This window comes from Oncorhynchus mykiss, chromosome 8 (genome assembly GCF_013265735.2).
Source record: "Oncorhynchus mykiss isolate Arlee chromosome 8, USDA_OmykA_1.1, whole genome shotgun sequence".
NCBI lineage: Eukaryota > Metazoa > Chordata > Actinopteri > Salmoniformes > Salmonidae > Oncorhynchus > Oncorhynchus mykiss.
Window position 1 is genome coordinate 91,277,650 of NC_048572.1, and position 144,179 is coordinate 91,421,828.

Here is a 144,179-nt window from a genome sequence, read left to right on the forward strand (position 1 = left end):
CTTTAAACAATGCTACCTTATATAATGTTACTTAGCCTACATTATTCATCTCATATGCATACGTATATACTGTACTCTATATCATCGACTGTATCCTTATGTAATACATGTATCACTAGCCACTTTAAACTATGCCACTTTGTTTACATACTCATCTCATTTGTACATACTGTACTCGATACCATCTACTGTATCTTGCCTATGCTGCTCTGTACCATCACTCATTCATATATCCTTATGTACATATTCTTTATCCCCTTACACTGTGTACAAGACAGTAGTTTTGAAATTGTTAGTTAGATTACTTGTTGGTTATTACTGCATTGTCGGAACTAGAAGCACAAGCATTTCGCTACACTCGCATTAACATCTGCTAACCATGTGTATGTGACAAATAAAATTTGATTTGATTTAGATCTACTGTCTCTATTATATTATGACAGACCAGCTAGATCTACTGTCTCTATGTCTCTTTTATATTATGACAGACCAGCTAGATCTACTATCTCTATTATATTATGACAGACCAGCTAATCCTACTGTCTCTTTTGTATTATGACAGACCAGCTTTATCTACTGTCTCTATTATATTATGACAGACCAGCTAGATCTACTGTCTCTATTGAATTATGACAGACAAGCTAGATCTACTGTCTCTATAGTATTATGAAAGACTAGCTAGATCTACTGTCTCTATTATATTATGACAGATCAGCTAGATCTACTGTCTCTGTTATATTATGACAGACCAGCTAGATCTACTGTCTCTATTATATTATGATAGACCAGCTAGATCTACTGTCTCTATTATATTATGAGAGACCAGCTAGATCTACTGTCTCTATTATATGATGACAAAGCAGCTTCATCTACTGTCTCTATGTCTCTATTATATTTTGACAGACCAGCTAGATCTACTGTCTCTATTATATTATGACAGACCAGCTAGATCTACTGTCTCTTTTATATTATGACAGACCAGCTAGATCTACTGTACAATTGTATGATGAAAGACCAGCTAGATCGACTGTCTCTATTATATTATGACAAACCAACGAGATCTACTGTCTCTATTATATTATGACAGACCAGCTAGAGCTATAGTCTATCAAATTATGACAGACTAGCTAAATCTACTGTCTCTATTATATTATGACAGACCAGCTAGATTTACTGTCTCTATTATATTATGACAAACCAACGAGATCTACTGTCTCTATTATATTATGACAGACCAGCTAGAGCTATAGTCTATCAAATTCTGACAGACTAGCTAAATCTACTGTCTCTATTATATTATGATAGACCAGCTAGATCTACTGTCTCTATTATATTATGAGAGACCAGCTAGATCTACTGTCTCTATTATATGATGACAAAGCAGCTTCATCTACTGTCTCTATGTCTCTATTATATTTTGACAGACCAGCTAGATCTACTGTCTCTATTATATTATGACAGACCAGCTAATCCTACGGTCTCTTTTGTATTATGACAGACCAGCTTTATCTACTGTCTCTATCATATTATGAAAGACCAGCTAGATCTACTGTCTCTATTACATTATGACACACCAGCTAGATCTACTGTCTCTGTTATATTATGACAGACCAGCTAATACTACTGTCTCTTTTGTGTTATGACTGACCAGCTAGATCTACTGTCTCTATTATATTATGACTGACCAGTTAGATCTACTGTCTCTATTATATTATGACAGACCAGCTAGATCTACTGTCTCTTTTATATTATGACAGACCAGCTAGATCTACTGTACAATTGTATGATGAAAGACCAGCTAGATCTACTGTCTCTATATTACGACAAACCAGCTAGATCTACTGTCTCTATGTCTCTGTTATATTATGACAGACCAGCTAATCCTACTGTCTCTTTTGTGTTATGACTGACCAGCTAGATCTACTGTCTCTATTATATTATGAGAGACCAGCTAGATCTACTGTCTCTATTATATGATGACAAAGCAGCTTCATCTACTGTCTCTATTATATTATGACAGACCAGCTAGATCTACTGTCTTTATTTAATTATGACAGACCAGCTAATCCTACTGTCTCTTTTGTATTATGACAGACCAGCATTATCTAATGTCTCTATTGTATTATTACAGACCAGCTACATCTACTGTCTCTATTATATTATGACAGACCAGCTTGATCTACTGTCTCTATTATATTATGCCAAACCAGCTAGATCTACTGTCTCTATGTCTCTATTATAATATGACAGATCAGCTTTTTCGATTTGCTGTCCAGCTAGATCTACTGTCTTTATTTAATTATGACAGACCAGCTAATCCTACTGTCTCTATTATATTATGACAGACCAGCTAGATCTACTGTCTTTATTTAATTATGACAGACCAGCTAATCCTACTGTCTCTTTTGTATTATGACAGACCAGCATTATCTAATGTCTCTATTGTATTATTACAGACCAGCTACATCTACTGTCTCTATTATATTATGACAGACCAGCTTGATCTACTGTCTCTATTATATTATGCCAAACCAGCTAGATCTACTGTCTCTATGTCTCTATTATAATATGACAGATCAGCTTTTTCGATTTGCTGTGTGTTTTGTTGCCAACCTGTTTTGCTACCTGACAAATTTACTGTTTTTACTTTTTAATTACCGTTTATATTTTTGTTTTTTCCTCAACTTGTTCACTCCGGACGCTTTATCTGGACACGATTCGTCAGGACCTCCAACAGCCGAAGCTAAGTAGTAACATTAACATGATGCCTTCTAATTGCAGTCGCTGTACTCGCCTTACGGCGAGGATAGCTGTGCTACAAGCCCAGCTTCAGACGCAATCGCTAGGCAAGGGTAATTTCAGTGTAGGAAAGGATGAAACCGCGTCTGTGCCACCAGTAAGTACAGATAGTAGTATAAATCCCCTGGCACAGTCCCCGCAGCCGGACAACTTTCTCACGGTTTCTGGAAGGAAATGCTGTAGGAACGCTCAACCGGTGTCGCTCATTCAGCCGACAGAAACTTTCAACCGGTTTTCCCCATTAAGCAGCGGGTCGGAGTCAGAGGCAGAGTCCTCTCAGGTCTCTACTCCTCCCGTTACGGGGTCTGAGACGCCGAAGCTTCCCACCATTAGCTCTGACAAACTGAAAACTCTAGTCATTGGCGACTCCATTACCCGCAGTATTAGACTTAAAACGAATCATCCAGCGATCATACACTGTTTACCGGGGGGCAGGGCTACCGACGTTAAGGCTAATCTGTAGATGGTGCTGGCTAAAGCTAAAACTGGCGAGTGTAGAGAGTATAGAGATATTGTTATCCACGTTGGCACCAACGATGTTAGGATGAAACAGTCAGAGATCACCAAGCGCAACATAGCTTCTGCGTGTAAATCAGCTAGAAAGATGTTTCGGCATCGAGTAATTGTCTCTGGCCCCCTCCCAGTTAGGGGGAGTGATGAGCTCTACAGCAGAGTCTCACAACTCAATCACTGGTTGAAAACTGTTTTCTGCCCCTCCCAAAAGATAGAATTTGTAGATAATTGGCCCTCTTTCTGGGACTCACCCACAAACAGGACCAAGTCTGACCTGCTGAGGAGTGACGGACTCCATCCTAGCTGGAGGGGTGCTCTCATTTTATCTACCAACATAGACAGGGCTCTAACTCCTCTAGCTCCACAATGAAATAGGGTGCAGGCCAGGCAGCAGGCTGTTAGCCAGCCTGCCAGCATAGTGGAGTCTGCCACTAGCACAGTCAGTGTAGTCAGCTCAGCTATCACCATTGAGACCGTGTCTGTGCCTCGACCTAGGTTGGGCAAAACTAAACATGGCGGTGTTCGCCTTAGCAATCTCACTAGGATAAAGACCACCTCCATTCCTGTCATTATTGAAAGAGATCATGATACCTCACATCTCAAAATAGGGCTACTTAATGTTAGATCCCTTACTTCAAAGGCAATTATAGTCAATGAACTAATCACTGGTCATAATCTTGATGTGATTGGCCTGACTGAAACATGGCTTAAGCCTGATGAATTTACTGTGTTAAATGAGGCCTCACCTCCTGGCTACACTAGTGACCATATCCCCCGTGCATCCCGCAAAGGCGGAGGTGTTGCTAACATTTACGATAGCAAATTTCAATTTACAAAAAAAAAAAAAGACGTTTTCATCTTTTGCGCTTCTAGTCATGAAATCTATGCAGCCTACTCAATCACTTTTTATAGTTACTGTTTACAGGCCTCCTGGGCCATATACAGCGTTCCTCACTGAGTTCCCTGAATTCCTATCGGACCTTGTAGTCATAGCAGATAATATTCTAATCTTTGGTGACTTTAATATTCACATGGAAAAGTCCACAGACCCACTCCAAAAAACTTTCGGAGCCATCATCGACTCAGTGGGTTTTGTCCAACATGTCTCTGGACCCACTCACTGTCACAGTCATACGCTGGACCTAGTTTTGTCCCATGGAATAAATGTTGTGGATCTTAATGTTTTTCCTCATAATCCTGGACTATCGGACCACCATTTTATTACGTTTGCAATTGCAACAAATAATCTGCTCAGACCCCAACCAAGGATCATCAAAAGTCGTGCTATAAATTCACAGACAACACAAAGATTCCTTGATGTCCTTCCAGATTCCCTCTGTCTACCCAAGGATGCCAGAGGACAAAAATCAGTTAACCACCTAACTGAGGAACTCAATTTAACCTTGTGCAATACCCTAGATGCAGTTGCACCCCTAAAAACTAAAAACATTTCTCATAAGAAACTAGCTCCCTAATACACAGAAAATACCCGAGCTCTGAAGCAAGCTTCCAGAAAATTGGAACGGAAATGGCGCCACACCAAACTGGAAGTCTTCCGACTAGCTTGGAAAGACAGTACTGTGCAGTACCGAAGAGCCCTTACTGCTGCTCGATCATCCTATTTTTCTAACTTAATTGAGGAAAATAAGAACAATCCGAAATTTCTTTTTGATACTGTCGCAAAGCTAACTAAAAAGCAGCATTCCCCAAGAGAGGATGACTTTCACTTTAGCAGTGATAAATTCATGAACTTCTTTGAGGAAAAGATTATGATTATTAGAAAGCAAATCTGCGTATTCCTTCAAAGCTCAGTTGTCCTGAGTCTGCACAACTCTGCCAGGACCTAGGATCAAGAGAGACGCTCAAGTGTTTTAGTACTATATCTCTTGACACAATGATGAAAATAATCATGGCCTCTAAACCTTCAAGCTGCATACTGGACCCTATTCCAACTAAACGACTGAAAGAGCTGCTTCCTGTGCTTGGCCCTCCTATGTTGAACATAATAAACGGCTCTCTATCCACCGGATGTGTACCAAACTCACTAAAAGTGGCAGTAATAAAGCCTCTCTTGAAAAAGCCAAACCTTGACCAAGAAAATATAAAAAACTATCGGCCTATATCGAATCTTCCATTCCTCTCAAAAATTTTAGAAAAGGCTGTTGCGCAACAGCTCACTGCCTTCCTGAAGACAATGTATACGAAATGCTTCAGTCTGGTTTTAGACCCCATCATAGCACTGAGACGGCACTTGTGAAGGTGGTAAATGACATTTTAATGGCATCGGACCGAGGCTCTACATCTGTCCTCGTGCTCCTAGACCTTAGTGCTGCTTTTGATACCATCGATCACCACATTCTGTGTTTCAGACATAAGGAAGTGGATGGCTGCAAACTTTCTACTTTTAAACTCGGACAAAACAGAGATGCTTGTTCTAGGTCCCAAGAAACAAAGAGATCTTCTGTTGAATCTGACAATTCATCTTAATAGTTGTACAGTCGTCTCAAATAAAACTGTGAAGGACCTCGGCGTTACTCTGGACCCTGATCTCTCTTTTGAAGAACATATCAAGACCATTTCAAGGACAGCTTTTTTCCATCTACGTAACGTTGCAAAAATCTGAAACTTTCGGTCCAAAAATGATGCAGAAAAATTAATCCATGCTTTTGTCACTTCTAGGTTAGACTGTTGCAATGCTCTACTTTCCGGCTACCCGGATAAAGCACTAAATAAACTTCAGTTAGTGCTAAATACGGCTGCTAGAATCCTGACTAGAACCACATTTTTTTATCATATTACTCCAGTGCTAGCCTCTCTACACTGGTTTCCTGTCAAAGCAAGGACTGATTTCAAGGTTTTACTGCTAACCTACAAAGCATTACATGGGCTTGCTCCTACCTATCTCTCTGATTTGGTCCTGCCGTACATACCTACACGTACGCTACGGTCACAAGACGCAGGCCTCCTAATTGTCCCTAGAATTTCTAAGCAAACAGCTGGAGGCAGGGCTTTCTCCTATAGAGCTCCATTTTTATGGAACGGTCTGCCTACCCATGTCAGAGACGCAAACTCGGTCTCAACCTTTAAGTCTCTACTGAAGACTCATCTCTTCAGTGGGTCATATGATTGAGTGTAGTCTGGCCCAGGAGTGGGAGGGTGAACGGAAAGGCTCTGGAGCAACGAACCGCCCTTGCTGTCTCTGCCTGGCCGGTTCCCCTCTTGCCACTGGGATTCTCTGCCTCTAACCCTATTACAGGGGCTGAGTCACTGGCTTACTGGGGCTCTCTCATGCCATCCCTGGAGGGGGTGCGTCACCTGAGTGGGTTGATTCACTGATGTGGTCTTCCTGTCTGGGTTGGCGCCCACCCAAATGGGTTGTGCCGTGGCGGAGGTCTTTGTGGGCTATACTCAGCCTTGTCTCAGGATGGTAAGTTGGTGGTTGAAGATATCCCTCTAGTGGTGTGGGGGCTGTGCTTTGGCAAAGTGGGTGGGGTTATATTCTGCCTGTTTGGCTCTGTCCGTATCGTCGGACGGGGTCACAGTGTCTCCCGACCCCTCCTGTCTCAGCCTCCAATATTTATGCTGCAGTAGTTTGTGTCTCGGGGGGCCAGGGTTAGTCTGCTATACAGTGCCTTGCGAAAGTATTCGGCCCCCTTGAACTTTGCGACCTTTTGCCACATTTCAGGCTTCAAAACATAAAGATATAAAACTGTATTTTTTTGTGAAGAATCAACAACAAGTGGGACACAATCATGAAGTGGAACGACATTTATTGGATATTTCAAACTTTAACAAATCAAAAACTGAAAAATTGGGCGTGCAAAATTATTCAGCCCCTTTACTTTCAGTGCAGCAAACTCTCTCCAGAAGTTCAGTGAGGATCTCTGAATGATCCAATGTTGACCTAAATGACTAATGATGATAAATACAATCCACCTGTGTGTAATCAAGTCTCCGTATAAATGCACCTGCACTGTGATAGACTCAGAGGTCCGTTAAAAGCGCAGAGAGCATCATGAAGAACAAGGAACACACCAGGCAGGTCCGAGATACTGTTGTGAAGAAGTTTAAAGACGGATTTGGATACAAAAATATTTCCCAAGCTTTAAACATCCCAAGGAGCACTGTGCAAGCGATAATATTGAAATGGAAGGAGTATGAGACCACTGCAAATCTACCAAGACCTGGCCGTCCCTCTAAACTTTCAGCTCATACAAGGATAAGACTGATCAGAGATGCAGCCATGAGGCCCATGATCACTCTGGATGAACTGCAGAGATCTACAGCTGAGGTGGGAGACTCTGTCCATAGGACAACAATCAGTCGTATATTGCACAAATCTGGCCTTTATGGAAGAGTGGCAAGAAGAAAGCCATTTCTTAAAGATATCCATAAAAAGTGTAGTTTAAAGTTTGCCACAAGCCACCTGGGAGACACACCAAACATGTGGAAGAAGGTGCTCTGGTCAGATGAAACCAAAATTGAACTTTTTGGCAACAATGCAAAACTTTATGTTTGGCGTAAAAGCAACACAGCTCATCACTCTGAACACACCATCCCCACTGTCAAACATGGTGGTGGCAGCATCATGGTTTGGGCCTGCTTTTCTTCAGCAGGGACAGGGAAGATGGTTAAAATTGATGGGAAGATGGATGGAGCCAAATACAGGACCATTCTGGAAGAAAACCTGATGGAGTCTGCAAAAGACCTGAGACTGGGATGGAGATTTGTCTTCCAACAAGACAATGATCCAAAACATAAAGCAAAATCTACAATGGAATGGTTCAAAAATAAACATATCCAGGTGTTAGAATGGCCAAGTCAAAGTCCAAACCTGAATCCAATCGAGAATCTGTGGAAAGAACTGAAAACTGCTGTTCACAAATGCTCTCCATCCAACCTCACTGAGCTCGAGCTGTTTTGCAAGGAGGAATGGGAAAAAATTTCAGTCTCTCGATGTGCAAAACTGATAGAGACATACCCCAAGCGACTTACAGCTGTAATCGCAGCAAAAGGTGGCGCTACAAAGTATTAACTTAAGGGGGCTGAATAATTTTGCACGCCCAATTTTTCAGTTTATGAATTGTTAAAAAAGTTTGAAATATCCAATAAATGTCGTTCCACTTCATGATTGTGTCCCACTTGTTGTTGATTCTTCACAAAAAAAATACAGTTTTATATCTTTATGTTTGAAGCCTGAAATGTGGCAAAAGGTCGCAAAGTTCAAGGGGGCGGATACTTTCGCAAGGCACTGTATCTGGAGTATTTCTCCTGTCCTATCCGGTTTCCTGTGTGAATTTAAGTATGCTCTCTCTAATTCACTCTCTCTCTCTCTCTCTCGGATGACCTGAGCCTTAGGACCATGCCTCATGACTACCTAGCCTGATGACTCCTTGCTGTCCCCAGTCCACCTGGCCGTGCTGCTGCTCCAGTTTCAACTGTTCTGCCTGCGGCTATGGAACCCGAACCAGTTCACCGGATGTGCTACCTGTCCCAGACCTGCTGTTTTCAACTCTCTGGAGACAGCAGATACTCAATGATCGGCTATGAAAAGCCACCTGACATTTACTCCTGAGGTGCTGACTTGCTGCACCCTCAACAACCACTGTGATTATTAGTATTTGACCCTGCTGGTCATCTATGAACATTTTGGCCATGTTCTGTTATAATCTCCACCCGTCACAGCCAGAAAAGGACTGGCCACCCCTCATAGCCTCTCCCCTCATAATTCCTCTCTAGGATTCTTCATAGGTTCTGGCCTTTCTAGGTAGTTTTTCCTAGCTACCGTGCTTCTACACCTGCATTGCCTACTGTTTGGGGTTTTAGGCTGGGTTTCTGTACAGCACTTTGAGATATCAGCTGACGTAAGAAGGGCTATATAAATACATTTGATTGATTACATTCTACTTTGCCGTACTGAACTCTACTTTACTGTACTCTACTGTCCTTTGATTCAAAAAACGACCATACTGTATTAAGACAAGCTTTTTTTTTTCATGGCCTATATAAATTGAAAATGACAAGTAGACCAACAAGCCTTACATTACTAAAATGTGTAGAGTAATTTCAGTTGTACAGATCTGTGCTTAGTCTACTCAAATATGAGTTTTAAATCACACTGCAAATACAGAAGAAATTGTCTTGAAAAATGTTGGCCGCAACCAGGATCAAATCCGATTATTTTGTCACATGTCAAGAACAGTTGTAGACTAACAGTGAAATGCTTACTACTGGGGTTAAGGACCCCACCAGAGGGCAATGCCGTCCCTATTTTGACTTAATTCCTGTTCTAGAGCGGAAACTCTATTTTAGGTTCCACCTCCAAAGAATAAGGGAGGCTACATATTCACGAATTGGGGGTGGGAAGGAACATCGTCACGTGGAGAAACATCAACAAATAAGGCACTGACAGCTGTCAGTGTAGCTGGCTAGCTAATGTCTTGATGTTGCTGTTTGTTCTTTACTGTATTCAAAAGATTAGCCAGCTGGCTGGTTCTGGATATGTCATAAGCATTTAGGGAAAACTTTGCAACAAATGGAAACCAGTATCTTTGACTTCGCCATCTATTGTTATCTAAAGTTTTAGCATTTTCATATAAATAAACGGAATAAGACAAAACTCAGGTAATATAGATAACTATTGAAAGGTTTGGGATAGAGATGCGCTTCCTTCATTGTTATGGACACTGTGCAACCTTTGGTAGGTAGGCTGCTGCCAGGCTTCGGCTGCGGTACAGCAAAGCCAAGTCAGCTGTGCTCAAGGTTCTCACGGGGAAGTGAAATGACTTTGCACATAATGCACTCCGCAAATGGCATGTAACAACACCCTGAGCGCATTGGACATGAAACACCAATACAAATGTAACAGCACAACAACACAGATTAACGAGTTCCTTGACACCAGTCTCAACGTCATCAGTGAAGAGGCGACTCCGGGATGCTGGCCTTCTAGGCACAGTTCTTCTGTCCAGTGTCTGTTCTTTTGCCCATGTTAATATTTTCTTTTTATTGGCCAGTCTGAGATACGGCTTTTTCTTTGTAACTGTGCCTAAAAGGCCAGTATCCCAGAGTCGCCTCCTCACTGTTGACACTGAAACTGGTGTTTTGCGGGTACTATTTAATGAAGCTGCCAGTTGAGGACTTGTGAGGTATCCGTTTCTCAAACTAGACACTCTAATGTACTTGTTCTCATACTAAGTTGGGCAGAACAAGAATAGACTGACGAGTTTCAGACGAAAGTCCTTTGTTTCTGGCCATTTTGAGCCTGTAATCGAACCCACAAGTGCTGGTGCTAGATACTCAACTAGTCTAAAGGCAGACAGTTGTATTGCTTCTTTAATCAGGACAACCGTTTTCATCTGTGCTAACATAATTGTAAAAGGCTTTTCTAATGATCAATTAGCCAACACAACATGCCATTGGAACACAGGAGTTATGGTTGCTGATAATGGGCTTCTGTAGATATTCCATTTTTAAAAATCAGCAGTTTCCAGCTACAATAGTCATTTACAACATTAACAATGTATACACTGGATTTCTGATTAATTTGATGTTATTTTAAATTGACAAAAAATGTGCTTCCTTTCAAGAACAAGGACATTTCTAAGTGACCCCAAACTTTTGAATGGAAGTTATCATACTTTGACAAAAATGATGAGGTAAATCATTGTACAACACCATGGGTAAGCTCTGGCCATCATCGTTCAGCTTGAGTAAGTGGATTTCAGTTGATATGGGTGTTTTAACATGGACATCAGCTTTAGGGAGCGGTAATATAGTGGCCAATTGTAGTTGAAATTGAGATCAACTGGGCGGGTAATCTTAGCGCATATTATTGGTTTAACGAGAGATCACCTGGTGTTGAGACTGTTGGTTGTAATTGACCCTAAAAGTCGTTTTGGAAAAATGATAACATCCTTGAATTCTCTCTCCAGTCATGTAATATGAACAAATATGTAGTACGATGGAGTAGGAATAAATACTTAACTTACATTTAAACACATTTAACTCAAAAGTGATGGCTCACGACACATTGTACATTGTATTGTAGTTTGTAGTTATATAGGCTAACCCTAGGGGGTATGCAATACCTTATACAAGAAACCAGCTGTAAAGTACCTGGGAAAGACGTGTCTGTGATACATTATGGGGATTTCATTGTTTCATTTCTTTGACATTCAGAGGCTGACTTTGCTTGGGAAGTAATCTAATTTTGTCACTATCAATTGATTAAGCTAGTCACTATCTGTACAACAGTAGATATTTAACCCAGACCATTTGTAGGGAAACACTTATTACCTTCTCTCATTAGGTTAAGCCTAATGACGTCTCAGATTGAACTATTTTCAAATGGGGATCATTTTGTTGCAAACAAGGCACACTTTGGCATTGGAAAAATATGTTAAGATGAACACATAGGCCTATCCCTGTCCATTCTCAGTCTGTAATTTGTTTTATTACAAAAATATTATACTAATATGTTAAATTACATAGAATTGCATGGAATGTTAATGAAACTTAATTATTTCTCTGTGCTGCAAATACGATGATAGATTCATCTGATAGCTTCTACTATAAATGAAATCTTTCCACCCCTACTCTTGACTACGGTGGTCTGCAAACCCACAAACTCCTGGCCTGCAACCCCATGCACTATCAAAATTATCGCTTTGCCATGTAATGCTAACAGGACAAAGAACAGTTTTTAAAACGACATATCTAAAGTTTTAGTCTGTCCAAGAATTGAGGGTAAATTGTAGACATGTTCTCTGCTTTCCATTTCATTTTAATTATTATTTTGGATATAGGGGATGGTTCAGGCAGGGCCATCCATTCTCATTTCAGAGAGGTCCAATTTTCCCCATGTAACCCTTACTATAAATAAATGTTCACTCCCTAGCCCTAGGGTACATGGGCTATCCCTAATGTCTTCCCCAACGATGGTATAAAAACCAATAACAACTCAGTGAATCCTGATGATGTAATCTATTTAGAACATGCTTAACCTTGTCCCCAGGCTCGATTTGCTGACATATAGAGCCTGGTAACACTGCTATAAAGACTTGAAAGGGGTGTAGTTAAAATCGAGGCATGAGAGGGAGCGAGCTGGCTACAGCTGTATTATGGGAATTTGAGAAATGGCAAAGTGTTCGATCACATTAACCATATTATTTTTGGGAAGCTCAACTGATTCTGTGTTCGGGCATATACAGTTTATAAGTGGAAAAAAAATCGAAGATGCATACTTTCAGATTGTCCTAACTCACTTCGTTGTTTAAATCACTTGCTCTGCTTGGCACATTAAACTCAACAATGTAGTAGGGAGGTTCTAAGGGTTCTGCTAGATGGTGATGGACTGAGCGATCAGCCAATTAAAACGGACTGTTCACCAGTGGTGGAATAAGTACCCAATTTTCATCCTTGAGCATAAGTAAAAAGATACCTTAATAGAAAATGGCTCAAGTAAACGTGAAAGTCAACCAATAAAATACTACTTGAGTAAAAGTCTAAAAGTATTTGGTTTTAAATGTACTTAAGTATCAAAAGTAAAATAATAAATAATAGAAAATTCCAGACAACACGATTTTCTTGTGTTTTAAATTTACAGATAGCCAGGTGCACAGTTCAACACTCAGATTTAATTTGCAAACTAAGCATTTGTGTTTAGTGAGTCTGCCAGATCAGAGGCAGTAGGAATGACCAGGGATGTTATCTTGATAAGTGTGTGAATTAGACAATTATCCTGTGCAGCTAAGCATTCAAAATGTGATGTGTACTTTTGGGTGTCAGGCAAAATGTAAGGAGTAAAAAGTACATTATTTTCTTTAGGAATGTAGTGGAGTAAAAGTTGTCAAAAACATAAATAGTAAATAAAAGTACAGATAAAATGTACTTTACACCACTTCTGTTTTCACTGGTCCTGCCATAGACTCCCCGTCAAGTCCAGTTCTGAGGCGCTGTGAAACCAGACGTCTCGACAGAGAGAGAGTGTCTGGTGGGCAAGACTAGAACATGCTATCTCTGCGGAAGAGGCGGAGCTTGGTCAGGAAGTTGAAGTAGGTGAATGTAAGGCAGACCAACAGGTTCTTCATTGGGTAAAGCAGGGGTGTGATGTAGCCGTGGACAGAGATCAGAGCGAGGCGCAGCAGCAGGAAAGGCAGGTCCTGCAGGAAAAAGCCAGCTGATGGCAGTAGAGCGCTGTGAGGCGTCACTGCCAGACGGAGACAGGACAGAAATGCCAGGATGTAGACAGCAAACACCCAGCCAGAGTAAAACACATCTGGAATCCCCGCCACGCGCACCAGCTCCACCACATCCATCCAGAACAGGAAGCTGTGAACAATCACCTCTGACCTCATATCCTGGGACCACAGGACACGGAGCGGGCCAGAGTGGGAGTGTGACGAGTATAGGTAGGCCGCGCTGGTTGGTCGTGAGCCGACTGCTTCCTGGTCTCTCCACCTCCCTGTACCAGAACCGTTCCCCAACACCCCGTTCTGCCCCCTCTCATAGTACAGTTGGCCCGACACGCTGTTCACCTGCTCCAGGTGGGTCAGAACAGGACCCGGCATGTCCAGATCCATTTCCATACGGTCTGCTGGAGGAGACAACAGGACATCATTATATAGTAGTATCAGTGGTGCCCACATTGATCATGTCCCTGCTTAGAATAATAAAAATTGACTTATTTTATAGAAATTGGTCAAGCCTTTCATCAAATAGCAGAAAACAGATCATTCAGTCGAATTTTTTACCGGTTACAGACCATGGCAATATTGTCTACATCAGGGATGTCAAACTCATTTGACCGCATTTGGTCTTCAACGAGGTCCGGAGGGCCACATTGAAAATGTGTTCTATTTCCTCGCTGACAAAACATGGATAAAATAATCTCAATGAATTGTTTTGGGAATTGTTGATGCTCTCTGACTGTTTAGCTTTTTCAGCGAGCTGGACCGTCAAAAAACAATATGAATGTAGGTCCATCATCATTACTACAGTTTCCATTTGGATTTAGTCATTTCTAAAAAGGTCCAATGCAGCTGTCTTTTTATCTCAAATAATATTTGATTCTGTATAATTCTGGCCCTTCTTTGGACACTGTGTTAGCTAACCTCCAGACAAGCTTCAATGCCATACAACACTCCTACAACTGCTCATAAAACTAAATGCATGCTCTTCAACCGATCGCTGCCCGCACCTGCCCGCCAGTCCAGCATCACTACTCTGGACGGTTCTGACTTAGAATATGTGGACAACTACAAATACCTAGATGTCTGGTTAGACAGTAAACTCTCCTTCCAGACTCACAGTAAGCATCTCCAATCCAAAATTAAATCTAGAACCGGTTTCCTAATTCGCAACAAAGCATCCTTCACGCATGCTGCTAAACATACCCTCGTAAAACTGACTATCCTACCAATCCTTGACTTCAGCGATGTCATTTACAAAATAGCCTCCAACACTCTACTCAGTAAATTGTATCCAGTCTACTACAATGCCATCCGTTTTGTCACCAAAGCCCCATATATTACCCACCACTGTGACCTGTATGCTCTCGTTGGCTGGCCCTCGCTTTGTATTCGTCGCCGAACCCACTGGCTCCAGGTCATCTATAAGTCTTTGCTAGGTAAAGCCCCACCTTATCTCAGCTCACTGGTCACCATAGCAGCAATCACCCGTAGCACACACTTCAGCAGGTATATTTGACTGGTCACCCCCAAAGCCTATTCCTCCTTTGGCCGCCTTTCCTTCCAGGTATCTGCTGCCAATGACAGGAACGAATAGCAAAAATCACTGAAGATGGAGACATATTTCCCTCACTAACTTTAAGCATCAGCTATCAGAGCAGCTCACAGATCATTGCACCTGTACATAGCCCATGTACATGGCCCATCTGTAAATAGCCCATCCAACGACCTCATCCCCATATTGTTATTATTTATTTATTTTTGCTCCTTTTCACCCCAGTATCTCTACTTGCACATTCATATTCTGCACATCTATCACTCCAGTGTTTAATTTCTAAATTCTAATTACTTTGCCACTATGGCCTACTTATTGCCTTATTGCATTTGCACACACTGTATATAGATTTTTTTCTGTTGTGTTATTGACTGTACGTTTGCTTATTCCATGTGTAACTCTGTGTTGTTGTTTGTGTCACACTGCTTTGCTTTTTCTTGGCCAGGTTGCAGTTGTAAAGGGAGAACTTGTTCTCAACTGGCCTACCTGGTTAAATAAAGGTGAAATAAACAATATCTGGGTAAGAATTAAGTATCTTACTGTGATTGAAAACAATCAAAATGGTTAAAAATAGTTCTTAGCAATGAGCAATTTCTCAAGCTTGAATTTTGCTAGGACTGTCTGGGAGTGGTATGAGTGGGGAGAGGAAAACTGAAAACTAGCTGTCATTGGCAGAGGTTTGGAACCATCTTTGTTATTGGTCTATTAATTAATTGGGGCGGCAGGGTAGCCTAGTGTAGGGTAGCCTAGTGTGTTGGACTAATAACCGAAAGGTTGCAAGTTCAAATCTCCGAGCTGACAAGGTACAAAAATATAAAATAAAATCTGTCGTTCTGCCCCTGAACAGGCAGTTAACCCACTGTTCCTATCTGTGAGCTGCTCTGACAGCTGATGCTTAAATATAATCAATTGTTCTTAACTGACTTGCCTAGTTAAATAAAGGTAAAATAAAAAATATAAAATAAAATGTAACGCCCAGTGATGTCACCAGGCAGGCAAAAACTCCATCCCACAAAAACAGGCGGTCTTTTCAAACAGCTCTAACAGTAAAGGGGAATAATCAATTTCATACTACCATTCCAACCTCAATTTGGAAATATACACTACCTTTCAAAAGTTTGGGGTCACTTAGAAATGTCCTTGTTTTTGCACATTTTTTGTCCATTGAAAATATCAAATTGATCAGAAATTCAGTGTATGTGTTAATGTTAATGTTGTAAATGACTATTGTAGCTGGTAACGGCTGATTTTGAATGGAATATCTACAGAGGCCCATTATCAGCAACCATCACTCAGTGGGTTGAGTCACTGATGTGATCTTCCTGTCTGGGTTGGCCCCCCCTCCTTGGGTTGTGCTGTGGCGGAGATCTTTGTGGGCTATACTCGGCCTTGTCTCAGGATGGTAAGTTGGTGGTTGAAGATATCCCTATTAGTGGTGTGGGGGCTGTGCTTTGGCAAAGTGGGTGGGGTTATATCCTTCCTGTTTGGCCCTGTCCGGGGGTGTCATCGGATGGGTCCACAGTGTCTCCTGACCCCTCCTGTCTCAGCCTCCAGTATTTATGCTGCAGTAGTTTATGTGTTGGGGAGCTAGGGTCAGTTTGTTATATCTGGAGTACTTCTCCTGTCCTATGTGAAGTTAAGTATGCTCTCTCTAATTCTCTCTCTCGCTTTCTCTCTCTCGGAGGAGGACCTGAGCCCTAGGACCATGTCTCAGGACTACCTGGCATGATGACTCATTGCTGTCGCCAGTCCACCTGGCCGTGCTGCTGCTCCAGTTTCAACTGTTCTGCCTGTGATTATTATTATTTGACCATGCTGGTCATTTATGAACATTTGAACATCTTGGCCATGTTCTGTTATAATCTTCACCCGGCACAGCCAGAAGAGGACTGGCCACCCCACATAGCCTGGTTCCTCTCAAGGTTTCTTCCTAGGTTTTGGCCTTTCTAGGGAGTTTTTCCTAGCCACCGTGCTTCTGTACCTGCATTGCTTGCTGTTTGGGGTTTTAGGCTGGGTTTCTGTACAGCACTTTGAGATATCAGCTGATGTACAAAGAGCTATATAAATACATTGATTTGATTTGATCACTCCCATGTTCCAATGGCAAATTTTGTTAGCTAATACAAGTCGATCATTTTAAAAGGCAAATTGATCATTAGAAAAGCCTTTTGCGTTTATGTTAGCACAGCTGAAAACTGTTGTCCTGATTAAAGAAGCAATAAAAAAAATGGCATTCTGTTGAGTATCTGGAGCATCAGCATTTGTGGTTTTGACTACAGGCTCAAATTGTCCAGAAACAAAGCACTTTCTTCTGAAACTAGTCAGTCTACACCTCAAGTCCTCAACTGACATCTTCATTAAATAGTACCCGCAAAGCACCAGTGTCATCGTCAACAGTGAAGAGGTGACTCCGGGATGCTGGCCTTCTAGGCAGAGTTGCAAGAAAAAGCCATATCTCAGACTGGCCAATAAAAATAAAAGATTAAGATGGGCAAAAGAACACAGACACTGGACAGAGGAACTCTGCTTAGAAGGCCAGTACTCCGGAGTCGCCTCTTCACTGTTGACGTCGAGACTGGTGTTTTGCGGGTACTATTTAATGAAGCTGCCAGTTGAGGACTTGTGAGGCGTCTGTTTCTCAAACTAGACACTAATGTACTTCTCCTCGTGCTCAGTTGGGCACTGGGGCCTCCCACTCTTTCTATTCTGGTTAGAGCCAGTTTGCTCTGTTCTGTGAAGGGAGTAGTACACAGCGTTGTACGAGATCTTCAGTTTCTTAGCAATTTCTTGCATGGAATAGCCTTCATTTCTCAGAACAAGAATAGACTCACGAGTTTCCGAAGAAAGTGCTTTGTTTCTAGACATTTTGAGCCTGTAATCGAACCCACAAATGCTGATGGCGCTGAATGCTTCCGGCGCCGACAGAGATGGCCGCCTCGCTTCGCGTTCCTAGGAAACTATGCAGTTTTTTGTTTTTTTACGTGTTATTTCTTACATTAGTACCCCAGGTCATCTTAGGTTTCATTACATACAGTTGAGAAGAACTACTGAATATAAGATCAGCGTCAACTCACCATCAGTACGACCAAGAATATGTTTTTCGCGACGCGGATCCTGTGTTGTGCCTTACAAACAGGACAACGGAGTGGATTCCATGCAGCGACCCAAAAAAACAACTCCGAAAAAGAGGGAAACAAGGCGGTCTTCTGGTCAGACTCCGGAGACGGGCACACCGTGCACCACTCCCTAGCATTCTTCTTGCCAATGTCCAGTCTCTTGACAACAAGGTTGATGAAATCCGAGCATGGGTAGCATTCCAGAGGGACATCAGAGACTGTAACGTTCTTTGCTTCACGGAAACGTGGCTCACTGGAAAGACGCTATCCGAGGCGGTGCAGCCAACGGGTTTCTCCACGCATCGCGCAGACAGAAACAAACATATTTCTGGTAAGAAGAGGGTCTCGACCCCGCCCTGTGCAACTGGGTAATGGACTTCCTGACGGGCAGCCCCCAGGTGGTGAGGGTAGGCAACAACATCTCCTCCCCGCTGATCCTCAACACTGGGGCCCCACAAGGGTGCGTTCTGAGCCCTCTCCTGTACTCCCTGTTCACCCACGACTGCGTGGCCACGCACGCCTCCAACTCAATCATCAAGTTTGCGGACGACACAACAGTGGTAGGCTTGATTACCAACAACGACGAGACGGCCAAGGGAGGAGGTGAGGGCCCTCGGAGTGTGGTGTCAGGAAAATAACCTCACACTCAACGTCAACAAAACTAAGGAGATGATTGTGGACTTCAGGAAACAGCAGAGGGAACACCCCCCTATCCACATCGATGGAACAGTAGTGGAGAGGGTAGCAAGTTTTAAGTTCCTCGGCATACACATCACAGACAAACTGAATTGGTCCACTCACACAGACAGCATTGTGAAGAAGGCGCAGCAGCGCCACTTCAACCTCAGGAGGCTGAAGAAATTCGGTTTGTCACCAAAAGCACTCACAAACTTCTACAGATGCACAATCGAGAGCATCCTGGCGGGCTGTATCACCGCCTGGTACGGCAACTGCTCCGCCCTCAACCGTAAGGCTCTCCAGAGGGTAGTGAGGTCTGCACAACGCATCACCGGGGGCAAACTACCTGCCCTCCAGGACACCTACACCACCCGATGTCACAGGAAGGCCATAAAGATCATCAAGGACATTAACCACCCGAGCCACTGCCTGTTCACCCCGCTATCATCCAGAAGGCGAGGTCAGTACAGGTGCATCAAAGCTGGGACCGAGAGACTGAAAAACAGCTTCTATCTCAAGGCCATCAGACTGTTAAACAGCCACCACTAACATTGAGTGGCTGCTGCCAACACACTGACTCAACTCCAGCCACTTTAATAATGGGAATTGATGGGAAATGTAAATATATCACTAGCCACTTTAAACAATGCTACCTTATATAATGTTACTTACCCTACATTATTCATCTCATATGCATACGTATATACTGTACTCTATATCATCGACTGTATCCTTATGTAATACATGTATCACTAGCCACTTTAACTATGCCACTTTGTTTACATACTCATCTCATATGTATATACTGTACTCGATACCATCTACTGTATCTTGCCTATGCTGCTCTGTACCACCACTCATTCATATATCCTTATGTACATATTCTTTATCCCCTTACACTGTGTACAAGACAGTTGTTTTGGAATTGTTAGTTAGATTACTTGTTGGTTATTACTGCATTGTCGGAACTAGAAGCACAAGCATTTCGCTACACTCGCATTAACATCTGCTAACCATGTGTATGTGACAAATAAAATTTGATTTGATTTGATTTTGATTTGATGCTCCAGATACTCAACTAGTCTAAAGGCCAGCTTTGTTGCTTCTTTAATCAGAACAGTTTTCAGCTGTGCTAAAATAATTGCATAAGGGTTTTCTAATGATCAATTAGCCTTTTAAAATGATCAACTTCGATTAGCTAACACGTGCCATTGGAAAACAGGAGTGATGGTTGCTGATATTGGGCCTCTGTACGCCTATATAGATATTCCATTCAAAATCAGCCGTTTCCAGCTACAATAGTAATTTACAACATTAACAATGTCTACACTGTATTTCTGATCAATTTGATGTTATTTTTATGTTTTTTGACTGCACTGGGCATTTAAAATATTTTAACATTTGTAAAGGCAGTTTCTTGGCAATTTCTTCTTTAAATTCATTTCTCAGAACAAGAACAGGACATTTCAAGGAAATTTCTAAGTGACCCCAAACTTTTGAACAGTAGTGTACATCACTAGTAGAAGATTACATCACTAGTAGTATCAGTAGCAGATATACGTCACTAGTAGCAGATATACGTCACTAGTAGCAGATATACGTCACTAGTAGCAGATATACATCACTAGTAGCAGATATACATCACTAGTAGCAGATATACATCACTAGTAGCAGATATACATCACTAGTAGCAGATATACATCACTAGTAGCAGATATACATCACTAGTAGCAGATATACATCACTAGTAGCAGATATACATCACTAGTAGCAGATATACATCACTAGTAGCAGATATACATCACTAGTAGCAGATATACATCACTAGTAGCAGATATACATCACTAGTAGCAGATATACATCACTAGTAGCAGATATACATCACTAGTAGCAGATATACATCACTAGTAGCAGATATACATCACTAGTAGCAGATATACATCACTAGTAGCAGATATACATCACTAGTAGCAGATATACATCACTAGTAGCAGATATACATTACTAGTAGCAGATATACATTACTAGTAGCAGATATACATTACTAGTAGCAGATATACATTACTAGTAGCAGATATACATTACTAGTAGCAGATATACATTACTAGTAGCAGATATACATTACTAGTAGCAGATATACATTACTAGTAGCAGATATACATTACTAGTAGCAGATATACATTACAAGTAGCAGATATACATTACTAGTAGCAGATATACATTACTAATAGCAGATATACATCACTAGTAGCAGATATACATTACTAGTAGCAGATATACATTACTAGTAGCAGATATACATTACTAGTAGCATCAGTAGCAGATATACATTACTAGTAGCAGATATACATCACTAGTAGCAGATATACATCACTAGTAGCAGATATACATCACTAGTAGCATCAGTAGCAGATATACATTACTAGTAGCATCAGTAGCAGATATACATTACTAGTAGCAGATATACATCACTAGTAGCAGATATACATCACTAGTAGCATCAGTAGCAGATATACATTACTAGTAGCAGATATACATCACTAGTAGCATCAGTAGCAGATATACATTACTAGTAGCAGATATACATCACTAGTAGCAGATATACATCACTAGTAGCATCAGTAGCAGATATACATCACTAGTAGCAGATATACATCACTAGTAGCAGATATACATCACTAGTAGCAGATATACATCACTAGTAGCAGATATACATCACTAGTAGCAGATATACATCACTAGTAGCAGATATACATCACTAGTAGCAGATATACATCACTAGTAGCAGATATACATCACTAGTAGCATCAGTAGCAGATATACATTACTAGTAGCAGATATACATCACTAGTAGCATCAGTAGCAGATATACATTACTAGTAGCAGATATACATCACTAGTAGCAGATATACATTACTAGTAGCAGATATACATCACTAGTAGCATCAGTAGCAGATATACATTACTAGTAGCAGATATACATCACTAGTAGCAGATATACATCACTAGTAGCAGATATACATCACTAGTAGCAGATATACATCACTAGTAGCAGATATACATCACTAGTAGCAGATATACATCACTAGTAGCATCAGTAGCAGATATACATTACTAGTAGCAGATATACATCACTAGTAGCAGATATACATCACTAGTAGCAGATATACATCACTAGTAGCAGATATACATCACTAGTAGCAGATATACATCACTAGTAGCATCAGTAGCAGATATACATCACTAGTAGCATCAGTAGCAGATATACATCACTAGTAGCAGATATACATGACTAGTAGCAGATATACATCACTAGTAGCAGATATACATCACTAGTAGCAGATATACATCACTAGTAGCAGATATACATCACTAGTAGCAGATATACATCACTAGTAGCAGATATACATTACTAGTAGCATCAGTAGCAGATATACATTACTAGTAGCAGATATACATCACTAGTAGCATCAGTAGCAGACATACATTACTAGTAGCAGATATACATCACTAGTAGCAGATATACATCACTAGTAGCATCAGTAGCAGATATACATCACTAGTAGCAGATATACATCACTAGTAGCAGATACACATCAATAGTAGCAGATATACATCACTAGTAGCAGATATACATCACTAGTAGCAGATATACATCACTAGTAGCAGATATACATCACTAGTAGCATCAGTAGCAGATATACATTACTAGTAGCAGATATACATTACTAGTAGCAGATATACATCACTAGTAGCAGATATACATCACTAGTAGCATCAGTAGCAGATATACATTACTAGTAGCATCAGTAGCAGATATACATCACTAGTAGCAGATATACATCACTAGTAGCATATATACATCACTAGTAGCAGATATACATCACTAGTAGCAGATATACATCACTAGTAGCAGATATACATCACTAGTAGCATCAGTAGCAGATATACATTACTAGTAGCAGATATACATCACTAGTAGCATCAGTAGCAGATATACATTACTAGTAGCAGATATACATGACTAGTAGCACATATACATCACTAGTAGCAGATATACATCACTAGTAGCATCAGTAGCAGATATACATTACTAGTAGCAGATATACATCACAAGTAGCATCAGTAGCAGATATACATTACTAGTAGCAGATATACATCACTAGTAGCAGATATACATCACTAGTAGCAGATATACATTACTAGTAGCATCAGTAGCAGATATACATTACTAGTAGCAGAGATACATCACTAGTAGCATCAGTAGCAGATATAAATTAATAGTAGCAGATTTACATCACTAGTAGCAGATATACATTACTAGTAGCAGATATACATTACTAGTAGCAGATATACATCACTAGTAGCAGATATACATCACTAGTAGCAGATATACATCACTAGTAGCAGATATACATTACTAGTAGCATCAGTAGCAGATATACATTACTAGTAGCAGATATACATCACTAGTAGCATCAGTAGCAGATATAAATTAATAGTAGCAGATTTACATCACTAGTAGCAGATATACATTACTAGTAGCAGATATACATCACTAGTAGCAGATATACATCACTAGTAGCAGATATACATCACTAGTAGTATCAGTAGCAGATATACATCACTAGTAGCAGATATACATTACTAGTAGTATCAGTAGCAGATATACATTACTAGTAGCAGATATACATCACTAGTAGCAGATATACATTACTAGTAGCAGATATACATTACTAGTAGCAGATATACATCACTAGTAGCAGATATACATCACTAGTAGCAGATATACATCACTAGTAGCAGATATACATCACTAGTAGCAGATATACATCACTAGTAGCAGATATACATCACTAGTAGCAGATATACATCACTAGTAGCATCAGTAGCAGATATACATTACTAGTAGCAGATATACATTACTAGTAGCAGATATACATCACTAGTAGCAGATATACATCACTAGTAGCAGATATACATCACTAGTAGTATCAGTAGCAGATATACATCACTAGTAGCAGATATACATTACTAGTAGTATCAGTAGCAGATATACATTACTAGTAGCAGATATACATCACTAGTAGCAGATATACATTACTAGTAGCAGATATACATTACTAGTAGCAGATATACATCACTAGTAGCAGATATACATCACTAGTAGCATATATACATCACTAGTAGCAGATATACATCACTAGTAGCAGATATACATCACTAGTAGCATCAGTAGCAGATATATATTACTAGTAGCAGATATACATCACTAGTAGCATCAGTAGCAGATATACATTACTAGTAGCAGATATACATCACTAGTAGCACATATACATCACTAGTAGCAGATATACATCACTAGTAGCATCAGTAGCAGATATACATTACTAGTAGCAGATATACATCACAAGTAGCATCAGTAGCAGATATACATTACTAGTAGCAGATATACATCACTAGTAGCAGATATACATCACTAGTAGCAGATATACATCACTAGTAGTATCAGTAGCAGATATACATCACTAGTAGCAGATATACATTACTAGTAGTATCAGTAGCAGATATACATTACTAGTAGCAGATATACATCACTAGTAGCAGATATACATCACTAGTAGCAGATATACATTACTAGTAGCAGATATACATCACTAGTAGCAGATATACATCACTAGTAGCATATATACATCACTAGTAGCAGATATACATCACTAGTAGCATCAGTAGCAGATATACATTACTAGTAGCAGATATACATCACTAGTAGCATCAGTAGCAGATATACATTACTAGTAGCAGATATACATCACTAGTAGCACATATACATCACTAGTAGCAGATATACATCACTAGTAGCATCAGTAGCAGATATACATTACTAGTAGCAGATATACATCACAAGTAGCATCAGTAGCAGATATACATTACTAGTAGCAGATATACATCACTAGTAGCAGATATACATCACTAGTAGCAGATATACATCACTAGTAGTATCAGTAGCAGATATACATCACTAGTAGCAGATATACATTACTAGTAGTATCAGTAGCAGATATACATCACTAGTAGCAGATATACATTACTAGTAGCAGATATACATCACTAGTAGCAGATATACATCACTAGTAGCAGATATACATTACTAGTAGCAGATATACATCACTAGTAGCAGATATACATCACTAGTAGCAGATATACATTACTAGTAGCAGATATACATCACTAGTAGCAGATATACATCACTAGTAGCAGATATACATTACTAGTAGCAGATATACATCACTAGTAGCAGATATACATTACTAGTAGCAGATATACATCACTAGTAGCAGATATACATTACTAGTAGCAGATATACATCACTAGTAGCAGATATACATTACTAGTAGCATCAGTAGCAGATATACATCACTAGTAGCAGATATACATTACTAGTAGTATCAGTAGCAGATATACATTACTAGTAGCAGATATACATCACTAGTAGCAGATATACATTACTAGTAGCAGATATACATCACTAGTAGCAGATATACATCACTAGTAGCAGATATACATCACTAGTAGCAGATATACATTACTAGTAGCAGATATACATTACTAGTAGCAGATATACATCACTAGTAGCAGATATACATTACTAGTAGCAGATATACATCACTAGTAGCAGATATACATTACTAGTAGCAGATATACATCACTAGTAGCAGATATACATTACTAGTAGCATCAGTAGCAGATATAAATTAATAGTAGCAGATTTACATCACTAGTAGCAGATATACATCACTAGTAGCAGATATACATCACTAGTAGCAGATATACATTACTAGTAGCAGATATACATCACTAGTAGCAGATATACATCACTAGTAGCAGATATACATCACTAGTAGCATCAGTAGCAGATATACATCACTAGTAGCAGATTTACATCACTAGTAGCAGATATACATCACTAGTAGCAGATTTACATCACTAGTAGCAGATATACATCACTAGTAGCATCAGTAGCAGATATACATCACTAGTAGCAGATTTACATCACTAGTAGCAGATATACATCACTAGTAGCAGATTTACATCACTAGTAGCAGATATACATCACTAGTAGCATCAGTAGCAGATATACATTACTAGTAGCAGATATACATTACTAGTAGCAGATATACATCACTAGTAGCAGATATACATCACTAGTAGCAGATATACATCACTAGTAGTATCAGTAGCAGATATACATCACTAGTAGCAGATATACATTACTAGTAGTATCAGTAGCAGATATACATTACTAGTAGCAGATATACATCACTAGTAGCAGATATACATCACTAGTAGCAGATATACATTACTAGTAGCAGATATACATCACTAGTAGCAGATATACATCACTAGTAGCATATATACATCACTAGTAGCAGATATACATCACTAGTAGCATCAGTAGCAGATATACATTACTAGTAGCAGATATACATCACTAGTAGCATCAGTAGCAGATATACATTACTAGTAGCAGATATACATCACTAGTAGCACATATACATCACTAGTAGCAGATATACATCACTAGTAGCATCAGTAGCAGATATACATTACTAGTAGCAGATATACATCACAAGTAGCATCAGTAGCAGATATACATTACTAGTAGCAGATATACATCACTAGTAGCAGATATACATCACTAGTAGCAGATATACATCACTAGTAGTATCAGTAGCAGATATACATCACTAGTAGCAGATATACATTACTAGTAGTATCAGTAGCAGATATACATTACTAGTAGCAGATATACATCACTAGTAGCAGATATACATCACTAGTAGCAGATATACATTACTAGTAGCAGATATACATCACTAGTAGCAGATATACATCACTAGTAGCATATATACATCACTAGTAGCAGATATACATCACTAGTAGCATCAGTAGCAGATATACATTACTAGTAGCAGATATACATCACTAGTAGCATCAGTAGCAGATATACATTACTAGTAGCAGATATACATCACTAGTAGCACATATACATCACTAGTAGCAGATATACATCACTAGTAGCATCAGTAGCAGATATACATTACTAGTAGCAGATATACATCACAAGTAGCATCAGTAGCAGATATACATTACTAGTAGCAGATATACATCACTAGTAGCAGATATACATCACTAGTAGCAGATATACATCACTAGTAGTATCAGTAGCAGATATACATCACTAGTAGCAGATATACATTACTAGTAGTATCAGTAGCAGATATACATCACTAGTAGCAGATATACATTACTAGTAGCAGATATACATCACTAGTAGCAGATATACATCACTAGTAGCAGATATACATTACTAGTAGCAGATATACATCACTAGCAGCAGATATACATCACTAGTAGCAGATATACATTACTAGTAGCAGATATACATTACTAGTAGCAGATATACATCACTAGTAGCAGATATACATTACTAGTAGCAGATATACATCACTAGTAGCAGATATACATTACTAGTAGCAGATATACATCACTAGTAGCAGATATACATTACTAGTAGCATCAGTAGCAGATATACATCACTAGTAGCAGATATACATTACTAGTAGTATCAGTAGCAGATATACATTACTAGTAGCAGATATACATCACTAGTAGCAGATATACATTACTAGTAGCAGATATACATCACTAGTAGCAGATATACATCACTAGTAGCAGATATACATCACTAGTAGCAGATATACATTACTAGTAGCAGATATACATTACTAGTAGCAGATATACATCACTAGTAGCAGATATACATTACTAGTAGCAGATATACATCACTAGTAGCAGATATACATTACTAGTAGCAGATATACATCACTAGTAGCAGATATACATTACTAGTAGCATCAGTAGCAGATATAAATTAATAGTAGCAGATTTACATCACTAGTAGCAGATATACATCACTAGTAGCAGATATACATCACTAGTAGCAGATATACATCACTAGTAGCAGATATACATCACTAGTAGCAGATATACATCACTAGTAGCAGATATACATCACTAGTAGCATCAGTAGCAGATATACATCACTAGTAGCAGATTTACATCACTAGTAGCAGATATACATCACTAGTAGCAGATTTACATCACTAGTAGCAGATATACATCACTAGTAGCAGATATACATCACTAGTAGCAGATATACATCACTAGTAGCAGATATACATCAGTAGTAGCAGATATACATCACTAGTAGCATCAGTAGCAGATATACATTACTAGTAGCAGATTTATCACTACCATCTGAAGTAAGTGAGGCAGTAACAACGGCACCATGCCCAGTGAGGCAGTAACAACGGCACCATGCCCAGTGATGCAGTAACAACGGCACCATGCCCAGTGAGGCAGTAACAACAGTACCATGCCCAGTGAGGCAGTAACAACGGCACCATGCCCAGTGAGGCAGTAACAACGGCACCATGCCCAGTGAGGCAGTAACAACGGCACCATGCCCAGTGAGGCAGTAACAACGGCACCATGCCCAGTGAGGCAGTAACAACGGCACCATGCCCAGTGAGGCAGTAACAACAGTACCTTGTCCAGTGAGGCAGTAACAACAGTACCTTGTCCAGTGAGGCAGTAACAACAGTACCATGCCCAGTGAGGCAGTAACAACGGCACCATGCCCAGTGAGGCAGTAACAACAGTACCATGCCCAGTGAGGCAGTAACAACGGCTCCATGCCCAGTGAGGCAGTAACAACGGCTCCATGCCCAGTGAGGCAGTAACAACAGTACCATGCCCAGTGAGGCAGTAAGAACGGCACCATGCCCAGTGAGGCAGTAACAATGGCACCATGCCCAGTGAGGCAGTAACAATGGCACCATGCCCAGTGAGGCAGTAACAACAGCACCATGCCCAGTGAGGCAGTAACAATGGTACCTTGCCCAGTGAGGCAGCACGGCCGGATCCTCTCGATGATATCCACACAGATGAGAGAGAAGAGCACAAGAGAGATGGGCAGCTCAGAGAAGTGGTCCTGTCTGTACTGGGGTCCCTTATCCACCTGCACCTGAATGGACCAACGTAGAGCGAGATTGAGTTAGGGTTTAGGGCTACGGGTTAAGGTTAGATGTCAGGGGTTAAGGTTAGGGTTAGATGTCAGGGGTTAAGGCAGTTCAGAGAAGTGGTCCTATCTGTACTGTGATTCTTTATCCACCTGCATGGAGCAACTTAGAGAGAAACAGTTAAGGGTTAAGGTTAGGGTAAGGGCTTGGGGTTAGGATTTGGGGTTAGAGTTCAAGGGTTAAGGAAGCGCAGAGTATCTGTCCACCTGCATCAGAGAAAATGTCTTCTGTAACCATGTGTCAAATCAAATTTTATTTGTCACATGCGCCAAATACAACAGGTATTCAACGCTTACTTAGAAGCCCTTAAACAACAATGCAGTTAAGAAAATGCCTAAAAGAAAGTAAGAGATAAGAACAACAAATAATTAAAGAGCAGCAGTAAATAACAATAGCGGGGCTATATACAGAGGGTACCGGTAAAGAGTCAATGTGCGGGGGCACCGGTGTTGAGGTAATTGAGGTAAAATGTACATGTGCAGTCATGATAAAAAGTTTTGAGAATGACACAAATATTAATTTCCACAAAGTTTGCTGCTTCAGTGTCTAGATATTTTTGTCAGATGTTACTATTGAATACTGAAGTATAATTACAAGCATTTCATAAGTGTCAAAGGCTTTTATTGACAATTACATGAAGTTGATGCAAAGAGTCGAGATTTGCAGTGTTGACCCCTCTTTTTCAAGTCCTCTGCAATCTGCCCTGGCATGCTGTCAATTAACTTCTGGGCCACATCCTGGCTGATGGGCAGCCCATTCATGCATAATCAATGCTTGGAGTTTGTCAGAATTTGTGGGTTTTTGTTTGTCCACCCGACTCTTGAAGTTTGACCACAAGTTCTCAATGGGATTAAGGTCTGGGGAGTTTCCTGGCCATGGACCCAAAATATCAATGTTTTGTTCCCCGAGCTTCACAGTTTGGATGGTGTTCGACTTGCAAGCCTCCCCCTTTTTCCTCCAAACAAAATGATGGTCATTATGGCCAAACAGTTATATTTTTGTTTCATCAGACCAGAGGACATTTCTCCAACAAGTATGATCTTTGTACCCATGTGCAATTGCAAACTTTAGTCTGGCTTTTTATGGCAGTTTTGGAGCAGTGTCCTCTTCCTTGCTGAGCGCCCTTTCAGGTTATGCTGATATAGGACTCGCACTGTGGATATAGATCATTTTGTACCCGTTTCCTCCATCATCTTCACAAGGTCCAATGCTGTTGTTCTGTAATTGATTTGCACTTTTCGCACCAAAGTACGTTAATCTCTAGGATAAAGAACACGTCTCCTTCCTTAGCAGTATGACGGCTGCGTGGTCCCATGGTGTTTATACTTGCATACTATTGTTTGTACATATACATGTGGTACCTTCAGGCATTTGAACCAGACTTGTTTAGGTCTACAATTTTTTTCTGAGGTATTGGCTAAATGATTTAGATTTCCCATGATGTCAAGCATAGAGGCACTGAGTTTGAAGGTAGGCCTTGAAATACATCCACGGGTACACCTCCAATTGACTCAAATTATGTCAATTAGCCTATCACAAGCTTCTAAAGCCATGACATCATTTTCTGGAATTTCCAAGCTGTTTAAAGGCACACTCAACTTAGTGTATGTAAACTTCTGACCCACTGGAATTGTGATACAGTGAATTATAAGTGAAATAATCTGTCTGTAAACAATTGTTGGAAAAATTACTTGTGTCATGCACAAAATAGATGTCCTGACCGACTTGCCTAAACTATAGTTTGTTGAGAAGAAATTTGTGGAGTGATTGAAAAATTTGTTTTAATGACTCCAACGTAAGTGTATGTAAACTTCCGACTTCAACTGTAGGAAGAGTTATTACATTTTCCATCCAATTTTTATTCAAGTACCGTCATACCTTAAAAGTCTGATGGAAAGAGAAAGTTTTGGTACAATTTTCTTAATGCTGACAGATAATTGATTCGTTCGACATGGTGGGATATTTTTATAAATAATTATGCAAGAAATGGCAGTGGAAACACCTTCATGCTCAAATATTGATTTAATAACCATCATATGGAGTAATGCGATGATATGGTGTGTGGTCCTCCCACCACAACTCTGAAAAGCATGGAGTTTATTAGGCTACAGATGAAAACATGTATGAACTTCACAGGCTGGTGAAAGGTCATGAGCTTGGTGCTCCTTTCCAATAAATATTGAAGGGCTGATTCTGGTGACATGATGATCCATGCTTGATTTCCGTTTGACAAGAAAAATATTCTCCCTTTTATCCTTAATAATCTCATGGAGACTAGCCTACCCGTTCTGTATCTGTGAGCTGTTGGCCAGAGTGCATATACCATGACCAGAGTAGGCATATTTGCTATTTAATGCAACAGTTTTTGTGACAAAAACAAATGGTAGAGTTGAAAATGCAATAAAACACATTGAACTTTAGATGTTTTTCGGTACATGAAAACTTATGCAAAAAAAGTATATTTTGTGTGCACTACACACAGATTTTTTTATCTGCAACAAGTCGTAAAGTATACCTATAGAGAGACACCGTCAGGAAAACGTCTTCATAGAGACACCGTCAGGAAAACGTCTTCATGAGATAGAAAAATCTAAAATCTTTGTTATAAGATTTTGGCAGTAAGATCTCATTGAATGTCCTGTGTTTGTTATTAGGGTTAAGGTTAGTGTGAGACGGTTGAGGTGAGACGGTCAGGGTGAGACGGTCAGGGTGAGAATGTAATGACATGACGTAACCTTGTTTGAATTCCTACTTCATTCCACCGTGGATCAGGTTGATAGTTAAGCTGTTGTATTTAGGATTGTTAGTGAGTACCTGACTCCCCGTCACATCCTGTTCCTGTGTGTGTGTGTTTGGTCACTGTGCACACATACTCCACTCACAAGAGAGCCAAAGTCAAGTGACACATGCCCTGACATTTATATAAAAAAATAAAAAAATGTTTTACCTTGGAACCGGCGATCAGAATAGAGAAGCATGGTAACGTGCACAGAATCACATAGGCCAATGTTGTTGGTCTCCTGAAAAACAGCATGTTAGTCAATGACATAGGCCATGCTACAATCCAAATCCTCCAATACCCCAACCCTGGCATTGCCTCTACCAACTGAGCTATATATATATATATATATATGTTATGTATAATATAATGAGTAATGTATAATGTAATGTATAATGTATAATATATAATGTAAGGTATAATGTAATGTATAATGTATAATATATAATGTAATGTATAATGTAATGTATAATGTATAATATATAATGTAAGGTATAATGTAATTTATAATTTAATATATAGTAAGGTATAATGTAATGTAAAATGTAAGGTATAGTAAGGTATAATGTAATGTATAATGTATAATGTAATGTTATGTATAATGTAATGTATAGTAAGGTATAATGCAATGTATAATTTAATGTATAGTAAGGTATGTAATGTGTACAATATAATGTAATGTAATATAAGGTAATGTATAATATAGTGTATAATATAATGTAATATGTAATGTAAGGTACAATGTGATATGTAATATAAGGTATGCAATGTATAATGTAAGGTATACAATCATTTATAATATAATGACATGTTTAATATAATACGTAACGTAATGTATAATGTAAGGTATAATGTATAACGTAATGTATAATGTAATGTATTTTGTAATGTATAATGTAAGGTATAATGTAATGGATACTGTATAATATATAATGTAAGGTATAATGTAATATATAAGGTATAATGTAATGTATAATGTAAAGTATAATGTAATGTATAATGTAATGTAATGTATAATGTAATGTATAATGTAATGTAATGTATAATGTAATGTATTTTGTAATGTATAATGTAATGTAAATTGTATAATATATAATGTAATGCATAATATATAATGTAAGGTATAATGTAATGGATACTGTATAATATATAATGTAAGGTATAATGTAATGGATACTATATAATATATAATGTAATGTATAATGTAATGGATACTGTATAATATATAATGTAAGGTATAATGTAATATATAATGTATAATGTAATATATAAGGTATAATGTAATGTATAATGTAAAGTATAATGTAATGTATAATGTAATGTATAATGTAATGTATTTTGTAATGTAAATTGTATAATATATAATGTAATGCATAATATATAATGTAAGGTATAATGTAATGGATACTGTATAATATATAATGTAAGGTATAATGTAATGGATACTGTATAATATATAATGTAAGGTATAATGTAATGGATACTGTATAATATATAATGTAATGTATAATGTAATATATAATGTAATATATAAGGTATAATGTAAGGTAATGCATAATGTAATGTATAATGTATAATATATAATGTGATGTATAATGTAATATATAATGTAATGTATAATGTGTAATATATAATTTAGAATGTAATGTATATTGTAAGGTATTATGCAATATATAATGTATAATGTAATGTATAATATATAATGTAATGTATAATGTAATATATAATGTAATGTATAATGTGTAATATGTATAATGTAAGGTATAATGTATTGAAATGTGTAATGTAAAAAAAGCCCCAAAAAATGCTTCAGAGTTCAAGTAACAGACACATTAACATCAACTGTTCAGAGGACACTGCGTGAATCAGGCCTTCATGGTTGAATTGCTGCAAAGAAACCAAGTGAACAGGTGATTTCCGCATGTGTGGTTCACACAGGGAAGCATGGAGGAGAAGGTGTGGTGGTGCTTTGCTGGTGACACGGTCGGTGATTTATTTAGAATTCAAGGCACACTTAACCAGCATGACTACCACAGCATTCTTCAGCGATACACCATCCCATCTGGTTTGTGCTTAGTGGGAATATAATTTGTTTTTCAACAGGACAATGACCCATCACACCTCCAGGCTCTGTAAGGACTATTTGACCTAGAAGAAGTGTGATGGAGTGCTGCATCAGATGACCTGGCCTCCACAATCACCAGACCTCAACTCAATTGAGATGGTTTGAGATGAGTTGGACCGCAGAGTAAAAGAAAAGCAGCCAACAGGTGCACATCATATGGGAACTCCATCAAGACTGTTGGAAAATAATTCCTCATGAAGCTGGTTGAGAGAATGCCAAGAGTGTGCAAATCTGTCATCACCTCCAAGCCATAAGACTCCTGAACGTCTCATCAATTGGCTACCCAGACAATTTGCATTGCCCCCCCCACGCCCTCGACCCCTCTTTTACAACGCTGCTACTCTCTGTTGTCATCATCTAAGCATAGTCACTTTAATAACTCTACCTACATGTACATATTACCTTAACTAACCGGTGCATTGACTCTGTACCAGTACCCCACAGTATATAGTAAGCATTTCATTGAAAGGCTTACACCTGTTAAATTTGGCGCATGTGACGCAGAACATTTTATTTGATTAGGGGCGTCAGTTTGGATGGGGAGTGTCGCTGCACAGCTATTTTCAGGTCTCTTCAGAGATGTTTGATCGGGTTCAAGTCCGGGCTCTGGCTGGGCCACTCAAGGACATCCCCACAGCATGATGCTTTCACCACAATGCTTCACCATAGGGATGGTGTCAGGTTTCCTCCAGATGTGACGCTTGGCATTCAGGCCGAGGAGTTCAATCTTGGTTTCATCAGACCAGAGAATCTTGTTTCTCAAGGTCAGAGTCCTTTAGGTGCCTTTTGACAAACTCCAAGTGGGCTGTCATGTGCCTTTTACTGAGTGGCGGCTTCCGTCTGGCAACTCTATCATTAAGGACTGATTGGTGGAGTGCTGCACAGATGGTTGTCCTTCTGGAAGGTTCTCCCATCTCCACGGGGGAACTCTGGAGCTCTGTCAGAGTGACCATCAGACTCTTGGTCACATTCCAGACCAAGGCCCTTCTCCCCCGATTGCTCAGTTTGGCTAGGCAGCCAGCTCCAGGAAGAGTCTTGGTGGTTCCAAACGTACTCCATTTAAGAATGGATGGAGGCCACTGTGTTTTTTAGTACCTTCAATGCTGCGGAAATGTTTTGGTATCCTTCCCCAGAATCTGTGCCACAACACAATCCTGTCTCGGAGCTCTACAGACAATTCCTTCGACCTCATGGCTTGGTTTCTGCTCTGACAACTGTGGGACCTTACATAGAAAGGTGTGTGCCTTTCCAAATCATGTCCAATCAACTGCAATTACCACAGGTGGACTCCAAGTTGTGGAAACATCTCAATTTTTTTATTTATTTTATTTTATTTTACCTTTATTTAACCAGGTAGGCAAGTTGAGAACAAGTTCTCATTTACAATTGCGACCTGGCCAAGATAAAGCAAAGCAGTTCGACAGATACAACAACACAGAGTTACACATGGAGTAAAACAAACATACAGTCAATAATACAGTATAAACAAGTCTATATACAATGTGAGCAAATGAGGTGAGAAGGGAGGTAAAGGCAAAAAAGGCCATGGTGGCAAGTTAAATACAATATAGCAAGTAAAACACTGGAATGGTAGTTTTGCAATGGAAGAATTTGCAAAGTAGAAATAAAAATAATGGGGTGCAAAGGAGCAAAATAAATAAATTTATTAAATACAGTTGGGAAAGAGGTAGTTGTTAGGGCTAAATTATAGGTGGGCTATGTACAGGTGCAGTAATCTGTGAGCTGCTCTGACAGTTGGTGCTTAAAGCTAGTGAGGGAGATAAGTGTTTCCAGTTTCAGAGATTTTTGTAGTTCGTTCCAGTCATTGGCAGCAGAGAACTGGAAAGAGAGGCGGCCAAAGAAATAATTGGTTTTGGGAGTGACTAGAGAGATATACCTGCTGGAGCGTGTGCTACAGGTGGGAGATGCTATGGTGACCAGCGAGCTGAGATAAGGGGGGACTTTACCTAGCAGGGTCTTGTAGATGACATGGAGCCAGTGGGTTTGGCGACGAGTATGAAGCGAGGGCCAGCCAACGAGAGCGTACAGGTCGCAATGGTGGGTAGTATATGGGGCTTTGGTGACAAAACGGATTGCACTGTGATAGACTGCATCCAATTTGTTGAGTAGGGTATTGGAGGCTATTTTGTAAATTACATCGCCAAAGTCGAGGATTGGTAGGATGGTCAGTTTTACAAGGGTATGTTTGGCAGCATGAGTGAAGGATGCTTTGTTGCGAAATAGGAAGCCAATTCTAGATTTAACTTTGGATTGGAGATGTTTGATATGGGTCTGGAAGGAGAGTTTACAGTCTAACCAGACACCTAAGTATTTGTAGTTGTCCACGTATTCTAAGTCAGAGCCGTCCAGAGTAGTGATGTTGGACAGGCGGGTAGGTGCAGGTAGCGATCGGTTGAAGAGCATCCATTTAGTTTTACTTGTATTTAAGAGCAATTGGAGGCCACGGAAGGAGAGTTGTATGGCATTGAAGCTTGCCTGGAGGGTTGTTAACACAGTGTCCAAAGAAGGGCCGGAAGTATACAGAATGGTGTCGTCTGCGTAGAGGTGGATCAGAGACTCACCAGCAGCAAGAGCGACCTCATTGATGTATACAGAGAAGAGAGTCGGTCCAAGAATTGAACCTTGTGGCACCCCCAGACACTGCCAAAGGTTCGGACAACAGACCCTCCGATTTGACACACTGAACTCTATCAGAGAAGTAGTTGGAGAACCAGGCGAGGCAATCATTTGAGAAACCAAGGCTGTGGTGTCTGCCGATGAGGATGTGGTGATTGACAGAGTCGAAAGCCTTGGCCAGATCAATGATCAACGGCTGCACAGTAATGTTTCTTATCGATGGCGGTTAAGATATCGTTTAGGACCTTGAGCGTGGCTGAGGTGCACCCATGACCAGCTCTGAAACCAGATTGCATAGCAGAGAAGGTATGGTGAGATTCGAAATGGTCGGTAATCTGTTTGTTGACTTGGCTTTCGAAGACCTTAGAAAGGCATGGTAGGATAGATATAGGTCTGTAGCAGTTTGGGTCAAGAGTGTCCCCCCCTTTGAAGAGGGGGATGACCGCAGCTGCTTTCCAATCTTTGGGAATCTCAGACGACACGAAAGAGAGGTTGAACAGGCTAGTAATAGGGGTGGCAACAATTTTGGCAGATAATTTTAGAAAGAAAGGGTCCAGATTGTCTAGCCCGGCTGATTTGTAGGGGTCCAGATTTTGCAGCTCTTTCAGAACATCAGCTGAATGGATTTGGGAGAAGGAGAAATGGGGAAGGCTTGGGCGAGTTGCTGTTGGGGGTGCAGTGCTGTTGACAGGGGTAGGAGTAGCCAGGTGGAAAGCATGGCCAGCAGTAGAAAAATGCTTATTGAAATTTTCAATTATGGTGGATTTATCAGTGGTGACAGTGTTTCCTATCTTCAGTGCAGTGGGCAGCTGGGAGGAGGTGTTCTTATTCTCCATGGACTTTACAGTGTCCCAGAACTTTTTTGAGTTAGTGTTGCAAGAAGCAAATTTCTGCTTGAAAAAGCTAGCCTTGGCTTTTCTAACTGCCTGTGTATAATGGTTTCTAGCTTCCCTGAACAGCTGCATATCACGGGGGCTGTTCGATGCTAATGCAGAACGCCATAGGATGTTTTTGTGTTGGTTAAGGGCAGTCAGGTCTGGGGAGAACCAAGGGCTATATCTGTTCCTGGTTCTAAATTTCTTGAATGGGGCATGTTTATTTAAGATGGTTAGGAAGGCATTTTTAAAAAATATCCAGGCATCCTCTACTGACGGGATGAGGTCAATATCCTTCCAGGATACCCCGGCCAGGTCGATTAGAAAGGCCTGCTCGCTGAAGTGTTTCAGGGAGCGTTTTACAGTGATGAGAGGAGGTTGTTTGACCGCTGACCCATTACGGATGCAGGCAATGAGGCAGTGATCGCTGAGATCTTGGTTGAAGACAGCAGAGGTGTATTTAGAGGGGAAGTTGGTTAGGATGATATCTATGAGGGTGCCCGTGTTTAAGGCTTTGGGGAGGTACCTGGTAGGTTCATTGATAATTTGTGTGAGATTGAGGGCATCAAGTTTAGATTGTAGGATGGCTGGGGTGTTAAGCATGTTCCAGTTTAGGTCGCCTAGCAGCACGAACTCTGAAGATAGATGGGGGGCAATCAGTTCACATATGGTGTCCAGAGCACAGCTGGGGGCAGAGGGTGGTCTATAGCAGGCGGCAACGGTGAGAGAATTGTTTTTAGAGAGGTGGATTTTTAAAAGTAGAAGTTCAAATTGTTTGGGTACAGACCTGGATAGTAGGACAGAACTCTGCAGGCTATCTTTGCAGTAGATTGCAACACCGCCCCCTTTGGCAGTTCTATCTTGTCTGAAAATGTTGTAGTTGGGAATTAAAATGTCTGAATTTTTGGTGGTCTTCCTAAGCCAGGATTCAGACACAGCTAGAACATCCGGGTTGGCAGAGTGTGCTAAAGCAGTGAAAAGAACAAACTTAGGGAGGAGGCTTCTAATGTTAACATGCATGAAACCAAGGCTATTACGGTTACAGAAGTCGTCAAAAGAGAGCGCCTGGGGAATAGGAGTGGAGCTAGGCACTGCAGGGCCTGGATTCACCTCTACATCACCAGAGGAACATAGGAGGAGTAGAATAAGGGTGCGGCTAAAAGCAATAAGAATTGGTCGTCTAGAACAGAGAGTAAAAGGAGGTTTCTGTGGGCGATAAAATAGCATCAAGGTATAATGTACAGACAAAGGTAAGGTAGGATGTGAATACAGTGGAGGTAAACCTAGGTATTGAGTGATGAAGAGAGAGATTGTCTCTAGAAACATCATTGAAACCAGGAGATGTCATTGCATGTGTGGGTGGTGGAACTAATAGGTTGGATAAGGTATAATGAGCAGGACTAGAGGCTCTACAGTGAAATAAGCCAATAAACACTAACCAGAACAGCAATGGACAAGACATATTGACATTAAGGAGAGGCATGCTTAGTCGAGTGATCAAAAGGGTCCAGTGAGTGGAGAGGTTGGTTGAGGGTCAATGACGATCAAGATGCACCTGAGCTCAATTTCAAGTCTCATAGCAAAGGGCATGAATACGTATGTAAATAAGATGTTTTTTTTATCGTTAATACATTTACAAAACAATCTCTAAAAACCTGCTTTCGCTTTGTCATTTTGGGGTATTGTGTGTATTTTGATGAGAAAAACGTATTTAATACATTTTAGAATAAGGCTGTTCCGTAACAAAATGTGGAAAAGGGGAAGAGGTCTGAATACTTTCCAAATACTGTCTAATGTAATGTACTCACCACTGCGTGATGTCTGTGATGACCGTGCGCTGCTTGAGGACAAAGTACCGGAGTGGAACCCAGACCAGCAGAGATACAGAGGTAACGTAGGCTATGGAAGCTGCTACCACCAACCAATAGGCAGTCAGATCTCCTCTGACATGGAGCATCAGGGAAGCAAACCTCTCCATCACCACAAACATTGGAACACTGAGACAAGCGACCTGTAACACCTCGTACACCACCAGCTTGATCATCCGCCCTGATGGCATGTCTTTAACCCTTGTTCCCCAGGGTTTAGATACAGCCCCTTCCTTTAACACCAGTCTGGTCTGAAACCCTTTCAATTCTCAGTCTGTTCTGAAACTACTCCTGTTCTCTGTCTGGACTGAAACTACTCCTGTTCTGTCTGACTGGAGCAGAAACCAGTGAACCCTCCTGTGGACTCTGCTCACCAACACTGCTTACACATCACTACGCAACATCATACGACTCAGGAAATTGTATACTTTTATTACTAAGGCAATAAGGTAGTCACGCTCAACTTTTTATGGGGTCACAAAAAGCACTCCCATACTGTACTAAGGGGGAAAATATTGTTTAACATTACCAGTGTCAACTAGATTATATATCCCAACCTAGAACATTACCCATGTCAGCTACATTACCTATAAACCTAGACCATTACCCATGTCACCTACATGACCTATCAACCTAGACCATTACCCATGTCAACTACATGACCTATCAACCTAGACCATTACCCATGTCAACTACATGACCTATCAACCTAGACCATTACCCATGTCAACTACATGACCTATCAACCTAGACCATTACCCATGTCAACTACATGACCTATCAACCTAGACCATTACCCATGTCAACTACATGACCTATCAACCTAGACCATTACCCATGTCAACTACATGACCTATCAACCTAGACCATTACCCATGTCACCTACATGACCTATCAACCTAGACCATTACCCATGTCAACTACATGACCTATCAACCTAGACCATTACCCATGTCACCTACATGACCTATCAACCTAGACCATTACCCATGTCAACTACATGACCTATCAACCTAGACCATTACCCATGTCACCTACATGACCTATCAACCTAGACCATTACCCATGTCAACTACATGACCTATCAACCTAGACCATTACCCATGTCAACTACATGACCTATCAACCTAGACCATTACCCATGTCAACTACATGACCTATCAACCTAGACCATTACCCATGTCAACTACATGACCTATCAACCTAGACCATTACCCATGTCACCTACATGACCTATCAACCTAGACCATTACCCATGTCAACTACATGACCTATCAACCTAGACCATTACCCATGTCACCTACATGACCTATCAACCTAGACCATTACCCATGTCAACTACATGACCTATCAACCTAGACCATTACCCATGTCACCTACATGACCTATCAACCTAGACCATTACCCATGTCAACTACATGACCTATCAACCTAGACCATTACCCATGTCAACTACATGACCTATCAACCTAGACCATTACCCATGTCACCTACATGACCTATCAACCTAGACCATTACCCATGTCAACTACATGACCTATCAACCTAGACCATTACCCATGTCACCTACATGACCTATCAACCTAGACCATTACCCATGTCAACTACATGACCTATCAACCTAGACCATTACCCATGTCAACTACATGACCTATCAACCTAGACCATTACCCATGTCACCTACATGACCTATCAACCTAGACCATTACCCATGTCAACTACATGACCTATCAACCTAGACCATTACCCATATCAACTACATGACCTATCAACCTAGACCATTACCCATGTCAACTACATGACCTATCAACCTAGACCATTACCCATGTCAACTACATGACCTATCAACCTAGACCATTACCCATGTCAACTACATGACCTATCAACCTAGACCATTACCCATGTCAACTACATGACCTATCAACCTAGACCATTACCCATGTCAACTACATGACCTATCAACCTAGACCATTACCCATGTCACCTACATGACCTATCAACCTAGACCATTACCCATGTCACCTACATGACCTATCAACCTAGACCATTACCCATGTCACCTACATGACCTATCAACCTAGACCATTACCCATGTCAACTACATGACCTATCAACCTAGACCATTACCCATGTCACCTACATGACCTATCAACCATGTCACCTACATGACCTATCAACCTAGACCATTACCCATGTCAACTACATGACCTATCAACCTAGACCATTACCCATGTCACCTACATGACCTATCAACCTAGACCATTACCCATGTCACCTACATGACCTATCAACCTAGACCATTACCCATGTCACCTACATGACCTATCAACCTAGACCATTACCCATGTCACCTACATGACCTATCAACCTAGACCATTACCCATGTCACCTACATGACCTATCAACCTAGACCATTACCCATGTCAACTACATGACCTATCAACCTAGACCATTACCCATGTCACCTACATGACCTATCAACCTAGACCATTACCCATGTCAACTACATGACCTATCAACCTAGACCATTACCCATGTCACCTACATGACCTATCAACCTAGACCATTACCCATGTCACCTACATGACCTATCAACCTAGACCATTACCCATGTCACCTACATGACCTATCAACCTAGACCATTACCCATGTCACCTACATGACCTATCAACCTAGACCATTACCCATGTCAACTACATGACCTATCAACCTAGACCATTACCCATGTCACCTACATGACCTATCAACCTAGACCATTACCCATGTCACCTACATGACCTATCAACCTAGACCATTACCCATGTCAACTACATGACCTATCAACCTAGAACATGATCTGTGTAAAAAGAAAAGCCAGTCATACAGAAATCATAGTAAACCACAATATTCTGGATATTTGGCTTTTAGTTTTATTGTGAATACCAATGAATAAGCATGGTTAAAATAGTAAATATTAAACAGCTGGGTACATTTAACAAAACCTTTACAACTATCATGTTTGAAAGGTAAACCCATAGAGATCCTATTAAATGACAGTTAAACCAGGCATGAAGATTGATGCTACACTTTACTGTCAGTTGATCCAATGGGCTTTATATTCTCATAAGGTCTGTTACATGCTCCGAGTAGCAGGGATGTATAGACCAGAGCTAGGGGGCAGTAGAGAATGTAGTGACAGTATAGACCAGAGCTAGGGGGCAGTAGAGAATGTAGTGACAGCATGGACCAGAGCTAGGGGGTAGTAGATGATGTAGTGACAGTATGGACCAGAGCTAGGGGGAAGTAGAGAATGTAGTGACAGTATGGACCAGAGCTAGGGGGAAGTAGAGAATGTAGTGACATTGTGGACCAGAGCTAGGGGGCAGTAGAGGATGTAGTGACAACATGGACCACAGCTAGGGGGTAGTAGAGAATGTAGTGACAAAATGGACCAGAGCTAGGGGGTAGTAGATAATGTAGTGACAGTATAGACCAGAGCTAGGGGCAGTAGAGAACGTAGTGACAGTATGGATCAGAGCTAGGGGGAAGTAGAAGATAACACAGTAGACGACATTCCCCAGACTTGAAATGACAGGATTCTTTAGTTGTATAAACATAACCTTCATCCAGACCTATTGCTCGGTTCTACTTCAGATAAATACAGTCAGAGGCCAGTCTATAAGGGGTAGTTAAGGTTAGATAAATACATTGAGATGAACAGCAGCTCCTGGATCTAAAGGGTTAAAATGAGAGAACACTTCTTATGAGCTATTTAAATATAGACCTAAAATCAGGAAGGACATCACATTCATTTTCTATCATGACAAATTCTGTAAAGTACTGTGCATGTAAAATAGCATAACAATAATCAAATATAAATTAAAACGCACAATAAAAAAAACTATCAATTTAACACTGGCAAGAGAAGCTTAAAAAGATAACAGCAGAATTAGTCAGATCCCTGGAGGCAGATCTCAAATGGAAATCTATTCCCTACATAGTTCAGTACTTTGGCCCGAGCTTCATAGGGCTGCCTCATAAGGCTCTGCTCTAGAGTAGTGTACTTCATGTCCCCAGGGACATGTGTTCACATGTCCAGGAGAGCAGGGGCAATTGCTGCTTGTTGTTTTGTTCGGGAAACACAAACACACCCCATCAGACCTGGACAGAAACACTCAGGACACTATATAATATTACTAATACATATACTATATCTCATTCACTAGTACATTATATTATACACACACTATCATATTACTAGCACAGTACATATCACGAGTACAGTACACACTACATATACAAAAATATGCGGATACCCCTTCAAACTAGTGGATTCAGCTATTTCCGCCACACCCATTACTTACAGGTGTAGAAAAATTGAGCACACAGCCATGCACTCTCAATAGACAAACATTGGCAGTAGAACGGCCTTACTGAATAGCTCAGTGACTTTCAACGTAGCACTGTCATAGGACGCCACATTTCCAACAAGTCACTTCCTCAAATTTCTCCCCTGCTAGAGCTGCCCCGGTCAACTGTAAGTGGTGTTAGTGTGACGTGGAAACTTCTAGGAGCAAAAACAGCTGCCCGAATGCATAGTGTCAACTGAAAAGTTGGTTGGAGGAGGAATAATGGTTCGGGCTCCTTCGTTCCAGTGAAGGGAAATCAACGCTGCAGCATACAATGACATTCTAGACGATTCTGTGCTTCCAACTTTGTGGCAACAGTTTGGGGAAGGCGCTTTCATGTTTCAGCATGACAATGCCCCCGTGGATAAAGCAAGGTCCATACAGAAAAGGTTTGTCGAGAACGGTGTGGAAGAACTTGACTGGCCTGCACAGAGCCCTGACCTCAAACCCATCGAACACTTTTGGGATTAATTGGAACCCCGACTGTGAGCCAGGCCTAATCACCCAACATCAGTGCCAACCTCAATAATGCGCTTGTGGCTGAATGGAAGCAAGTCCCCTCAGCAATGTTCCAACATCTAGTGGAAAGCCAGAAGAGTGGAGGCTGTTATTGCAGCAAACGGGGGACCAACTCCATATTAATGCCCATGAGCTTGGAATGAGATGTTTGAGGGAACAGGTGTCCACATACTTTAGGTCATGTAGTGTGTATGTATGCATGTATATATTTTTACTGCACTAGTCATATGATATAGTACAGTACATATGTACTGTACTATATCATATGACTAGTTCAGTATGTGTCACCAGCACAGAATATATGTACTATAATATATCATATGACTAGTACAGTATATAATCACCAGTACTGTATATATGTACTATATCATATGACTAGTATAGTATATAGAACCAGTAGAGTATAAATGTACTAGACCTTTTCATATGGCTAGTACAGCATGTCTCACCAGTACAATAAACAGTGCATTCGGAAAGTATTCAGACCTTCACTTTTTTCACATTTTGTTGTTACAACCTTTTTATAAAACAGATTACATATTTTTTTTCTTTTTTACACACAATACCCCCTAATGACAAAGAAAAAACGGTGTATTCAGACTCTTTACTCAGTACTTTGTTGAAGCACTTACAGCATTGATTACAGCCTCAAGTGTTCTTGGGTATGACTCTACAAGCTTGGCATACATGTATTTGGGGAGTTTATCCCATTCTTCTCTGCAGATCCTCTCAATCACTCAAGGACATTCAGAGACTTGCCTTGAAGCCACTCCTGCGTCGTTTTGGCTGTGTGCTTAGGGTCATTGTCCTGGAGGAAGGTGAACCTTCGCCCCAGTCTGAGGACCAGAGCACTCTGGAGCAGGTTTTCATCTCTGTACTTTACTCCATTCATCTTTTCCTCGATCCTGACTAGTCTCCCAGTCCCTGCTGCATGGTGCCAGGTTTCCTCCAGATGTGACGCTTGGCATTCAGGCAAAGAGTTCAATCTTGGTTTCATCGGACCAGAAAATCTTGTTTATCATGGTCTGAGAGTCCTTTTGGCAAATTCCAAGCGGGCTGTCATTTTACTGAGTGGCTTCGGTCCGGCAACTCTACTATAAAGGCCTGATTGGTGGAGTGCTGCAGAGACAGTTGTTTTTCTGGAAGGTTCTCCCATCTCCACAGAGGAACTCTGGAGCTCTGTCAGAGTGACCATTGGGTTCTTGGTCACCTCCCAGACCAAGGCACTTCTCCCCGATTGCTCAGTTTGGCCGGTCAGCCAGCTCTAGGAATTCTTGGTGGTTCCAAACTTCTTCCATTTAAAAATGGAGGCCACTGTGTTCTTGGGGATCTTCAATGCTGCCGAAATGTTTTGGTACCCTTCCCCAGATCTGTGTCTCAACACAATCCTGTCTCAGAGTTTCACAGACAATTCCTTCCACCTCATGGCTTGGTTTCTGCTCTGACATGCACTGTCAACTGTGGGACCATTATATAGACAGGTGTGTGCATTTTCCAAATCATGGCCAATCAATTGTATTTGGACTCCAATGAAGTTGTCGAAACATCAAGGATGATCAATTGAAACAGGATGCACCTGAGCTCAATTTCGAGTCTCATAGCAAAAGGTCTGAATACTTATGTAAATAAGGTATCTTTAAAAAAACATTTTTTTATAAAATTCTCTAAAAACCTGTTTATGCCTTGTCATTATGGGGTGTGTGTAGATTGATGAGGGGAAAAAGTAATTAATCAATTTTAGAATAAGGCTGTAACAAAATGTGGAAAATGTCAGGGGGCCTGAATACTTTCCGAATGCACTGTAGTACATCACCAGTACAGTACATTTAAACAATGTCTGCCTGTTTCACTATTTTCTCATCTTTAGTATTTCTAAAACGATGCAACGACAAGAAAGAATGAAGTAGCATAACATTGTCAGTTTCCTTTAAAAAAGAAAAGTTAAACAAGTTGCTGCTTCTCTTCATGATGTGGAACATCACTGTCTGTTCATATGCTGGACGGGCTTCATGGTTCTGCTCTTTTAGGGTGAGAGAGAGTGAGTGCGAGAGAGATGAAATGACAGAGAGAGAGAGATGAAATGGCAGAGTATGCAGAATGTGTCCATGTCTACTTGTGTATCTGTAAATGTGTACCTGTATGTGTAATTTGTAGTGTTTGTGTGGCGTGTGTAGTGTGGGTGTGTATTTTGCAGTGTGGCATGTGTATTTTGCAGTGTGGGTGTGTGGCGTGTGTAGTTTGCAGTGTGGGCGTGTGTAGTTTGCAGTGTGGGCGTGTGTAGTTTGCAGTGTGGGCGTGTGTAGTTTGCAGTGTGGGCGTGTGTAGTTTGCAGTGTGGGCGTGTGTAGTTTGCAGTGTGGGCGTGTGTAGTTTGCAGTGTGGGCGTGTGTAGTTTTGCAGTGTGGGCGTGTGTAGTTTTGCAGTGTGGGCGTGTGTAGTTTTGCAGTGTGGGTGTGTAGTTTTGCAGTGTGGGTGTGTGGCGAGTGTAGTTTGCAGTTTTGCAGTGTGGGTGTGTGGCGAGTGTAGTTTGCAGTGTGGCGTGTGTAGTGTGGGTGTGTAGTAGGCAGTGCGGGTGTGTGGCGTGTGTAGTTTGCAGTGCGGGTGTGTAGTTTGCAGTGCGCGTGTGTAGTTTGCAGTGCGCGTGTGTAGTTTGCAGTGCGCGTGTGTAGTTTGCAGTGCGCGTGTGTAGTTTGCAGTGCGCGTGTGTAGTTTGCAGTGCGCGTGTGTAGTTTGCAGTGCGCGTGTGTAGTTTGCAGTGTGGCGTGTGTAGTTTGCAGTGTGGCGTGTGTAGTTTGCAGTGTGGCGTGTGTAGTTTGCAGTGTGGCGTGTGTAGTTTGCAGTGTGGCGTGTGTAGTTTGCAGTGTGGCGTGTGTAGTTTGCAGTGTGGCGTGTGTAGTTTGCAGTGTGGCGTGTGTAGTTTGCAGTGTGGCGTGTGTAGTTTGCAGTGTGGCGTGTGTAGTTTGCAGTGTGGCGTGTGTAGTTTGCAGTGTGGCGTGTGTAGTTTGCAGTGTGGCGTGTGTAGTTTGCAGTGTGGCGTGTGTAGTTTGCAGTGTGGCGTGTGTAGTTTGCAGTGTGGCGTGTGTAGTTTGCAGTGTGGCGTGTGTAGTTTGCAGTGTGGCGTGTGTAGTTTGCAGTGTGGCGTGTGTAGTTTGCAGTGTGGCGTGTGTAGTTTGCAGTGTGGCGTGTGTAGTTTGCAGTGTGGGTGTGTGGCGTGTGTAGTTTGCAGTGTGGGTGTGTGGTGTGTGCAGTTTGTAGTATGGGTGTGTGGCGTAGTGTGAAGCGTGGCGTAGTGTGAACATGGCGTGTAGCATGGCGTAGCGTAATGTGTGCATGGAGTGTGCGCGTGGCGTGTTGCGTGGCGTGTAGCGGGGCGTGTAGTAGCGTGGCGTGTAGCATGGCGTAGCGTGGCGTAGCGTGTAGCATGGCGTAACGTGTAGCATGGCGTAGTGTGCGTAGTGTTTTCTATAGAAGAGCCTTCTCGGGGTAGGGGTGCTGCTGTGTGTCAGGTGGGTGTGGAAGGCTCTGGCCAGGGTTGGGGATGGAGCTGTAGCCGGATGGCTGATTGGCTGGAGGCTGGTAGGACAAGCCCTCTGCAGCTGGACTGTAGACTGGAGGCTGGCCCATGTACATATGGACATCACTAGAACACACACACACAGCAGGTTAAAGGATCTACAGTAGGTAAAGTCTACCCAAACGGAGCTGACGGATGTCTGTTAGCGTCGCTCTTTATGTAGTTCTATGTATATTTGTGCGGTTGAATTTTTGGAACGCAAAGCAAACGGACTTCCATCAGCTCCATTTGTGAAGATTCCTTTAGGGTTAGGTGTGTGTGAATGGTTGTTAGGACAGTTACCTGGGTGCTGGCTGGCCAGTCTGTAGCTGCTCCAGAGGAACACTGTATCCCTGCTGAACCCCTCCTGGACCGCTCATCCCATAGGACCCTCCAGACTGACCCGGGTACACCTGGGGGAACAAACACAGAATACTAGAGATATAGATATCTATCTATCTATCTATCTATCTATCTATCTATCTATCTATCTATCTATCTATCTATCTATCTATCTATCTATCTATCTATCTATCTATATATATATATATATATATATATCTATCTATATATACAGTTGAAGTCAGAAGTTTACATACACCTTAGCCAAACACCTTTAAAATCAGTTTCACAATTCCTGACATTTAATCCTAGTAAAATTACCTGTCTAAAGGTCGCAGTTGTAAATGAGAACTTGTTCTCAACTAGCCTACCTGGTTAAATAAAGGTGAAATAAAAAAAATAAAAAAAAGTTAGAATCACCACTTTATTTTAAGAACGTGAAACCTCCAAATAATAGTAGAGAGAATTATTTTTTTCAGATTTGATTTCTTTTATCACATTCCCAGTGGGTCAGAAGTTTACATACACTCAATTAGTATTTGGTAGCATTGCCTTTAAATTGTTCAATTTGGGCAAACGTTTCAGGTAGCCTTCCACAAGCTTCCCACAATAAGTTGGGTGAATTTTGGCCCATTCCTCCTGACAGAACTGGTGTAACTGAGTCAGGTTTGTAGGCCTCCTTGCTCACACGCTTTTTCAGTTCTGCCCACACATTTTCTATAGGACTGAGGTCAAAGGCTTTGTGATGGCCACTCCAATACCTGGACTTTGTTGTCCTTAAGCCATTTTGCCACAACTTTGGAAATATGCTTGGGGTCATTGTCCATTTGGAAGACGCATTTGCGACCAAGCTTTAACTTCCTGACTGATGTCTTGAGATGTTGCTTCACTATATCCACGTAATTTTCCCTCCTCATGATGACATCTATTTTGTGAAGTGCACCAGTCCTTCCTGCAGCAAAGCATCCCCACAACATGATGCTGCAAAGCAGCCCTCTCCTGTACTTCCTGTTCACCCATGACTGCGTGGCCATGCACGCCTCCAACACAATCATCAAGTTTGCAGACGACACTAAAGTGGTAGGCTTGATTACGAACAATGACGAGATGGCCTACAGGGAGGTGGTGAGGGCCCTCGGATCAGGGAAATAACCTCACACTCAATGTCAACAAAACAAAGGAGAGGATTGTGGACTTCAGAAAACAGCAGAGGGAGCAGCACCCTATCTACATCGACGGGACAGTACTGGAACAGGTGGAAAGTTTTAAGTTCCTCGGCGTACACATCACGGACAAACTGAAATGGTCCACACATACAGACAGCGTGGTGAAGAAGGTGCAGCAGCGCCTCTTCAACCTCAGGAGGCTGAAGAAATTCAGCTTGTCACAGATGCACAATCGAGAGCATCCTGTCGGGCTGCATCACCACCTGGTACGGCAACTGCTCCTCCCACAACCGTAAGGCTCTCCAGAGGGTAGTGAGGTCTGTACAACATCACCGGACCAGGGGCAAACTGCCCTCAAGGACACCTACACCACCCAATGTCACAGGAAGGCCAAAAAGATCATCAAGGACAACAACCACCCGAGCCACTGCCTGTTCACCCCGCTATCATCCAGAAGGCGAGGTCAGTACAGGTGCATCAAAGCTGGGACCGAGAGACTGAAAAACAGCTTCTATCTCAAGGCCATCAGACTGTTAAACAGCCACCACTAACATTGAGTGGCTGCTGCCAACATACTGACTCATCTCTAGCCACTTTAATAATACATTTGTAATAAATGTATCACTAGCCACTTTAAACAATGCACACTTTATTTAATGTTTACAAACTCTACATTACTCATCTCATATGTATATAAATGTACTCTATACCATCTACTGCATCTTGCCTATGCCGTTCGGCCATCACTCATTCATATATTTTTTTTTGTACATATTCTTATTAATTCCTTTACACTTGTGTGTATAAGGTAGTTGTTGTGAAATTGTTAGGTTAGATAACATTTTAGATATTAGAAGCACAAGCATTCCGCTACACTCGCATTAACATCTGCTGACCATGTGTATGTGACAAATAACATTTTATTGGATTCTGTGCTTCACAGTTTGGATGGTGTTCTTCGGCTTGCAAGTCTCCCCCTTTTTCCTCCAAACATAACGATGGTCATTATGGCCCAACAGTTCTATTATTGTTTCATCAGACCAGAAGACATTTCTCCAAAAAGTGCAATATTTGTCCCCATGTGCAGTTGCAAACTGTAGTCTGGATTTTCTATGGCGGTTTTGGAGCAGTGGCTTCAGGTTATGTCGATATAGGACTCGTTTCACTGTGGATATAGATACTTTTGTACCGGTTTCCTCCAGCATCTTCACAAGGTGTTGTAACTTTAATGTGTTAGAGTTAAAGTTTAAATTAATTCATGGAGCTGTATCTGAATATATTTCTTTACAGTTATTTACATATGTAATTGTATTGGTTAGTATTGAATTACGCTTTTGACTGCAAGTTCCAGAATGCCTTGCGACAGGAATGAGAGAGATAATGCGCCAGTTATGTGCAGGTGCAAAGTGATAAAGCTGATTTTCCGCTAGCATCTTACCTGCATTGCTCTGTAGAATCTAAAGTTGTTAAATGTAACGTGAACAAGTATTATTACTAAAATAAGCTTTCATTTCAAACCCGACGTCCCGAGTCATTACTTTGAAGACAGTTAATCTAAAACAAGGTCCTTTGCTGTTGTTCTGGGATTGATTTGCACTTTTCGCACCAAAGTACGTTCATCTCTAGGAGACAGAATGTGTCTCCTTCCTTAGTGGTATGACGGCTGCGTGGTCCCACGGTGTTTATACTTGCGTAGTATTGTTTGTAGAGATGAACGTAGTACCTTCAGGCGTTTGGAAATCGCTCCCAAGGATTAACCAGATTTGGTGGTCTACAAATTTTTCCTAAAATCTTGGCCACACTCCCCGTGGAGGCAGCAGCAGCAGGAGAGGCAGCGGTACCTGGAGAGATGGACTTGGGAGGAGATTCTGGGCGGCAAGGGACCCTGGACACAAGCAGGGGAATATCGCCGCCCTAAAGCAGAGCTGGAGGCAGCGAAAGCGGAGAGGCGCTGGTATGAGGAGGAAGCACGGCAGCGCGGCTGGAAGCCGAGAGGCAGCCCCAAACATTTCTTGGGGGGGGCACACGGGGAGTGTGGCTAAGTCAGGTAGGAGACCTGCTTACCGGAGAGCGAGAGGGACCGGGCAGGCACCGTGTTATGCGGTGGTGCGCAAGGTGTCCCCGGTGCTTGTGCATAGCCCGGTGCGGTACATTCCAGCTCCTCGTATCGGCCGGGCTAGAGTGGGCATCGAGCCAGGTGCCATGAAGCCGGCTCTACGAATCTGGTCCCCAGTGCATCTCCTTGGGCCGGCGTACATGGCACCAGCCTTACGCATGGTGTCCCCGGTTCGCCAGCACAGCCCAGTGCGGGGCTATTCCACCTCGCCGCACTGGCCTGGCTACAGGGAGCATTCAACCAGGTAAGGTTGGGCAGGCAGGCTTGGTGCTCAAGAGCTCCAGTGCGCCTGCACGGTCCGGTCTATCCGGTGCCACCTCCACGCACCAGCCCTCCGGTGGCAGCCCCCCGCACCAGGCTCTCTGTCTTCTCCCTACAGGTGCTCCTGCCTGCCCGGCGCCGCCGGAGCCTCCCGCCTGCCCGGCGCCGCCCGTTCGGGACCCATTTCTAGGGTCCCCAGTCAGAGGTCGTCGGCGAGGGTCGCCGCTCGTAAGAGGCCACGGAGGCGGACAATGAGGCAGAGGAAAAACTGTGGTGAAGTGTGGTCCACGCCCACCCACACCCTCCCCTATTAGGTTCAGGTTTTGCGGCAGGAGTCCGCACCTTTGGAATGGGGGGGGGGGGGGGGGGGGGGGGGGGGGGTACTGTCACGTTCTGACCTTGAATCCTTTGTTTTGTCTTTATTTAGTATGGTCAGGGCGTGAGTGGGGGTGGGCAGTCTGTTAGTATTTCTATATTTTCTATTTCTGTGTTTGGCCTGATATGGTTCTCAATCAGAGGCAGCTGTCTATCGTTGTCCCTGATTGAGAACCATATTTAGGTAGCCTGTTTTCCTTTTGTGTTTAGTGGGTGGTTATTTTCAGTCTGTGTGTCTGTACCAGATAGAACTGTTTCGGTTTTCATTTTGTTATTTTGTATTTGTAAAGTGTTCAGTTTGATTAAAAAAAAGGATGAACACTTACCACGCTGCGCTTTGGTCCTCTCCTTCCAACGACGACAACCGTTACATTAACATAAGTATTTGGTACATCAGAAAAGCAGAACTTAATATTTGGTACAGAAACCTTTGTTTGCATTTACGGAGCCACTCCTTAGTTGCCCTGGCTGTGTGTTTCGGGTCGTTGTCATGCTGGAAGACCCAGCCACGACCCATCTTCAATGCTCTTACTGAGGGAAGGAGGTTGTTGGCCAAGATCTTGCAATACATGGCCCCATCCATCCTCCCCTCAATACGGTGCAGTCGTCCTGTCCCCTTTGCAGAAAAGCATCCCCAAAGAATGATGTTTCCACCTCCATGCTACACGGTTGGGATGGTGTTCTTGAGGTTGTACTCATACTTCTTCTTCCTCCAAACACGGCGAGTGGAGTTTTTACCAAAAAGCTCTATTTTTGTCTCATCAGACCACATGACCTTCTCCCATTCCTCCTCTGGATCATCCAGATGGTCATTGGCAAACTTCAGACGGGCCTGGACATGTGCTGGCTTGAGCAGGGGGACTTTGCGTGCGCTGCAGAATTTTAATCCATGACGGCGTAGTGTGTTACTAATGGTTTTCTTTGAGACTGTGGTCGATGTGTTCCTGGTTCAAGCCCAGGTAGGGGCGAGGAGAGGGACAGAAGCTATACTGTTACACTGGCAATACTAAAGTGCCTATAAGAACATCCAATAGTCAAAGGTATTTGAAATACAAATGGCAGAGAGAGAAATAGTCCCATAAATACTATATTAACTACAACCGGAAACCTCTTATCTTGGAATATTGAAGTCTCATGTTAAAATGAACCACCAACTTTCATATGTTCTCATGTTCTGAGCAAGGAACTTAAACGTTAGCTTTTTTACATGGCACATATTGCACTTTTACTTTCTTTGTTTTTGCATTATTTAAATCAAATTGAACATGCTTCATTATTTATTTGAGGCTAAATTGATTTTTATTGATGTATTATATGAAGTTAAAAATAAGTGTTCATTCAGTATTGTTGTAATTGTCATTATTACAAAAAAATTAAATAAAATATTTATTTAAATCAGCCGATGAATCGGTATCGGCCTTTTTTGGTCCTCCAATAATCGGTATCGGCGTTGAAAAATCATAATCGGTCGACCTCTAATAAGGACAAAATGTGGAACAAGTCAAGGGTTCTGAATACCAAACGTATAGACCAAACGTTACCTCATTAAAAAGTTGAAGGTGGTCTTGTCAAATAGCTGTATTTCATCCTTACTACTATCACAAACTGGTGGTGGTCGTCTGCTAAGTCAGTAATTACTTCCCTGTAGCTAACCAGTCACCACCAGCCTTCTAGTGCCTGGTTAAGAAACAAGCTGATTTACCAAATTAAAATATACAGGTTCTGTAGTCTCTCTCAACCCTCCCACGTTACCATTGCCTTTCATATACAGGTTCTGTAGCCAACTCCCCCTCTTTTCCTTAGAGAAAACTGTGTTTTCGTTCAACAATGTTTAAAATACATTTATAAAATGTGTTTAATTGAACCCATATTTTAACTAGGCAAGTCAGTTAAGAACAAATTCTTATTTACAATGACGGCCAACCCCGGCCAAACCCGGAAGATGCTGGGCCAATTGTGCACCGCCCTATGGGACTCCAATCACAGCCGGATTTGATACTGCCTGGATTCAAACCAGGGACTGAGTGACTCCTTTTGCACTGAGATGCAGTGCCTTAGACCACTGCACCACTCGGGAACCAGCAATACATTTTTATCTTTCTACCGTGCATTTGTGGGCCGTATTTTGAGAAAGAACGAGAGAGGGCAAGAAAGAGAGAGAGATGAGTGACCTACCTGTTGTGCTGCGTTGGCAGATTGATGCATGTAATACTGCTGGGTCTGTAGCTTTGTGTACATGGCATAGTCCTCATTCATAAGCTTAGCATAAAGAGACAGAGCCTCCATCAACTTCACATTCAGCTCTGACAGCTCTGAATGCTTCCTGAAACACAGGAGTCAGTCAGTCAGCCAAGCAACCAGTCAGTAAGTCAGTCAGTCAGCCAGTCAGCCAAGCAACCAGTCAGTCAGTCAGCCAAGCAACCAGTCAGTCAGTCAGCCAAGCAACCAGTCAGTCAGTCAGCCAAGCAACCAGTCAGTCAGTCAGTCAGTCAACCAGTCAGTCAGTCAGTCAGTCAGCCAAGCAACCAGTCAGTCAGTCAGTCAGTCAGTCAAGCAACCAGTCAGTCAGTCAGTCAGTCAGTCAAGCAACCAGTCAGTCAGTCAAGCAACCAGTCAGTCAGCCAAGCAACCAGTCAGTCAGCCAAGCAACCAGTCAGTCAGCCAAGCAACCAGTCAGTCAGCCAAGCAACCAGTCAGTCAGCCAAGCAACCAGTCAGTCAGCCAAGCAACCAGTCAGTCAGTCAGCCAGCTAAGCAACCAGTCAGTCAGTCAGTCAGTCAGCCAAGCAACCAGTCAGTCAGTCAGTCAGTCAGCCAAGCAACCAGTCAGTCAGTCAGTCAGTCAGCCAAGCAACCAGTCAGTCAGTCAGTCAGTCAGCCAAGCAACCAGTCAGTCAGTCAGTCAGTCAGCCAAGCAACCAGTCAGTCAGTCAGTCAGTCAGCCAAGCAACCAGTCAGTCAGTCAGTCAGTCAGCCAAGCAACCAGTCAGTCAGTCAGTCAGTCAGCCAAGCAACCAGTCAGTCAGTCAGTCAGTCAGCCAAGCAACCAGTCAGTCAGTCAGTCAGTCAGCCAAGCAACCAGTCAGTCAGTCAGTCAGTCAGCCAAGCAACCAGTCAGTCAGTCAGTCAGCCAAGCAACCAGTTAGTCAGTCAGCCAAGCAACCAGTCAGTCAGTCAGCCAAGCAACCAGTCAGTCAGTCAGCCAAGCAACCAGTCAGTCAGTCAGCCAAGCAACCAGTCAGTCAGTCAGCCACGCAACCAGTCAGCCAGTCAGCCAAGAAACCAGTCAGCCAACCAGTCAGTCAACCAACCAACCAGTCAGTCAACCAACCAACCAGTCAGTCAACCAACCAGTCAGTCAACCAACCAGTCAGTCAGTCAACCAACCAGTCAGTCAACCAACCAGTCAGTCAGTCAGTCAACCAACCAGTCAGTCAGTCAGTCAACCAACCAGTCAACCAACCAGTCAGTCAGTCAGTCAACCAACCAGTCAACCAACCAGTCAGTCAGTCAGTCAACCAACCAGTCAACCAACCAGTCAGTCAGTCAGTCAACCAACCAGTCAACCAACCAGTCAGTCAGTCAGTCAACCAACCAGTCAACCAACCAGTCAGTCAGTCAGTCAACCAACCAGTCAACCAACCAGTCAGTCAGTCAGTCAACCAACCAGTCAACCAACCAGTCAGTCAGTCAGTCAACCAACCAGTCAACCAACCAGTCAGTCAGTCAGTCAACCAACCAGTCAGTCAGTCAGTCAGTCAACCAACCAGTCAGTCAGTCAGTCAGTCAACCAACCAGTCAGTCAGTCAGTCAGTCAACCAACCAGTCAGTCAGTCAGTCAACCAACCAGTCAGTCAGTCAGTCAGTCAACCAACCAGTCAGTCAGTCAACCAACCAGTCAGTCAGTCAGTCAACCAACCAGTCAGTCAACCAACCAGTCAGTCAGTCAACCAGTCAGTCAACCAACCAGTCAGTCAGTCAGTCAACCAACCAGTCAACCAACCAGTCAGTCAGTCAGTCAACCAACCAGTCAGTCAGTCAGTCAGTCAACCAACCAGTCAGTCAGTCAACCAACCAGTCAGTCAGTCAGTCAGTCAACCAACCAGTCAGTCAACCAACCAGTCAGTCAGTCAACCAGTCAGTCAGTCAACCAACCAGTCAGTCAACCAACCAGTCAGTCAACCAACCAGTCAGTCAACCAACCAGTCAGTCAACCAACCAGTCAGTCAACCAGTCAGTCAGCAAGGTGTAAGCTGAATACCGTACCTGTCAGTGCTCTCAAGCTTCTGATCAATGAGGGGACACATCTGGTTGCAGGCACCTTAGCAGAACAAGAAACACAATGTTATGTAATGTTTTGTAACTGTATAGTGCATTCTAAATGCAACTAGTGTTTTAATTAAGAAACAAGTTAAATAAATTATTAATGACAGTAGTTAGTCAGTCTTACCCACTAGATGCAAGAGTCAGTCAGTCAGTCAGTCAGTCAGTCAGTCAGTCAATCTTAGCCTCTAGCTGTAGAAGTTAGCCATTCAGTCTTAGCCCCTAGCTGTAGGAGTTAGTCATTCTTACCGTTTAGCTGTAAGAGTTAGTCAGTCTTACTAACTACCTCTTACAGCTAGTGTGTTAGTTGGGTAAGAATGACAAACTAGCTAACTAACCCTCTAGCTGTAAGAGTTAGTCATTCTTACCCTTAGCCTGTGTTCGTAATGGCTGCTCAGTGAAACGACCTGTCCTGATTTGTCATAGACAATTGCTAAAAAAAAAACTTTAATGAGCAAGCCTTCCTTCATGACCTGGTCTCTGTAAAATTGTATAGAATCAGCTTGACGTTTGGACCTTCTTTTTTAATATTTTTAATGGTATTGTTAACAAACACGCCCCCATAAAGAAAATTCGAATTAAAAAACAGGTTCAGCCCCTGGTTCGACCGTGATCTTGCAGAGTTACTCCACCTCAAGAATTGCATTGGCGAAAGGCTCAGCAAACGCATACTCAGAATGACTGGTTCTCATCCAGGCAAATGAGGAATAAGTGCACTCAGGCTATCCGGAAGGCGAAATTTAGATACTTTAAGAAGCAGTTCTCTCTCTGTGGGTCTAACCTCAAGAAGTTCTGGAAAACGGTTAAAGACCTGAAGAATAAACTCTCCTCACAGCTGCCCATGTCCCTTAATGTTGATGTGGTTGTTACTGACAAGAAGCACATGGCTGAGCTCTTTAATCACCACTTCATTAAGTCAGGATTCCTATTTGACTCAGCCATGCCTCCTTGACTGTCCAACATTTCCTCATCTCCCACCCCTTCTAATGAGACTAACCCCGATGTTTCTCCAGCTTTTTCCACTGCCCTGCTACAAAGTTTCTCCCTGAAGGCAGTCACTGAATCCGGGGTGCTAAAGGAGCTCTGTAAACTTGACCCCAGAGAAACATCTGGGTCAGATGGTTTAGACCCTTTCTTCTTTAAGGTTGCTGCCCCTATCATCGCAAAGCGTCTCTCCTTTCTGGGGAGGTTCCAATGGCTTGGAAGGCAGCCACAGTTCGTCCTTTATTTAAAGGGGGAGATCAAGCTGATCCTAACTGTTATAGGCCTATTTCTATTTTGCCCTGTTTATCAAAAGTGTTGGAAAAACTTGTCAATTATCAACTGACTGGCTTTCTTGACTGGCTTTCTTGATGCCTTGAAATATTTTCTCTGGTATGCAATCCGGTTTCAGCTCAGGTTATGGATGTGTCACTGCAACCCTAAAAAGGTCCTCAATGATGTCACCATTGACCTTGATTCTAAGAAATGTTGCTATTTTTATTGACTTTGCCAAAGCTTTCGATATGGTAGACCATTCAATTCTTGTGGGCCGTCTGAGGAGTATTGGTGTCTGAGGGGTTTTTGGCCTGCTTTGCTAACTACCTCAAAGAGTGCAGTGTATGAAGTCAGAAAATCTGCTGTCTCAGCCACGGCATGTTACCAAGAGAGTACCCCAAGGCTCAATCCTAGGCCCCACACTCTTCTCAATTTACATCAACAACATAGCTCAGGCAGTAAGAAGCTCTCTCATCCATTTATATGCCGATGATACAGTCTTATACTCAGCTGGCCCCTCCCCGGAATTTGTGTTAAATGCTCTACAACAGAGCTTTCTTACTGTCCATCAAGCTTTCTCTACCCTTAACCTTGATCTGAACACCTCCAAAACAAAGGTCATGTGGTTTGGTAAGAAGAATGCCCCTCTCCCCATCAGTGTGATTACTACCTCTGAGGGTTTAGAGCTCGAGGTAGTCACCTCATACAAGTACTTGGGAGTGTGGCTAGATGGTACACTGTCCTTCTCTCAGCACATATCAAAGCTGCAGGCTAAAGTTACATCTAGACTTGGTTTCCTCTATTGTGATTGCCCATCTTTCACTCCAGCTGCCAAACTAAGCCTGATTCAGACGATCATCCTACGCATGCTAGATTACAGAGACATAATTTTTAGATCGGCAGGTAAGGGTGCTCTCGAGCAGCTAGATGTTCTTTACCATTCGGCTATCAGATTTGCCACCAATGCTCCTTATAGGACTGTATACCCGTCGCAAGACCAACAGGTTGATGCTTATTTATAAAAAACCCTCTTAGGCCTCACTCCCCCCTATCTGAGATATCTACTGCAGCACTCATCCTCCACATACAACACCAGCTCTGCCAGTCACATTATGTTAAAGGTGCCCAAAGCACACATCCATGGGTCACTCCTTTTCAGTTTGCTGCAGCTAGCGACTGGAACGACCTGCAACAAACACTCAAACTGGACAGTTTTATCTCAATCTCTTTATTCAAAGACTCAATCATGGACACTCTTACTGACAGTTGTGGCTGCTTTGTGTGATGCATTGTTCTCTCTACCTTCTTGCCCTTTGTGTTGTTGTCTGTGCCCAATAATATTTGTACCATGTTTTGTGCTGCTACCATGTGTTGCTACCATGTTGTTGTCATGTTGTGATGCTACCATGCTGTGTTGTCATGTGTTGCTGCCTTACTATGTTATTGTCTTAGGTCTCTCTTTATGTAGTGTTGTCTCTTGTCGTGATGTGTGTTTTGTCCCCTCTTTATTATTTATAATCCCAGTCCCCGTCCCCGCAGGACGCCTTTTGCCTTGTGGTGGGCCGTCCTTGTAAATAAGAATTTGTTCTTAACTAACTTGCCTAGTTAAATAAAAGGTTAAATAAGATAAATAAAATACCCTCTAGCTGTAAGAGTTAGTCAGTCTTACCCTCTAGATCAGGCCTGGGCAATTATTTTCCCAGTATGACTGTTGACAGATATATCTACTGTAACTCCTAATCTTTGGAAAGTTTTGTTCATCGAGAGATGCATAGAACCTCGTCAGTGACATTGTTTTGACTAGTTCTCCAATCACTGCATCAGACCGATCAGCTCAAGTTGCAAGTCAGTGGGAGCGTGGTCCACAATGAAGGTGAAATGAGAGGAAACCAACCGCATGTCATTTTCCAACACTTTGAAATCCTCAAAACTATGAGAAAAAAACTCCCTGTTCAAAGCACGCAGCAGCAATGTATAATTCTCCCCCTGGTCATCTGATAGGGAACAGACTAGTAGTGTCAAAAAGTGGGTGAGATTGTTGGCTTCTACTTGGCAGGCCAGGAGGAGTAATTTTCCCTTGAAGGCTTTAACAAGGCTGTACATCTGAAGGCCCTTCCCTTGTAGTTTGGAAATCAGTTCATTCATGAGTGCCATGATGAAGGCATGATTGATGGTAAAGGCAAAATCAGCCAAACATTCTTTAACTTGCTGGTGAGGGAAATCCACATATTTTCCTTTCATTTGCAAAAACTCAGCAATCTCCAACTTCAGGTCCCACATCCTTTAAGCACCTTCCCCAAACTCAGCCATCTCACGTTTGTGTGGTAGGGGAGATCTACATGACCCAAACTCGTCTCTTCCAACAGTGAGACAAACAGCCTGTGGTTTAAAGTTTACTACTTCAGTGAATATATCCACAACATGGCTCATTTTCAGAACACATTGACAAAGCAGCTCCTGATGAATAATGCAATGCAGGAAATTACCCTTGATCATTTTCTGATCTGGGTTCAGCTCAGCAATTTGATCTTGTATCTTTTTCAAAAGGTCAATGTTTTTTCCTGTCAAGTTTGGGCACCAATCAGTGGTCACACTGGATAACTTTTCAAAACTCAGTCACACTTTTTAACCTCCTCAAATAAATCTTTCCCTGTGGTTGTGCTCTTCATTGACTGCACTGAAACAAGCTCCTCTGTAATTTCAAAGTCTGGGGTTATGCCTCGTAAGAATATCAACAACTGAGCCGTGTCACATGCATCACTGCTCTCATCCAGGGCCAAGGAGAAATCCTTTACCTTGTCTTTCAACTGTGGTTATATATTCTCTGCGATGTCCTCAACACGATGTGTCACCGTTCGTCTTGACAGGGAAACAATTTTCAAACAGCTTTCTTGTCGGGGCAAAGTATTGCTGCAGAGTCAATTAAACATTCTGTAATGAATTCTAACTCAGCGAATGGCTTGCTATGTTTAGCAATTTTGTGGGACAGTACATATCTAGCTATCGCAATTCTGTTTGAATGAATGCAGTTTTGTGAAAACTCCTTGCTGCTTTTGCAACTGAGAAAGTAACTCTTTTGATGCAATTGCCCTCTGCTCAGAAGACATATTCCAATATTTCTCTGCATGCTTCGTCCGGATGTGTTGGGACAAGTTCTAGTCATTCAAGACAACAATGCTAACTTTGGACACAGCTTTCCCTGGTACCTCAAATAAATATTTTGATGTACACTCTTGCTGGAACACCCTACATTCATTGTCTAATTACCCCAAAAACTAATTTTTGGGCCAATTTCTAGCGAGCTACTATTTGTAAGTGTGAAGTCAGCCTGTCAGTCACTGTCTGGTCTTTTTTATAAAAAAAATAAATAATTTTACACCTTTATTTAACTAGGCAAGTCAGTTAAGAACACATTCTTATTTTCAATGACGGCCTAGGAACAGTGGGTTAACTGCCTGTTCAGGGGCAGAACGACAGCTGGGGGGTTTGAACTTGCAACCTTTCGGTTACTAGTCCAACGCTCTAACCACTAGGCTACCCTGCCGCCCCGTCTTTGTGCAGTTGTTATTTATACGTGCCTTTTTATTTTAATTTCACCGTTATTTAACCAGGTAAGCCAGTTGAGAACAAGTTCTCATTTACAACTGCGACCTTGCCAAGATAAAGCATAGCAGTGCGACACAAACAACACAGAGTTACACATAAGCAAACGTACAGTCAATAACACAAAATAAATGAAAGATGTTTCTATTTATGTACAGTGTGTGCAAATGTAGAAGAGTAGGGAGGTAGGCAATAAATAGGCCCTAGAGGCAAAATAATTACAATTTAGCATTAATACTGGAGTGATAGATGTGCAGATGATGATGTGCAAGTAGAGCTACTGGGGTGCAAAAGAGCAAGAAGGTAAGTAATAATATGGGGATGAGGCAGTCGGGTGTGCTATTTACAGATTGGCTGTGTACAGGTACAGTGATCGGTAAGCTGCTCTGACAGCTGATGCTTAAATTTAGTGAGGGAGATATGAGTCTCCAGCTTCAGTGATTTTTGCAATTTGTTCCAGTCATTGGCAGCAGAGAACTGGAAGGAAAGGCAGCAAAAACAAGTGTTGGCTTTGGGGATGACCAGTGCAATATACCTGCCGGAGCGCGTGCTACGGGTGGGTGTTGCTATGGTGACCAGTGAGCTGAGATAAGGCGGGCATTTAACTAGCAAAATGTCCCACAAGCGGTGGTAATTAAATCATTACACAAATACAAGTATTCATTGGTCTTTTAATTTGAATAACAAATACTTAAAAAAAAAAAACTTTACTATCGCAAATTCTTTATGTGATCTGAGCATGATTCCACGGGCAGTATTGAATCAGGTCGCGGGCCACATAGGGCCCCCGGACCGGCCTTTGCCCAGGCCTGCTCAAGCTGTAAGAGTTAGTCAGTTTCTCCGTATACAAAAACGTAATATTGTGACTCACCACCTGGATTCGGTCTTATGTAGCAACATTTGAATTTCTGTTTTTACAAACGGATAAATGTAGAGACTCCGAGCTACAAAATGGTATATCATACACTGCATTTGAGTAAACAATGGGAAAGTAATTGAAAGTTGATACACTTGTAAACTCACTTTTGAGAAAACGGTCTTTCAATGTTTTGGCACTACTATAGGAGAGCCCTTCTTTGTCTACACCCATTCAGCATTGTTCACACTCTCTTAAGCCTTAGACCCACCCATCTCTTTAAGGGTTGATCCAACCATTTTGTACTATCTTACCAGCTACTTCCAGACATCTAAGAGAGAGAGAGAACAGCTCACTGAACATTACTCACCCTTGCAGAGCTGGTTAGGCTGTTACAGTATGTTATCCAGCGCGTTGGTGACCGCAACTGTGCTGTCACATTGTTCGTTCGTAAATTCAGAGCACACTGGACGCTCTGACTTAACGACAGTCAAGCACCCAAGCTAACTGGCTAACATTGGCTAGCTACTTCCAGACACATAATGAGAGAACACCCCACTGACTATTTTACTCCCCCTAGCAGAGCTGGTTAGGCTGTTTTCCAGAGCGTTGGTGACTAACAGTGCTGCTGGCAACAATTTAATTTTGCTTTCTTTGCCGACATTTACTGACTCCAGACAAATTAGACGGGTGTTGAGCGTTCAAAAATGTATCAGTTATTGTGCACTCTGGCACACTAGGACAAAACTCAGTCCTCCAGAAAGTAGAGAGCATACACATAACGTTAGCAAGCTAACAGTACACTTTAACTTGACATTAGGTTTATGCAGTTTTACTACACAATACATTTTCTTTTAAAGCCGCGTTTGACACAATTACCTAGACATACTGACCAGCTCCAATAGACAGACGTGTGCTATATGGAAGACCAATCCAAACTCATCTCTCGGCATGTCCAGCCCACTCATTACCTCAGCAAATCAAGGCTAGCAGGAAGGTTTCTCTGTTTTTCTGTGGCTAAACCAACTAGGCTCGTAACTGAACAATATTATTCGTATTTACAGATGGCATAAAAGTTTGATATTAAGGCACATGAAAGTTCACATGTTTGAGATGGCATTTCTGCAGAAAAAAAAACATTTTGGTAAAAATGTATTTTTTGCGTTCAAACGGCTCTCCTGTGAAGTCGTGACTTGCGACATACGCCTAGTTTACGGAATCAGGTCATTATTAGCCACCATGTAATTAGATAACTCTCCTTCATTGTTTGGTGAAAAAGATAAGAGAAAATATTGTTCAATTAAATCAACCCCTTTATCAAATATTGAAATGGAAGGAAGTGGTCATAATTAATATTTTCTGTAATTTCAGTGTCACTGTTTATAAATTCTAAACAGAAATACCTTATTTACATAATTATTCAGACCTTTTGCTATGAGACTCGAACTTGAGCACAGGTGCATCCTGTTTTCATTAACCATCCTTGAGATGTTTCTACAACTTGATTAGTGTCTAGGCACAGATCTGAGGAAGGGCACCAAAACATTTCTGCAGCAATGAAGGTCCCCAAGAACACAATGGCCTCAATCATTCTTAAACAGAATAAGCTTGGAACCACCAAGACTCTTCCTAGAGCTGACCGCCCAGCCACACTGAGTAATCAGGGGAGAAGGGCCTTGGTCAGGGTGGTGACCAAGAACCCAATTGTCACTCTGTTAGAGCTCTAGAATTTCTCTGTGGAGATGAGAGGACCTTCCAGAAGCCCAACCATCTCTGCAGCACTCCACCAATCAGGCCTTTATGGTAGAGCAGCCACTCCTCAGTAAAAGGCACCTAAAGGACTCAGACCATGAGAAACAAGATTCTCTGGTTTGATGAAACCAAGATTGAACTCTTTGGCCTGAATGCCAAACGTCACGTCTGGAGAAAACATGGCACCATCCCTATGGTGAAGCATGGCTGTGGCAGTATCATGCTGTGGCGATGTTGTCAGTGGCAGGGACTCTCCAAATACAAGTGTGACAAGCTTGTAGCATCATACCCAAGAAGACTTGATGCCAAAAGTGCTTCAACTTATGTAAATGTGATATTTCAGTTTCTTATTTTTTATAAAATTGGCAAACATTTCTAAACCTGTTTTTGTTTTGTCACTATCGGATATTGTGTGTAGATTGATGAGGGAAAAAAACTATTCAATCCATTTTAGAATAAAGCTGTGACAAAAAGTGAAGGTCTGAATACCTTCCGAAGGCACTGTATGTCTATGGTGTATTTACTGTGTGTGTGTGTCTAAATGATGTATGTACTATGAGCTGAGCCATAAGGGAGACGAGACCTCTACCACCCCACTAGGGAGGGGGGGTGTAGCCTGTTTTTTTCCCCCCTACTATGTTTCTGAAATCACCATCATCCACTAATTAACTTGTCATTTTTGCAGATTAAATGTTTGAGCTGCTAATGAATCAATATGTATTGTTTTAATTAGCTATGACATAGCAAATGCATATACAGCACAACATTCGATTTCATCCCCATCTCAAAACCAAATGGTTTTGACCATTTGGAAGTGTTTCATGAGCTTCTTTTGTATTCCAGCTTTGGCCTCGCAAAAGCGATTCCTCGTTACGAAAATATAAACTTTACCCTGTATATCTAAAAATGACCATATACACCATTTTATTTATTTATTTATTTTAACAAAACTATTGCTGATGGTGAACCTGAACAATGGAAATAAACTATTGTAAGCCACGTAAAACAGGAATAGCCAGATCAGTTGTTTCCGGTAGCTTACTTTTATTCTGGTAAAATAACATAGGTCACTCAACCAATAAAGACTAATATTGGGCAAGCCATTTTAGCATTTGAATGCTGAAGGTGCTGTGTAAGATCAGGCCCTACTCGCTTTGGCAGCGCGGATCTGGGCACAGTGCGCAGTTTGATGAGGCTACTGATTTTCCCTAGGTTGTTCTGCATGCAAAATTACTTGTAGATCAATGACTGTCAACACAGTTAAATGCTTAGCTAGACACCAGAGGAGATCAGGTATTTTTGTAAGGAAGAAAGTAATATGAGCCAAAAATGTTGATGAATTTGAAATTTGTAATGTTTGAATCGGTTTTGGGGTCCACAAACCATCTTAAACATTGAAATCAGTGACTGATGCGCATCGGTGAATTGTTACATACCTATTAGTTAGTCAGTCTTAACCTCTAGCTGTAAGAGACAGAGAGATAGATGGATAGACTTAGCATTTAGCTTTAAGAGTTAGTCTTAGCCTCAAGCTGTTTTGGTTAGTAGGTCTTATCCCCTCTAGCTGTAAAGGTTAGTTAGTAATAGTTGTTCAGTAAGTCAATCTTACCCTCTAGCTGTAGGAATTTGTTATTTAGTAATAGTTGTTCAGTAAGTTAATCGTAGGTCAGTCTAGCTGTAAGAATTAGTAAGTTGGTCTCACCCTCTAGCTGCAGCAGCTCACAGGCATCAGACTGGTTGTCTGTTGGATCTGCACTCTGGATCATGTGCAGCAGCTGGTCCATTTTCTCCTGGTGAGGAAAAATAACCAAATAGAACTTCAGTAGAGCTTTTTTATGAAAGGAAGTAAAACATTACACCTATAATAGTATACACTGAGTATACCAAACATTTGGAACACCTTCCTAATAAGAGTTGTGCCCTTTTGCGGTCAGAATAGCCTCCATTCGTCGGGCCATGGACTCTACAAGGTGTCGAAAGCGTTCCACAGGGATGCTGGCTCATGATGACTCCAATGCTTCCTACAGTTGAGTCAAGTTGGCTGAATGTCCTTTGGGTGGTGGACCATTCTTGGGACAAAAGGGAAACGGTTGAGCATGGAAAAACCAGCCGTGTTGCAGTTCTTGACAAAACAATGCTTCTGGCACCTACTACCATACCCCGTTCAAAGGCACTTAAATATTTTGTCTTGCCCATTAAACTTCTGAATGGCACATGTACACAATCCATGTCTCAAGACTTAAAAACATTCTTTACGTAACCGGCCGCGACCGGGAGGTCCGTGGGGCGACGCACAATTGGCCTAGCGTCGCCCGGGTTAGGGAGGGCTTGGTCGGTAGGGGTGTCCCTGTTCTCATCGCGCACCAGCGACTCCTGTGGCGGGCTGGGCGCAGTGTGCGCTAACCAAGGTGGCCAGGTGCACGGTGTTTCCTCCGGCGCATTGGTGCGGCTGGCTTCCGGGTTGGATGCGTGCTGTGTTAAGAAGCAGTGCGGCTTGGTTGGGTTGTGTATCGGAGGACGCATGACTTTCAACCTTCGTCTCTCCCGAGCCCGTACGGGAGTTGTAGCGATGAGACAAGATAGTAGCTACTACAACAATTGGATACCACGAAATTGGGGAGAAAAAAGGGGTGAAATTCACAAAAAATAAAATAAAAAGATTATATATTATTTATATTTTATAAATCTGCAAAAAGTATTTAAAAACTTTTGCTTTGTCATTATGGGGTAGATTGATGAGGGAAAACCCCCAATTTAATCAATTTTAGAATAGGACTGTAATGAACAAAAAGTCAAGGGGTCTGAATACTTTCCAAACGCGCACACGCCGTCAAGTCTTAGAACACCTAATTTAAGAGCTTTTCATTATTTTTATTATTTTCTACATTGTAGAATAATAGTGAAGACATCCGAACAATGAAATAACTACATGTGTTACCAAAAAAGCGTTAAACAAATTGAAATATATTTTATATTTGAGATTCTTCAAAGTAGCCTCCCTTTGCCTTGATGACAGCTTTGCACACTCTTGGCATTCTCTCAACCAGCTTCATGAGGTAGTTACCTGAAATGCATTTCAATTAACAGGTGTGCCCTGTTAAAAGTTCATTTGTGGAAATGTCTTCCTTCTTAATGCGCTTGGGCCAATCAGTTGTGTTGTGGCAAGGAGGGGTGGTATACAGAAGACAGCCCTATTTGGTAAAAGACCAAGTCCATAATATGTCAAGAACAGCTCAAATAAGCAAAGAGAAATGACAGTGGATCATTACTTTAAGACACGAAGGTCAGTCAATACGGAACATTTTAAGAACTTTGAAAGTTCCTTCAAGTGCAGTCGCAAAAACCATCAAGCGCTATGATGAAACTGGCTCTTATGAGGACCGCCACAGGACAGGAAGACCCAGAGTTACCTCTGCTGCAGAGGATAAGTTCAATAGAGTTACCAGCCTCAGAAATTGCAGCCAGATAAATGCTTCACAGAATTCAAGTAACAAACATATCAACATCAACTATAATGTGTGATTCAGGCCTTCATGGTCACATTGCTGCAAAGAAACCACTACAAAAGGACACCAATAATAAGAATAGGCTTGTTAGGGTCAAGAAACACAAGCAATGGACATTAGACCGGTGGAAATCTGTCCTTTGGTCTGGAGTCGAAATTTGAGATTTTTGGTTCCAACCACCCTGTCTTTGTAAGACGCAGTGTGGGTGAACGGAAGATCTCTGCATGTGTATTTCCCACCATGGAGGAGAAGGTGTTATGGTGTGTGGGTGATTTGCTGGTGACACGAATTCTAAATAAATTACAGACCAAGGCACACTTAACCAGCATGGCTACCATAGCATTCTGCAGCGATACGCCATCCTATCTGGTTTGCGCTTATTGGAACTACCATTTGTTTTTCAACAGGAAAATGGCCCAACACATCTCCAGGCTGTATAAGGGCTATTTGACCAAGATGGAAATTGATGGAGTGCTGCATCAGATGACCTGGCCTCCAATCACCAGACCTCAAACCAATTGAGATTATTTGGGATGAGTTGAACCGCAGAGTGAAGGAAAAGCAGCCAACAAGTGCTCAGCATATGTGGGAACTTCAAGACAGTTGGAAAAGCATTCCAGGTGAAGCTGGTTGAGAGAATGCCAAGAGTATACAAAACTGTCTTCAAGGCAAAGTGTGGCTATTTGAAAATATTTTGATTTGTTTGATTACTACATGATTCCATGTGTTATTTCATAGTTTTGATGTCTTCATTATTATTGTACAATGTAGAAAATAGTAAAAATTAAGAAAAACTCTTGAATGAGTAGGTGTGTCCAAACTTTTGACTGGTACTGTACATAAAGCTGTAGAATAAAGCTGTCGTACCTCGTCTATGTAGACCGGTTCAGGCTCAGGCTCTATGCTCTCCACCTGGACCTCCTCACTGAACTGCACCGTCTTCTTTTCTGTCTTCACTGTGGACACAGGACAGTCAGGGGGACAGTAAGGGGGACATGGAGGCAGTCATGGTTTTATTTTTATTTATTTAACCCCTATTTTCTCAGGTAAATTGTCTGAGAACACATTCTCATTTACAGCAACAATCTGGGGAATAGTTACAGAGGAGACATGGACAGCCAGGGGGACATGGAGATAGCCAGGGGGGCTTTGTGTGTGTGTGTGTGTGTGTGTGTGTGTGTGTGTGTGTGTGTGTGTGTGTCAGGTTTTCCGTTAAGAGGTCATAGGCGGCTTTGGCAGTTAATTTTTTTTTCTTTAAATCGGCTCCTGTCAATTATCCAGGAGAAGAAAAAAAAATAGGTTATAGGTTAATTTCCATAATTTAGTGGAATTAAATTAATGCATGTGTATATTCGTTACATTAATCTTATTCATCACACAGGCACAGCATTCAGATAGAGCCTTTGAGTGGAAAATATGTCAGACAGCGCAAGAACTGCTGTTACAGCATCTCAAACTGCTAATTCGTTGGCTGTTTCGAGCCAAATCATTGCGCAACAATTCTAAATGCAATCCCGTGTTGAGGTACTACTTGTATTTCTCAAGTGGTGATTGAAGTGTGCTTCCCATTCACCATTCAAATGTATAGGCAACGGAAGGCAGCCTTCATCGACGCATCACACACCACTTTGCAATGAGCTGGAGGTAGCATGCATTTTGAAAACACAATTGTTTGAAACCTGAACGTTTTTACCACATATGAGGCATGTCTTACCTTGCTTCAAAGTAGCCTAGCCAAAATCAGACCATATCCTTGGAGGTAATTACTTTTTTTTTTAAATACTCCCATTTGCCATTGAAACCAGTAGTCCATTATTTTATAAAGGCTTCCACATGCCATTGAAACCAGTAGTCCATTATTTTATAAAGACTTCCACATGCCATTGAAACCAGTAGTCCATTATTTTATAAAGACTTCCACATGCCATTGAAACCAGTAGTCCATTATTTTATAAAGGCTTCCACATGCCATTGAAACCAGTAGTCTATTATTTATAGACTTCATATGCCATTGAAAACAGCATTTGTATAACATTCTATAGGTTTTTAAATCAACATTATTTTTGTCCAGCAGCCAAAGGTATAATCCTAGTCATATTAGCAACCCATGCTAGTTGATGATAATCCTAGTCATATTAGCATCCCATGCTAGTTGATGATAATCCTAGTCATATTATCATCCCATGCTAGTTGATGCATCTTTAAATCTCCCCTCTTTCTACATTTCTAACAGATATTTTCATCTATGTCACATGAAACCGCTTGCGCACTTTTGACAACTGTGTTTTCCCACTAATTGCATTATGGAACGAACATTAGCGCGTAGCCTACTGCTGTACTACTGCTGCATTGCTGCGCAGTTGTAATGTGAAGAAATAATAGTTATCAACATTAAGCAAAATGTTACCTGTTGCAACAGACTCCTTGCTTTAAAACATTTGTTTATTTTTATGTAGCCTAAGACTACTGTAGCCTAAGCCTACTGGTTGTATGCATTTGGGATCTACCGTCCCACAACAGTCCCAGAGTCTGTTTGCAATAGGATATTACTTTCTCAACAAACTTTTCTACTATGGGGATAGTTAGATTAACATCTGCTGATCGTTACTCGTCTTGTTGGCTAGTGATTCTGCTGTTCGTTACTGGTCTTGTTGACTAGTGATTCTGCTGATCGTTACTGGTCTTGTTGGCTAGTGATTCTGCTGATCGTTACTGGTCTTGGTGGCTAGTGATTCTGCTGATCGTTACTGGTCTTGGTGGCTAGTGATTCTGCTGTTTGTTACTGTTCTTGGTGGCTTGTGATTTTGCTGTTCGTTACTGGTCTTGTTGGCTGACAAAAAGTACATGTGTATGTAATGTTACTAACATCTTCAAAGTGCGCATCGGAATTCGGTAAGGAAACCACACTTGTTGCATTCTCGACTTGGATGTTTTATTTAGATTAATGACCATAATGTAAATGTGATTTCTGTCATTCTGAGCACCGTGAGTGGATGCCCTAATCTGGTTACGCACCCAATGAATATGGGTCCAGTACATTTGTCAAATGTCCGGTAAATTAAAATGCTGGTGGTCAAATGATCGCCGCCACATTTTCCTAACAGAAACCCTGGTGCATGTGAACTCACTCATCTCAGGCTCTGCAGTCAGATCAGCCGTTACAAAGTTTGAGGGGAATAGTCCAACTCCCTGATACGTTTCTCCTTTCCACCAGTTGGGGTCACTGAAACCCCAAAATACAGCCTGTTAGTGAACAGTAAGGACTGGTTTCCCAGACACAGCCCAGAAGAACCACTACTCCTGGGCTAAACAGGGCCCACTACTCCTGGGCTAAACAGGGCCCACTACTCCTGGGCTAAACAGGGCCCACTACTCCTGGGCTAAACAGGGCCCACTACTCCAGGGCTAAACAGGGCCCACTACTCCTGGGCTAAACAGCACACTGTGGTATGGCAGGGATATGGTTTAGAGGTTAGGGTTTGTATGGCAGGGATAGGGTTAGGGTTTAGGGTTGGTATGGTAGGGATAGTGTTTAGGGGTTTGTATGGCAGGGTTAGTGGTATGGCAGGGATAGGGTTGGTATGGAAGCAATAGTGGTATTATAGGGTTTAGGGTTTGTATGGCAGGGTTAGTGGTATGGCAGGGTTAGTGGAATGGGAGGGGTAGGGTTGGAATGGTAGGGATAGGATTTAGGGCTAAGGGTTAGTATGGCAGGGATAATGGTATGTTAGGGATAGGGTTTAGAGTTGGTATGGTAGGGTTAGTGGAATGGAAGGGAAAGGGTTTAGGGTTGGTATGGAGGGTTTAGTGGTATGGCAGGGATATGGTTTAGGGTTGGGTTAGTGGTATGGCAGGGATAGGGTTTAGGGTTGGTATGGAGGGTTTAGTGGTATGGCAGGGTTAGTGGAATGGAAGGGATATGGTGTAGAGTTGGTATGGCATGATATGGTGTAGGGTTGGTATGGCATGGATATGGTGTAGGGTTGGTATGGCATGGATATGGTGTAGGGTTGGTATGGCATGGATATGGTGTAGGGTTGGTATGGCATGATATGGTTTAGGGTTGGTATGGTAGGGATAGGGTTTAGGGTTGGTATGGTAGGGTTAGTTGTATGATAGGGATAGGGTTTAGGGTTGGTGTGGCGGGGATAGGATTTAGGGTTGGTATGGTAGGGATAGGGTTGGTATGGCAGGGTTAGTGGTATGGCAGGGATAGGGTTTATGGTTGGTGTGGTAGGGATAGGGTTTAGAGTTGGTATGTAGGCATAGGGTTTAGGGATGGTATGGTAGGGATAGGGTTTAAGGGTTGGTATGGTAGGGATAGGGTTGCTATGGCAGGGATAGGGTTTAGGAGTTAGGTTTGGTATGGGAGGGATAAAGTTTAGGGTTGGTATGGCAGGGATAGGTTTAAGGGTTGGTATGGCAGGGATAGGGTTTAAGGGTTGGTATGGCAGGGATAGGGTTTAAGGGTTGGTATGGCAGGGTTAGTGGTTTGGCAGGGATATGGTGTAGGCGTTAGTGGTATGGTAGGGATAGGGTTGGTATGGTAGGGATAGGGTTTAGGGTTGGTATGGTAGGGATAAGGTTCAGGGGTTAGTGGTATGGCAGGGATAGGGTTAGTGATATGGCATGGATAGTGTTGGTATGGCAGGGATAGAGGTATGGCAGGGATAGTGTTTAGTGGTATGGTAGGGATAGGGTTTAGGTTTGGTATGGCAGGGATAGGGTTTAGTGGTATGGCAGGGATAGGGTTGAGGGTTGGTATGGCAGGGATAGGGTTTAGGGGTTAGTGGTATGGCAGGGATAGGGTTTAGGGTTGGTATGGCAGGGATAGGGTTTAAGGGTTTGGGTTGGTATGGCAGGGATAGGGTTTAAGGGTTTGGGTTGGTATGGCAGGGATAGGGTTTAAGGGTTATTGGAATGGAAGGGATAGGGTTTAGAGTTGGTATGTAGGGACACAGTTTAGGGTTGGTATGGCATGGATACGGTTTAGGGTTGGTATGATAGGGATAGGGTTTAGGGTTGGTATGGCAGGGATAGTGGTATGGTAGGGATACGGTTTAGGGTTGGTATGGTAGCGATAGGGTTTAGGGTTGGTATGGTAGGGATAGGGTTTAGGGTTGGTATGGTAGGGATAGGGTTTAAGGTTGGTATGGTAGGGATAGGTTTAGGGTTGGAATGGCAAGGTGACCTGACCTGTCGTCCAGGATAGTGATGATCTCTCCAGACTTGAAGGTAAGCTCGTTGTCCTCTGCAGCCTCAAAGTCATAGATGGCCCTGACCTTCCTGCCCTCAGGCCTCTGGGAAGAGAGGAAAGAGGCGCTGGGGTACAAACCAGACCCAGACAGACCTGACCCGGGCTGACTTCGCTGCTCCTTTAGAGATAACTCTATGGCTGGGGGAGGAGCGGAGAATGGAAGAAAGGAGAGAAGAGAGAGGAGAATGGAAGAAAGGAGAGAAGAGAGGGGGGGGGCAGAAGACAAGAGGACATGGTCAGAGATTTACAATTACATTTTAATATATTTAGTAATATGCTAATTCCATGATCATGTCGTTACAAACTTTATTCCAGAAGAAGCAGTCTATTTACCTTCGGCCAGGTCTAGTTTTAATCTAGAACCCAGTCTAGTGGGTGTCTTTACCTTTAGCCAGGTCTAGTGGGTGTCTTTACCTTTAGCCAGGTCTAGTGGGTGTCTTTACCTTTAGCCAGGTCTAGTGGGTGTCTTTACCTTTAGCCAGGTCTAGTGGGTGTCTTTACCTTTAGCCAGGTCTAGTGGGTGTCTTTACCTTTAGCCAGGTCTTCCTCCTCCTTCTTGTTGGTTAAGGTGGATGGATCCTTTGCCACTAAAGCAGGACTTGCTTTAGCTTTCTCCGCAGCCTAAACAGACCAATATCCAAGAATGAATGCAGCCCTATTCTGCTCCAGAATGAATGCAGCCTTGTAACAGCAACGTGTTTAATCTCTGTTTTATAATCACACAGTAGCCTACCCCCCCCCCCCCCCCCCCCCCCCCCAGTGCACCCACCTAAGAGCCCACAGCAGGGAAGGTGAGGACCCCCCCCCCCCAGTACACCCACCTGAGAGCCCACAGCAGGGAAGGTGACCCCCTGTTCCCTGAGGTTCTTGATCATGGCTGAAATCAGGCTGAGCTGAGGGTCATTCCTAAAGTCCTCTGCCCACTCTACCATCAGTGCCTTCAGCTTCTCACATACCTTAGGGTGGCCCTGGACACACACACACACACGTTTTCCACAAGTATGTAAAGTAGCCAGCCAAATAGAAAGAGTAGCCAGCAACGCACCCAGGGACCAGGGGGTTAAAGTCTTATTTACAGTTGTTTTACTGCAAGATATGAATTGACACAATGTTTGTTTTTCGAATTACGTACACTACCATTCAGAAGAAAAGCCATTTTTTGGTCCATTAAAATTACATCAAATTGATCAGAAATCCAGTGTATACATTGTTAATGTTGTAAATGACTATTGTAGCTGGAAACGGCTGATTTTTTTATGGAATATCTACATAGGCGTACAGAGGCCCATTATCAGCAACCATCACTCCTGTTATCCAATGGCACATTGTGTTAGCTAATCCAAGTTGATTATTTTAAAAGGCTAACTGAGTATTAGAAAACCCATTTACAATTATGTTAGCATTGCTTAAAACTGTTGTCCTGATTAAAGAAGCAATAAAACTGGTCTTCTTTAACTAGTCAATACTTTAGTTGAGTATCTGGAGCATCAGCATTTGTGGGTTCAATTACAGGCTCAAAATGGCCAGAAACAAAGGACATTCGTCTGAAACTCGTCAGTCTATTCTTGTTCTGAGAAATGAAGGCTATTCCATGAAAGAAATTGCCAAGAAACAGAATAGAAAGAGTGGGAGGCCCCGGTGCACAACTGAGCAAGAGAACAACTACATTAGTGTCTAGTTTGAGAAACAGACGCCTCACAAGTCCTCAACTGGCAGCTTCATTAAATAGTACCCACAAAACACCAGTCTCAAAGTCAACAGCAAAGAGGCAACTCCAGGACGCTGGCCTTCTAGGCAGAGTTGCGAAGAAAAAGCCATATCTGACTGGCCAATAAAAATAAATGAATAAGATGGGCAAAAGAACACAGACGTGAAAATTGGACAAAAAGTGTTATGGACAGAAATCTAAGTTTGAGGTGTTCAGATCACAAAAAAAATAATTTGTGAGACGCAGAAAAAAATTATTATATGTTGGAGGAGTGCATGGTGGAGGCAATGTGATGGTCGGGGGTGCTTTGGTGGTGGTAAAGTGGGAGATTTGTACAGGGTAAAAGGGATCTTGAAAAAGGAAGGCTATCACTCCATTTTGCAACGCCATGCCATACTCTGTGGACGACGCTTAAATGGAGCCAATTTCCTCCTATAACAGGGCAATAACCCAAAGCACAGCTCCAAACTACACAATAACTATTTAGGGAAGAAGCAGTCAGCTGGTATTCTGTCAATAATGGAGTGGCCAGCAGTCACCAGATCTCAACCCGACTGAGCTGTTGTGTTCCCATCAAGTCAATCCAACTTGTGGGACGTGCTTCAGGAAGGGGTGAAATCTCTTCAGATTACCTCAACAAATTGACAACTAGAATGCCAAAGGTCTGCAATGGTGTAATTGCTGCAAATGGAGGATTCTTTGACGAAAGCGAAGTTATTTAAATTAAAAATCATTTTTTATAACCTTGTCATTGCAACCTTGCCTTCCTAATCATTTTGCAACTAATTTTATTTCATGCGTTTTCATGGAAAACAAGGACATTTCTAAATGACCCCAAACTTTTGAAAGGCAGTGTATTTTATTCAAACAGAACAATGAAGTAAAGGTCGAACGCAGCAGTTTTCAATATCTCAATATCAAATTATTTCTGGGTAACAATTAAGTACCTTCCTACGGTTGTTTTCAATTAAAAATGCTAAAAAAAATAAAAAATAAGTAGCTTCTTTGCAGGACTGTCTGGGAGTGTTCTGCGTGGGGAGGAGAAACCTAGCTGTTATTGGCAGAATTATGTTTGACAAATATAATGAAGGATAATTAACAACGTAAAGGCTTGATTCTGTCGACATTCTCAAGGCGCGGTTTTTGTTCAGACCAAATGTTAACCAAGACCGGAGGGAAGGGCAGTCAGTGGCTGTTGTGCACCTCACTTCACCCACCTGGAATCTGAGAGGAGGCAGTCAGCATTTTGAAACTATTTAACCATTTACTTAATTGTTTAAACCTGGACGTTTTATGTCATTTTATGAAGCATGTCTTGCCCTGTTTCAAAGTAGCCAAAATACAACCATAGAAATGTGGGTGGAATTCTATAAAGAGTTCATATGCCATTGAAACCAGCATTTTCATAACGTTCTATAGGTTTTCAAATCAACGTTTTAAATTGTCCAGCAGCCAAAGGTATAATCCTAGTCATATTAGCAACCCATGCTAGTTGATGATAATCCTAGTCATATTATCAACCCATGCTAGTTGATAATAATTCTTGACATATTAGCAACCCATGCTAGTTGAAAAACTGGAATATGCTTAACACCCCGGCCGTCCTACAATCTAAACTAGATGCCCTCAATCTCACAAATTATCAAGGAACCTACCAGGTACAACCCTAAAAATCGGTAAACACGGGAACCCTCAGATATCATCCTGACCAACCTACCCTCAGTTTGAAAATGCTAGCCTTCGCTTCCCTAACAGAAATTTGCATCCTGTAACACAAATTTCCATATGTTTCGGGACACTGTAAAGTCCATGGAGAATAAGAGCACCTCCTCGCAGCTGCCCACTGCACTGAGGTTAGGAAACATTGTCACCACCGATAAATCTACAATAATCAAACATTTCAATAAGCATTTTTCTACAGCTGGCCATGCTTTCCCCCTGGCTACCCCTACCCTGGCCAACATCTCAGCCCCCTCATCCCCCCGCTACTCCTTCACCCAAATCGCTGATGTTCTGAAAGAGATGCAAAATCTGGACCCTACAAATCAGCTGGACTAGACAATCTGGACCCTCTCTAAAATTATCCACAGCCATTGTTACAATGCCTATTACTAGCCTATTCAAACTCTTTCGTATCATCTGAGATCCCTAAAGATTGGAAAGCTGCCGCGGTCATCCCCCTCTTCAAAGGGGGAGACACTCTAGACCCAAACTGTTACAGACCTATATCTATCCTGCCCTGCCATTCTAAAGTCTTCAAAAGCCAAGTTAACAAAGATCAACCATTTCAAATCCCACTGTACCTTCTCCGTTATGCAATCTGGTTTCTGAGCTGGTCATGGGTGCACCTCAGTCACGCTCAAGGTCCTAAACGATATCATAACCACGATCGATAAAAGACAGTAAGGTGCAGCCGTCTTCATTGACATGACCAAGGCTTTCGACCGTCAATCACCATATTCTTATCGGCAGACTCAATAGCCTTAGTTTCTCAAATGACTGCCTCGCCTGGTTCACCAACTACTTCTCAGATAGTTCAGTGTGTCAAATCGGAGGGCCTGTTGTCCGGACCTCTGTCAGTTTCTACGGGGGTACCACAAGGTTCAATTCTTGGGGCGACTCTTCTCTATATGTATCAGTGACGTCGCTCTTGCTGCTGGTGATTCTCTGATCCACCTCCACGCAGACGACACCATGCTGTATACTTCTGGCCCTTTTTTGGACACAGTTAACAAACCTCCAGAAGAGCTTCAATGCCATACAACACTCCTTCCGTGGCCTCCAACTGCTCTTAAATGCTAGTAAAACTAAATGCACGCTCTTCAACCAATCGCTGTCCGCACTCGCCCGTCCGACTACCATCATCACTCTGGACGGTTCTGACTTAGAATATGTGGACAACTACAAATACCTAGGTGTCTGGTTCGACTGTAAACTCTCCCTCCAGACTCAAATTAAGCATCTCCAATCCAAAATTAAATCTAGAAATCGGCTTCCTATTTCGCAACAAAGCCTCCTTCACTCATGCTGCTAAACATAACTTCGTAAAACTGACTCTCCTACCGATCCTGGACTTCAGCGATGTCATTTTCAAAATAGCCTCCAACACTCTACTCAACAAACTACTACCCACCACTGCGTCATGTATGCTCTCGTTGGCTGGCCCTCGCATCATATTCATCGCCAAACCCACTGGCTCCAGGTCATCTATAAGTCTTTGCTAGGTAAAGCACCACCTTATCTCAGCTCACTGGTCACCATAGCAACACCCAGCAGCATGCGCTCCAGCAGGTATATTTCACTGGTCATCCCCAAAGCCAACTCCTCATTTGGCTGCCTTTCCTTCGAGTTCTCCGATGCCAATAACTGGAACGAATTGCAAAAAAAAAAAAAAAAAATTCACTGAAGCTGGAGACTTCTATGTCCCTCACTAACTTTAAGCATCAGCTGTCTGAGCAGCTTACCGATCACTGTACACAGCCAATCTGTAAATAGCACACACGACTACCTCATCCCCATATTAATAATCCCCATATTAATGCTAAATTGTAATTATTTTCGCCTATTTATTGCCTTATCCTACCTCATCTGCACACACTGTATATAGATTTTTATATTGTGTTATTGACTGTATATTTGTTTACTCCATGTGTAACTCTGTGTTGTTTTTGTTGCACTGCTTTGCTCTATCTTGGCCAGGTTGCAGTTGTAAATGAGAACTTGTTCTCAACTGGCCTACCTGGTTAAATAAAGGTGACATTTAAAATTATTAGTAACCAATGCATCTTTAGATCTCCCCTCTTAATTTCTAACATCTATATTGCATGAAACCGCTCACAGATATTTTCATCTACATCGCATGTTACCGCTTGTGGTGCGCTTTGGAGAATTGTGTTTTCCGGCTAATGGCATTTTGGAAACTTCACGCGTAGCCTTCAGCCATGTGTGCATTGTTGAGCTTATAATATGAATAAATAAAACTAAAATGGAAAAAGTAGCCAGCTGAAAATGGGCCTGTAACACACACACTTACATTAGTATGGCCCTACAAACTTTATACAACACGTTTCATACAACAATTTTCAAAGTAGATATTTCTGTAACATTACATACAATGACAGCGAATATCCAGACCTTGTTTAGAACGTTGCTGACCTCACTGGCAAACTCTCTGGAGCACACTTCTAGATGAAATATCTTCCCACAGTTTGAAACACAGGCACCAAGTAGCTGGGAAGGGAAAAACATGTTTACTTCAATAATGTAAAGATAAAGCTTTTTTTAAGCTGTCATAAAGCTCTATGAAATATTTATAGCATAAGACAGCTTTATGAAATACACACTATATCGACAAAACTGTGGACACCCCTTGAAATGAGTGGATCTGGCTATTTCAGCCACACCTGTTAATGACAGGTGTTTCAAATCGTGCAAACTGCCATGCAATCTCCATAGACAAACATTGGCAATGACTTTCAACGTGGCACCGTAATAGAATACTACCTTTCCAACAAGTCAGTTCATCAAATTTCTGCCCTGTTAGAGCTGTCCTTGGCCAACTATAAGTGCTGTTATTGTGATGTGGAAACGTCTAGGAGCAACAACGACTCAGCCGCAAAGTGGTAGGCCACACAAGCTCACAGAACAGGACTGCAGAGTACTGAAGCGCGTAAAAGCTGTCTGTCCTCAGTTGTAACACTCACTACCGAGTTCCAAACTGCCTCTGGAAGCAAAGTCAGCACAATAACTGTTCATTGGGAGCGTCTTGAAATGGGTTTCCATGGCCGAGCAGCCGCACACAAGCCTAAGATCACCATGTGAAATGCAAGGCGTCGTTGGAGTGGTGTAAAGGTCACCGTCATTGGACTCTGGAGCAGAGGAAACACATTCCCTGGAGTGACGAATCACACTTCACCATCTGGCAGTCCGATGTACGAATCTGGGTTTGGCGGATGCTAGGAGGACGCTACCTGCCCCAATGAATAGTGACAACAGTAAAGTTTGGTGGAGGAATAATGGTCTGGGGCTGTTTTCCATGGTTTGAGCTAGGCTCCTTAGTGCCAGTGAAGGGAAATCTTAACGCTACAGCATACAATGACATTCTAGATGATTCTGTGATTCCAACTTTTTGGCAACAGTTTGGGGAAGGCCCTTTGCTGTTTCAGCATGACAATCCCCTCGTGCACGAAGGTCAATACAGAAATGGTTTGTCGAGATCGGTGTGGAAGAACTTGACTGGCCTGAACAAAGCCTCAACCCCATCGAACACATTTGGGATGAATAGGAACGCCGACTGCAAGCCAGGCCTAATCGGCCAATATCGGTGCTCGACCTCACTAAGGCTCTTGTAGCTGAATGGAAGCAAGTCACCGCAGCAATGTTCCAACATCTAGTGGAAATCCTTCCCAGAAGAATAGAGGCTGTTATAGCAGCAAATGGGGGACCAAGTCAATATTAACGCTCATGATTTTGGAATGAGATGTTCGACAAGATGGTGTCCACATACTGTTGGTCATGTAGTGCATTTACAGCATAAGACAGGGCTTTATGACAGCTTAAGACCGCTTTATGAAATATATTTATACAGCAGACAGTTTTTCCTCCAAGCACCTGTTGTAATACATAGCTGTGTTGTCTGTGTTTACCGTCAGAGCCTGCATGGCAACATGTGGATCCTTGTGGTTGACTCGTCTCATAATCGACCGAAGACATTCTTTAGGCCTTGAATAGAACACACATCAACCTTCATTATGATCAACAACACATACAACTTCATCAATAACACACACATCATCAACAATGCTTTAGCGGGATTCTCTCTCTTCAGAACTGGCTAAGTGATTTTTGCAGCTCAATGGGTGTAATCTTTTTTGACAATTGTTGATATTCTGGAAACAAAACATGTTTTATAAGGAGGATTGAATCCACCCACATCATTTGGGTTCATGGATCCATTCACAGCATTATAAGGCTACGTTGAAACAATGACTTAATGACTCAAGCCCAGCTCAGTTAATCCCTACCATTGTGATGCTAGGTTCTCACCCTGCACTAACATAAATAACATGAGCACATCTACTGCTGCTAAGCTTCACAGTAAAGCAATGAAAACAGTAAGCATCCCGGAAGAAAAATGCTCAAAATAGCCCACGTTAACATATGTAGCTTAAGAAACAAGGTTAATGAAATCAATAATTTTCTAGTAACAGATTACATTCATATTCTGAGTAACTCTGAAACTCACTTAGATAATACCTTTGATGATACAGTGGTAGCAATACAAGGTTATAACATTGACAGAAAATACAGAAGTGCCAATAGTGGAGGTGTTGATGTTTATATTCAGAACATTCCTGTAAAGATTAGAGAGGATCTCATGTTAAATACTGTTGAAGTAATATGGCTACAGGTTAATCTGCCTCACCTAAAGCCCATTCTGGTGGGAAGCTGCTATAGACCACCAAATGCTAACAGTCAGTATCTGGATGACAAGTGTGAAATGCTTGATAATGTATGTGATAGCAACAGAAAGGTATATTCTCTGGGTGATTTAAATATTGACTGGCTTTCATCAAGCTGCTCCAAACTGTAACCAGTGCCTGCAACTTTAGTAGACACATCTAGGAAAACCAAAGTCCCAAAGGCTGGGCCTAATATAGTGTATAAGAGGTCATACAATACATTTTGTAGTGATTCCTATGTTGTTGATGTAAAGAATATTTGTTGGTCCGTGGTGTGTAATGAGGAGCAAACAGACGGTATACTGAACACATTTATGAAATTGCTCATTCCAGTTACTAATAAGCACACATCCATTAAGAAAATGACTAAAAACGGTTAAATCCCTGTGGACTGATGAGGAATTTAAAATGATATAGTTGGGAGGGATGAGGCAAAAGGAATGGAAAATAAGTCTGGCTGCACAACGGATTCACAAACTTTATGCAAATTGAGAAATCATGTGACTAAACCGAATAAAATAAAAATGTGAATGATAGTAAAAATATTTGGAGCGCCTAAAATTTAATTGTGAAAAAAGGCAAAATCAGTTTCATCATTCATTGAAACAGACGGCTCATTCAACACAAAACCAACTGATATTGCCAACTAATTTAATGATTTTTTCATAGGCAAGATTAACAAATTTAGGCATGACATGCCAGCAACAAACGCTGACACTACACATCCAAGTATATCTGACCAAATTATGAAAGACAAGAATTATACTTTTGAATTCCGTAAAGTCAGTGTGGAAGAGGTGAACAAAAAAAATTGTTGATAAACAATGACAAACCACCGGGGTCTGACAACTTGGATGGAAAATTACTGAGGATGATAGGGGACGATATTGCCACTCCTATTTGCCATATTTTCAATTTAAGCCTACTAGAAAGTGGAGGGAACCAAGTCATTCTGCTACCCAAGAATAGTAAAGCCCCCATTACTGGATAATAGCCAACCAATCAGGCTGTTACCAACACATTGTAAACTTTAGGAAAAAATTGTTTGACCAGATACAATGCTATTTTACAGTAAACAAACAGACTTTCAGCACACTTATAGGGAAGGATATTCAACGAAAACAGCACTTACACAAATTACTGATTATTGGCTGAGAGAAATTGATGATAAAAAGGATTGTGGGGGCTGTTTTGTTAAGACTTAAGTGTGGCTTTTGACATGATTGATCATTGTCTGCTGCTGGAAAAATGTGTTATGGCTTTACACCCCCTACTATATTGTGGATAAAGAGTTACCCGTCTAACAGAACACAGAGTGTGTTCTTTAATGGAAGCCTCTCCAACATAATCAGGAATTTCACAGGGAAGCTGTCTCGTAGGCCCCTTACATATTGTTTTTTCAATCTTTACTAATGACATGCCACTGGCTTTGAGTAAAGTGTGTCTATGTCTGCGGATGATTCAACACAATACACGTCAGCTACTACAGCGACTGAAATGACTGCAACACTTAACAAATAACACATATAGAATCACGTAGTAACCAAAAAAAAGTGTTAACCTTTTTGGGATAGGGGGCAGCATTTTCACTTTTGGATGAATAGCATGCCCAGGGTGAACTGCCTCCAACTCTGTCCCAGATGCTAATATATGCATAGTATTATTAGTATTGGATAGAAAACACTGAAGTTTCTAAAACTGTTTGAATGATGTCTGTGAGTATAACAGAACTCATATGGCAGGCAAAAACCTGAGAAAAAACAAACCAGGAAGTGGGACATCTGAGGTTTGTAGTTTTCCAAAGCTTGGCCTACTGTGTACACATTGAGATATGGATGAGGTTGCACTTCCTAGGGCTTCCACTAGATGTCAACCATCTTTTGAAACTTGGAGGATTCTACTATAAAGGAGGGGCTCATGAAACCTCCCGAGTCAGTGGTCTGGCAGAGAGCCTTGGTCTCATGACGCGCGCTCCCGACAGAGTTACCTCTCGTTCCAGTGCCTTTCTGAAGTGAAAGGAATTCTCCGGTTGGAACATTGATGTTTTATGCTAAAAACAATATTGATTCCATACATCGTTTGACATGTTTCTAAAGGACTGTAAGGGAACTGAGTTTTTGTCTGGATGAAATGCTCACACCTCATGAAGATGGTTTACTGGGCTGAACATGCTAACAACAAGTGGCTATTTGGACATAAATGGAACTTTATTGAACAAATCAGTCATTTATTGTCGAACTGTGATTCCTGGGAGTACCTTCTGATGAAGATCATCAAAGTGAATATTTATGGTGTTGTTTCTAACTTTGTTGATTACAAAATGGCGGCTATTCCTCTGGATGTTTTGGGTTCTGAGCGAGGTTCTCAGATTATGCTTTTTCCGTAAAGTTTTTTTTAAATCTGACACAGCGGCTGCATTAAGGAGAAATCTCTAATTCTGTGAATAACACTAGTCTCTTTTATCAATGTTTATTATTAGTATTTCTGCAAAATCACTGGATCTTTTGGAATCAAAACATTACTGCACGTAAGGCGCCAATGTAAACAGATTCTTGGATAGAAATATGCACATTATCGAACAAAACATACATGTATTGTGTAACACGATGTCCTATGAGTGTCATCTGATGAAGATCAAAGGTTAGTGATTAATTTTCTCTCTATTTCTGCTTTTTGTGACTCCTATCTTTGGCTGGGAAATGGCTGTGTGTGTTTGTGACTTGACACTGACCTAACATAATCATGTTGCGTTTTAGCTGTAAAGCATTTTTGAAATCGGACACAATGGGTAGATTAACAATATGTTTTTTTATTTGCTGTATTGGACTTGTTAATGTGTGAAATTTACATATTTCTAAAAAATATTTTTGAATTTTGCGTGCTGCCTTTTCAGTGGAACGTTGTCGAGGGCGCTAGAAAGGTTAAACAAATCAAAATATATTCTATATATGTTAGATTCTTCAAAGTAGCCACCCTTTACCTTGACAGCGTCGCACACTCTTGGCATTCTCTCAACTCGCTTCACGAGGTAGTCACCTAGAATGCATTTAAATTAACAGGTGTGCCTTGTTAAAAGTTCATTGGTGGAATTTCTATCCTTCTTAATGCATTTGATTCAATCAGGTGTGTTGTGACAACATAGGGTTGTAGAAGATATTAAAACCCTATTTGGTAAAATACCAAGTCCATATTACGGCAAGAACAGCTAAAATAAGCAAAGAGAAACAAAAGTCAATCATCACTTTAAGACATGAAGGTCAGTCAACCTGGAAAAATTTCAAGAACTTTGAAAGTTTCTTTAAGTGCAGTCGCACAAATCATCAAGCACTATGATGAAACTGGCTCTCATGAGGACCGCCACAGGAAAGGAAGACCCAGAGTTACCTCTGCTGCAGAGGATAAATTCATTAGCGTTAACTGCACCTCAGATTGCAGCCCAAATAAATAGTGCAAGTAACAGACATCTCAACATCAACTGTTTTTTTAAATAACTAGGCAAGTCAGTTAACCTGTTAGAGCTCTAGGGGCGCTATTTCATTTTTGGATAAAAAACGTTCCCGTTTTAAGCGCGATATTTTGTCACGAAAAGATGCTCGACTATGCATATTCTTGACAGTTTTGGAAAGAAAACACTCTGAAGTTTCAGAATCTGCAAAGATTTTGTCTGTAAGTGCCCCAGAACTCATTCTACAGGCGAAACCAAGATGATGCATCACCCAGGAATTAGCAGAATTTCTGAAGCTCTGTTTTCCATTCTCTCCTTATATGGCTGTGATTGCGCAACGAATGAGCCTACACTTTCTGTCGTTCGCCCAAGGTCTTAGCAGCATCGTGACGTATTTGTAGGCATATCATTGGAAGATTGACCATAAGAGACTACATTTCCCAGGTGTCCGCCTGGTGTCCTGCGTCGAATTCGGTGCGCAATTGCCAGCTGCTTCCACTTTACCATTTGATTCAGGGGAGAAAGCATGTGTCCAAGAACGATGTATCAATGAAGAGATATGTGAAAAACACCTTGATGATTGATTCTAAACAACGTTTGCCATGTTTTCAGTCGATATTATGGAGTTAATTTGGAAAAAAGTTTGCGTTTTGAGGACTGAATTTATGGATTTTTTTTGGTGGCCAAATGTGATGTATAAAACGGAGCTATTTCTAATACACAAGGAATCTTTTTGGAAAAACTGAGCATCTGCTATCTAACTGAGAGTATCCTCATTGAAAACATCAGAAGTTCTTCAAAGGTAAATTATTTTATTTGAAGGCTTTTATGTTTTTGTTAATGTTGCGTGCTGGATGCTAACGCTAATGCTAACGCTAAATGCTAACGCGAAATGCTAACTCTAGCTAGCTACTTTTACACAAATTATTGTTTTCCTATGGTTGAGAAGCATATTTTGAAAATCTGAGATGACAGTGTTGTTTACAAAAGGCTAAGCTTGAGAGATGGCATATTTATTTCATTTCATTTGCGATTTTCATAAATAGTTAACGTTGTGTTATGCTAATGAGCTTGCTGATAGATTTACACAATCCTGGATACAGGGGTTTTTTCATAGCTAAACGTGACGCAGAAAACGGAGCGATTTGTCCTAAACAAATAATCTTTCAGGAAAAACTGAACATTTGCTATCTGAGAGTCTCCTCATTGAAAACATCTGAAGTTCTTCAAAGGTAAATGATTTTTTTGAATGCTTTTCTGTTTTTTTGTGTAAATGTTGCCAGCTGAATGTTAATGCTAAATGCTACGTTAGCCATCAATACTGTTACACAAATGCTTGTTTTGCAATGGTTGAGAAGCATATTTTGAAAATCTGAGATGACAGTGTTGTTAACAAAAGGCTAAGCTTGAGAGCTAGCATATTTATTTCATTTCATTTGCGATTTTCATGAATAGTTAACGTTGCGTTATGGTAATGAGCTTGAGTCTGTATTCACGAACCCGGATCCGGGATGGGGAGATCAGAAAGGTTAAGAACAAATTCGTATTTACAATGACGGACTAGGAACAGTGGGTTAACTGCCTTGTTCAGGGGCAGAAAGACAGATTTTTACATTGTCAGCTTGAGGATTCGATTTTGCAACCTTTCGGTTACTAGTCCAACGCTCTAACCACTAGGCTACCCACCACCCGCATCGTTCATGGTCGAATTGCTGTAAAGAAACCACTACTAAAGGACACCAATAAGAAGAAGAGACTTGCTTAGGCCAAGAAACACAAGCAATGGACATTAGACCGGTGGAAATCTGTCCTTTGGTCTGAGCCCAAATTTTTGGTTCCAACCGCCCTGTCTTTGTGAGACTCAGAGTATGTGAACAGATGATCTCTGCATGTGTGGTTCCCATCGTGAAGCTTGGAGGTGTGATGGTGCTATGCTGGTGACATGGTCTGTGATTTATTTAGAATTCAAGGCACACTTAACCAGCATGACTACCACAGCATTCTACAGCGATATGTCATCCCATCTGGTTTGCACTTAGTGGGACTATCATTTGTTTTCAACAGGACAATTACCCAAAACACACCTCCAGGCTGTATAAGGGCTATTTGACCAAGAAGAAGTGTGATGGAGTGCTGCATCAGATGACCTGGCCTCCACAATGACCCGGCCTCAACCTAATATAGATGGTTTGGGATGAGTTGGATCGCAGACTGAAGGAAAAGCAGCCAACAAGTGCTCAGCATGTGGGAACTCCTTCAAGACTGTTGGAAAAGCAATCCAGGTGAAGCTTTTTGAGAGAATCCCAAGAGAGTGCAAAGCTGTCATCAAGGCAAAGGGTGGCCACTTTGAAGATACTGAAATATATTTTGATTTGTTTAACACTTTTTTGGTTACTATATGAATACATGTGTTATTTCATATTTGCTGATGTCTTCACTTTTATTCTACAATGTAGAAAATAGTAAAAATAAAGAAAACCCCTTGAAAGAGTAGGTGTGTCCAAACTAACATCAACAACACACTAATATTCATCAACACATTTTTATTACAAAGATCACACCTTCATGTGGCCTACTCCTAGACATACATACTCTTATTACTGACCCGCTAGGAGACTGCCCCATCTTATTACTGACCCGCTAGAAGACTGCCCCATCTTATTACTGACCCGCTAGGAGACTGCCCCATCTTATTACTGACCCGCTAGGAGACTGCCCCATCTTATTACTGACCCGCTAGGAGACTGCCCCATCTGGATATACAGTATACATATAATTGATTGACATGTGTAACTGACCCAGAGCGAGACTGTCCTATCTTATCACAAAGGTCCAGGATGAGGCCCCAGTCCTCCGCTGTGTTCATCTCACTGGTGGCTTTCTCTGAAGAACAACAAACACAAAACATTAGCTCACTGCTGAAGTAGGCTATAACACAAACAAATCCATTTAGGGTGGCAGTCAGATAATGTGGGGAACCACTTGTCACATCTAGAGCCAGAGTTCTAACCAGATATGGTGCATCAGTTACTCAACATGTATTTATTCCTTATGTTATTATTTTTCTATTTATTCCCTGGGTTATTATTTTTTACATTTGTTCAACTATCTCTTCATTGTTGGGAAGGGCCTTAAGAAAGCATTTCACTGTTAGTCTACACCTGTTGTTTACGAAGCACCTGCAGTGCTTAATTAGAGCCGGATCAGGTTCCGGCACCTCCACGTTTTGGACTGTTTTGTTTCTAAACATAATTGGCTGGATCCCGTACCTCTACTGGCCCAATAAATAATTTTCACATTTTTGCAACGTAACATGTTTAATAAAAGCGATCAAAGTTCATTTGAGTTCTCTCTTAGTTAATTCTCCAGCCACCATGTTTAGAAACAAAACAGTCCAAAACGTGGAGGTGCCGGAACCTGATCCGGCTCTAATTAAGCACTGCAGGTGCTTCGTAAAAAATTGTAACCTATGGCACGCGGTACCGGAGCGCCAAGTCTAGGACCAAAAGGCTCCTTAATAGCTTCTACCCCAAGCCATAAACTGCTGAACAATTAATCAAATGGCCACCGGACTATTTACATATGTTCTATAACATCTCTCCTTCTTTCTACTCTGATAGACATGAGCCTGCATCTCATCTCTCTCGTTGCACTTTTATCATTTATTTCCTTATTTAATCCACGCCAAGGGTTCTGAACGAATTGCGGCACCCCTGACACATTTAAATATACTTGCCAAAGCCATAGAATTACTGCCGTCTGTTCAGAAACAAATTAAATCATTCAGAATAGGCTACTACACCATGACAAGGGCTATAATTTAGCGAGAGGAACATTTCTAATCCCCTTCCAGTGTTGTCAATAACATCTCTTCCAGTCTCATCTTCTCCTGTGTAGCTACGTCTTCCAAAAAGTCCTCATGGTCAAATCCAAAAAGTCCTCATGTCCATCCTTTGACCTGGCGATAGTTAGCTTGCAAGCTACCATAGCTAGATAGCTAACCCCTTCACTAACCTATGCTTGATACACACACATCCAAGTTAACGTTAGCAACGTGTTTAGCTTCTTTGCCTGCATAGTTAGTTAGTCATTGTAGTGGCATCTAGTGTAGCTGATGTTTTGTAGCTGCAGATAAAATGCAACGTCATCTTCTCCGTCTGGCACCATGGAGCATCAGTTTGCTGCTAGTTAACATCTTTACTGTCGCTTATCAAAATGGTCTAACTTTATCAACATTACCGGGGCCAGGTGTCTGGCTAACAACACTTCAGTAGTTAGCTAGTGAATAGGCTATCCCCATTGCTCTTACTGGCTAAGGTTATGTAGCCATGTTGACTGCCAGTCAGCTAACTAACAAGCTAGTTAACTAAAGAAGGGTGTTAGCTAGCTACGGCTACAAAACTTAAGACGACGTGCCGCTAACGTTAACTAGCTACGTGAGGAAAATCAACTCAAGACCTGGATAACGTTCAGGTACTAAGTAATAGCTAGCAATGCACAAACAAAGCCGAAGCGTTAGTGTAGCCAACGTCAACGTTCACAACTTACCAACATCTTGCTCAAATGGATTGGACGTGAAGAGAGGCATTACCGCAATTATATCAACCACAGTGTTGTAGTTCTCTTATTCGTTTCACTCGGCTATTCACTAACGTTAGTTATTACATTAAAACGCATAGCTAGTACAGAAAGTAGGGCATATGTAGTAGCCAGCTAGCTAGCCAGGCAGTCAGTCAGTCCTCGATCAGCCAGCAACAAACGATGCATTCTGGGTAACGGACATCACTGCGTTCTGAACATAGACGTTCACGTGACCGACTAAAATGGACTTCTGGGGTTCGCCTTCAAACTAAAAGTTCCCCATTGAAACTGACACAAACGGATAACAATTGTGCAATCATGCCACAATTGGACTAAATAATGCTAAACAAGGTTGGAATGTTGTTATATACATTCAACATAAAGACAGTTATTAGTTGAAATTGCACTGGATGTATTTGAATTCAGAATTGCATTGGGGGCATACTCTACTATTGCAGCATTGAGGCTGAGACGGGGGTAGGGGGACACTGTGGCCCTGTCCGACACTACCCCCGGATAGGGCCAAACAGGCAGGATACAACTCCACCCACTTTGCCAAAGCACAGCCCCCACACCACTAGAGGGATATCAACAGACCACCAACTGACTACCCTGAGACAAGGCTGAGCATAGCCCACTAAGATCTCATCCAACACATGAGCCCGAGGAGGCACAAAACCGGGCAGGAATGTCAGTGACTCAACCCACTCAAGTCGAATATAGCGAAAAAAGCCTGGCACAAAGTGATGCATCCCTCCTGGGGATGGCATGGAAGAGCACTAGTAAGCCAGTTACTCAGCTCCCGTGATCGGGTCAGAGGCAGAGAATGTATTATTTTATTATTTAACCTTTATTTAACTAGGCAAGTCAGTTAAGAACAAATGGGACCTATGGGACTCCCAATCACAGCCGGATGTGATACTGAAAGAGACCCAAAACAAGGGCGGTTCCTCACTTCAGTGCCTTGTCGTTCACCTTCGCACCCCTGGGCCAGACTACACTCAATCAGAGGAACTAATCATAGGAACTACTGAAGAGATGAGTCTTCAACAAAGACGTAGGGCCGAGACCGAGTCTGCGTCTCTCACATGGATAGACATTCCATAAAAATTGAGCTCTATAGGAGAAAGCCCTGCCTCCAGTTTTTTGCTTAGAAATTCTAGGGACAATAAGGAGACCTTTATTTTGTGACAGTGGATCTGTAACTGCTACAGTGTAGTTTAGTAGGATAAGGCTCCATAGCTGTATGGATCTGTAACTGCTACAGTGTAGTTTAGTAGGATGGAGGTTCAATAGCTGTATGGATCTGTAACTGCTACAGTAAGTGTATATTTTTTAGTTGAAGGATTCTTTCTTGTGGATGAAAGATAAGGGTTATATGCTTTAAAAGCGATGATTATTGACATTTGTAAATGTTAAAACACAGCATCGGGATAGTAGTTCACATTAGGAAGTTGTGGGTGAAGCTAATGGCTAAAAACTGTAGGGAGTTTGAGAGAAGAATGATATGCACTGTACAGCTTCAGCTATGGATTGTGCACCTGTGAAATTGGGTTTCAGCCTACACAGTGACACCCACAGAACACGACTGGGTAGAGTGTACACACAATTAGTTTCTTGGCTCTTTTTGCAGGACTTTGATTGTGGTAAATCACCTTTCCAGTCAGTCTATTGTGTATATTGCATATTCATGCAGGACTGTACAGCCTAACCTATTGATTCATATTGGACTGTACAGCCTAACGTATTGATTCAGTGTGTCTACTGTGTGTATTGTATATATGACACAATAATGACAAATTACATCAGAAACAATGTTTTAATCAGTTCTGGCTTTTTTCAACCTTTGCCATATCATGCATTCAGAGCTATCTATCTAATATCTAAGGGTTTTCTTTAATGGAAGCTTCTCTAATGTCAAACATGTAAAGTTGGTGTACTGCAGGCCAGCTCACTAGACCCTCTACTCTTTTCACCAATGACCTGCCACTGGTATTAAACAAAGCATGTGTGTCCATGTATGCGGATGATTCAACCATATACAGTGCATTCGGAAAGTATTCAGACGCCTGGACTTTTTCCACATTATGTTACGTTGCAACCTTATTCTAAAATTGATTACATCGTTTTTTTCTCCTTATCTACACATAATACCCCATAATGACAAAAAAATATATTATTTAGAATTTTTTGATAATGTATTAAAAATTACACAACTATTCAGACCCTTTACTCTACTAGTACTTTGTTGAAGCACCTTTGACAGCGATTACAGCCTCAAGTCTTCTTGGGTATGACGCTACAAGCTTGGCAAACCTGTATCTGGAGAGTTTCTTTTATTCCTCTCTGCAGATCCTCTCAAGCTTTGTCAGGTTGGATGGGGAGCGTTGCTGCACAGCTATTTTCCAGTCTCTCGAGAGATGTTTGATCGGGCTCAAGTCCGGGCTCTGGTTGGGTCACTCAAGGACATTCAGAGACTTGTTCTGAAGCCAAACCTGCATTGTCTTGCTGTGTGCTTAGTGTCATTGTCATGTTGGAAGGTGAACCTTCACCCCATTCTGAGGTCCTGAGCGCTTTGGAGCAGGTTTTCATCAAGGATCTCTCTGTACTTTGCTCCATTAATCTTTCCCTCGATCCTGACTAGTCTCCCAGTCCCTGATGCTGAAAAACATCCCAACAGCATAATGCTGCCACCACCGTGCTTCACTGTAGAGATGGTGCCAGGTTTCCTCCAGATGTGACGCTTGGCATTCATGCCAAAGAGTTCAATCTTGGTTTCATCAGACCAGATAATCTTGTTTCTCATGGACTTCAGAGTCCTTTAGGTGCCTTTTGGCAAACTCCAAGAGGGCTATCATGTGCCTTTTACTGAGGAGTGGCGTCTGTCTGGCCACTCTACCATAAAGGCCTGATTGGTGGAGGGCTGCATAGATGGTTCTCCTTCTGGAAGGTTCACCCATCTCCACAGAGGATAAATAATAAACAGAGAGTAGCAGCAGAGTCAATACAAGTATGGGGGGGGGGGGTCAATGTAAATAGTCCGGGTGGCCATTTTATTAATTGTTCGGCAGTCTTATGACTTGGGGGTAGAAGCTCCGGTACCGCTTGCTGTGCGATAGCAGAGAGAACTGTCTTTGACTTGGATGACTGGAGTCTTTTACAATTTCTTGGGCTTTGCTCTGATGCCAACTAGTATATAGGTCCTGGATGGCAGGAAGCTTGGCCCCAGTGATTGAGCTTAGCGTTCAACAACATGTCTACGATCCTGGCCTTCCTGATGGTAAAGGTAGGTGGTAAAGGTAGACCTCCAGGTGGTAAAGGTAGGCAACAACACATCTGCAACGTTGATCCTCAACACTGGGAACCCTCAGGGGTGCGTGCTTAGTCCCCTCCTGTACTCCTTGTTCACCCATGACTGCGTGGCCAAACACAACTCCAACACCATCACTACGTTTGCTGACGATACAACAGTGCCTGATCAACGACAACAATGAGACAAACTATGGGGAGGTCGTCAGAGACCTGGCATTGTGGTGCCAGGACAACACCTTCTCCCTCAATGTGAGCAAGACCAAGTTCCTTGGTGTCCACATCTCCAACAAACTATCATGGTCCAAACACACCAAGACAGTCGTGAAGATGAAACGACAACACCTTTTCCCCCCCAGGAGACTGAAAAGATTTGGCATTGGTCCACAGATCCACAAAAAGATCTACAGCTGCACAATCGAGACCATCCTGACCGGTTGCATCACCCCCTGGTATGAAAACTGCTCAGCAAATGAGATGAGCCTGTCTACTCTACAGACAAGATGAGCCAATCCACCTTACAATCAAGAAGAGCCTGTGTACTCTAGATACAAGACGAGCTTGTTGACTGTACTAATAGAGACAAAATGAGCCTGTCCACAGACAAGATGAGCCTGTCGACTCTACAGACAAGGTGAGCCTTTCCAATCGACAAACCATTTGAGCCTGTCCAATCGACTGTTACAGACAAGATAAGATAGTCCACTCTACTGCTAAAGACTAGATGAGCCTGTTCACGCAACAGACAAGACTGACCTGTCCAGTCTACAGACAAGATGAACCTCTCAAGTCTACCTCTACAGAAAATATTAACCAATCGACTCTACAGACAAAATTAACCTGTAACTACAAATCAAATCAAATCAAATCAAATTGTATTTGTCACATACACATGGTTAGCAGATGTTAATGCGAGTGTAGCGAAATGCTTGTGCTTCTAGTTCCGACAATGCAGTAATAACCAACAAGTAATCTAACTAACAATTCCAAAACTACTGTCTTGTACACAGTGTAAGGGGATAAAGAATATGTACATAAGAATATATGAATGAGTGATGGTACAGAGCAGCATAGGCAAGATACAGTAGATGGTATCGAGTACAGTATATACATATGAGATGAGTATGTAAACAAAGTGGCATAGTTAAAGTGGCTAGTGATACATGTATTACATAAGGATACCGTCGATGATATAGAGTACAGTATATACGTATGCATATGAGATGAATAGTGTAGGGTAAGTAACATTATATAAGGTAGCATTGTTTAAAGTGGCTAGTGATATATTTACATCATTTCCCATCAATTCCCATTATTAAAGTGGCTGGAGTTGAGTCAGTGTCAGTGTGTTGGCAGCAGCCACTCAATGTTAGTGGTGGCTGTTTAACAGTCTGATGGCCTTGAGATAGAAGCTGTTTTTCAGTCTCTCGGTCCCAGCTTTGATGCACCTGTACTGACCTCGCCTTCTGGATGATAGCGGGGTGAACAGGCAGTGGCTCGGGTGGTTGATGTCCTTGATGATCTTTATGGCCTTCCTGTGACATCGGGTGGTGTAGGTGTCCTGGAGGGCAGGTAGTTTGCCCCCGGTGATGCGTTGTGCAGACCTCACCACCCTCTGGAGAGCCTTACGGTTGAGGGCGGAGCAGTTGCCGTACCAGGCGGTGATACAGCCCGCCAGGATGCTCTCGATTGTGCATCTGTAGAAGTTTGTGAGTGCTTTTGGTGACAAGCCGAATTCCTTCAGCCTCCTGAGGTTGAAGAGGCGCTGCTGCGCCTTCTTCACAATGCTGTCTGTGTGAGTGGACCAATTCAGTTTGTCTGTGATGTGTATGCCGAGGAACTTAAAACTTGCTACCCTCTCCACTACTGTTCCATCGATGTGGATAGGGGGGTGTTCCCTCTGCTGTTTCCTGAAGTCCACAATCATCTCCTTAGTTTTGTTGACGTTGAGTGTGAGGTTATTTTCCTGACACCACACTCCGAGGGCCCTCACCTCCTCCCTGTAGGCCGTCTCGTCGTTGTTGGTAATCAAGCCTACCACTGTTGTGTCGTCCGCAAACTTGATGATTGAGTTGGAGGCGTGCGTGGCCACGCAGTCGTGGGTGAACAGGGAGTACAGGAGAGGGCTCAGAACGCACCCTTGTGGGGCCCCAGTGTTGAGGATCAGCGGGGAGGAGATGTTGTTGCCTACCCTCACCACCTGGGGGCGGCCCGTCAGGAAGTCCAGTACCCAGTTGCACAGGGCGGGGTCGAGACCCAGGGTCTCGAGCTTGATGACGAGCTTGGAGGGTACTATGGTGTTGAATGCCGAGCTGTAGTCAATGAACAGCATTCTCACATAGGTATTCCTCTTGTCCAGATGGGTTAGGTCGGTGTGCAGTGTGGTTGAGATTGCATCGTCTGTGGACCTATTTGGGCGGTAAGCAAATTGGAGTGGGTCTAGGGTGTCAGGTAGGGTGGAGGTGATATGGTCCTTGACTAGTCTCTCAAAGCACTTCATGATGGCGGAAGTGAGTGCTACGGGGCGGTAGTCGTTTAGCTCAGTTACCTTAGCTTTCTTGGGAACAGGAACAATGGTGGCCCTCTTGAAGCATGTGGGAACAGCAGACTGGTATAGGGATTGATTGAATATGTCCGTAAACACACCGGCCAGCTGGTCTGCGCATGCTCTGAGGGCGCGGCTGGGGATGCCGTCTGGGCCTGCAGCCTTGCGAGGGTTAACACGTTTAAATGTCTCACCTAGGCTGCAGTGAAGGAGAGACCGCATGTTTTCGTTGCAGGCCGTGTCAGTGGCACTGTATTGTCCTCAAAGCGGGCAAAAAAGTTATTTAGTCTGCCTGGGAGCAGGACATCCTGGTCCGTGACTGGGCTGGATTTCTTCCTGTAGTCCGTGATTGACTGTAGACCCTGCCACATGCCTCTTGTGTCTGAGCCGTTGAATTGAGATTCTACTTTGTCTCTGTACTGACGCTTAGCTTGTTTGATAGCCTTGCGGAGGGAATAGCTGCACTGTTTGTATTCGGTCATGTTACCAGACACCTTGCCCTGATTAAAATCAGTGGTTCACGCTTTCAGTTTCACGCGAATGCTGCCATCAATCCACGGTTTCTGGTTAGGGAATGTTTTAATCGTTGCTATGGGAACGACATCTTCAACGCACGTTCTAATGAACTCACACACCGAATCAGCGTATTCGTCAATGTTGTTGTCTGACGCAATACGAAACATGTCCCAGTCCACGTGGTGGAAGCAGTCTTGGAGTGTGGAGTCAGCTTGGTCGGACCAGCGTTGGACAGACCTCAGCGTGGGAGCCTCTTGTTTTAGTTTCTGTCTGTAGGCAGGGATCAACAAAATGGAGTCGTGGTCAGCTTTTCCGAAAGGGGGGCGTGGCAGGGCCTTATATGCGTCGCGGAAGTTAGAGTAACAATGATCCAAGGTCTTTCCACCCCTGGTTGCGCAATCGATATGCTGATAAAATTTACTGTCCACTCCACAGACAAGATAAGCCTGTCCAGTCTACAGACAAGATGAGCCTGTCCAGACTACAGACAAGATGAACCTGGACAGTCTACAGACAAGATGAACCTGGCCAGTCTACTGACAAGATGAACCTGTCCACTCTACAGACAAGATGAACCTGTCCACTCTACAGACAAGACCAGCCTGTCCACTCTACAGACAAGACCAGCCTGTCCACTATACAGACAAGACCAGCCTGTCCACTCTACAGACAAGACCAGCCTGTCCACTCTACAGACAAGACCAGCCTGGCCACTCTACAGACAAGACCAGCCTGGCCACTCTACAGACAAGATGAAGCTGTCCAGACTACAGACAAGATGAAGCTGTCCAGACTACAGACAAGATGAGCCTGTCCAGTCTACAGACAAGATGAAACCTTCCACTCTACAGACAAGATGAACCTGGCCAGTCTACTGACAAGATGAACCTGTCCACTCTACAGACAAGACGAGTCTGGCCACTCTACAGACAAGATGAGCCTGTCCACTCCACAGACAAGATGTGCCCATCCACTCCACAGACAAGATGTGCCTGTCCAGTCTACAGACAAGATGAGCCTGTCCAGTCTACAGACAAGATGAGCCTGTCCAGTCTACAGACAAGATGAACCTGTCCAGTCTACTGACAAGACCAGCCTGTCCACTCTACAGACAAGACCAGCCTGTCCAGTCTACAGACAAGACCAGCCTGGCCACTCTACAGACAAGACGAGCCTGGCCACTCTACAGACAAGATTAACCTGTCCACTCTACAGACAATAATAACCTGTCCACTCTACAGACAATAATAACCTGTCCACTCTACAGACAAGACCAGCCTGTCCACTCTACAGACAAGAATAACCTGTCCACTCTACAGACAAGATGAGCCTGGCCACTCTACAGACAAGATTAACCTGTCCACTCTACAGACAAGATGTGCCTGTCCACTCCACAGACAAGATGAACCTGTCCACTCCACAGACAAGATGTGCCTGTCCACTCTACAGACAAGATGTGCCTGTCCACTCTACAGACAAGATGAGCCTGTCCACTCCACAGACAAGATGAACCTGTCCACTACACAGACAAGATGAACCTGTCCATTTTACAGACAAGACCAGCCTATCCACTCTACAGACAAGACCAGCCTGTCCACTCTACAGACAAGACCAGCCGGTCCACTCTACAGACAAGACCAGCCTGGCCACTCTACAGACAAGACCAGCCTGTCCACTCTACAGACAAGATGAGCCTGGCCACTCTACAGACAAGATTAACCTGTCCACTCCACAGACAAGATGAACCTGTCCACTCCACAGACAAGATGAACCTGTCCACTCCACAGACAAGTTGAACCTGTCCAGACTACAGACAAGATGAACCTGTCCATTCTACAGACAAGATGTGCCTGTCCACTCTACAGACAAGATGAACCTGTCCACTCTACAGACAAGACCAGCTTGTCCACTCTACAGACAAGACCAGCCTGTCCACTCTACAGACAAGACCAGCCTGTCCACTCTACAGACAAGACCAGCCTGTCCACTCTACAGACAAGACCAGCCTGGCCACTCTACAGACAAGATGAGCCTGGCCACTCTACATACAAGATGAACCTGGCCACTCTACATACAAGATGAACCTGCCCACTCCACAGACAAGATGTGCCTGTCCACTCTACAGACAAGACCAGCCTTTCCACTCTACAGACAAGACCAGCCTGTCCACTCTACAGACAAGATGTGCCTTACCATTCTATTGCTAAAGACAATATGAGCCGTTCCACTCTGCTGAAACAAAGAAGATGAGATTGTCCACTTTACAGACAAAATGAGCCTGTCCTGTCTACGAGACAGAGTTAATGACTGTAATGGAATTTAAGTAGTTATTGTTGTGTCAGCTCTGTAACCTGCACATAAAATATATCTACTGTAGTTGTGTACATTCTCAGCCTCAACCTAGCCGTACTAACCCAGCCTTACTAAGCTAGCCGTACCAACCTAGCCATACCAACATAGCCGTACTAACCCAGTCTTACTAAGCTAGCCATACCAACCTAGCCATACCAACCTAGCCATACTGACCTAGCCGTACCAACCTAGCCGTACCAACCTAGCCGTACCTACCCAGCCGTACCAACCTAGCCGTACTAACCTAGCCGTACTGACCTAGCCGTACCAATCTAGCCGTACCAACCTAGCCGTACTAACCTAGCCGTACTAACCTAGCCGTACCAACCTAGCCGTATTAACCTAGCCGTACCAACCTAGCCGTACTAACCTAGCCGTACCAATCTAGCCATACCAACCTAGCTGCACTAACCTTGCCATACAGCGTAGTTACATCTCCTGACTCCTGCCCTGCTCCAAGATCACAGCACACAGCCATAGTCATATATTTCAGCAAATAGCTGTTCAATTATTAACCGGTAGTGCTATTTACAGGAATATGTCTTTAAATATACATAAGGTGTCTATAAAGAACGTGATGTCCTCTCACCACTGGTGGAGTGACCACAACTAGCACAGAGCTGTTAACAGACAGACAGGCAGGCAGGAAGGCAGGCAGGCAGGCAGGCAGGCAGGCAGGCAGGCAGGCAGGCAGGCAGGCAGGCAGGCAGACAGGCAGGCAGGCAGGCAGGCAGGCAGGCAGGCAGGCAGGCAGGCAGGCAGGCAGGCAGACGTCAGCTCTCCAGTGTTTCTAAAAAGAGGAATGGGACATCAGTCGTCCTGACCAAGCTGGTCTCTATTAAACATACTGCTATAAAATGGTGACGTTCCACTCTACAGGCAAGATGAGCCTGTCCACTCTACAGGCAAGATGAGCCTGTCCACTCTACAGGCAAGATGATCCTGTCCACTCTTCTGCTAGAGACAAGATGAGCCTGTCCACTCTTCTGCTAGAGACAAGATGAGAATGGCCTATTAAACATAATGCTATAAAATGGTGACGTTTTCAAATGTTGAATGCAGAAATAACCTGTTATTGACAGGGGAATGTGTGGTCCTCGGAATGTGTTGCGTGGCATAGAATTAACCATGTGTGGTCCTCGGGAACATGTTGACCAGAATAGAATTAAGCATGTGTGGTCCTCGGAACGTGTTGACCAGCATAGAATTAACCATGTGTGGTCGTCGGAACGTGTTGTGTTTGGGGTCTAATATATAGTGTGAGAGCAGGGAGAGGTGGTAAGGATTTAACTGTGGTCATCCTGTCTGGGTTGGCGCCCCCCCCCCCCCCCCCGATGTATTACACTTGTGATTTTATGAAAGTTAAATATTTATAATTCTGTAGTTTGAATTTCGCGCTCTGCAATTTCACCAGATGTTGTCGAGGTGTCCCGCTAGCGGCACGCCTTTCCCACAGACACAACAGTTAGAGCGGCCATTCTATCCACTATTCATTCAACACCTTGTTTTAGGGTTTAACTGCTGTAGCAGATAGTGTTCTAAGAAACACAGTATCACAATAACACAGCCCTGTTTCAACCATCAGGACAGCAGACAGATAGCGTGGTCCTATATCGACCATCAGGACACCAGACAGTCAATGTGGTCCTGTATTGACCATTAGAACAGCAGACAGACAGAGCGGTGAACATCAGGACAGCATACAGACAGTTAGATTGGTCCCATCAAGAAACCAGACGGTCAAGGTTTTCCTGTATCAACCATGGAGGACAGCATGCAGACAGAGTGGTCCCGTATTGACCATCAGGACAGCAGACACACAGAGTGGTCCTGTATCGACGATCGGGAAATGATCCAAACAATTAGAGTGTTCCTTTATTGACAATCAGGACAGCAGACAGTCAAAGTGGTCCTGTGTCAGCCATCAGGACAGAAGACAGACAGAGCGGTCCTGTATCGACCATCAGGACAGCATACAGACAGAGCAGTCCTGTATCGACCATCAGGACAGCAGACAGTCAGAGTGGTCCTGTATCAACCATCAGGACAGCAGACAGTCAGAGTGATCCTGTATTGATCATCAGGACAGCAGACAGTCAGAGTGATCCTGTATTGACCGTCAGGACACCAGACAGTCACGGTGGTCCTGTATCGACCTTCAGGACAGCAGACAGACATACAGAGTGGTCCTGTATCGACCATCGGTACAGCAGACAGTCAGAGTGGTCCTGTATAACCATCAGGACAGCATACAGACAGAGTGGTCCTGTATCGACCATCAGGACAGCAGACAGACAATTAGAGTGGTCCTGTATCGACCTTCAGGAGAGCAGACAGACAGTTAGAGTGGTCCTGTATCGACCTTCAGGACAGCATACAGACAGAGCGGTCCTGTATCGACCATCAGGACAGCAGACAGTCAGAGAGGTCCTGTATAGACCATCAGGACAGCAGACAGTCAGACTCATCCTGTATCAACCATCAGTTCAGCAGACAGTCAGAGTGGTCCTGTATCGACCATCAGGACATCAGACAGTCAGAGCGGTCCTGTATCGACCATCAGGACAGCATACAGACAGAGTTGTCCTGTATCGACCATCAGGACAGCAGACAGTTAGAGCGGTCCTGTATCGACCATCAGGACAGCATACAGACAGAGCGGTCCTGTATCGACCATCAGGACAGCAGACAGTCAGAGTCATCCTGTATCGACCATCAGGACAGCAGACAGTCAGAGCGGTCCTGTCAGAGTGGTCCTAGAGTGGTCCTGTATCGACCTTCAGGACAGCATACAGACAGTTAGAGTGGTCCTGTATCGACCTTCAGGACAGCAGACAGACAGTTAGAGTGGTCCTGTATCGACCTTCAGGACAGCATACAGACAGTTAGAGTGGTCCTGTATCAACCTTCAGGACAGCGTACAGACAGTTTGAGTGGTCCTAAATCGACCTTCAGGACAGCAGACAGACAGTTAGAGTGGTCCTGTATCGACCTTCAGGACATCATACAGACAGTTAGAGTGGTCCTGTTTCGACCTTCAGGACAACGTACAGACAGTTAGAGTGGTCATATAAATCGACCTTCAGGACAGCAGACAGACAGAGTGGTCCTGTATCGACCTTCAGGACAGCATACAGACAGAGCAGTCCTGTATCGACCTTCAGGACAGCATACAGACAGTTAGAGGGGTCCTGTATCGACCTTCAGGACAGCAGACAGACAGTTAGAGTGGTCCTGTATCGACCTTCAGGACAGCATACAGACAGTTAGAGTGGTCCTGTATCGACCATCAGGACAGCAGACAGTCAGAGAGGTCCTGTATAGACCATCAGGACAGCAGACAGTCAGACTCAACCTGTATCAACCATCAGTTCAGCAGACAGTCAGAGCGGTCCTGTATCGACCATCAGGACAGCATACAGACAGAGCGGTCCTGTATCGACCATCAGGACAGCAGAAAGTCAGAGTCATCCTGTATCGACCATCAGGACAGCAGACAGTCAGAGCGGTCCTGTCAGAGTGGTCCTAGAGTGGTCCTGTATCGACCTTCAGGACAGCATACAGACAGTTAGAGTGGTCCTGTATCGACCTTCAGGACAGCAGACAGACAGTTAGAGTGGTCCTGTATCGACCTTCAGGACAGCATACAGACAGTTAGAGTGGTCCTGTATCAACCTTCAGGACAGCATACAGACAGTTTGAGTGGTCCTAAATCGACCTTCAGGACAGCAGACAGACAGTTAGAGTGGTCCTGTATCGACCTTCAGGACAGCGTACAGACGGTTAGAGTGGTCCTGTATCGACCTTCAGCACAGCATACAGACAGTTAGATTGGTCCTGTATCGACCTTCAGGACAGCGTACAGACAGTTTGAGTGGTCCTATATCGACCTTCAGGACAGCAGACAGACAGTTAGAGTGGTTCTGTGTCGACCTTCAGGACAGCGTACAGACAGTTAGAGTGGTCCTGTATCGACCTTCAGGACAGCATACAGACAGTCAGAGCGGTCCTGTATCGACCATCAGGACAGCATACAGACAGAGCGGTCCTGTATCGACCATCAGGACAGCATACAGTCAGAGAGGTCCTGTATCGACCATCAGGACAGCAGACAGTCAGAGCGGTCCTGTATCGACCATCAGGACAGCGGACAGTCAGAGCGCTCCTGTGTCGACCATCAGGACAGCATACAGACAGAGTGGTCCTGTATCGACCATCAGGACAGCATACAGACAGAGTGGTCCTGTATCAACCTTCAGGACAGCAGACAAACAGAGTGGTCCTGTATCGACCTTCAGGACAGCATACAGACGGTTAGAGTGGTCCTGTATCGACCTTCAGGACAGCATACAGACAGTCAGAGCGGTCCTGTATCAACCATCAGGACAGCATACAGACAGAGCGGTCCTGTATCGACCATCAGGACAGCAGACAGTCAGAGAGGTCCTGTATCGACCATCAGGACAGCAGACAGTCAGAGCGCTCCTGTATCGACCATCAGGACAGCATACAGGCAGAGTGGTCCTGTATCGACCATCAGGACAGCATACAGACAGAGTGGTCCTGTATCAACCTTCAGGACAGCAGACAAACAGAGCTGTCCTGTATCGACCATCAGGACAGCATACAGACAGTTAGAGTGGTCCTGTATCGACCTTCAGGACAACGTACAGACAGTTTGAGTGGTCATATAAATCGACCTTCAGGACAGCAGACAGACAGAGTGGTCCTGTATCGACCTTCAGGACAGCATACAGACAGAGCAGTCCTGTATCGACCTTCAGGACAGCATACAGACAGTTAGAGGGGTCCTGTATCGACCTTCAGGACAGCAGACAGACAGTTAGAGTGGTCCTGTATCGACCTTCAGGACAGCATACAGACAGTTAGAGTGGTCCTGTATCGACCATCAGGACAGCAGACAGTCAGAGAGGTCCTGTATAGACCATCAGGACAGCAGACAGTCAGACTCAACCTGTATCAACCATCAGTTCAGCAGACAGTCAGAGCGGTCCTGTATCGACCATCAGGACAGCATACAGACAGAGCGGTCCTGTATCGACCATCAGGACAGCAGAAAGTCAGAGTCATCCTGTATCGACCATCAGGACAGCAGACAGTCAGAGCGGTCCTGTCAGAGTGGTCCTAGAGTGGTCCTGTATCGACCTTCAGGACAGCATACAGACAGTTAGAGTGGTCCTGTATCGACCTTCAGGACAGCAGACAGACAGTTAGAGTGGTCCTGTATCGACCTTCAGGACAGCATACAGACAGTTAGAGTGGTCCTGTATCAACCTTCAGGACAGCATACAGACAGTTTGAGTGGTCCTAAATCGACCTTCAGGACAGCAGACAGACAGTTAGAGTGGTCCTGTATCGACCTTCAGGACAGCGTACAGACGGTTAGAGTGGTCCTGTATCGACCTTCAGCACAGCATACAGACAGTTAGATTGGTCCTGTATCGACCTTCAGGACAGCGTACAGACAGTTTGAGTGGTCCTATATCGACCTTCAGGACAGCAGACAGACAGTTAGAGTGGTTCTGTGTCGACCTTCAGGACAGCGTACAGACAGTTAGAGTGGTCCTGTATCGACCTTCAGGACAGCATACAGACAGTCAGAGCGGTCCTGTATCGACCATCAGGACAGCATACAGTCAGAGAGGTCCTGTATCGACCATCAGGACAGCAGACAGTCAGAGCGGTCCTGTATCGACCATCAGGACAGCGGACAGTCAGAGCGCTCCTGTGTCGACCATCAGGACAGCATACAGACAGAGTGGTCCTGTATCGACCATCAGGACAGCATACAGACAGAGTGGTCCTGTATCAACCTTCAGGACAGCAGACAAACAGAGTGGTCCTGTATCGACCTTCAGGACAGCATACAGACGGTTAGAGTGGTCCTGTATCGACCTTCAGGACAGCATACAGACAGTCAGAGCAGTCCTGTATCAACCATCAGGACAGCATACAGACAGAGCGGTCCTGTATCGACCATCAGGACAGCAGACAGTCAGAGAGGTCCTGTATCGACCATCAGGACAGCAGACAGTCAGAGCGCTCCTGTATCGACCATCAGGACAGCATACAGGCAGAGTGGTCCTGTATCGACCATCAGGACAGCATACAGACAGAGTGGTCCTCTATCAACCTTCAGGACAGCAGACAAACAGAGCTGTCCTGTATCGACCATCAGGACAGCATACAGACAGTTAGAGTGGTCCTGTATCGACCTTCAGGACAACGTACAGACAGTTTGAGTGGTCATATAAATCGACCTTCAGGACAGCAGACAGACAGAGTGGTCCTGTATCGACCTTCAGGACAGCGTACAGACAGTTAGAGCGGTCCTGTATCGACCTTCAGGACAGCATACAGACAGTTAGAATGGTCCTGTATCGACCTTCAGGACAGCAGACAGTCAGAGCGGTCCTGTATCGACCATCAGGACAGCATACAGACAGAGAGGTCCTGTATCGACCATCAGGACAGCAGACAGTCAGAGATGTCCTGTATCGACCATCAGGACAGCAGACAGACAGTTAGAGTGGTCCTGTATCGACCTTCAGGACAACGTACAGACAGTTTGAGTGGTCATATAAATCGACCTTCAGGACAGCGTACAGACAGCTTGAGTGGTCCTATATCGACCTTCAGGACAGCAGACAGACAGTTAGAGTTGTCCTGTATCGACCTTCAGGACAGCGTACAGACGGTTAGAGTGGTCCTGTATCGACCTTCAGGACAGCAGACAGACAGTCAGAGAGGTCCTGTATCGACCTTCAGGACAGCAGACAGTCAGAGCGCTCCTGTATCGACCATCAGGACAGCATACAGGCAGAGTGGTCCTGTATCGACCATCAGGACAGCATACAGACAGAGTGGTCCTGTATCAACCTTCAGGACAGCAGACAAACAGAGCGGTCCTGTATCGACCATCAGGACAGCATACAGACAGTTAGAGTGGTCCTGTTTCGACCTTCAGGACAACGTACAGACAGTTTGAGTGGTCATATAAATCGACCTTCAGGACAGCAGACAGACAGAGTGGTCCTGTATCGACCTTCAGGACAGCGTATAGACAGTTAGAGTGGTCCTGTATCGACCTTCAGGACAGCAGACAGTCAGAGCGGTCCTGTATCGACCATCAGGACAGCATACAGACAGAGAGGTCCTGTATCGACCATCAGGACAGCAGACAGTCAGAGATGTCCTGTATCGACCATCAGGACAGCAGACAGACAGTTGGAGTGGTCCTGTATCGACCTTCAGGACAGCATACAGACAGTTAGAGTGGTCCTGTATCGACCTTCAGGACAGCGTACATATAGTTTAAGTGGTCCTATATCGACCTTCAGGACAGCAGACAGACAGTTAGAGTGGTCCTGTATCGACCTTCAGGACAGCGTACAGACGGTTAGAGTGGTCCTGTATCGATCTTCAGGACAGCAGACAGACAGTTAGAGTGGTCCTGTATCGACCTTCAGGACAGTATACAGACTGTCAGAGCGGTCCTGTATCGACCATCAGGACAGCATACAGACAGAGCGGTCCTGTATCGACCATCAGGACAGCATACAGACAGTTAGAATGGTCCTGTATCGACCTTCAGGACAGCAGACAGTCAGAGCGGTCCTGTATCGACCATCAGGACAGCATACAGACAGAGAGGTCCTGTATCGACCATCAGGACAGCAGACAGTCAGAGATGTCCTGTATCGACCATCAGGACAGCAGACAGACAGTTAGAGTGGTCCTGTATCGACCTTCAGGACAGCATACAGACAGTTAGAGTGGTCCTGTATCGACCTTCAGGACAGCATACAGACAGTTAGAGTGGTCCTGTATCGACCTTCAGGACAACGTACAGACAGTTTGAGTGGTCATATAAATCGACCTTCAGGACAGCAGACAGACAGAGTGGTGCTGTATCGACCTTCAGGACAGCGTACAGACAGCTTGAGTGGTCCTATATCGACCTTCAGGACAGCAGACAGACAGTTAGAGTTGTCCTGTATCGACCTTCAGGACAGCGTACAGACGGTTAGAGTGGTCCTGTATCGACCTTCAGGACAGCAGACAGACAGTCAGAGAGGTCCTGTATCGACCTTCAGGACAGCAGACAGTCAGAGCGCTCCTGTATCGACCATCAGGACAGCATACAGGCAGAGTGGTCCTGTATCGACCATCAGGACAGCATACAGACAGAGTGGTCCTGTATCAACCTTCAGGACAGCAGACAAACAGAGCGGTCCTGTATCGACCATCAGGACAGCATACAGACAGTTAGAGTGGTCCTGTTTCGACCTTCAGGACAACGTACAGACAGTTTGAGTGGTCATATAAATCGACCTTCAGGACAGCAGACAGACAGAGTGGTCCTGTATCGACCTTCAGGACAGCGTACAGACAGTTAGAGTGGTCCTGTATCGACCTTCAGGACAGCAGACAGTCAGAGCGGTCCTGTATCGACCATCAGGACAGCATACAGACAGAGAGGTCCTGTATCGACCATCAGGACAGCAGACAGTCAGAGATGTCCTGTATCGACCATCAGGACAGCAGACAGACAGTTAGAGTGGTCCTGTATCGACCTTCAGGACAGCATACAGACAGTTAGAGTGGTCCTGTATCGACCTTCAGGACAGCGTACATATAGTTTGAGTGGTCCTATATCGACCTTCAGGACAGCAGACAGACAGTTAGAGTGGTCCTGTATCGACCTTCAGGACAGCGTACAGACGGTTAGAGTGGTCCTGTATCGATCTTCAGGACAGCAGACAGACAGTTAGAGTGGTCCTGTATCGACCTTCAGGACAGTATACAGACTGTCAGAGCGGTCCTGTATCGACCATCAGGACAGCATACAGACAGAGCGGTCCTGTATCGACCATCAGGACAGCATACAGACAGAGTGGTCCTCTATCAACCTTCAGGACAGCAGACAAACAGAGTGGTCCTGTATCGACCTTCAGGACAGCATACAGACAGTTAGAGTGGTCCTGTATCGACCTTCAGGACAACGTACAGACAGTTTGAGTAGTCATATAAATCGACCTTCAGGACAGCAGACAGACAGTTAGAGTGGTCCTGTATCGACCTTCAGGACAGTATACAGACTGTCAGAGCGGTCCTGTATCGACCATCAGGACAGCATACAGACAGAGCGGTCCTTTATCGACCATCAGAACAGCAGACAGTCAGAGAGGTCCTGTATCGACCATCAGGACAGCAGACAGTCAGAGCGGTCCTGTATCGACCATCAGGACAGCGGAGAGTCAGAGCGCTCCTGTGTCGACCATCAGGACAGCATACAGACAGAGTGGTCCTGTATCGACCATCAGGACAGCATACAGACAGAGTGGTCCTGTATCAACCTTCAGGACAGCAGACAAACAGAGTGGTTCTGTATCGTCCTTCAGGACAGCATACAGATGGTTAGAGTGGTCCTGTATCGACCTTCAGGACAGCATACAGACAGTCAGAGCGTTCCTGTATCAACCATCAGGACAGCATACAGACAGAGCGGTCCTGTATCGACCATCAGGACAGCAGACAGTCACAGAGGTCCTGTATCGACCATCAGGACAGCAGACAGTCAGAGCGCTCCTGTATCGACCATCAGGACAGCATACAGGCAGAGTGGTCCTGTATCGACCATCAGGACAGCATACAGACAGAGTGGTCCCTTATCAACCTTCAGGACAGCAGACAAACAGAGCTGTCCTGTATCGACCATCAGGACAGCATACAGACAGTTAGAGTGGTCCTGTATCGACCTTCAGGACAACGTACAGACAGTTTGAGTGGTCATATAAATCGACCTTCAGGACAGCAGACAGACAGAGTGGTCCTGTATCGACCTTCAGGACAGCGTACAGACAGTTAGAGCGGTCCTGTATCGACCTTCAGGACAGCATACAGACAGTTAGAATGGTCCTGTATCGACCTTCAGGACAGCAGACAGACAGTTTGAGTAGTCATATAAATCGACCTTCAGGACAGCAGACAGACAGTTAGAGTGGTCCTGTATCGACCTTCAGGACAGTATACAGACTGTCAGAGCGGTCCTGTATCGACCATCAGGACAGCATACAGACAGAGCGGTCCTTTATCGACCATCAGAACAGCAGACAGTCAGAGAGGTCCTGTATCGACCATCAGGACAGCAGACAGTCAGAGCGGTCCTGTATCGACCATCAGGACAGCGGACAGACAGAGTGGTCCTGTATCAACCTTCAGGACAGCAGACAAACAGAGTGGTCCTGTATCGTCCTTCAGGACAGCATACAGATGGTTAGAGTGGTCCTGTATCGACCTTCAGGACAGCATACAGACAGTCAGAGCGTTCCTGTATCAACCATCAGGACAGCATACAGACAGAGCGGTCCTGTATCGACCATCAGGACAGCAGACAGTCAGAGAGGTCCTGTATCGACCATCAGGACAGCAGACAGTCAGAGCGCTCCTGTATCGACCATCAGGACAGCATACAGGCAGAGTGGTCCTGTATCGACCATCAGGACAGCATACAGACAGAGTGGTCCCTTATCAACCTTCAGGACAGCAGACAAACAGAGCTGTCCTGTATCGACCATCAGGACAGCATACAGACAGTTAGAGTGGTCCTGTATCGACCTTCAGGACAACGTACAGACAGTTTGAGTGGTCATATAAATCGACCTTCAGGACAGCAGACAGACAGAGTGGTCCTGTATCGACCTTCAGGACAGCGTACAGACAGTTAGAGCGGTCCTGTATCGACCTTCAGGACAGCATACAGACAGTTAGAATGGTCCTGTATCGACCTTCAGGACAGCAGACAGACAGTTTGAGTAGTCATATAAATCGACCTTCAGGACAGCAGACAGACAGTTAGAGTGGTCCTGTATCGACCTTCAGGACAGTATACAGACTGTCAGAGCGGTCCTGTATCGACCATCAGGACAGCATACAGACAGAGCGGTCCTTTATCGACCATCAGAACAGCAGACAGTCAGAGAGGTCCTGTATCGACCATCAGGACAGCAGACAGTCAGAGCGGTCCTGTATCGACCATCAGGACAGCGGACAGTCAGAGCGCTCCTGTGTCGACCATCAGGACAGCATACAGACAGAGTGGTCCTGTATCGACCATCAGGACAGCATACAGACAGAGTGGTCCTGTATCAACCTTCAGGACAGCAGACAAACAGAGTGGTCCTGTATCGTCCTTCAGGACAGCATACAGATGGTTAGAGTGGTCCTGTATCGACCTTCAGGACAGCATACAGACAGTCAGAGCGTTCCTGTATCAACCATCAGGACAGCATACAGACAGAGCGGTCCTGTATCGACCATCAGGACAGCAGACAGTCAGAGAGGTCCTGTATCGACCATCAGGACAGCAGACAGTCAGAGCGCTCTTGTATCGACCATCAGGACAGCATACAGGCAGAGTGGTCCTGTATCGACCATCAGGACAGCATACAGACAGAGTGGTCCCTTATCAACCTTCAGGACAGCAGACAAACAGAGCTGTCCTGTATCGACCATCAGGACAGCATACAGACAGTTAGAGTGGTCCTGTATCGACCTTCAGGACAACGTACAGACAGTTTGAGTGGTCATATAAATCGACCTTCAGGACAGCAGACAGACAGAGTGGTCCTGTATCGACCTTCAGGACAGCGTACAGACAGTTAGAGCGGTCCTGTATCGACCTTCAGGACAGCATACAGACAGTTAGAATGGTCCTGTATCGACCTTCAGGACAGCAGACAGTCAGAGCGGTCCTGTATCGACCATCAGGACAGCATACAGACAGAGAGGTCCTGTATCGACCATCAGGACAGCAGACAGTCAGAGATGTCCTGTATCGACCATCAGGACAGCAGACAGACAGTTAGAGTGGTCCTGTATCGACCTTCAGGACAGCATACAGACAGTTAGAGTGGTCCTGTGTCGACCTTCAGGACAGCATACAGACAGTTAGAGTGGTCCTGTATCGACCTTCAGGACAACGTACAGACAGTTTGAGTGGTCATATAAATCGACCTTCAGGACAGCAGACAGACAGAGTGGTGCTGTATCGACCTTCAGGACAGCATACAGACATCTTGAGTGGTCCTATATCGACCTTCAGGACAGCAGACAGACAGTTAGAGTTTTCCTGTATCGACCTTCAGGACAGCGTACAGACGGTTAGAGTGGTCCTGTATCGACCTTCAGTACAGCAGACAGACAGGTAGAGTGGTCCTGTATCGACCTTCAGGACAGCATACAGACAGTCAGAGCGGTCCTGTATCAACCATCAGGACAGCATACAGACAGAGCGGTCCTGTATCGACCATCAGGACAGCAGACAGTCAGAGAGGTCCTGTATCGACCATCAGGACAGCAGACAGTCAGAGCGCTCCTGTATCGACCATCAGGACAGCATACTAGCAGAGTGGTCCTGTATCGACCATCAGGACAGCATACAGACAGAGTGGTCCTGTATCAACCTTCAGGACAGCAGACAAACAGAGCGGTCCTGTATCGACCATCAGGACAGCATACAGACAGTTAGAGTGGTCCTGTATCGACCTTCAGGACAACGTACAGACAGTTTGAGTGGTCATATAAATCGACCTTCAGGATAGCAGACAGACAGAGTGGTCCTGTGTCGACCTTCAGGACAGCAGACAGTCAGAGCGGTCCTATATCGACCATCAGGACAGCATACAGACAGAGAGGTCCTGTATCGACCATCAGGACAGCAGACAGTCAGAGATGTCCTGTATCGACCATCAGGACAGCAGACAGACAGTTAGAGTGGTCCTGTATCGACCTTCAGGACAGCGTACATATAGTTTGAGTGGTCCTATATCGACCTTCAGGACAGCAGACAGACAGTTAGAGTGGTCCTGTATCGACCTTCAGGACAGCGTACAGACGGTTAGAGTGGTCCTGTATCGACCTTCAGGGAAGCATACAGACAGTTAGAGTGGTCCTGTATCGACCTTCAGGACAGCGTACATATAGTTTGAGTGGTCCTATATCGACCTTCAGGACAGCAGACAGACAGTTAGAGTGGTCCTATATCGACCTTCAGGACAGCATACAGACAGTTAGAGTGGTCCTGTATCGACCTTCAGGACAGCGTACATATAGTTTGAGTGGTCCTATATCGACCTTCAGGACAGCAGACAGACGGTTAGAGTGGTCCTGTATCGACCTTCAGGACAGCGTACAGACGGTTAGAGTGGTCCTATATCGACCTTCAGGACAGTATACAGACTGTCAGAGCGGTCCTGTATCGACCTTCAGGACAGCGTACAGACGGTTAGAGTGGTCCTGTATCGACCTTCAGGACAGCATACAGACAGTTAGAGTGGTCCTGTATCGACCTTCAGGACAGCAGACAGTCAGAGCGGTCCTGTATCGACCATCAGGGCAGCATACAGACAGAGCGGTCCTGTATCGACCATCAGGACAGCAGACAGTCAGAGAAGTCCTGTATAGCCCATCAGGACAGCAGACAGTCAGACTCATCCTGTATCAACCATCAGTTCAGCAGACAGTCAGAGTGGTCCTGTATCGACCATCAGGACATCAGACAGTCAGAGCGGTCCTGTATCGACCATCAGGACAGCATACAGACAGAGTTGTCCTGTATCGACCATCAGGACAGCAGACAGTCAGAGCGGTCCTGTATCGACCATCAGGACAGCATACAGACAGAGCGGTCCTGTATCGACCATCAGGACAGCATACAGACAGAGTGGTCCTCTATCAACCTTCAGGACAGCAGACAAACAGAGTGGTCCTGTATCGACCTTCAGGACAGCATACAGACAGTTAGAGCGGTCCTGTATCGACCATCAGGACAGCATACAGACAGAGTGGTCCTGTATCAACCTTCAGGACAGCAGACAAACAGAGCGGTCCTGTATCGACCATCAGGACAGCATACAGACAGTTAGAGTGGTCCTGTATCGACCTTCAGGACAACGTACAGACAGTTTGAGTGGTCATATAAATCGACCTTCAGGATAGCAGACAGACAGAGTGGTCCTGTGTCGACCTTCAGGACAGCAGACAGTCAGAGCGGTCCTATATCGACCATCAGGACAGCATACAGACAGAGAGGTCCTGTATCGACCATCAGGACAGCAGACAGTCAGAGATGTCCTGTATCGACCATCAGGACAGCAGACAGACAGTTAGAGTGGTCCTGTATCGACCTTCAGGACAGCGTACATATAGTTTGAGTGGTCCTATATCGACCTTCAGGACAGCAGACAGACAGTTAGAGTGGTCCTGTATCGACCTTCAGGACAGCGTACAGACGGTTAGAGTGGTCCTGTATCGACCTTCAGGGAAGCATACAGACAGTTAGAGTGGTCCTGTATCGACCTTCAGGACAGCGTACATATAGTTTGAGTGGTCCTATATCGACCTTCAGGACAGCAGACAGACAGTTAGAGTGGTCCTATATCGACCTTCAGGACAGCATACAGACAGTTAGAGTGGTCCTGTATCGACCTTCAGGACAGCGTACATATAGTTTGAGTGGTCCTATATCGACCTTCAGGACAGCAGACAGACGGTTAGAGTGGTCCTGTATCGACCTTCAGGACAGCGTACAGACGGTTAGAGTGGTCCTATATCGACCTTCAGGACAGTATACAGACTGTCAGAGCGGTCCTGTATCGACCTTCAGGACAGCGTACAGACGGTTAGAGTGGTCCTGTATCGACCTTCAGGACAGCATACAGACAGTTAGAGTGGTCCTGTATCGACCTTCAGGACAGCAGACAGTCAGAGCGGTCCTGTATCGACCATCAGGGCAGCATACAGACAGAGCGGTCCTGTATCGACCATCAGGACAGCAGACAGTCAGAGAAGTCCTGTATAGCCCATCAGGACAGCAGACAGTCAGACTCATCCTGTATCAACCATCAGTTCAGCAGACAGTCAGAGTGGTCCTGTATCGACCATCAGGACATCAGACAGTCAGAGCGGTCCTGTATCGACCATCAGGACAGCATACAGACAGAGTTGTCCTGTATCGACCATCAGGACAGCAGACAGTCAGAGCGGTCCTGTATCGACCATCAGGACAGCATACAGACAGAGCGGTCCTGTATCGACCATCAGGACAGCATACAGACAGAGTGGTCCTCTATCAACCTTCAGGACAGCAGACAAACAGAGTGGTCCTGTATCGACCTTCAGGACAGCATACAGACAGTTAGAGCGGTCCTGTATCGACCATCAGGACAGCATACAGACAGAGCGGTCCTGTATCGACCATCAGGACAGCAGACAGTCAGAGTCATCCTGTATCGACCATCAGGACAGCAGACAGTCAGAGTGGTCCTGTCAGAGTGGTCCTAGAGTGGTCCTGTATCGATCTTCAGGACAGCAGACAAACAGAGCAGTCCTGTATCGACCTTCAGGACAGCATACAGACAGTTAGAGTGGTCCTGTATCGACCTTCAGGACAGCAGACAGACAGTTAGAGTGGTCCTGTATCGACCTTCAGGACAGCATACAGACAGTTAGAGTGGTCCTGTATCAACCTTCAGGACAGCGTACAGACAGTTTGAGGGGTCCTAAATCGACCTTCAGGACAGCAGACAGACAGTTAGAGTGGTCCTGTATCGACCTTCAGGACAGCGTACAGACGGTTAGAGTGGTCCTGTATCGACCTTCAGGACAGCAGACAGACAGTTAGAGTGGTCCTGTATCGACCTTCAGGACAGCATACAGACAGTTAGAGTGGTCCTGTATCAACCTTCAGGACAGCAGACAGTCAGAGCGGTCCTGTATCGACCATCAGGACAGCATACAGACAGAGAGGTCCTGTATCGACCATCAGGACAGCAGACAGTCAGAGATGTCCTGTATTGACCATCAGGACAGCAGACAGACAGTTAGAGTGGTCCTGTATAGACCTTCAGGACAGCATACAGACAGTTAGAGTGGTCCTGTATCGACCTTCAGGACAGCGTACAGACAGTTTGAGTGGTCCTATATCGACCTTCAGGACAGCAGACAGACAGTTAGAGTGGTTCTGTATCGACCTTCAGGACAACGTACAGACAGTTAGAGTGGTCCTGTATCGACCTTCAGGACAGCATACAGACAGTCAGAGCGGTCCTGTATCGACCATCAGGACAGCATACAGACAGAGCGGTCCTGTATCGACCATAAGGACAGCATACAGTCAGAGAGGTCCTGTATCGACCATCAGGACAGCAGACAGTCAGAGCGGTCCTGTATCGACCATCAGGACAGCGGACAGTCAGAGCGCTCCTGTGTCGACCATCAGGACAGCATACAGACAGAGTGGTCCTGTATCGACCATCAGGACAGCATACAGACAGAGTGGTCCTGTATCGACCATCAGGACAGCATACAGACAGAGTGGTCCTGTATCAACCTTCAGGACAGCAGACAAACAGAGTGGTCCTGTATCGACCTTCAGGACAGCATACAGACGGTTAGAGTGGTCCTGTATCGACCTTCAGGACAGCATACAGACAGTCAGAGCGGTCCTGTATCAACCATCAGGACAGCATACAGACAGAGCGGTCCTGTATCGACCATCAGGACAGCAGACAGTCAGAGAGGTCCTGTATCGACCATCAGGACAGCAGACAGTCAGAGCGCTCCTGTATCGACCATCAGGACAGCATACAGGCAGAGTGGTCCTGTATCGACCATCAGGACAGCATACAGACAGAGTGGTCCTGTATCAACCTTCAGGACAGCAGACAACCAGAGCTGTCCTGTATCGACCATCAGGACAGCATACAGACAGTTAGAGTGGTCCTGTATCGACCTTCAGGACAACGTACAGACAGTTTGAGTTGTCATATAAATCGACCTTCAGGACAGCAGACAGACAGAGCGGTCCTGTATCGACCTTCAGGACAGCGTACAGACAGTTAGAGTGGTCCTGTATCGACCTTCAGGACAGCATACAGACAGTTAGAGTGGTCCTGTATCGACCTTCAGGACAGCAGACAGTCAGAGCGGTCCTGTATCGACCATCAGGACAGCACACAGACAGAGAGGTCCTGTATCGAACATCAGGACAGCAGACAGTCAGAGATGTCCTGTATCGACCATCAGGACAGCAGACAGACAGTTAGAGTGGTCCTGTATCGATCTTCAGGACAGCATACAGACAGTTAGAGTGGTCCTGTATCGACCTTCAGGACAGCATAGAGACAGTTAGAGTGGTCCTGTATCGACCTTCAGGACAACGTACAGACAGTTTGAGTGGTCATATAAATCGACCTTCAGGACAGCAGACAGACAGAGTGGTGCTGTATTGACCTTCAGGACAGCGTACAGACAGCTTGAGTGGTCCTATATCGACCTTCAGGACAGCAGACAGACAGTTAGAGTGGTCCTGTATCGACCTCCAGGACAGCGTACAGACGGTTAGAGTGGTCCTGTATCGACCTTCAGGACAGCAGACAGACAGTTAGTGTGGTCCTGTATCGACCTTCAGGACAGCATACAGACAGTCAGAGCGGTCCTGTATCAACCATCAGGACAGCATACAGACAGAGCGGTCCTGTATCGACCATCAGGACAGCAGACAGTCAGAGAGGTCCTGTATCGACCATCAGGACAGCAGACAGTCAGAGCGCTCCTGTATCGACCATCAGGACAGCATACAGGCAGAGTGGTCCTGTATCGACCATCAGGACAGCATACAGACAGAGTGGTCCTGTATCAACCTTCAGGACAGCAGACAAACAGAGCGGTCCTGTATCGACCATCAGGACAGCATACAGACAGTTAGAGTGGTCCTGTATCGACCTTCAGGACAACGTACAGACAGTTTGAGTGGTCATATAAATCGACCTTCAGGACAGCAGACTGACAGAGTGGTCCTGTATCGACCTTCAGGACAGCATACAGACAGTTAGAGTGGTCCTGTATCGACCTTCAGGACAGCATACAGACAGTTAGAGTGGTCCTGTATCGACCTTCAGGACAGCAGACAGTCATAGCGGTCCTGTATCGACCATCAGGACAGCAGACAGACAGTTAGAGTGGTCCTGTATCGACCTTCAGGACAGCATACAGACAGTTAGAGTGGTCCTGTATTGACCTTCAGGACAGCGTACATACAGTTTGAGTGGTCCTATATCGACCTTCAGGACAGCAGACAGACAGTTAGAGTGGTCCTGTATCGACCTTCAGGACAGCGTACATACAGTTTGAGTGGTCCTATATCGACCTTCAGGACAGCAGACAGACAGTTAGAGTGGTCCTGTATCGACCTTCAGGACAGCGTACAGACGGTTAGAGTGGTCCTGTATCGATCTTCAGGACAGCAGACAGACAGTTAGAGTGGTCCTGTATCGACCTTCAGGACAGTATACAGACCGTCAGAGCGGTCCTGTATCGACCATCAGGACAGCATACAGAAAGAGCGGTCCTGTATCGACCATCAGGACAGCATACAGACAGAGTGGTCCTCTATCAACCTTCAGGACAGCAGACAAACAGAGTGGTCCTGTATCGACCTTCAGGACAACGTACAGACAGTTTGAGTAGTCATATAAATCGACCTTCAGGACAGCAGACAGACAGAGTGGTCCTGTATCGACCTTCAGGACAGTATACAGACTGTCAGAGCGGTCCTGTATCGACCATCAGGACAGCATACAGACAGAGCGGTCCTGTATCGACCATCAGGACAGCAGACAGTCAGAGAGGTCCTGTATCGACCATCAGGACAGCAGACAGTCAGAGCGGTCCTGTATCGACCATCAGGACAGCGGACAGTCAGAGCGCTCCTGTTTCGACCATCAGGCCAGCATACAGACAGAGTGGTCCTGTATCGACCATCAGGACAGCATACAGACAGAGTGGTCCTCTATCAACCTTCAGGACAGCAGACAAACAGAGTGGTCCTGTATCGACCTTCAGGACAGCATACAGACAGTTAGAGTGGTCCTGTATCGACCTTCAGGACAGCATACAGACAGTTAGAGTGGTCCTGTATCGACCTTCAGGACAGCAGACAGTCAGAGCGGTCCTGTATTGACCATCAGGACAGCATACAGACAGAGAGGTCCTGTATCGAACATCAGGACAGCAGACAGTCAGAGATGTCCTGTATCGACCATCAGGACAGCAGACAGACAGTTAGAGTGGTCCTGTATCGACCTTCAGGACAGCATACAGACAGTTAGAGTGGTCCTGTATCGACCTTCAGGACAGCATACAGACAGTTAGAGTGGTCCTGTATCAACCTTCAGGACAACGTACAGACAGTTTGAGTGGTCATATAAATCGACCTTCAGGACAGCAGACAGACAGAGTGGTGCTGTATCGACCTTCAGGACAGCGTACAGACAGTTAGAGTGGTCCTATATCGACCTTCAGGACAGCAGACAGACAGTTAGAGTGGTCCTGTATCGACCTTCAGGACAGCGTACAGACGGTTAGAGTGGTCCTGTATCGACCTTCAGGACAGCAGACAGACAGTTAGAGTGGTCCTGTATCGACCTTCAGGACAGCATACAGACAGTCAGAGCGGTCCTGTATCAACCATCAGGACAGCATACAGACAGAGCGGTCCTGTATCGACCATCAGGACAGCAGACAGTCAGAGCGCTCCTGTATCGACCATCAGGACAGCATACAGGCAGAGTGGTCCTGTATCGACCATCAGGACAGCATACAGACAGAGTGGTCCTGTATCAACCTTCAGGACAGCAGACAAACAGAGCGGTCCTGTATCGACCATCAGGACAGCATACAGACAGTTAGAGTGGTCCTGTATCGACCTTCAGGACAGCAGACAGTCAGAGCGGTCCTGTATCGACCATCAGGACAGCAGACAGACAGTTAGAGTGGTCCTGTATCGACCTTCAGGACAGCATACAGACAGTTAGAGTGGTCCTGTATTGACCTTCAGGACAGCGTACATACAGTTTGAGTGGTCCTATATCGACCTTCAGGACAGCAGACAGACAGTTAGAGTGGTCCTGTATTGACCTTCAGGACAGTATACAGACCGTCAGAGCGGTCCTGTATCGACCATCAGGACAGCATACAGACAGAGCGGTCCTGTATCGACCATCAGGACAGCATACAGACAGAGTGGTCCTCTATCAACCTTCAGGACAGCAGACAAACAGAGTGGTCCTGTATCGACCTTCAGGACAACGTACAGACAGTTTGAGTAGTCATATAAATCGACCTTCAGGACAGCAGACAGACAGAGTGGTCCTGTATCGACCTTCAGGACAGTATACAGACTGTCAGAGCGGTCCTGTATCGACCATCAGGACAGCATACAGACAGAGCGGTCCTGTATCGACCATCAGGACAGCAGACAGTCAGAGAGGTCCTGTATCGACCATCAGGACAGCAGACAGTCAGAGCGGTCCTGTATCGACCATCAGGACAGCGGACAGTCAGAGCGCTCCTGTTTCGACCATCAGGCCAGCATACAGACAGAGTGGTCCTGTATCGACCATCAGGACAGCATACAGACAGAGTGGTCCTCTATCAACCTTCAGGACAGCAGACAAACAGAGTGGTCCTGTATCGACCTTCAGGACAGCATACAGACAGTTAGAGTGGTCCTGTATCGACCTTCAGGACAGCATACAGACAGTTAGAGTGGTCCTGTATCGACCTTCAGGACAGCAGACAGTCAGAGCGGTCCTGTATCGACCATCAGGACAGCATACAGACAGAGAGGTCCTGTATCGAACATCAGGACAGCAGACAGTCAGAGATGTCCTGTATCGACCATCAGGACAGCAGACAGACAGTTAGAGTGGTCCTGTATCGACCTTCAGGACAGCATACAGACAGTTAGAGTGGTCCTGTATCGACCTTCAGGACAGCATACAGACAGTTAGAGTGGTCCTGTATCGACCTTCAGGACAACGTACAGACAGTTTGAGTGGTCATATAAATCGACCTTCAGGACAGCAGACAGACAGAGTGGTGCTGTATCGACCTTCAGGACAGCGTACAGACAGTTAGAGTGGTCCTATATCGACCTTCAGGACAGCAGACAGACAGTTAGAGTGGTCCTGTATCGACCTTCAGGACAGCGTACAGACGGTTAGAGTGGTCCTGTATCGACCTTCAGGACAGCAGACAGACAGTTAGAGTGGTCCTGTATCGACCTTCAGGACAGCATACAGACAGTCAGAGCGGTCCTGTATCAACCATCAGGACAGCATACAGACAGAGCGGTCCTATATCGACCATCAGGACAGCAGACAGTCAGAGCGCTCCTGTATCGACCATCAGGACAGCATACAGGCAGAGTGGTCCTGTATCGACCATCAGGACAGCATACAGACAGAGTGGTCCTGTATCAACCTTCAGGACAGCAGACAAACAGAGCGGTCCTGTATCGACCATCAGGACAGCATACAGACAGTTAGAGTGGTCCTGTATCGACCTTCAGGACAGCAGACAGTCAGAGCGGTCCTGTATCGACCATCAGGACAGCAGACAGACAGTTAGAGTGGTCCTGTATCGACCTTCAGGACAGCATACAGACAGTTAGAGTGGTCCTGTATTGACCTTCAGGACAGCGTACATACAGTTTGAGTGGTCCTATATCGACCTTCAGGACAGCAGACAGACAGTTAGAGTGGTCCTGTATCGACCTTCAGGACAGCGTACAGACGGTTAGAGTGGTCCTGTATCGATCTTCAGGACAGCAGACAGACAGTTAGAGTGGTCCTGTATCGACCTTCAGGACAGTATACAGACCGTCAGAGCGGTCCTGTATCGACCATCAGGACAGCATACAGACAGAGCGGTCCTGTATCGACCATCAGGACAGCATACAGACAGAGTGGTCCTCTATCAACCTTCAGGACAGCAGACAAACAGAGTGGTCCTGTATCGACCTTCAGGACAACGTACAGACAGTTTGAGTAGTCATATAAATAGACCTTCAGGACAGCAGACAGACAGAGTGGTCCTGTATCGACCTTCAGGACAGTATACAGACTGTCAGAGCGGTCGTGTATCGACCATCAGGACAGCATACAGACAGAGCGGTCCTGTATCGACCATCAGGACAGCAGACAGTCAGAGAGGTCCTGTATCGACCATCAGGACAGCAGACAGTCAGAGCGGTCCTGTATCGACCATCAGGACAGCGGACAGTCAGAGTGGTCCTCTATCAACCTTCAGGACAGCAGACAAACAGAGTGGTCCTGTATCGACCTTCAGGACAGCATACAGACAGTTAGAGTGGTCCTGTATCGACCTTCAGGACAGCATACAGACAGTTAGAGTGGTCTTGTATCGACCTTCAGGACAGCAGACAGTCAGAGCGGTCCTGTATCGACCATCAGGACAGCATACAGACAGAGAGGTCCTGTATCGAACATCAGGACAGCAGACAGTCAGAGATGTCCTGTATCGACCATCAGGACAGCAGACAGACAGTTAGAGTGGTCCTGTATCGACCTTCAGGACAGCATACAGACAGTTAGAGTGGTCCTGTATCGACCTTCAGGACAGCATACAGACAGTTAGAGTGGTCCTGTATCGACCTTCAGGACAACGTACAGACAGTTTGAGTGGTCATATAAATCGACCTTCAGGACAGCAGACAGACAGAGTGGTGCTGTATCGACCTTCAGGACAGCGTACAGACAGTTAGAGTGGTCCTATATCGACCTTCAGGACAGCAGACAGACAGTTAGAGTGGTCCTGTATCGACCTTCAGGACAGCGTACAGACGGTTAGAGTGGTCCTGTATCGACCTTCAGGACAGCAGACAGACAGTTAGAGTGGTCCTGTATCGACCTTCAGGACAGCATACAGACAGTCAGAGCGGTCCTGTATCAACCATCAGGACAGCATACAGACAGAGCGGTCCTGTATCGACCATCAGGACAGCAGACAGTCAGAGAGGTCCTGTATCGACCATCAGGACAGCAGACAGTCAGAGCGCTCCTGTATCGACCATCAGGACAGCATACAGGCAGAGTGGTCCTGTATCGACCATCAGGACAGCATACAGACAGAGTGGTCCTGTATCAACCTTCAGGACAGCAGACAAACAGAGCGGTCCTGTATCGACCATCAGGACAGCATACAGACAGTTAGAGTGGTCCTGTATCGACCTTCAGGACAGCAGACAGTCAGAGCGGTCCTGTATCGACCATCAGGACAGCAGACAGACAGTTAGAGTGGTCCTGTATCGACCTTCAGGACAGCATACAGACAGTTAGAGTGGTCCTGTATTGACCTTCAGGACAGCGTACATACAGTTTGAGTGGTCCTATATCGACCTTCAGGACAGCAGACAGACAGTTAGAGTGGTCCTGTATTGACCTTCAGGACAGTATACAGACCGTCAGAGCGGTCCTGTATCGACCATCAGGACAGCATACAGACAGAGCGGTCCTGTATCGACCATCAGGACAGCATACAGACAGAGTGGTCCTCTATCAACCTTCAGGACAGCAGACAGACAGAGTGGTCCTGTATCGACCTTCAGGACAACGTACAGACAGTTTGAGTAGTCATATAAATCGACCTTCAGGACAGCAGACAGACAGAGTGGTCCTGTATCGACCTTCAGGACAGTATACAGACTGTCAGAGCGGTCCTGTATCGACCATCAGGACAGCATACAGACAGAGCGGTCCTGTATCGACCATCAGGACAGCAGACAGTCAGAGAGGTCCTGTATCGACCATCAGGACAGCAGACAGTCAGAGCGGTCCTGTATCGACCATCAGGACAGCGGACAGTCAGAGCGCTCCTGTTTCGACCATCAGGCCAGCATACAGACAGAGTGGTCCTGTATCGACCATCAGGACAGCATACAGACAGAGTGGTCCTCTATCAACCTTCAGGACAGCAGACAAACAGAGGGGTCCTGTATCGACCTTCAGGACAGCATACAGACAGTTAGAGTGGTCCTGTATCGACCTTCAGGACAGCATACAGACAGTTAGAGTGGTCCTGTATCGACCTTCAGGACAGCAGACAGTCAGAGCGGTCCTGTATCGACCATCAGGACAGCATACAGACAGAGAGGTCCTGTATCGAACATCAGGACAGCAGACAGTCAGAGATGTCCTGTATCGACCATCAGGACAGCAGACAGACAGTTAGAGTGGTCCTGTATCGACCTTCAGGACATCATACAGACAGTTAGAGTGGTCCTGTATCGACCTTCAGGACAGCATACAGACAGTTAGAGTGGTCCTGTATCGACCTTCAGGACAACGTACAGACAGTTTGAGTGGTCATATAAATCGACCTTCAGGACAGCAGACAGACAGAGTGGTGCTGTATCGACCTTCAGGACAGCGTACAGACAGTTAGAGTGGTCCTATATCGACCTTCAGGACAGCAGACAGACAGTTAGAGTGGTCCTGTATCGACCTTCAGGACAGCGTACAGACGGTTAGAGTGGTCCTGTATCGACCTTCAGGACAGCAGACAGACAGTTAGAGTGGTCCTATATCGACCTTCAGGACAGCATACAGACAGTCAGAGCGGTCCTGTATCAACCATCAGGACAGCATACAGACAGAGCGGTCCTGTATCGACCATCAGGACAGCAGACAGTCAGAGAGGTCCTGTATCGACCATCAGGACAGCAGACAGTCAGAGCGCTCCTGTATCGACCATCAGGACAGCATACAGGCAGAGTGGTCCTGTATCGACCTTCAGGACAGCATACAGACAGAGTGGTCCTGTATCGACCTTCAGGACAGCAGACAGTCAGAGCGGTCCTGTATCGACCATCAGGACAGCAGACAGACAGTTAGAGTGGTCCTGTATCGACCTTCAGGACAGCATACAGACAGTTAGAGTGGTCCTGTATTGACCTTCAGGACAGCGTACATACAGTTTGAGTGGTCCTATATCGACCTTAAGGACAGCAGACAGACAGTTAGAGTGGTCCTGTATCGACCTTCAGGACAGCGTACAGACGGTTAGAGTGGTCCTGTATCGATCTTCAGGACAGCAGACAGACAGTTAGAGTGGTCCTGTATCGACATTCAGGACAGTATACAGACCGTCAGAGCGGTCCTGTATCGACCATCAGGACAGCATACAGACAGAGCGGTCCTGTATCGACCATCAGGACAGCATACAGACAGAGTGGTCCTCTATCAACCTTCAGGACAGCAGACAAACAGAGTGGTCCTGTATCGACCTTCAGGACAGTACACAGACTGTCAGAGCGGTCGTGTATCGACCATCAGGACAGCATACAGACAGAGCGGTCCTGTATCGACCATCAGGACAGCAGACAGTCAGAGAGGTCCTGTATCGACCATCAGGACAGCAGACAGTCAGAGCGGTCCTGTATCGACCATCAGGACAGCGGACAGTCAGAGCGCTCCTGTTTCGACCATCAGGCCAGCATACAGACAGAGTGGTCCTGTATCGACCATCAGGACAGCATACAGACAGAGTGGTCCTCTATCAACCTTCAGGACAGCAGACAAACAGAGTGGTCCTGTATCGACCTTCAGGACAGCATACAGACAGTTAGAGTGGTCCTGTATCGACCTTCAGGACAGCATACAGACAGTTAGAGTGGTCCTGTATCGACCTTCAGGACAGCAGACAGTCAGAGCGGTCCTGTATCGACCATCAGGACAGCATACAGACAGAGAGGTCCTGTATCGAACATCAGGACAGCGTACAGACAGTTAGAGTGGTCCTATATCGACCTTCAGGACAGCAGACAGACAGTTAGAGCGGTCCTGTATCAACCATCAGGACAGCATACAGACAGAGCGGTCCTGTATCGACCATCAGGACAGCAGACAGTCAGAGAGGTCCTGTATCGACCATCAGGACAGCAGACAGTCAGAGCGCTCCTGTATTGACCATCAGGACAGCATACAGGCAGAGTGGTCCTGTATCGACCATCAGGACAGCATACAGACAGAGTGGTCCTGTATCAACCTTCAGGACAGCAGACAAACAGAGCGGTCCTGTATCGACCATCAGGACAGCATACAGACAGTTAGAGTGGTCCTGTATCGACCTTCAGGACAGCAGACAAACAGAGCGGTCCTGTATCGACCATCAGGACAGCATACAGACAGTTAGAGTGGTCCTGTATCGACCTTCAGGACAACGTACAGACAGTTTGAGTGGTCATATAAATCGACCTTCAGGACAGCAGACAGACAGAGTGGTGCTGTATCGACCTTCAGGACAGCGTACAGACAGCTTGAGTGGTCCTATATCGACCTTCAGGACAGCAGACAGACAGTTAGAGTGGTCCTGTATCGACCTTCAGGACAGCGTACAGACGGTTAGAGTGGTCCTGTATCGACCTTCAGGACAGCAGACAGACAGTTAGAGTGGTCCTGTATCGACCTTCAGGACAGCATACAGACAGTCAGAGCGGTCCTGTATCAACCATCAGGACAGCATACAGACAGAGCGGTCCTGTATCGACCATCAGGACAGCAGACAGTCAGAGAGGTCCTGTATCGACCATCAGGACAGCAGACAGTCAGAGCGCTCCTGTTTCGACCATCAGGCCAGCATACAGACAGAGTGGTCCTGTATCGACCATCAGGACAGCATACAGACAGAGTGGTCCTGTATCGACCTTCAGGACAACGTACAGACAGTTTGAGTAGTCATATAAATCGACCTTCAGGACAGCAGACAGACAGAGTGGTCCTGTATCGACCTTCAGGACAGTATACAGACTGTCAGAGCGGTCCTGTATCGACCATCAGGACAGCATACAGACAGAGCGGTCCTGTATCGACCATCAGGACAGCAGACAGTCAGAGAGGTCCTGTATCGACCATCAGGACAGCAGACAGTCAGAGCGGTCCTGTATCGACCATCAGGACAGCGGACAGTCAGAGCGCTCCTGTTTCGACCATCAGGCCAGCATACAGACAGAGTGGTCCTGTATCGACCATCAGGACAGCATACAGACAGAGTGGTCCTCTATCAACCTTCAGGACAGCAGACAAACACAGTGGTCCTGTATCGACCTTCAGGACAGCATACAGACAGTTAGAGTGGTCCTGTATCGACCTTCAGGACAGCATACAGACAGTTAGAGTGGTCCTGTATCGACCTTCAGGACAGCAGACAGTCAGAGCGGTCCTGTATCGACCATCAGGACAGCATACAGACAGAGAGGTCCTGTATCGAACATCAGGACAGCAGACAGTCAGAGATGTCCTGTATCGACCATCAGGACAGCAGACAGACAGTTAGAGTGGTCCTGTATCGACCTTCAGGACAGCATACAGACAGTTAGAGTGGTCCTGTATCGACCTTCAGGACAGCATACAGACAGTTAGAGTGGTCCTGTATCGACCTTCAGGACAACGTACAGACAGTTTGAGTGGTCATATAAATCGACCTTCAGGACAGCAGACAGACAGAGTGGTGCTGTATCGACCTTCAGGACAGCGTACAGACAGTTAGAGTGGTCCTATATCGACCTTCAGGACAGCAGACAGACAGTTAGAGTGGTCCTGTATCGACCTTCAGGACAGCGTACAGACGGTTAGAGTGGTCCTGTATCGACCTTCAGGACAGCAGACAGACAGTTAGAGTGGTCCTGTATCGACCTTCAGGACAGCATACAGACAGTCAGAGCGGTCCTGTATCAACCATCAGGACAGCATACAGACAGAGCGGTCCTGTATCGACCATCAGGACAGCAGACAGTCAGAGAGGTCCTGTATCGACCATCAGGACAGCAGACAGTCAGAGCGCTCCTGTATCGACCATCAGGACAGCATACAGGTAGAGTGGTCCTGTATCGACCATCAGGACAGCATACAGACAGAGTGGTCCTGTATCAACCTTCAGGACAGCAGACAAACAGAGCGGTCCTGTATCGACCATCAGGACAGCATACAGACAGTTAGAGTGGTCCTGTATCGACCTTCAGGACAGCAGACAAACAGAGCGGTCCTGTATCGACCATCAGGACAGCATACAGACAGTTAGAGTGGTCCTGTATCGACCTTCAGGACAACGTACAGACAGTTTGAGTGGTCATATAAATCGACCTTCAGGACAGCAGACAGACAGTTAGAGTGGTCCTGTATCGACCTTCAGGACAGCATACAGACAGTCAGAGCGGTCCTGTATCAACCATCAGGACAGCATACAGACAGAGCGGTCCTGTATCGACCATCAGGACAGCAGACAGTCAGAGAGGTCCTGTATCGACCATCAGGACAGCAGACAGTCAGAGCGCTCCTGTATCGACCATCAGGACAGCATACAGGCAGAGTGGTCCTGTATCGACCATCAGGACAGCATACAGACAGAGTGGTCCTGTATCAACCTTCAGGACAGCAGACAAACAGAGCGGTCCTGTATCGACCATCAGGACAGCATACAGACAGTTAGAGTGGTCCTGTATCGACCTTCAGGACAGCATACAGACAGTTAGAGTGGTCCTGTATCGACCTTCAGGACAGCAGACAGTCAGAGCGGTCCTGTATCGACCATCAGGACAGCAGACAGACAGTTAGAGTGGTCCTGTATCGACCTTCAGGACAGCATACAGACAGTTAGAGTGGTCCTGTATCGACCTTCAGGACAGTGTACATACAGTTTGAGTGGTCCTATATCGACCTTCAGGACAGCAGACAGACAGTTAGAGTGGTCCTGTATCGACCTTCAGGACAGCGTACATACAGTTTGAGTGGTCCTATATCGACCTTCAGGACAGCAGACAGACAGTTAGAGTGGTCCTGTATCGACCTTCAGGACAGCGTACAGACGGTTAGAGTGGTCCTGTATTGATCTTCAGGACAGCAGACAGACAGTTAGAGTGGTCCTGTATCGACCTTCAGGACAGTATACAGACCGTCAGAGCGGTCCTGTATCGACCATCAGGACAGCATACAGACAGAGCGGTCCTGTATCGACCATCAGGACAGCATACAGACAGAGTGGTCCTCTATCAACCTTCAGGACAGCAGACAAACAGAGTGGTCCTGTATCGAGCTTCAGGACAGCATACAGACAGTTAGAGTGGTCCTGTATCGACCTTCAGGACAACGTACAGACAGTTTGAGTGGTCATATAAATCGACCTTCAGGACAGCAGACAGACAGAGTGGTCCTGTATCGACCTTCAGGACAGCGTACAGACAGTTAGAGTGGTCCTGTATCGACCTTCAGGACAGCATACAGACAGTTAGAGTGGTCCTGTATCGACCTTCAGGACAGCAGACAGTCAGAGCGGTCCTGTATCGACCATCAGGACAGCATACAGACAGAGAGGTCCTGTATCGAACATCAGGACAGCAGACAGTCAGAGATGTCCTGTATCGACCATCAGGACAGCAGACAGACAGTTAGAGTGGTCCTGTATCGACCTTCAGGACAGCATACAGACAGTTAGAGTGGTCCTGTATCGACCTTCAGGACAGCATACAGACAGTTAGAGTGGTCCTGTATCGACCTTCAGGACAACGTACAGACAGTTTGAGTGGTCATATAAATCGACCTTCAGGACAGCAGACAGACAGAGTGGTGCTGTATCGACCTTCAGGACAGCGTACAGACAGCTTGAGTGGTCCTGTATCGACCTTCAGGACAGCAGACAGACAGTTAGTGTGGTCCTGTATCGACCTTCAGGACAGCATACAGACAGTCAGAGCTGTCCTGTATCAACCATCAGGACAGCATACAGACAGAGCGGTCCTGTATCGACCATCAGGACAGCAGACAGTCAGAGAGGTCCTGTATCGACCATCAGGACAGCAGACAGTCAGAGCGCTCCTGTATCGACCATCAGGACAGCATACAGGCAGAGTGGTCCTGTATCGACCATCAGGACAGCATACAGACAGAGTGGTCCTGTATCAACCTTCAGGACAGCAGACAAACAGAGCGGTCCTGTATCGACCATCAGGACAGCATACAGACAGTTAGAGTGGTCCTGTATCGACCTTCAGGACAACGTACAGACAGTTTGAGTGGTCATATAAATCGACCTTCAGGACAGCAGACTGACAGAGCTGTCCTGTATCGACCTTCAGGACAGCATACAGACAGTTAGAGTGGTCCTGTATCGACCTTCAGGACAGCATACAGACAGTTAGAGTGGTCCTGTATCGACCTTCAGGACAGCAGACAGTCAGAGCGGTCCTGTATCGACCATCAGGACAGCAGACAGACAGTTAGAGTGGTCCTATATCGACCTTCAGGACAGCATACAGACAGTTAGAGTGGTCCTGTATCGACCTTCAGGACAGTGTACAGACCGTCAGAGCGGTCCTGTATCGACCATCAGGACAGCATACAGACAGAGCGGTCCTGTATCGACCATCAGGACAGCATACAGACAGAGTGGTCCTGTATCGACCTTCAGGACAGCGTACAGACAGTTAGAGTGGTCCTGTATCGACCTTCAGGACAGCATACAGACAGTTAGAGTGGTCCTGTATCGACCTTCAGGACAACGTACAGACAGTTTGAGTGGTCATATAAATCGACCTTCAGGACAGCAGACAGACAGAGTGGTCCTGTATCGACCTTCAGGACAGCGTACAGACAGTTAGAGTGGTCCTGTATCGACCTTCAGGACAGCATACAGACAGTTAGAGTGGTCCTGTATCGACCTTCAGGACAGCAGACAGTCAGAGCGGTCCTGTATCGACCATCAGGACAGCATACAGACAGAGAGGTCCTGTATCGAACATCAGGACAGCAGACAGTCAGAGATGTCCTGTATCGACCATCAGGACAGCAGACAGACAGTTAGAGTGGTCCTGTATCGACCTTCAGGACAGCATACAGACAGTTAGAGTGGTCCTGTATCGACCTTCAGGACAGCATACAGACAGTTAGAGTGGTCCTGTATCGACCTTCAGGACAACGTACAGACAGTTTGAGTGGTCATATAAATCGACCTTCAGGACAGCAGACAGACAGAGTGGTGCTGTATCGACCTTCAGGACAGCGTACAGACAGCTTGAGTGGTCCTGTATCGACCTTCAGGACAGCAGACAGACAGTTAGTGTGGTCCTGTATCGACCTTCAGGACAGCATACAGACAGTCAGAGCTGTCCTGTATCAACCATCAGGACAGCATACAGACAGAGCGGTCCTGTATCGACCATCAGGACAGCAGACAGTCAGAGAGGTCCTGTATCGACCATCAGGACAGCAGACAGTCAGAGCGCTCCTGTATCGACCATCAGGACAGCATACAGGCAGAGTGGTCCTGTATCGACCATCAGGACAGCATACAGACAGAGTGGTCCTGTATCAACCTTCAGGACAGCAGACAAACAGAGCGGTCCTGTATCGACCATCAGGACAGCATACAGACAGTTAGAGTGGTCCTGTATCGACCTTCAGGACAACGTACAGACAGTTTGAGTGGTCATATAAATCGACCTTCAGGACAGCAGACTGACAGAGTGGTCCTGTATCGACCTTCAGGACAGCATACAGACAGTTAGAGTGGTCCTGTATCGACCTTCAGGACAGCATACAGACAGTTAGAGTGGTCCTGTATCGACCTTCAGGACAGCAGACAGTCAGAGCGGTCCTGTATCGACCATCAGGACAGCAGACAGACAGTTAGAGTGGTCCTGTATCGACCTTCAGGACAGCATACAGACAGTTAGAGTGGTCCTGTATTGACCTTCAGGACAGCGTACATACAGTTTGAGTGGTCCTATATCGACCTTCAGGACAGCAGACAGACAGTTAGAGTGGTCCTGTATCGACCTTCAGGACAGCGTACATACAGTTTGAGTGGTCCTATATCGACCTTCAGGACAGCAGACAGACAGTTAGAGTGGTCCTGTATCGACCTTCAGGACAGCGTACAGACAGTTAGAGTGGTCCTGTATCGACCTTCAGGACAACGTACAGACAGTTTGAGTGGTCATATAAATCGACCTTCAGGACAGCAGACTGACAGGGTGGTCCTGTATCGACCTTCAGGACAGCATACAGACAGTTAGAGTGGTCCTGTATCGACCTTCAGGACAGCATACAGACAGTTAGAGTGGTCCTGTATCGACCTTCAGGACAGCAGACAGTCAGAGCGGTCCTGTATCGACCATCAGGACAGCAGACAGACAGTTAGAGTGGTCCTGTATCGACCTTCAGGACAGCATACAGACAGTTAGAGTGGTCCTGTATTGACCTTCAGGACAGCGTACATACAGTTTGAGTGGTCCTATATCGACCTTCAGGACAGCAGACAGACAGTCAGAGCTGTCCTGTATCAACCATCAGGACAGCATACAGACAGAGCGGTCCTGTATCGACCATCAGGACAGCAGACAGTCAGAGAGGTCCTGTATCGACCATCAGGACAGCATACAGACAGTTAGAGTGGTCCTATATCGACCTTCAGGACAGCAGACAGACAGTCAGAGCTGTCCTGTATCAACCATCAGGACAGCATACAGACAGAGCGGTCCTGTATCGACCATCAGGACAGTAGACAGACAGTTAGAGTGGTCCTGTATCGACCTTCAGGACAGCATACAGACAGTTAGAGTGGTCCTGTATCGACCTTCAGGACAGCATACAGACAGTTAGAGTGGTCCTGTATTGACCTTCAGGACAACGTACAGACAGTTTGAGTGGTCATATAAATCGACCTTCAGGACAGCAGACAGACAGAGTGGTGCTGTATCGACCTTCAGGACAGCGTACAGACAGCTTGAGTGGTCCTGTATCGACCTTCAGGACAGCAGACAGACAGTTAGTGTGGTCCTGTATCGACCTTCAGGACAGCATACAGACAGTCAGAGCTGTCCTGTATCAACCATCAGGACAGCATACAGACAGAGCGGTCCTGTATCGACCATCAGGACAGCAGACAGTCAGAGAGGTCCTGTATCGACCATCAGGACAGCAGACAGTCAGAGCGCTCCTGTATCGACCATCAGGACAGCATACAGGCAGAGTGGTCCTGTATCGACCATCAGGACAGCATACAGACAGAGTGGTCCTGTATCAACCTTCAGGACAGCAGACAAACAGAGCGGTCCTGTATCGACCATCAGGACAGCATACAGACAGTTAGAGTGGTCCTGTATCGACCTTCAGGACAACGTACAGACAGTTTGAGTGGTCATATAAATCGACCTTCAGGACAGCAGACTGACAGAGTGGTCCTGTATCGACCTTCAGGACAGCATACAGACAGTTAGAGTGGTCCTGTATCGACCTTCAGGACAGCATACAGACAGTTAGAGTGGTCCTGTATCGACCTTCAGGACAGCAGACAGTCAGAGCGGTCCTGTATCGACCATCAGGACAGCAGACAGACAGTTAGAGTGGTCCTGTATCGACCTTCAGGACAGCATACAGACAGTTAGAGTGGTCCTGTATTGACCTTCAGGACAGCGTACATACAGTTTGAGTGGTCCTATATCGACCTTCAGGACAGCAGACAGACAGTTAGAGTGGTCCTGTATCGACCTTCAGGACAGCGTACATACAGTTTGAGTGGTCCTATATCGACCTTCAGGACAGCAGACAGACAGTTAGAGTGGTCCTGTATCGACCTTCAGGACAGCGTACAGACAGTTAGAGTGGTCCTGTATCGACCTTCAGGACAACGTACAGACAGTTTGAGTGGTCATATAAATCGACCTTCAGGACAGCAGACTGACAGAGTGATCCTGTATCGACCTTCAGGACAGCATACAGACAGTTAGAGTGGTCCTGTATCGACCTTCAGGACAGCATACAGACAGTTAGAGTGGTCCTGTATCGACCTTCAGGACAGCAGACAGTCAGAGCGGTCCTGTATCGACCATCAGGACAGCAGACAGACAGTTAGAGTGGTCCTGTATCGACCTTCAGGACAGCATACAGACAGTTAGAGTGGTCCTGTATTGACCTTCAGGACAGCGTACATACAGTTTGAGTGGTCCTATATCGACCTTCAGGACAGCAGACAGACAGTCAGAGCTGTCCTGTATCAACCATCAGGACAGCATACAGACAGAGCGGTCCTGTATCGACCATCAGGACAGCAGACAGTCAGAGAGGTCCTGTATCGACCATCAGGACAGCAGACAGTCAGAGCGCTCCTGTATCGACCATCAGGACAGCATACAGGCAGAGTGGTCCTGTATCGACCATCAGGACAGCATACAGACAGAGTGGTCCTGTATCAACCTTCAGGACAGCAGACAAACAGAGCGGTCCTGTATCGACCTTCAGGACAGCAGACAGACAGTTAGAGTGGTCCTGTATCGACCTTCAGGACAGCGTACAGACAGTTAGAGTGGTCCTGTATCGACCTTCAGGACAACGTACAGACAGTTTGAGTGGTCATATAAATCGACCTTCAGGACAGCAGACTGACAGAGTGATCCTGTATCGACCTTCAGGACAGCATACAGACAGTTAGAGTGGTCCTGTATCGACCTTCAGGACAGCATACAGACAGTTAGAGTGGTCCTGTATCGACCTTCAGGACAGCAGACAGTCAGAGCGGTCCTGTATCGACCATCAGGACAGCAGACAGACAGTTAGAGTGGTCCTGTATCGACCTTCAGGACAGCATACAGACAGTTAGAGTGGTCCTGTATTGACCTTCAGGACAGCGTACATACAGTTTGAGTGGTCCTATATCGACCTTCAGGACAGCAGACAGACAGTCAGAGCTGTCCTGTATCAACCATCAGGACAGCATACAGACAGAGCGGTCCTGTATCGACCATCAGGACAGCAGACAGTCAGAGAGGTCCTGTATCGACCATCAGGACAGCAGACAGTCAGAGCGCTCCTGTATCGACCATCAGGACAGCATACAGGCAGAGTGGTCCTGTATCGACCATCAGGACAGCATACAGACAGAGTGGTCCTGTATCAACCTTCAGGACAGCAGACAAACAGAGCGGTCCTGTATCGACCATCAGGACAGCATACAGACAGTTAGAGTGGTCCTGTATCGACCTTCAGGACAACGTACAGACAGTTTGAGTGGTCATATAAATCGACCTTCAGGACAGCAGACTGACAGAGTGGTCCTGTATCGACCTTCAGGACAGCATACAGACAGTTAGAGTGGTCCTGTATCGACCTTCAGGACAGCATACAGACAGTTAGAGTGGTCCTGTATCGACCTTCAGGACAGCAGACAGTCAGAGCGGTCCTGTATCGACCATCAGGACAGCAGACAGACAGTTAGTGTGGTCCTGTATCGACCTTCAGGACAGCATACAGACAGTTAGAGTGGTCCTGTATTGACCTTCAGGACAGCGTACATACAGTTTGAGTGGTCCTATATCGACCTTCAGGACAGCAGACAGACAGTTAGAGTGGTCCTGTATCGACCTTCAGGACAGCGTACATACAGTTTGAGTGGTCCTATATCGACCTTCAGGACAGCAGACAGACAGTTAGAGTGGTCCTGTATCGACCTTCAGGACAGCGTACAGACAGTTAGAGTGGTCCTGTATCGACCTTCAGGACAACATACAGACAGTTTGAGTGGTCATATAAATCGACCTTCAGGACAGCAGACTGACAGAGTGGTCCTGTATCGACCTTCAGGACAGCATACAGACAGTTAGAGTGGTCCTGTATCGACCTTCAGGACAGCATACAGACAGTTAGAGTGGTCCTGTATCGACCTTCAGGACAGCAGACAGTCAGAGCGGTCCTGTATCGACCATCAGGACAGCAGACAGACAGTTAGAGTGGTCCTGTATCGACCTTCAGGACAGCATACAGACAGTTAGAGTGGTCCTGTATTGACCTTCAGGACAGCGTACATACAGTTTGAGTGGTCCTATATCGACCTTCAGGACAGCAGACAGACAGTTAGAGTGGTCCTGTATCGACCTTCAGGACAGCGTACATACAGTTTGAGTGGTCCTATATCGACCTTCAGGACAGCAGACAGACAGTTAGAGTGGTCCTGTATCGACCTTCAGGACAGCGTACAGACGGTTAGAGTGGTCCTGTATCGATCTTCAGAACAGCAGACAGACAGTTAGAGTGGTCCTGTATCGACCTTCAGGACAACGTACAGACAGTTTGAGTGGTCATATAAATCGACCTTCAGGACAGCAGACAGACAGAGTGGTGCTGTATCGACCTTCAGGACAGCGTACAGACAGCTTGAGTGGTCCTGTATCGACCTTCAGGACAGCAGACAGACAGTTAGTGTGGTCCTGTATCGACCTTCAGGACAGCATACAGACAGTCAGAGCTGTCCTGTATCAACCATCAGGACAGCATACAGACAGAGCGGTCCTGTATCGACCATCAGGACAGCAGACAGTCAGAGAGGTCCTGTATCGACCATCAGGACAGCAGACAGTCAGAGCGCTCCTGTATCGACCATCAGGACAGCATACAGGCAGAGTGGTCCTGTATCGACCATCAGGACAGCATACAGACAGAGTGGTCCTGTATCAACCTTCAGGACAGCAGACAAACAGAGCGGTCCTGTATCGACCATCAGGACAGCATACAGACAGTTAGAGTGGTCCTGTATCGACCTTCAGGACAACGTACAGACAGTTTGAGTGGTCATATAAATCGACCTTCAGGACAGCAGACTGACAGAGTGGTCCTGTATCGACCTTCAGGACAGCATACAGACAGTTAGAGTGGTCCTGTATCGACCTTCAGGACAGCATACAGACAGTTAGAGTGGTCCTGTATCGACCTTCAGGACAGCAGACAGTCAGAGCGGTCCTGTATCGACCATCAGGACAGCAGACAGACAGTTAGAGTGGTCCTGTATCGACCTTCAGGACAGCATACAGACAGTTAGAGTGGTCCTGTATTGACCTTCAGGACAGCGTACATACAGTTTGAGTGGTCCTATATCGACCTTCAGGACAGCAGACAGACAGTTAGAGTGGTCCTGTATCGACCTTCAGGACAGCGTACATACAGTTTGAGTGGTCCTATATCGACCTTCAGGACAGCAGACAGACAGTTAGAGTGGTCCTGTATCGACCTTCAGGACAGCGTACAGACAGTTAGAGTGGTCCTGTATCGACCTTCAGGACAACGTACAGACAGTTTGAGTGGTCATATAAATCGACCTTCAGGACAGCAGACTGACAGAGTGGTCCTGTATCGACCTTCAGGACAGCATACAGACAGTTAGAGTGGTCCTGTATCGACCTTCAGGACAGCATACAGACAGTTAGAGTGGTCCTGTATCGACCTTCAGGACAGCAGACAGTCAGAGCGGTCCTGTATCGACCATCAGGACAGCAGACAGACAGTTAGAGTGGTCCTGTATCGACCTTCAGGACAGCATACAGACAGTTAGAGTGGTCCTGTATTGACCTTCAGGACAGCGTACATACAGTTTGAGTGGTCCTATATCGACCTTCAGGACAGCAGACAGACAGTTAGAGTGGTCCTGTATCGACCTTCAGGACAGCGTACATACAGTTTGAGTGGTCCTATATCGACCTTCAGGACAGCAGACAGACAGTTAGAGTGGTCCTGTATCGACCTTCAGGACAGCGTACAGACGGTTAGAGTGGTCCTGTATCGATCTTCAGAACAGCAGACAGACAGTTAGAGTGGTCCTGTATCGACCTTCAGGACAGTATACAGACCGTCAGAGCGGTCCTGTATCGACCATCAGGACAGCATACAGACAGAGCGGTCCTGTATCGACCATCAGGACAGCATACAGACAGAGTGGTCCTCTATCAACCTTCAGGACAGCAGACAAACAGAGTGGTCCTGTATCGAGCTTCAGGACAGCATACAGACAGTTAGAGTGGTCCTGTATCGACCTTCAGGACAACGTACAGACAGTTTGAGTAGTCATATAAATCGACCTTCAGGACAGCAGACAGACAGAGTGGTCCTGTATCGACCTTCAGGACAGTATACAGACTGTCAGAGCGGTCCTGTATCGACCATCAGGACAGCATACAGACAGAGCGGTCCTGTATCGACCATCAGGACAGCAGACAGTCAGAGAGGTCCTGTATCGACCATCAGGACAGCAGACAGTCAGAGCGGTCCTGTATCGACCATCAGGACAGCGGACAGTCAGAGCGCTCCTGTTTCGACCATCAGGCCAGCATACAGACAGAGTGGTCCTGTATCGACCATCAGGACAGCATACAGACAGAGTGGTCCTCTATCAACCTTCAGGACAGCAGACAAACAGAGTGGTCCTGTATCGACCTTCAGGACAGCATACAGACAGTTAGAGTGGTCCTGTATCGACCTTCAGGACAGCATACAGACAGTTAGAGTGGTCCTGTATCGACCTTCAGGACAGCAGACAGTCAGAGCGGTCCTGTATCGACCATCAGGACAGCATACAGACAGAGAGGTCCTGTATCGAACATCAGGACAGCAGACAGTCAGAGATGTCCTGTATCGACCATCAGGACAGCATACAGACAGTTAGAGTGGTCCTGTATCGACCTTCAGGACAGCATACAGACAGTTAGAGTGGTCCTGTATCGACCTTCAGGACAACGTACAGACAGTTTGAGTGGTCATATAAATCGACCTTCAGGACAGCATACAGACAGTCAGAGCGGTCCTGTATCAACCATCAGGACAGCATACAGACAGCGCGGTCCTGTATCGACCATCAGGACAGCAGACAGTCAGAGAGGTCCTGTATCGACCATCAGGACAGCAGACAGTCAGAGCGCTCCTGTATCGACCATCAGGACAGCATGCAGGCAGAGTGGTCCTGTATCGACCATCAGGACAGCATACAGACAGAGTGGTCCTGTATCAACCTTCAGGACAGCAGACAAACAGAGCGGTCCTGTATCGACCATCAGGACAGCATACAGACAGTTAGAGTGGTCCTGTATCGACCTTCAGGACAACGTACAGACAGTTTGAGTGGTCATATAAATCGACCTTCAGGACAGCAGACTGACAGAGCTGTCCTGTATCGACCTTCAGGACAGCATACAGACAGTTATAGTGGTCCTGTATCGACCTTCAGGACAGCATACAGACAGTTAGAGTGGTCCTGTATCGACCTTCAGGACAGCGTACATACAGTTTGAGTGGTCCTATATCGACCTTCAGGACAGCAGACAGACAGTTAGAGTGGTCCTGTATCGACCTTCAGGACAGCGTACATACAGTTTGAGTGGTCCTATATCGACCTTCAGGACAGCAGACAGACAGTTAGAGTGGTCCTGTATCGACCTTCAGGACAGCGTACAGACGGTTAGAGTGGTCCTGTATCGATCTTCAGGACAGCAGACAGACAGTTAGAGTGGTCCTGTATCGACCTTCAGGACAGTATACAGACCGTCAGAGCGGTCCTGTATCGACCATCAGGACAGCATACAGACAGAGCGGTCCTGTATCGACCATCAGGACAGCATACAGACAGAGTGGTCCTATATCAACCTTCAGGACAGCAGACAAACAGAGTGGTCCTGTATCGAGCTTCAGGACAGCATACAGACAGTTAGAGTGGTCCTGTATCGACCTTCAGGACAACGTACAGACAGTTTGAGTAGTCATATAAATCGACCTTCAGGACAGCAGACAGACAGAGTGGTCCTGTATCGACCTTCAGGACAGTATACAGACTGTCAGAGTCATCCTGTATCAACCATCAGTTCAGCAGACAGTCAGAGTGGTCCTGTGTCGACCATCAGGACAGCAGACAGTCAGAGTCATCCTGTATCAACCATCAGTTCAGCAGACAGTCAGAGTGGTCCTGTATCGACCATCAGGACATCAGACAGTCAGAGCGGTCCTGTATCGACCATCAGGACAGCATACAGACAGAGTGGTCCTGTATCGACCATCAGGACAGCAGACAGTCAGAGCGGTCCTGTATCGACCATCAGGACAGCAGACAGTCAGAGCGGTCCTGTATCGACCATCAGGACAGCAGACAGTCAGAGCGGTCCTGTATCGACCATCAGTTCAGCAGACAAACAGAGCAGTCCTGTATCGACCTTCAGGACAGCGTACAGACAGTTTGAGTGGTCCTATATCGACCTTCAGGACAGCATACAGACAGTTAGAGTGGTCCTGTATCGACCTTCATGACAGCGTACAGACGGTTAGAGTGGTCCTGTATCGACCTTCAGGACAACATACAGACAGTTAGTGTGGTCCTGTATCGACATTCAGGACAGCAGACAGTCAGAGCGGTCCTGTATCGACCATCAGGACAGCAGACAGTCAGAGCGGTCCTGTATCGACCATCAGGACTGCGGACAGTAAGAGCGCTCCTGTATCAACCATCAGGACAGCATACAGACAGAGTGGTCCTGTATCGACCATCAGGACAGCATACAGACAGAGTGGTCCTGTATCGACCTTCAGGACAGCATACAGACAGTTAGAGTGGTCCTGTATCGACCTTCAGGACAGCATACAGACAGTTAGAGTGGTCATATAAATCAACCTTCAGGACAGCAGACAGACAGAGTGGTCCTGTATCGACCTTCAGGACAGCATACAGACAGTTAGAGTGGTCCTGTATCAACCTTCAGGACAGCATACAGACAGTTAGAGTGGTCCTGTATAGACCTTCTGGACAGCGTACAGACGGTCAGAGTGGTCCTGTATCGACCTTCAGGACAGCGTACAGACGGTTAGAGTGGTCCTGTGTAGACCTTCAGGACAGCAGACAGTCAGAGTCATCCTGTATCAACCATCAGTTCAGCAGACAGTCAGAGTGGTCCTGTATCGACCATCAGGACAGCAGACAGTCAGAGCGGTCCTGTCAGAGTGGTCCTAGAGTGGTCCTGTATCGACCATCAGGACAGCAGACAAACAGAGCAGTCCTGTATCGACCTTCAGGACAGCATACAGACACTTAGAGTGGTCCTGTATCGACCTTCAGGACAGCAGACAGACGGTCAGAGTGGTCCTGTATCGACCTTCAGGACAGCATACAGACAGTTAGAGTGGTCCTGTATCGACCTTCAGGACAGCGTACAGACAGTTTGAGTGGTCCTATATCGACCTTCAGGACAGCAGACAGACAGTTAGAGTGGTCCTGTATCGACCTTCAGGACAGCGTACAGACGGTTAGAGTGGTCCTGTATCGACCTTCAGGACAGCAGACAGACAGTTAGAGTGGTCCTGTATCGACCTTCAGGACAGCAGACAGTCAGAGCGGTCCTGTATCGACCATCAGGACAGCGGACAGTCAGAGCGCTCCTGTTTCGACCATCAGGACAGCATACAGACAGAGTGGTCCTGTATCGACCATCAGGACAGCAGACAGACAGTTAGAGTGGTCCTGTATCGACCTTCAGGACAGCATACAGACAGTTAGAGTGGTCCTGTATCGACCTTCAGGACAGCAGACAGTCAGAGCGGTCCTGTATCGACCATCAGGACAGCATACAGACAGAGCGGTCCTGTATCGACCATCAGGACAGCAGACAGTCAGAGCGGTCCTGTATCGACCATCAGGACAGCATACAGACAGAGCGGTCCTGTATCGACCATCAGGACAGCGGACAGTCAGAGCGCTCCTGTATCGACCATCAGGACAGCATACAGACAGAGTGGTCCTGTATCGACCATCAGGACAGCATACAGACAGAGTGGTCCTGTATCAACCTTCAGGACAGCAGACAAACAGAGTGGTCCTGTATCGACCTTCAGGACAGCATACAGACAGTTAGAGTGGTCCTGTATCGACCTTCAGGACAACGTACAGACGGTTAGAGTTGTCCTGTATCGACCTTCAGGACAGCATACAGACAGTCAGAGCGGTCCTGTATCGACCTTCAGGACAGCGTACATACAGTTTGAGTGGTCCTATATCGACCTTCAGGACAGCAGACAGACAGTTAGAGTGGTCCTGTATCGACCTTCAGGACAGCGTACAGACGGTTAGAGTGGTCCTGTATCGATCTTCAGATCAGCAGACAGACAGTTAGAGTGGTCCTGTATCGACCTTCAGGACAGTATACAGACCGTCAGAGCGGTCCTGTATCGACCATCAGGACAGCATACAGACAGAGCGGTCCTGTATCGACCATCAGGACAGCATACAGACAGAGTGGTCCTCTATCAACCTTCAGGACAGCAGACAAACAGAGTGGTCCTGTATCGAGCTTCAGGACAGCATACAGACAGTTAGAGTGGTCCTGTATCGACCTTCAGGACAACGTACAGACAGTTTGAGTAGTCATATAAATCGACCTTCAGGACAGCAGACAGACAGAGTGGTCCTGTATCGACCTTCAGGACAGTATACAGACTGTCAGAGCGGTCCTGTATCGACCATCAGGACAGCATACAGACAGAGCGGTCCTGTATCGACCATCAGGACAGCAGACAGTCAGAGAGGTCCTGTATCGACCATCAGGACAGCAGACAGTCAGAGCGGTCCTGTATCGACCATCAGGACAGCGGACAGTCAGAGCGCTCCTGTTTCGACCATCAGGCCAGCATACAGACAGAGTGGTCCTGTATCGACCATCAGGACAGCATACAGACAGAGTGGTCCTCTATCAACCTTCAGGACAGCAGACAAACAGAGTGGTCCTGTATCGACCTTCAGGACAGCATACAGACAGTTAGAGTGGTCCTGTATCGACCTTCAGGACAGCATACAGACAGTTAGAGTGGTCCTGTATCGACCTTCAGGACAGCAGACAGTCAGAGCGGTCCTGTATCGACCATCAGGACAGCATACAGACAGAGAGGTCCTGTATCGAACATCAGGACAGCAGACAGTCAGAGATGTCCTGTATCGACCATCAGGACAGCATACAGACAGTTAGAGTGGTCCTGTATCGACCTTCAGGACAGCATACAGACAGTTAGAGTGGTCCTGTATCGACCTTCAGGACAACGTACAGACAGTTTGAGTGGTCATATAAATCGACCTTCAGGACAGCATACAGACAGTCAGAGCGGTCCTATATCAACCATCAGGACAGCATACAGACAGCGCGGTCCTGTATCGACCATCAGGACAGCAGACAGTCAGAGAGGTCCTGTATCGACCATCAGGACAGCAGACAGTCAGAGCGCTCCTGTATCGACCATCAGGACAGCATGCAGGCAGAGTGGTCCTGTATCGACCATCAGGACAGCATACAGACAGAGTGGTCCTGTATCAACCTTCAGGACAGCAGACAAACAGAGCGGTCCTGTATCGACCATCAGGACAGCATACAGACAGTTAGAGTGGTCCTGTATCGACCTTCAGGACAACGTACAGACAGTTTGAGTGGTCATATAAATCGACCTTCAGGACAGCAGACTGACAGAGCTGTCCTGTATCGACCTTCAGGACAGCATACAGACAGTTATAGTGGTCCTGTATCGACCTTCAGGACAGCATACAGACAGTTAGAGTGGTCCTGTATCGACCTTCAGGACAGCGTACATACAGTTTGAGTGGTCCTATATCGACCTTCAGGACAGCAGACAGACAGTTAGAGTGGTCCTGTATTGACCTTCAGGACAGCGTACATACAGTTTGAGTGGTCCTATATCGACCTTCAGGACAGCAGACAGACAGTTAGAGTGGTCCTGTATCGACCTTCAGGACAGCGTACAGACGGTTAGAGTGGTCCTGTATCGATCTTCAGGACAGCAGACAGACAGTTAGAGTGGTCCTGTATCGACCTTCAGGACAGTATACAGACCGTCAGAGCGGTCCTGTATCGACCATCAGGACAGCATACAGACAGAGCGGTCCTGTATCGACCATCAGGACAGCATACAGACAGAGTGGTCCTATATCAACCTTCAGGACAGCAGACAAACAGAGTGGTCCTGTATCGAGCTTCAGGACAGCATACCTACAGTTAGAGTGGTCCTGTATCGACCTTCAGGACAACGTACAGACAGTTTGAGTAGTCATATAAATCGACCTTCAGGACAGCAGACAGACAGAGTGGTCCTGTATCGACCTTCAGGACAGTATACAGACTGTCAGAGTCATCCTGTATCAACCATCAGTTCAGCAGACAGTCAGAGTGGTCCTGTGTCGACCATCAGGACAGCAGACAGTCAGAGTCATCCTGTATAAACCATCAGTTCAGCAGACAGTCAGAGTGGTCCTGTATCGACCATCAGGACATCAGACAGTCAGAGCGGTCCTGTATCGACCATCAGGACAGCATACAGACAGAGTGGTCCTGTATCGACCATCAGGACAGCAGACAGTCAGAGCGGTCCTGTATCGACCATCAGGACAGCAGACAGTCAGAGCGGTCCTGTATCGACCATCAGGACAGCAGACAGTCAGAGCGGTCCTGTATCGACCATCAGTTCAGCAGACAAACAGAGCAGTCCTGTATCGACCTTCAGGACAGCGTACAGACAGTTTGAGTGGTCCTATATCGACCTTCAGGACAGCATACAGACAGTTAGAGTGGTCCTGTATCGACCTTCATGACAGCGTACAGACGGTTAGAGTGGTCCTGTATCGACCTTCAGGACAACATACAGACAGTTAGTGTGGTCCTGTATCGACATTCAGGACAGCAGACAGTCAGAGCGGTCCTGTATCGACCATCAGGACAGCAGACAGTCAGAGCGGTCCTGTATCGACCATCAGGACTGCGGACAGTAAGAGCGCTCCTGTATCAACCATCAGGACAGCATACAGACAGAGTGGTCCTGTATCGACCATCAGGACAGCATACAGACAGAGTGGTCCTGTATCGACCTTCAGGACAGCATACAGACAGTTAGAGTGGTCCTGTATCGACCTTCAGGACAGCATACAGACAGTTAGAGTGGTCATATAAATCAACCTTCAGGACAGCAGACAGACAGAGTGGTCCTGTATCGACCTTCAGGACAGCATACAGACAGTTAGAGTGGTCCTGTATCAACCTTCAGGACAGCATACAGACAGTTAGAGTGGTCCTGTATAGACCTTCTGGACAGCGTACAGACGGTCAGAGTGGTCCTGTATCGACCTTCAGGACAGCGTACAGACGGTTAGAGTGGTCCTGTGTAGACCTTCAGGACAGCAGACAGTCAGAGTCATCCTGTATCAACCATCAGTTCAGCAGACAGTCAGAGTGGTCCTGTATCGACCATCAGGACAGCAGACAGTCAGAGCGGTCCTGTCAGAGTGGTCCTAGAGTGGTCCTGTATCGACCATCAGGACAGCAGACAAACAGAGCAGTCCTGTATCGACCTTCAGGACAGCATACAGACACTTAGAGTGGTCCTGTATCGACCTTCAGGACAGCAGACAGACGGTCAGAGTGGTCCTGTATCGACCTTCAGGACAGCATACAGACAGTTAGAGTGGTCCTGTATCGACCTTCAGGACAGCGTACAGACAGTTTGAGTGGTCCTATATCGACCTTCAGGACAGCAGACAGACAGTTAGAGTGGTCCTGTATCGACCTTCAGGACAGCGTACAGACGGTTAGAGTGGTCCTGTATCGACCTTCAGGACAGCAGACAGACAGTTAGAGTGGTCCTGTATCGACCTTCAGGACAGCAGACAGTCAGAGCGGTCCTGTATCGACCATCAGGACAGCGGACAGTCAGAGCGCTCCTGTTTCGACCATCAGGACAGCATACAGACAGAGTGGTCCTGTATCGACCATCAGGACAGCAGACAGACAGTTAGAGTGGTCCTGTATCGACCTTCAGGACAGCATACAGACAGTTAGAGTGGTCCTGTATCGACCTTCAGGACAGCAGACAGTCAGAGCGGTCCTGTATCGACCATCAGGACAGCATACAGACAGAGCGGTCCTGTATCGACCATCAGGACAGCAGACAGTCAGAGCGGTCCTGTATCGACCATCAGGACAGCATACAGACAGAGCGGTCCTGTATCGACCATCAGGACAGCGGACAGTCAGAGCGCTCCTGTATCGACCATCAGGACAGCATACAGACAGAGTGGTCCTGTATCGACCATCAGGACAGCATACAGACAGAGTGGTCCTGTATCAACCTTCAGGACAGCAGACAAACAGAGTGGTCCTGTATCGACCTTCAGGACAGCATACAGACAGTTAGAGTGGTCCTGTATCGACCTTCAGGACAACGTACAGACGGTTAGAGTTGTCCTGTATCGACCTTCAGGACAGCATACAGACAGTCAGAGCGGTCCTGTATCGACCATCAGGACAGCATACAGCCAGAGTGTTCCTGTATCGACCATCAGGACAGCAGACAGTCAGAGAGGTCCTGTATCGACCATCAGGACAGCAGACAGTCAGAGCGGTCCTGTATCGACCTTCAGGCCAGCGTACAGACGGTTAGAGTCGTCCTGTATCGACCTTCAGGACAGCGTACAGACAGTTAGAGTGGTCCTGTTTAGACCTTCAGGACAGTAGACAAACAGAGTCGTCCTGTATCGACCTTCAGGACAGCATACAGACAGTTAGAGAGGTCCTGTATCGACCTTCAGGACAGCATACAGACAGTTAGAGTGGTCCTGTATCGACCTTCAGGACAGCAGACAGTCAGAGCGGTCCTGTATCGACCATCAGGACAGCATACAGTCAGAGCGGTCCTGTATCGACCATCAGGACAGCGAACAGTCAGAGCGCTCCTGTTTCGACCATCAGGACAGCATACAGACAGATTGGTCCTGTATCGACCATCAGGACAGCATACAGACAGAGTGGTCCTCTATCAACCTTCAGGACAGCAGACAAACAGAGTGGTCCTGTATCGACCTTCAGGACAGCAGACAGACAGTTAGAGTGGTCCTGTATCAACCTTCAGGACAGCATACAGATGGTTAGAGTGGTCCTGTATCGACCTTCAGGCCAGCGTACAGACAGACAGAGTGGTCCTGTATCGACCT

The 144,179-nt window shown here is 45.0% G+C and overlaps 2 protein-coding genes across 6 annotated transcripts; both read right to left on the reverse strand.

Moving 5' to 3' along the window:
• Positions 1-13,050: 13,050 nt before the first annotated feature.
• Positions 13,051-43,780, reverse strand: LOC110530904 (transmembrane protein 236-like). Of its 2 annotated transcripts, XM_036986801.1 has the most exons (5): positions 41,945-43,779; positions 39,221-41,425; positions 31,944-32,016; positions 28,812-28,941; positions 13,051-13,909 (listed from the first exon to the last, which is right to left on the reverse strand). In XM_036986801.1, the coding sequence occupies exons 2-5, from the start codon at positions 39,469-39,471 to the stop codon at positions 13,317-13,319; spliced, it is 1,047 nt and encodes a 348-aa protein (XP_036842696.1). In that variant the 5' UTR covers positions 39,472-41,425; positions 41,945-43,779; the 3' UTR covers positions 13,051-13,316. The 2 variants fall into 2 exon arrangements, with proteins under 2 accessions (XP_036842696.1, XP_021469879.2); XM_021614204.2 differs by having other exon boundaries at positions 39,221-43,780.
• A 3,684-nt stretch (positions 43,781-47,464) lies between these two features.
• On the reverse strand, positions 47,465-88,963 carry stam (signal transducing adaptor molecule (SH3 domain and ITAM motif) 1). 4 transcript variants are annotated; one of them, XM_036986804.1, is made up of 14 exons: positions 88,715-88,963; positions 86,965-87,049; positions 79,906-79,981; positions 78,416-78,490; positions 73,374-73,520; positions 73,083-73,173; positions 72,492-72,690; positions 70,424-70,518; positions 68,163-68,251; positions 65,492-65,579; positions 56,265-56,319; positions 54,175-54,322; positions 48,043-48,152; positions 47,465-47,826 (listed from the first exon to the last, which is right to left on the reverse strand). In XM_036986804.1, exons 1-14 carry the CDS (start codon positions 88,752-88,754, stop codon positions 47,649-47,651), a joined length of 1,476 nt encoding a protein of 491 aa, XP_036842699.1. In that variant the 5' UTR covers positions 88,755-88,963; the 3' UTR covers positions 47,465-47,648. The 4 variants fall into 4 exon arrangements, with proteins under 4 accessions (XP_036842699.1, XP_036842698.1, XP_036842697.1 ...); XM_036986803.1 differs by having other exon boundaries at positions 78,395-78,490; XM_036986802.1 differs by having other exon boundaries at positions 78,374-78,490.
• Between the last annotated feature and the right edge of the window lie 55,216 nt (positions 88,964-144,179).

Bases quoted from the DNA above. Each gene is read 5' to 3' on its own strand.
- LOC110530904 (XM_021614204.2), bottom strand. From the start codon at position 39,471: ATGCCATCAGGGCGGATGATCAAGCTGGTGGTGTACGAGGTGTTACAG. The intron at 32,017-39,220 runs GTGAGTACATTA...GCTGTTTTTCAG, and splicing joins ATCACAGACATCACGCAGTG to GAGACCAACAACATTGGCCT. The intron at 13,910-28,811 runs GTACCATTGTTA...TGTCTCCTCCAG, and splicing joins GTGCTGCCTCACTGGGCAAG to CAGACCGTATGGAAATGGAT.
- stam (XM_036986802.1), bottom strand. From the start codon at position 88,754: ATGCCTCTCTTCACGTCCAATCCATTTGAGCAAGATGTTG. The intron at 78,491-79,905 runs GTAAACACAGAC...TTCCCTTCCCAG, and splicing joins TTGCCATGCAGGCTCTGACG to CTACTTGGTGCCTGTGTTTC. The intron at 47,827-48,042 runs GTAACTGTCCTA...TGTGTGTTCTAG, and splicing joins ACTGGCCAGCCAGCACCCAG to TGATGTCCATATGTACATGG.